The sequence below is a fragment of the Eublepharis macularius genome, chromosome 4 (genome assembly GCF_028583425.1).
Source record: "Eublepharis macularius isolate TG4126 chromosome 4, MPM_Emac_v1.0, whole genome shotgun sequence".
NCBI classification, from domain to species: domain Eukaryota; kingdom Metazoa; phylum Chordata; class Lepidosauria; order Squamata; family Eublepharidae; genus Eublepharis; species Eublepharis macularius.
The window spans coordinates 59,884,598-60,028,776 of record NC_072793.1 but is presented as its reverse complement, the minus strand read 5'-3'; the positions used below and the strand labels follow the sequence as shown (position 1 = coordinate 60,028,776).

The following is a 144,179-nucleotide window of genomic DNA, read 5'->3' as shown; positions in this document are numbered from 1 at the left end:
AACCATTGAGGCCTCGAAGGCCTAAGATGGGCCGGGAACCTCCACCCTTTTTATCCACAAGGAAGTATCTGGAGTAAAATCCCCATGGGGAAGTAGAGACATTGACCACCCGGACAGCACCTTTGGTAACCAACTCCATAACATTATTGTGTAACACAACATCACAACACGGAGAACAACGGGGAGGGAGAGAGAGAGGGGGTGCATCCGTAAACATTAACTTGTAACCATGGGCCACAATGGACAGGACCCAAGCGTCAGAAGTAACACGTTGCCAACAGGGCAAAAAAGGTCGAAGCCTGTCCAGAAACTGGGCAGCAGAGGAAGCACCCTCGGAGGCCAACGGGGGAGCGTTCAGGCGCAGTCAGAAGACCGAGGGCTTCTGCGCCGAGGTCGAAGGCTTGGGCGAAGAGGGCTGTTGCCTGCCCTTGGACCGGCCGGAGCGCCTGGAAGGGTGACGCTGCTGGGCAGAGTAGGATCGGTGACCGTAGGACTGGCCCGAGAAGAAGCGCCCTTGACGCTGCTGGTAAGGCTGGTAAGGGGTCTGGTAGGATCGGAACCGACCATAGCGATACCTCGGACCCGACGACTGGGCTGAGGGGGCGACCCCGAGGGACTTGGCCGTCTGCTGATTCTTCTTCATCAGGGAGAGGGACTCATCCGTCTTCTCCGAGAAGAGCTGGGGCCCCTCGAACGGGAAGTCCTCCACCTTCGCCTTCTTCTCTGGAGGCAGGGCCGTGGACCGGAGCCAGGCGTGCCGACGCAGGACCACCGAAGTTGCCATCGCTCGCGCTGCAGAGTCGGCGGCGTCCTTGCCAGCTGTCATTTGCTGTTTTGACAGCTTCACGGCCTCGGCTTGGAGGGCCTTAACCAGGTGGCGGCGATCCTCCGGGAGGTCGGAGAGGTAAGAAGACAGCCTCTTCCACAGGAATAGATTATAGGATCCCATTATGGCCTGGAAGTTGGCAATACGGAATCCCAGAGACGCGGATGAGTAGAGTTTCCTGCCCACGCCATCCAGCTTCCTGCCTTCCCGGTCCGCCGGGGCCGACGAGGAACCGGAACGGAACCGAGCCTGACCCTCCTCAGCCACGATCGACGAGGGTTTCGGGTGATGGAAGAGGTACGGGCAATCATCTTGCTTTAAACGGTAGTACCGTTCCACCTTCTTTGCCGTCGCGGACAGGGACGCCGGCGCCTGCCAGAGCGCGAGAGCGTTATCAACAAAATCCTCCACAGGGGGAAACGCCACCGACGCGGGGGACCCGGAATACAGCGCCTCCAGCAGCTTACTCTTGGGCTTGGAGGTCGTGGAGGAGACGTCTATCTCCAGCGCGGCGGCCATCCGCACCATTTGTTCGGAGAATAGCCTGTAATCGTCATTCGGGGACGATGAGCGGGGCCCACCCACGGTGTCATCCGGGGAAGGATCCGAGGCCGCGTCTGAAGAGCACTCCGACGGTGACGCCAGACCTTCATCATCCTCGGAATCCGAAAACTCCGGCGAGGTTTGCGTCGGAACCGAAGACTGGTGAGCGGTCGGGGCCGACGGATAAGTTGCAGGAACCGGCGGTCGCAGAGGTAAGCCCGGAGGTGGAGGAGCGGGTGCTGGGAGCCCGACTGGCTGAGCCGGAACGGAGACCATCGGAACCGACGGATGTTGCAGGAAGGGCAGCGACTGCTGGAACCACGCCACAAAATCCTGCCAGGAGGTCATGTTCCCAACCCCCGCGACCGGCTGGCAAGGGGGCAGAGGAGCAGGCACCGGGGCAGGCCAGCGAAGAGGCATCGGAACCGACGAGGTAGACGGCAGTGGAACGGAGGCCTCTGAAGGCGCCGGGGCGGACGGCAGGGAGCGCTCAAAAGATTGGAACGGATCCGGGAAAGGCGGAAACGGCACAAATTCCTCGGGAACCGACGGAGGAGGCGTGCAAGGAGGCGACGGGGTGTGGAGACTCACCACATCGTCGGGTATCAGGACTGGTTCGGCCGGAGAACCAGGCAGCACAGTCGGAGCTGGGGACAATGCACGGTCCTTGGCCCTCGACTTCGCCTTGGCCTTCTTGGACGGGGGCTCCGAAACAGCCTCCCGAACCGAAGGCTTGGAGGAGGACTTCGGCTTGGGCGCGGAACGCTTCTTGGCCTTCCGGCTCGAAGGACGATCCCCGGAACCGGAATCAGGACGGGCCTCCGGAACGGGTTGCCCCATCGGTTCCGAGGGGAGCGGCTCTGGCGACTTACGAGACGGCGCCGGTGACGGAGCGGCGGAGCGCGGCCTATCTCCCGAAGAGCCTGACGGCTTGGGGGGGAGAAGGTTGGCATCCCACAAGAAGGCACGGAGTGCCTTCGGAGTGAAGGACATACAAATGGAGCAGCGCTCGACAACATGCCCCTCGCCCAGGCAGATGAGGCAGAGCTCATGGCCGTCCGAATGGGTCATCTTAGTGCCGCATTTATGACACTTTTTAAACAAAGATGTCTGCGACATAATGAACGGTATCTCCCGACAGATGACAAGGGGAAAATACCGACCAGCAGAAGAAACGATCCAAAACTCCGAAGAGACGCTTGAAACGAACGCTAGACAATAAGAACCTTTTCGACGGCGGCGAAAAAGGAACTGAGGGAATGCCGGGGACGTTCGGATATATATGCATTCAAAATTGGCGGGAACACCGGCGCGCATGCGCGGTGGATCCGAACGTCCCCCTCACATCTCTTAGAGCTAGAAAAATCTTTTCCGCGGCTGGCCTGCGCCTGCGCAGTCCCAATGTGGGGCTGCACAGAAGGACGAAGACGATCTTAAATACTGTCCTCTGTAGCTCACTCGTCATCTTCATCTTCTTCTTTGTTCATAATCTGGAAAAGAAAAACAAGCTTTCCTGCTTTATCGGGTCCCAAACGATTTCTCAATTTAGAATGAATGAGTCCAAAGGAAGAGAATATTCTTTCAACGCCTGCAGAAGAAGCTACTGCTGTTAAAAGTGAAATCATTACTTGAACAGTCTCTAAATCCAAGTGCTTAAGTGACTTCCACCAGTTCACTGGTGTGACTTTCTTTAAAATACCTTCAGCAAACATATATTTCTTGAATGGTTCCCCCTTAGCTCTGAAGTTTATTGTAGTTGGCATTACAGATGGATGATTGCTGGATACCCATGCCATAGCTAACTCCTCTTCCTCAGCACTTAAGTTTTGACCCTGGTACTGGATATTGACAATATTTGCCAAAAAATGAGCTGGAGACAGTGCTTGTCCCATTCGTTTTTTTAATGCTTGCAATTTAATTCTGTCCATGTGTAGTTCTGTTTTTAAGTGTTCACTCAGTTCCTTCCAAATTTCAACAGCATCAGCAATAAAACAGCTATTTTTCTGTATTTTGTTTAAAGCTTCAGAGATGGGTTTCAGGATGCTCAGCATATGTTCAACATTTCTCTTAAGCCCAATGTTGAGGATTTTGGCCGTGACAGTGCCATCTATTTTATCTCGATTTTGTTCACAAACTGTCATCAGAATAGGCCAGTTCTTGATATACTGCTCAAAACAGTCCACCACAGAGTTCCATCTAACATCTTGTGGGAGCGTTAGCTTGGTTCCATCCATCCTTTTCAGAGCTGCTGCAGCAAAATGATTGTTACGGAAGTATTTAGCAATTTCAACAACATTAGTCTTTATTTCTGGAACACTTAAGTCTTTGGCTAAGAGGTGCAGCAAATGAGCACTGCAACCATATGTTATTAGCTTTGTATTCCCTTCCTGCTCTTCTAAATTTCTTCTCATCTTGGATACATTTGCAGCATTGTCTGTGACCAAACTGCGTACTAGACATTTGAATTTTTGTTTACATATTATAGCTTTTACTGCCACTTCTTGTAAGTATTCTGCTGTGTGTGCATTTCCTGACGTATCAATTGTTTGTGCAAGGAAGACTTTCCCTTCTTCTGTTGTTATACAAGCACATACAACAGGATCATTGTGGACATTACTCCACCCATCAATACTTAGGTTAACAATTCTACCCTCCGGAGCTGTTGCACATTGCTCCATTTCTCTGTCATACACTTTATCCAGCAGTTTCCCTGCAACATCTGCTCTGCAGCGTGGACTGTATCCTGGTCTCAGTGACTGAACCATATTAATGAAATGTGGGTTCTCAGCCAGACGGAAAGAAGAGTCCGTTGCATAAACAAACTGGGCAATTTTTTCATCAATTAACTCTTTTTCTAATCTGCTAGTTTTTATCACAAACTTATCTATGGTGGTTCCAGGAGGGAAGGGTTTTTTCTTTCTTTTAGGTGATATCATCTTCATCACAGCACTTCTCATGTTGTTGCCTCATTCGGGCCACCAGGCCTTGCATTTCTTTGTTGCAGTTTTTGCATTTTGCACGCATGCCTGCCTTACCAATAGGTAAAGGAACTTCATTAAAGTATTCCCAAACTGGGTCTCTTTTACGGCCTGCTGCCATTATAGGTTTTTTCCTCCAAGGAAAGAATGTGATAAACCTCAGGTCATACACACAAAAGATCCAAAGACTTGTGCAGTATTGTGCTCAAAAAGTTTCACTTTCATTTTGTACTGCTTGCCCCTCCCTCCTCACACTTAGTTTCTTCTTGTGCAGATCTATTCCACTCCAAACAATCAGAAAAATATTGTTTCTATTCACTGAACTTCTTGAAACTTAGCACTGAAGGGGTTGATTCTGTCTTCATAGGTTTGTAGAACAATAGGATTAAGGTCTTTTTCTCAACTCTGTTCATGTTATAACATTTTTGCTGTGAAGAAGAGGCATGTGATCTCTGCTGAGCTGACACAAATTCAGTTTTGAGAACTGCAAAACCAAGCATCTGTGATATCTTGTAGGCAGAGAAACTGCCCAATAATCTTACAAAAACCTCTGGAAGAGCATGGCATTGTGAATGGATTAATGGAATTTATTTACCAAAAAAATTAAACATATACAGCCTTATTCTACATAATTAAAAACTAATCTTTATTTCATGATGGAATAACCTTTGGATGGTAATATATTTTCCTCAAAAAGCATTTTATTTAAAAAAATCCAATTTAAATCAAAAACATCCGATTTAAATTTAAAAAAAAAAACTGATTTTTTTTTTAAAAGAAATCATTGATTTTTATCCACCCTGCTAGTCAGGACAACTCCATTTAATCATGAATTTCTACATAAAATTCCATTCTTGCTGTTATAACTCTTATAACATGAGTACATAATTAACAACTCCGAGACAGATGCAAGTTTCATTTTTATAGGGTACCGTCTTCTAACATAGTGATTTTGGAAGATTTCAGGTTAGTTTAACAGCTATATTAGAAAATGAATAATGGGCCATTTACCAAAGCAGGTAATTATGAAGTCACTTAGAGATTAACTCTCTCCAGTTCAATAGGTTAACGGTTAATATATATTTGGAGAATTTGTTAATTCTTCTTCAAACGAAGTATCTTTTAAAAACCTTAAATAAACTGACTGAACCATCTTCACATTCATTTTTTTTTGTTTACAATCTGGAAAAGCAAAGCAAACTTTCCTGCTTTTTCAGGTACCAAAAGATTTCTCAGTTTGAAAGAATGAGTCCAAGAAGAAACATTTTCTCCAAGCCAGCAAAAGCAGCTACTGCTATTTCAAGTGAAATTATCACATCAACAATCCATGAATCCAAGCACTTAAGTGACTTCCACCAGTTCACTAGCATGACTTTCTTTAAAACCTCATCAGCAATATTTCTTGAATGGTTCACCCTTTGCTCTGAAGTATTTTTATAGCTGGCATTAAAAAGGGATGGTAGCTGGAAGCCCATGGTCAAAGCCAACTCCTCTTCTTCAGCAGTTAAGGCTGACCCTGCTACTGGGTACTGAGAATACGTGCAAGAAAACAAACTGGAGATGGAATGTGCACATTTTTTTTAAAAAGTGCTTGTAATTTAATTCTCCTTGCATATTTTTGCTTGGTTCCTTCCGTATTTCAACAGTATCAGTAATAAAAGATCTTTCCCCCCCTGCATTTGTCCAAGGCTGCAGAAATAGGTTAGAGACTACTCAGCATGCCAACATTTCTCTCAAGCCCAGTGTTGAGAACTATGGCTGTGATAGTACCTTTATGATTTTATTCACAAATCATCAGCAAGGCATTTCTTGATGTAGTGCTTGAAATAGTCCACTACTGGGTTCTATCATACATCTCAAGGGAGTGCTACTTTCGTACCCCAGACTTCTTTATTACAGCTGCTGCAAAGTGGTTGTTATGGAAGTATTCAGCAATTTCAGCATTAGTCTATTACTCAAGCAGAGTGGTCTTTGGCCAGGAGGTGTGACAAGTAGGCACTGCAGCTGTAAGGTGTTAGCTTGGGAGTCCTCAGTCTTCTAAACTTCTCATATTGGATGTCTGTGATCAAGCTCTATGGCATGCATTTGAATTTTCTCCAGTTATAAGTTTTACTGTAGCGTCTTCTAAGTATTTTGCTGTGAGTACATTTCCTGATGTTTTAATTATTTCTGTAAGGAAGACATTCTCTTTTGCTATTACACAAGTACACACAACAGGATCACTGTGGACATTGTTCTACCCATCAAGACTCTTTTGCTGCATAAGCAAATTGGGCATTTTTTCATTGATAGTTTGTTTTGTAATTTACTGGGCCATATTACAAATCTATCTATAGTTTCCAAATGGAGTTTTCTTTCTTTTTGCAACAGGTGATATAACATACACAATATGACTGCAACATTATCATTGGCGGCTAACTTTAAAAGTACAGAAAATGATGGTGATCTTGAAGGTGGATAGCTTTCCGAATCCTGCAAGTTCAGGATATATTCCCCTAAACAAAAGTCAATTCAGCTATTATCACCATACTGCTCATTTAGTATTGTTCATTGCATTCACTGACACTCACTGTTACTTTAAGGGGGAAGATGTGTCTATTTCAGCTGTTTTCTTAAATGACACCTGCATCAAAATGATAGCACCATAGATCAACAACTATATATTTTGCTTGATCATGAGAAGTCAAGAATAGACCAGAAGGAAAAGAGGCAGTCCTTTTAGGAGTATGAAATGAAGCGTCTACCAACCTGAAGATCCTGCACATTCAGACATGTTCCTTTTGTCGCCAAGTTCAAAACAGCTTCTTACTGAGAACGAACACTTCTCATGATGTTTCATTGTCAACCAGGCCTTGCATTTCTTTTGCACTGTTTGCATTTTTGTACACATACCTGTCCTACCCACAGGTAGAGGAACTTCATTACAATGTTCCCAAACTATGTCTCTTATGGCCTGCAGCAGGGTCGATTTGACTTAAATCACGACTTAAATCACTAGTCAGTAAGAGTAGATTTAAATTATGGTTTTCTACATAAAAGACTCATTCTTGCTGGTATAATCTTAATATTTATAACCAGATGAAGGTTTCATTTTTAGAGTAACTTTATATCAAAAAATTACTGATTTGGTTATAGTATTAGAAACACATCATAGACAGTTCACCTTGCAATAATTTCATAATTTTCTATCTTCAGTTTAATAGGTTAATCATTCATATTTGGACAACTTTTCTGCTGTACTTTATTAGAGGAAGAAAAATAATTGTTACCTTAATATTAACAATTTAAATAGTTTTAGCTATAAAAATAACATAGCATATGTATTCTTGTATTTGCTTAAACATCCATGTTTGTTAACTGTGATTAAACAAAGTATCTTTTAAAAAAAACCTTAGGACCACACATGAAAAACTTAAAAATACTGTCCTCTGTAGCTCTATCTTTTTGTTCATAATCTGGAAAAGAAAAACAAGCTTTCCTGCTTTATCGAGTCTCAAAACAATCAATTTAGAATGAATGAGTCCAAAGGAAATCTTTCTACGCCAGCAGAAGCAGCTACTGCTGTTAAAGGTGAAATCATTACTTCAACCATCTTTAAAATCCAAGTGCTTAAGTGACTTCCACAGTTCACTGGCGTGTCTTTCATTAAAACATCATCAGCAAACGTATTTCTTGAATGGTTCCCCCTTAGCTCTGACATTTGTTATAGCTGGCATTACAGATGGATGATTGCTGGATACCCATGCCATAGCTAACTTGTCTTCCTCAGCACTTAAGGTTTGACCCTGGTACCAGATATTGATAATATTTGCGAGAAAATGAGCTGCAGATTGTGATTGTCCCATTCAGTTTTTTAATGCTTGTAATTTAATTCTGTCAGTGTGCAATTCTGTCTTTAAGTGCTCACTCAGTTCCTTCCAAATTTCAACACCATCAGCAATAAAACATGTATTTTTTTGTATTCGGTTTAAAGCTTCAGAAATGGGTTTCAGGATGCTCAGCATATGTTCAACATTTCTCTTAAGCCCAACGTTGAGGATTTTGGCAGTGACACTGCCATCTATTTTCTCTCAATTTTGTTCACACACAGTCATCAGAATAGGCCAGTTCTTGATATGCTGCTCGAAACAGCCCACTATAGAGTTCCATCTAACGTGTGGGAGCATTAGCTTAGTTCCACCCATTATTTTCAGAGCTACTGCTGAAAAATGATTGTTACGGAAGTATTTAGCAATTTCAATGACATTTTATTTCTGGAACACTGAAGTCTTTGGCTAGGAGGTGCAGCAAATGAGCACTGCTTAGCTTTGTATTCCCTTCCTGCTCTTCTAAATTACTTCTCATCTTGGATACATTTGCAGCATTGTCCATGACTAAACTGCGTACTAGACATTTGAATTTTTGTTCACGTGTTATTATAGCCGCCACTTCTTGTAAGTATTCTGCTGTGTGTGCATTTCCTGACGTATCAATTGTTTCTGCAAGGAAGACATTCCTTTCTTCTGTTGTTATACAAGCACATACAACAGGATCATTGTGGACATTACTCCACCCATCAAGACTTGGGTTAACAATTTTAGAGCTGTTGCACAGTGGTCCATTTCTCTGTCATACACTTTATCTAGCAGTTTCCCTGCAACATCTGCTCTGCTGGGTAGACTGTAGCCTGGTCTCAGCAACTGAACCATATTAATGAGGTGTGGGTTTTCAATCAGACGGAAAGAAGAGTTTATCGCGTAAACAAACTGGGCAATTCTTTTCATCAATTAACTCTTTTTCTAGTCTGCTGGTTTTTATCACAAACTTATCTATGGTGGTTCCTGAATGGTCAGTTTTTTCTTTCTTTTATATACTGTGGATGTATGATGTACATGATGTGACTGAAACACTATTCTGGACAGATAACTCTGAAACTGTAGAACAGGATGGTGATCTCGAAGGTGGTTAGTTTCCAGAATCCTTTATGTTGATGATAGATTCCCCTAAACAAAAAAGTCAATGTTGTTATTATTTATACCATTTCTGTTTATTTAGTATTATTCAATGTATTCACTGCCACTCAGTACTGCCCCAAAAAGAAATATCTACATGTTTCAACTCTTTATGTCTTCGTAACAACTGTATCAAAATGACAGTAACATGTAGTAATAATAACTAATATAATTTTGCTCAAACATGACCGATCCTCAAGGCAGTCTTTAAATATGATGAAATCAAAACGTTTACCAACCTGAAGATCCTGCCTGTTCAGGTATGTTCCTTTTGTTGTCTTCATCACAGCACTTCTCAGGATGTTGTTTCATTCGGGCCACCAGGCCTTGCATTTCTTTGCTGCAGTGTTTGCATTTTGCATGCATGCCTACCTTACCCATAGGTAGAGGAACTTTATTAAAATAATTCCCAAACTGGGTCTCTTTTACAGCCTGCTGCCATTATAGATTTTCTCCTCCAGGGAAAGAATAATATGATAAACCTCAGGCTATACATACAAAGATCCAAAGACTTGTGGTGTATTCTGCTCAAAGGGTTTCATTTTCAGTTTTACTGCTTGCCCCTTCCTCCTCACACTTAGCTTCTTGTGCAGATCTATTCCACTCCCAACAACCTTCTATCCATTGAATTTTTTTAAACTTGACACTTAAGAGGTAAGGGGTTGGTTCTGTGTACATAGATTTGTGAAGGAACAATGGGATTAAGGTCTTTTTCTCAACTCTAATGTTTTTTTATAACATTTTTTGCTGTGAAGAAAAGGCCTGTGATCTCTGCAGACACAAACTCAGTTTTGAGAACTGCAAAACCAAGCACCTTCTAGATAGAAAAACTGCCCAATGATCTTACAAGAACCTCTGGAAGAGCATGACATTGTGAATGGATTAATGGAATTCATTTACCAATATTCATTTAAACTGCATGAATATACAGCCTCACGCTACATAATTAATATAATTAAAAACTAATCTTTATTTCATGATGAATAACCTTTGGACTATAATGTATCTTAAATAGAAAACTATCTTTATACAGATTTTTCCTCAAAAACATTATTAAAGAAATCCAATTTATTTTTTAAAATCCGTTTTATTATTTTAAAAAAGCATTGATTTTTATCCACCCTACTCCCTTTTCACATTTATCTCTAGACTTCATCTCCTTGTTCAGATCTGTTCCATCCCCAACAATCTTCTATTTATTGATCTTCTTAAAATTTGCCACTTTAGAAAAGTAAGGGATTGACTGTGTGCACAAATTTGTGGAGAGACAATAAGGCTGTCGTCACATATTTCTCAGTTCTATACATGATACTTTTAAAAACATCTTTTTTACTGTTAACAAGCATGTTATCTCTGGAAATAAGAATCTGCTACCTGAGAACTACAAAACTAAGTATCTGTAATATTATCTTTACTGAGCACAGAGTTTCAATGGGTAGACAGAAAAATTAACCTGAATAGAAAAGCCTCTGAAACTCTGTATGTGTTTGGTTCCTATCTAAGAACAACTGGAACTCATTTACAAAATGTCTCTTAAATTATGTAGTAAGGATCAACATATTTTAATGTTTATCATCCCTATTCCATACCTTTGCTGTAATACATATTACAATGCTATTTTAAATAAAATGCTTTTTAAAGAAAAACAAAATCCAATTTAAACAAAAAAATCAATTTTTAAATCATTGATTTTTTTCTATCCTGCTTAATCACCAACTATTGACAGGTTGGCTAATTAAGAGTTTCCCATTCAATTAAAGGGCTGCTTTGCAGACTCTCCAATTCAGAACTTTTCTGCTGGTCATCTAAGACTGCAGACTCCAGAGCATGGCTCCTGGCTGTCATTTTGTTTCACCACCGTCCTTGGCCATGTCCCAGCCTCTGTTTACTCCCCAGTCACCACAGCTATACAATCTATACTCTCCCATTCCCAATATCAATCGACTGGTAGCCAACCTTTCTCCAGCTGTTCGCCAGCCTGAATAACTCTTGATTTCTTTGAGCACCATGGGAAAAAAAAAACAAGGACGTACTTCCCAAGTGGATAAAGGACCAAATAGGCAAAATGGAAGTTCAGCTATGGTATCAAAGGTGATAAACACAATACAGGTCCAATTGTTTCTTTGCTCAGAAAAACAGCCGTAAACACAACACATCAGGTCATGGATTCAAGTTTAAGACATAACTATGGGCATTAACAAGTTCCACTGAATTCAGGTTTCATACTGTAACCAAAACAAAATTACATACTCCATCTGAACATAAATCCCATTAATTCACCGTGCAGGAAAATCCATTCATGGATTTGTAATTGAAGATGGAAAACTGACATTGTCTATGCTAATGAAGAAAAACTTCATCACACAAGTGCTTTAGGCAGAACTCTAAATAAGAGCATACCTAATTTTCCATCTTCACTTTGGATAGCAAAAGCAAAGAAACCCATACCAAAGCCTCCATAGCCTGGACCTAGACATCGACAGATGACTTTCCCTTTGAAGTGTTAGGTCTAGGATTTTTGATCATACTGTTTGTCATGTTCCCAACACCAAGCCAGTCTGTTTTGAAGAGGGGTTAATGCGGGAGCAAAAGATGCAGTGGTTAAAATGACCCAACATCCCCAAAAGAAATGATATGAAAAACAAGGACACTTGGTTTAAAGTTAGTAGTCAAATTTTCCAAGGACGTCCGTTTTCTTTTTAATACTGAACAGCCAAATGTATGTTTTTAATGACCTCCTCGATCTAACACTTAAGTTCACGACAATATCCAAATTAGTGTTTAATATTTTTGGACTGTAACGTCACTTGGTTCTTGGCTACTAACCTTTCATGTTACTCTTGGATTTGTCAGTTTGCTTGCCTGTGGGGGTTTGGGCTTGCTGCCCCTGCCCACTGGAAGAGGCTGCCTGCTGTGCTGCTTTCTGCTTTAACATTGTCCAGTCAAATGTGTAGTCATACTGGTGATTCAAAGTCCTGGGAAAAGGGGAAAAAATGAAATACTCACTGCATCACTGTACTTGCCTGGTTGTTATAAAACAAACAAATTTTACTTGAAAACTACAAGCTAAAAGTTAAAAATGATTTGTAAAATATTTCAGAGATGATGTAGTACTATGGATAACTAATTAAAACCTGCTTGGAACAAGATTGAAAATCATTTGGCAATTATAGAAAGCTGCTAAAGCACTGGCAAGGATTAAAAAAGCCTGGTGTGCCAGTGGAACAAACTTCTGCATAAGCATGGGTGGGATTCACCAAGTCCCTCTTTCCTCTCCTCACCAGCTGCATCCCTGTACAATAAGGCTTTTTAAGGGGCTGCAAAAACTGCCATCTAATGGGGACCTTGGGATGCCAGCCATTTCCCACCACCTTAGTCTCCACTGAACAACATCTACAAGCGCTTCCTCTGTTGTTAATAGCTGACTCCATGTTTAACGTAGTTTATAAATACAAAACTGAACGAACCTAACACATCAATATTAAATGCTTCAGATTCAAAGCATTCTAGAATATTATCAAGATACCACAACACAGATTCATTCCCTATATGCCCATGGGCCGTTCTTCTTCTTATAGTTATGTGCCAGTCTGCCACACCTCAAATTTGAGGCTAATTTTGCTTATGCAACCAAAGTGGTTATACAACATGAATAAACTTAACTCCATTTTACTTTAACCATAAATTTCAAAATGTTGTTTGGCTTTCCCTTCTTGAAGCGAACTATGAGATAATGAATTTGTTTTTCCCCCTTCTAACGTATTTTGTGATCATTAAGTACCAATTTCCTTTTGTTAAAATCAAATCTGATTTCCCCTCATTGTGCTTCAATCCCACAACCTGGAGAAAAAGTAACCCTCACCAGATTAGCAGATTGCAAATGTGTTAGTTAGGTTTCAAGACTCTGGCGTCACCCTTCTAAAAGACTGACCTGAAAAGAATACGAAACAATTGTCGCAGATACATGTAATCAGGAGCTTCTTCAAAGCGCAGTCCACGACAGTAGTTCAGGTACATTGCAAATTCTGCAGGAAATCCCTGTAAGCAAAATTAGTCAAACTATGACTTGCAGGACCAATTCAGGATGTCAGTTCTAGAGTATCACAAGATCTTTCTTTTTTAACCCAAAGAAAAATTATTCAAGGTGACAGCTCCACTAATGTAAAAAATACCACTCCCTAATTAACATTAAATAATGAATTTACATTTATTTATTTAAAATGTTCGCCCTGATCTGGATAGCCCAGGTAAGCTTGATCTCGTCAGATCTTGGAGGCTAAGCAGGGTTAGCCCTGGTTAGTAATTGGATGGGAGGCCTTCAAAGAAGACCAGGGTCGCACAGGCAGGAAATGGCAAACCACCTCTGTTAGTCTCTTGCCATGAAAACACCACCAGAGGTTGCAATGTCAGCTACGATTTGACATCACTCTCAACCACATTTTAAATATTTAAACCACACCTTATCTCCTCAGATTCAAGGCGGCTAACAGCAAAAGATACAAGAGTCCAATAACACATGAAAACTGATACACAATAAATACAGTTAAAACAGTTTAACCTCCACCAAATGCCCTTTGACATAAAACACTTACACGCCTTCCTAAATGTGGCCAGTTTAGGGGCTTGCGACTCCAACTATAGGCTATTCCAGTGGTATAGATCTACCAAAGAAAACCTGTGAACTGCTGTCAAAAGGACATGCAAGGGTACTACCAAGAGAAGCCTGTCTGAGGAGTGTAACTAGCTCACAGGAGTATACAAGGAGATGTGATTTGAGAGATATCAGGGCTCAGGCCACAAAAGGCTGAAGCCTGCCTTCTAAAAACTAGCTTTGATAGGCTTACCTTACACAAAACTTCAACAGGAGTGGACATCTTCTTTTCACTAATCTTTTCATACTTCTGCTTCTTTGTTGCAGCCTGTGGGAACATGTGGATCATAATGTAAGCAGCATAAGAACAGTTGCAAATATCAGAAGGACAGAATGTTAAATACAAAAGTCTTTGAAATTTTCAAGTTTCAAAGCTTAGTCACTACACAAAGAACATAATCCAATCTAGTTTTAAAACTTTGGATATAACTGAACAGTATTTATTGCAAACTAATGCCTTCATCATATTGCCTAACTCATGTGACTATTTCATGCTTTTGTTCATAAAAGCAGAGGACGACAGTGGTACAATGCATCCTCCTAAAAATCTATTACAATAACTATGTTTGCCTGATATTTCACAATTCAATTAACATTATACAGCATAACAAGTGGTGCCATATGACCCTGGATTGCATAATCCTAGAGACAACTAGCTGAAAATATGCATATATCAGCTACATTTTTTTCCTCCTCACATTACACAACTTTCAAGCTTTAGACATACAGCCATATTTTCATTAAACACCAAAACACATTTTAACAGGCAAGTTTTAAGTTTTAAAACTAGAACAAGAAACATTACAGTTAACATGGAAAAGAACCTATGTTTATTTTCCCTTTCAAACAGACTTCACTCCAAGTACAGTCATTTTTGCCTATGCCATCCCAATTACACAATGTATACCTTTCCTCCAAGGAATTCTCAACCATGGAGCTACAGGAGCCCTGTGATGAATTCCTAACATTAGAATGCCATCACTGGATTGAGGCCTGCTGGATAAGCAAGTGGTAGCTGTGGCTAGAAGTGCCATTTAACAGTTTTGTCTGGTTAGCCAGTCTTTTCTGCATTTCCTGGGTAGAAATAATCTGGCCACTGTGGTGTATGTCTTGGTTATATCTAGATTAGATTACCACAATGCACTTTTCCTTGAAAAGCATTTGGAAATTTCAATTGGTGTAGAATACTGCAGCCAAGGTGTTAGCTGGAATGGGTCATAGGGACCATATCACTCCAGTCTTGACCCATCTACACTGGCTTCCAATTTTTTTCCTTGGCACAATTCAAGGTGCCGGTGCTGATCTTTAAAGCCCTATATGGTTTTAGGACCAACAGACCATAAGGTCCATCTACTCCTTTTGGAACCTACCTGAGCACTGCAGTCATCTTTAGAGGCCCTGCTTCAGATGCCCCAGCATTCTGAGATGAGGTGGGTGGCAATCTGGGAGAGGGCCTTCTATATTGTGACACTAAAACTCTGGAACTCACACCCCAGGAAAATTCAGCTGCCCCCTTTCTGTTGCCATCTTCTGCCAGCGGGTGAAGACTTTTCTGTTTCATTTGGCTTAGTGATCCCTCCTTTATGCCTAATGTTTTAATTCTTTCAAATGTTTTAATTGTTTTTATGTCTTTGTATGTTTTTAGCTCTTGTTTAAAATGGTTTTAAAATGTGATTTTATTATGTGTGTTTTAATTTGTTAGCCACCTTTGCCCCCTATGAGGGCAGAAAGGGGGGATATAAATATTGTTTAAAAACAAATCAGCATAATGTTATAACAGTGAAAACCCTGGCATAACCAACAGACAACAATGCAAGGGGGGCAAACAAGTGCCCCACCCCCAAGCACCAATGCAGATTAGGATACCAATTAACCATGTAGGCAACCAAAGAGTGTTGGACAACCTGTGAACTGTTCCACATGGCCATCATTTTGGACAGCAAGATCCCCTGTACTATGTCCCATGTGCAGGTGAAAGCTGCCTCAGTAGAAGGTCATGGGGCTGTCACTGGCACACTGCTCCTTGCTTGCTGGATGTCACCAGGATTGCACTCTCTATGCCATCTGAGCCATAGCAAGGGTTTGTGACATTTATTTCTCTGTGGTTGAACAGCCATAGGAGATCAACTAGGTGCCATGGCGGCATCAGAGTCTTAAGACTAGTTTCCTCTTCTTAATAAAACTTTTTTTTAAAAAAAGACTAGCTTCCTCTTTAGCCAGATCTTCCAGAACTCAAAAAAATCTTACACAACTCTGAAAAAAAGATTCTGGCATACCTTTAATCCTTGCCATGGCAGGCTGGTTCTGTTAAAGTACATCAATACATATCCTAGTGACTCCATATCATCACGACGACTGTGAAGGAAAAGGCAATTTTATACTTAAAACACTACTCATATTTGATTGAAAACTTAACACAGATCTTGACAAACGTTCTTTGGCTCTAGAAGCCAGCCTCAAAATTTAAAAACCTGGCTCAGTTTTCAGCATTCACAGTTTTGTATTTGTAACTATAGCTACTAGAAGATCTAATTCTAACCTCTTCACAGTTTCTCATAATGTTATCACAACAAAAAACAAACCTCTAGCCTAACATCTCCCCAATTTCTCATGATTATATTAATTCAATAATGGACCCAATAAAGAAAGTAACTGGTTAAGACAAATTCATCCAACACTACTGAATGATGTGCAATTAATTTAGATATAAACAATCAATGACAAGAAATTCATGCACATTTGTTTTGCTGTCATACAACAAAACACTTTAACGCAAGATGAAAAGTAAGGTTTGGGTTAGATCCACCTGGCTTTCTCATTCAGTCTTGGAAAACTCCTAAGCTTATTACAGCACTCAATCCACATGACTTTTCTCCATGCAGTTCCCATGATCCCAAACATAGCCTTTCTGGTTCCTCCCTTTTTCACCAGGGAAAATACTGATTGGATCCAACTATTTGTACTCTACTAAGAAATGCTGAGACTCATTACACTGCTGAAAATATTAGGCGCTATCATGAAATTTCTAGGCACCATGATGACCTTGTAGCCTGGGATTTGTTGAGTCCTGACTTAACAAGGTTTAAACGCTGGAACTGCCAGTTAAATTTCAGTATCTCAATACACAGCAAGCCTACAAGCTGTTTCGGACAAACTTGCAGAAGAAAAATGTGAAATTACACTCACTACTATTTAACTTAGCTTTTCAGAACAAAACAGGTTTACCTGGACACCTAAACAGTAAAAGCTTTATCATCTGGCACTTGCCCTAAGGGGTGAGGTTCTCCCACTCAGCCAGCATACTCCTGTATCTTCAAGCATACACCCCACTTCTGTCTCTCCAGCTGGCTAGGACTTCTGACAGCTAGTGCTGTCTGCTGATGTCATCCTAAGGTGCCTCCTTCCTCAGACTGCCTGAAGCTGTCAGCAATTAGTTTTGCTGGAGGGCTTCTGAGTAGCTGGAACACTTGTCTGCCTACTGCACAGGATAGCTCTGCAACTGCATGGGGGAAAGAGTCCCATCAGGCGTGGGGGCTGTCCTGTGAGATGTGGTCGCTGTGGATTCCTCTGAAGAACAGGCAGAGCAATAAGCTGAGCATTCAGCACATATGATTAACCGGCAACCCTCATTTCCCATAAGTGCTGAACAAAGCTTTTGCTGAAGATAACAGAGTGGAATTCTTTGGCACAACATGCACCAATAATCTTTAGCTGGGATGGCTTTAAAGGGGAATTGGACACATTCATAAAAGGCTCAACAACTTGATGAAAACCATGGGATGGAAGTTTTTACCTCTTTTTCTGCTTGTGGGTATTCTGAGCCATCTAACTGGCCGCTATGGGAAACAGGATGCTGGATTAGACAGCCTGCTGGTCGGAGCCCAAGTCTTACTAAATTTACAGTAGTTCAACTAGCAGGTGCTGGATACAAATTTAACTAGCTGTTTGAATCCAAGAATGAGCAACCATTCTACTTTAAGACTAGACTCGTATCTACATGAGAAGATGTAGGCTGTAAGCAAAGCTTAGTATTTTTGATGCTTCATAGAGATTCGCTTCAGAGAATTACTGTTTTCCAAACTCAAGAATGCTACAGCAGCCAATGAATTTAAAGAACCAGAGGGGGAAGTTCTTCCCGTTCAAAACATATGTTGGCACACAGTTACAGCAGACATAAGAAAGTCAGTAGTACAATACTGCACTCAAGATGACTTTGAATTACAGAAATGGAGGCCCGAGGAAAAACTAGAAAATTCACATTTGAATGAGTAATTCTTTAAGATTTCAGCTCGAAATTATTTTTAAGAACTTAGTATAAAGATGGTAGAAGAATTTACATTAGGCAATCATTCCTGTATATACTGTGGGCATATACAAGGATACACTTGTTCAGATGTGAATAGTTTTAATCACAATGTTATATACTATGCATAAGATAAGAGGAAAACGTTTTTAAGAAGATTCCAAATGTTTAAACCTTTCAGTAGCACTAAAAAAATTGCCTTGGACACTCACCTCTGTTCAATGCCAAGATGTGCATTGATGCTGGCATATCTAGCTGTACCAGTGAGATTTTTGTCTTCTCTATATGGTATGTGTTGCCTTGTCCTGTTGTCTCGGTATTTTTTGGCCAAACCAAAGTCAATAAGGAATAACTTAAAGGGAAAAAAATGAAATAGATTAAAGTCTGCAGACAATCAGTTCGGAAATCACACCCATGTCTCTGAAGTTTATATTCATTAGAGTTTCAAATCTAACAAAGCATAATCTGATTTTAAACGAAAGGAAGAATTGTCATAATTCACAGAGACAGTACTCAAATAATCCTGAAACTTCCCCAGTTGGATAAAGGAAAGTTTTAAACACTGCTATTCAAAGACTAAGATTTAGCCTTCAGGCTATTTAATATTTATATCCAACACTTTCATATTATGCTAACTAGTGAGAAAAAAATTGAACAGGATAAAGTTTGCTTTTCTGCCATTTACTTATGTAAGCAGTAATTCTATCCATTCATTTTTTTCAGTACGCTACATTGGTGCAACTGAGCTACAGTTATGAAAAGATCTGCAAAGCACAGTTCAACAATGACTGCTAATCATGTCCAAATTTCCATTATGCTAAAATGAAATTCCCTAAGTTCAACTCATATGATCTTTCATGGAGTTCAGCTGGTACAATTTAGAACATCAGAAAAGACTGATAAATGAGCCAGTTTAACATACAGCTATGTTTAACTTCAGAAATCTGCCAATTATTCTGACTACACTTGTACACTATTATGACTCTACACTAGAGATGGGCACGAACCGAAATACAAACCAAAGTTCGTGACGAACCAGGCTGGTTCATGGTTCGCGAACCAGCGGTTTATCAGAGCCCATTTCTGACAAACTGCCATGAACTTTAGGCTGGTTCATTTGGTTCATCACTTCAGACAGCCTAGCACCGATCAATCAGTTTCCTAGGCAACAGGGGATGGACTTCCTGCAGGCCTTCTGCTGGCCCGGAAGTGACGATTCACGAACCAAACAACCCAGTTCATGAACCGGGGCAGGTAAGTGAAAGTTTGTGTTTCGTGGTTCGTGAAATGTGATGAACCACAAACCGCAAGGTTCGGTTTTTTCCAGCTCGTGCCCATCTCTACTCTACACTACCTAGAAAACAGATCACTGAAGTAAAAACTGCTTCTCTGAAAATATACTAGAGAACATTACTGTTAATTAGAACATAGGAACTAAGTTATAATATGTATGCTTTAAAAAACATTTGAGTAGTTGCCACTTTCAGGCTCTATCATTGAAAAATATATTTTATTGTCAAATTTACTGGCTTCTATGGTTTCCACAGAGAAGCTGAGGAATAGACAAAAATAAGGAGGGCATAATTAAAGATAATTAAGCAATTTACATAAGTCATAGGTAGTTGAAGTTGAGAGTTACTAAATTATTACATTTGGGTGACTGGAAGAATACACAAAAGCACTGAAGAGCTGATCCAAATTAGGAAAAGTTACAGGCTGTAATCTCCATTTAATGCAATGCCATGTTTTAGCATAAACTTCAAATATTCACTCTACCTATGAGCATAAATGCAAATATGATATTAGCTTGTCTTATTAACGCCTGTATGTTTCATAATATATTTATAGTACAATGTCTTTGAGAAACTAGTCTATAATTTCCATAAGGAAAAATAAATAGTCGTCTTGGGGCACCTTCAAGACTAACAAAATTATATCCCAGCATAAACTTTCACTGACTGCAGCCTGTATCTTTAGATGCAATGAGTAGATCATCACTATGCCACCATTTTAAGTAGGTGGCATAAAAAACACAAACATGGTTGAGAGATCAAGAAATACAGAAAGAACAGGATAAAAAGTAATCATGAAAATTCAGATCTAATCAAGAAAAATACACAGACCATTCACTAATATTAAGCTAGTTCACACTGGTAATGGATGGGGATTCCTTTGGTACCCTTCTGAAATTATCATCATGGGAGGTTCTACAATCAAACGTTTTACTACCAAGGTCTTCTACTAGGCAAGTATATTAGTAATAAATGTAATAGGAAACAAGAGCTCTTGAGATGAACCAAGATTATCTTCTACCTAAGGCAGTTAAGGGCTGTTCCCCTATACTACCTTCTAGGTGCATGTAAAGTAAGATTTCTTTTCTACACAAGTTTCTTGAGATGTTGAACCACTAAATTCTGCTCCCAAGAAAATCCTGTACCTTAATTAAACTTGTGCAATAATATATGGTATACCAAAGCATTTGAAATTGTGTGATAATTGTGCAGATGACCAAGTATGTTAACAGTCTTCTGTTAATTTTCATTAATACGGCATTTTAATGTATAAAAACAGTAATTTGGAAGTTGGTGGAACTCTGAACAAACTACCTATTCCTACTATTCAATAAGAATTTATGGCCCAGTGATAGGGAAATGGTTACATAAAGGGTTTTTGTTTTACCACACCTCATCCCTCTGTTGTACTGCAAGTCTGGAATCAGAGAGACGTTACATCTCTTTCTTTACTGATGAAGCACGTTATCAGGCAGGAGAGTAAGGTTTCTCTTAGCGGAAGGTTACCCTTATGCTGCAAGGGTACTTGTATGAACTGCAGCTCTACTCATCTTCCATGCATATCTGTCAAATTATATATCTAAAATGTGTGCTGACCACCACAGGATCCTTACCTCTCTGTACTATTAGAAATTCTGGCACAACTGCAAAAATTATATTGGTATTTATGAACACCAGTGTATTTTTGAGGCCTAATTCCTCCTTCCTTTTTAAGCAGACAGGTTTATGAAAAGGTCAGAAGTTATGGCTTCCTTTTCAGATGGCACAGCACTTTACAATGATGATTCACACAATGGATACAGGTATTTCTTAGCCTGCTAATGTTAGTCCAAAAAAAAAGTTTTTCAAAGTTGAGGGTCTCTAGAGAAACAGAAAAAGGTTCATGGTTTGATAAATGAAAATGCTGCTTAACATATATAATGGACGTTTGGTGTACAGTAAAACTTCAGAGGAGAAAATTCTCTACAACTACCTTGTAGTTTAGTTTTCTCTGATCTGTGCTCAAAAGTTCATTTTGATTGCACCCATGGAAACAGATACAAAAGGCATTCTTAATTTGTGTCTACTGAACATTCAGATTAAACATCAAATCCACTAACACACAAGAAAGTACAGTGGATCACGACTGCCGAGTCCCTACCTGAAATGCATTTTCCCCCCAACCATTGTACTGTGAAGGAACAGGGTGAATGATCATACCAAGATCTCCTACATCCAAATGCAGAGCATGCACACTTAGCAGGCACATCCTGCACAGCATATTCTGCTTCTACCTTTTTATTACATTTCAGAATATGGGATATTCCTCTAGAACACCACATAAAACATTTGGACAGTTAATCTAACGTAGTTCACATGTATATGGACAGAAAAAGAACCTTACAGTTTAAACAAGCGCCGCAAGAAAAACAGTCTTAGTAATGTCACATGTTTGCCAAGTATGTCTGAATAATGCCAACATAAGGTGCTTTTTGCAAGTCTACATGTTTCTCAAAACAAAACAAAAAAGCATATGAGTTTGGGATTGAGGTTGGAATAGGAGACAGTTTCAGACCTGGTTTAATCCTGAGAAAGATGGGTCCTGAGAAGTACTAACAGTCATGCTTCTTTTCCTCTTCCCCACTGGAGATTCTAAACACTGAACAAACAATAGAGGGTGGCAGTGCATCAAACAGTATTGCTTACATTGCAACAATGGCTGGCGCAGACAGGCAACACCGAGGCGTTAGAGAAAGAATAGGGTAGCCAAATGCCATCCTTCTTCCACCAAGCACTACAGTTTCCAGAAGTGATAATATAATAGGAAAAAAATTTGGAAGATGTGGCAAAGTAATTGTGAGCATGAGCCACTTCAAAATGACACTGCCTTTAACAGGGATAGCAATGGCAACATTTGGCTTTAACAAAAAATAAATTTGGACTTCATGTATGAAAATATCCTCTGGCTCCACAAACTGCCCTTCCCCCAAAAGATATGTAGGAAGTTAATCTTCAGTAAGGAAGAGGTAGAAGGCATTTAGTCACCTTAAGTTCACTTTCATAAGCATGCAGGGCTTAATCTAGCAGAGCTCAAAGATCATCTTATACTAAGGAGTAAAGTCACTCTTAAACAAGAAATTAAGAGTCTATTTGAAAAATTCAGCATTCCAATTTAATATCACTACATGATAAATTAGTTGATAATAAAGAGTTACTGGAACAAGATTACCATACATCCTAACTTTGTATAACTGCAATGACTTAAAACAATGTATGGGAAATATAAAATATAAAATGGGAAGTAATAAGAAGAAAATTGCCAACTATATCTAAAAGCAAACTTTTCTGAAGAAGAGCTGCTTTTTACATAGACCTGAAGCAAAATTTGTTTAAATTCTGCTTAGATTAAACCAAGGGATTTATACTCCTATGTCCAGTATTATTTCAAAAGTTAAGTTGAAAGCAGGTGCCCTCTATATTTGGCACTGGACCTAAATAGTTCCCTGGGAGTGAAACAGAGTCCACAGTTTATATTTTCCACCTAATAAGGCACAATAGCATTTTCCAGGCCACTTAAAAAAAACAAGGTGCCGTAATACCCACTCACTGCGACTTTCAAAAGTGTGGAGAAAGCCCCCTCCCCAAGAGAAGAGAAACAGGAAAACAAAACTGGTTTAAGTTTCCTAGTTACACTTCTAGTTCTTGCCAGAAAATTTAAGAATTTATTTGTATTATGGAAACAGAATATTAGAGAATGAAATTTAGAGATAAATGAAGATTAACAGAAATAAGATCGTAGAAAAATGCTTCACCTTTTAATTTCATAGTTGCAAGTTTTCCTCCTCCCTGTGCAAAGTTTCTTCTAAACTAATGTGCTGAACTCCTTTAATCAGAATTCAATAGTTTTTTGTTCTAAAGTAATAGCCCCAAGTTGGCATTCATACAGGCAAACGTAGGTAAACATTTTATAGCTAGCAGTATCTAAAGAGTAAACATTCAGATGGCCTAGGAAGAACCCATGTGGGAATCTTGCTCCCAATAAAAGTATAATCACATACATTTGTCCTGCACTTATGAATTTCTGTTTTACAGCATGCTTACTGCATTGCCAATGCTGCCTGTCTGCCCGAGCTCCATGTAGAGTTTAGCAAATTTTACTCCCACAAGCTAAGAAAAAAATATTTCCAATGGTTTCAAAAGGAAACATGCATCTCCACCTAAATTAATGAATCAGCCCATTCTGCCCACAGTTAAAATCCAGTAAAAATGTTAATTGTTTAGGTCTGTAACTGTTAATCTACATCTTCAACTGCACCCTGAACTTCCATAAGGCTGTGGAAGTGTAGGAAGCAGTTATATCAACAGGCATGTAAGTTACTATTAGGAGCCAGTGGTCTCATGACAGATGGGTGAAAGCCAATTTCAAGACTTTGAAAGCTAGTAATTGGGGTTCAACCATGCTGGCATAAATGCAATTCATAAGAGGAAATCACAGCTATGGTAAGTGGTGGTACTGCTATTCACTGACTTGGAACAGTCAACAATATCACTGAACAGAGTAAACTTGGGTACTCAATTAGAAGTTGGTTATATAACAATGATTTGTATCCTTAAATTCCGTAATTAAAATGGACAAAAGCTGGGAGTTTGGCTCACTTCTGCATTTAGCAGGATGATGGATATTCCCAACACTTGGCAAATAATCTTGTTTAGCATTAACAAGCAATTAACTCAAGCTGCACAGCATTTCCATGAACTGCCATTCTCAGAGGCATTATATTTTTATTCTTTCATGCAAAAAAGTATTAGACTAACCTTATTACAGTGACGCCCGATACCCATTAGGAAGTTATCTGGTTTAATGTCTCTGTGTATAAAATTCTTTGTATGCACATATTCAATTCTACTTATCATCTGCAAACAGAAGAAAATGGTCAAAACTTAGAAGATTTGAGTACCAATAATTTAGACATATTTAAGCACCGCTGGCAATAACCTATGACAAAAAACTGAGTAACAGTTTTGTATCTAGTTATTTGAAAATAATCCCAAAGCAGCCAATAATGCTAATGAATGAGCTTCCTTTGAATGCTGGCTATTGTCAAGAAACCTGTCCAGCTCACTCCCCAGAGATCAATAGTATTGAGTTTCTTCATAAGTAGGCTGAATTTGCTTAAAGGGCTTTATTATGTACAGTGACTGCCATTCATGTTATTGACTCAGTAGGAAAGTAGAAAAACAATTTGGACATCATTTAAATTTACACGAAAGGGTCTTCAACAGGCAAATGTTTTATATAGGAATTGTTAATATTCTAAATTCACACAGTTGCTTTAGGACTATTTCTCTGCAAGATACACAGAATTGCTTCTGATCTTCAAGAAGCTAACCAACAACAAATGCTACAGCTAAAGTGCCCATTCTACCAGTGAAAGTTTGCACATTAAATGGCTTGGGTGACTGGTATTCCAGATTAAACAGTGTAAAAATTATGCAGAAACAGTTAATGGTAATTCATCTGTACATCAGAACATGTCTCTAATGTGCAGATCAAAAATCTACATAAGGTCACAGAAAGAAAATATGCTTCTCCAAACCAGGGGGCCCCAGGTTTGCAGAAAAATGCAAAAACACAGCCTGACTGGAGGTGGCTTGAAAAGATAAGCGTGTTGAGCATGCTTTTTGCTCCAAGCCCAGACCACTCCTATCAGCTGGCTAGCAGTGAAAGGGGAAAGAGGTAATAGATGCTTTTACCTTCAAGACTAGCCTCCCATCATCTGGGGTGTGTGTGTGGGTGGGTGGGTGGGTGGAAACAAAGGCGGGCAGAAGAAGAGTCACCTTCATGTTTATATGATCTTGCAAAAAAAACCCTTACCTTTAATCTGCCTAATTTAACCTGGTCTTAATTCCTGATCAACTAGTTGGAAATATGGCTACAATAGCAAGCTGGCATTTTAGACTAGGGAATACGTATGTAGCTGCATTATTGCACCTGCCTAGTCTCTTCTCATTAACATATTGAATGCAAGACTACAAAGGTTAAATATGAAGAAAAAAATCTAATACAGTTGCTTGAATGGCTGTGTTGAATAATTTCCGTAAATTATTTTCTGTATTTGATACTTTTGTCCTATACACTGACAGTATCACTTCCTTTTGTTTCTGTGTGTGTCAAATATTCACTAGAGTACATGAAATATAAAGTTATACAGTCTAACATACTTGGAAAATTGATGCAAACAGCACTTCCAGGTACTATAATTTCCCTGGTGTCACAAATATACACACCTGGTCTGCTAACATAAGTACTGTTTTCATTGTGAATCTGCGAGAACAGAAGTTGAAGAGATCTTCAAGACTGGGTCCAAGAAGATCCATGACTAGAACGTTGTAATCTTTCTCTTGACCATACCACCTGCAAAGAAGTAGATGTTAATCACATATTTTCAACCTAATTTTCTCATTTTGTTAGTTCATTCATCACAAAACATTTAGCAGATGTATATCTCAACTTTTTTTAATTGACCCAATGATTTTTCTTTTGTGGTATTTTAAGGACTCACAGTGCAATCCTAAAAAGAGTTACTCCAGTCTAAGCCCACTGATTTCACTGGGCTTAGACTGGGACAACTCTGTTTAGGATTGCATTGTCAATGCTGAAACAGTTAACTGCTATTTAAAATAAACTGTGAAACATCTAAAGACTGCATACATTACCTTGGTTTTAACCGAATCCCTAAAGGTAACAGCAAAATAAGCAACAGCACTAAGTAATATAGTCAACTTGCTAGGTACTTTTGCTACCTGTAAGAGTCCTGGAAATCAACAAAACAGGAACAATAAATCATTTTCTGGGGTTGATATCACAAGCAAGACACAGTCTTAACTTTATATGCAACAATCCAACTATTGTTTTTCCCCCAACACTAACAAAAACTTTAAAAACTAGCACAAACCTATTAGCTAAGCTTTTTTTGGTTTGTAAAAGCAACTTTCACAGGAACAAAGATTTCATTAACACCCCATCACTATCCACTTATTTTGTCCTTTTGGTTAGCAGCAATTATGCCTGCCACTATTTATGAGTGGCACTTTTTACTTCTAGTCTTTGAATAACTACACCAGAACGAGAGAAGGAAGCTTTATGACATGACCACATACGAAATGAGATTTGGATATTTATTTTCAGTTTATACTCTGCCCTTCCTGCAAGCGGGCTCAGGGTGGCTTCAAATATACAGTTAAAAGGTACACTTTATAACAACTTGACCCAAATAGCAAGAGAAAGTCCAGGTGCCACTAGGCAAATCAGGCTACTGCAAAGTCACCATAAACCACGAGCGCTGCAATGATGTAAATCCAGGGCTGCTGCAAAAGGAGGGCATGGCAGCCAGAAGGGGGACAAAATGCTGGCCCCTAGTCAAAGGCCCAGTGGCTACATGATGACATCTAAAGTGGGAAAAGCCAAAGCAGGGAAATTATAATGCTTCTCATACTCACTCTAGTATTCTGTTTAAATAGACAAAAAAGTACCAGAAACCATATGATTTTTGCCACCAGTAAACATGACAAGCATTTCAATACTTTAGGCCACCTTTTTAAAAAAATCACTAGAAAAGAGAAGCAAACCCTTGCTCACCAGCAGCAAAATCTGGGGTGGGGGTGCATTTTAGCTCAGCCTTACAAACAGCCACACATGACTTACACAGTATGCAACTAGCACCCAACAATTGATCACTTTAAAACATGTGACCAATGTCTCTAGGGTTTAAAAAAGCAAAGAAGAAGCAAGTAACACTCTCAGCAACCCATCACAACAAAAGCTCTATGACTATATTCTCTTAAAAGACAATAGTGAGTTCTGTGAACAGTAGGTGATTTTTAGAGGACAAGGTTTCAGAGGAAAGTGTTAAGTGCAGTTAGGGTTAGTACTTTTAAAAAATCAAATACCAAAAGCATTACCTTTACAGATAACCAAAGGAAGAAATATATATAACTTGAAGACTTACCTTATTGTAATTATGTTTTGCTCAAATGGTGTGTGTGTGTGTGTGTGTGTGTGTGTGTGTGTGTGTAAATAGAAAAAATTAAAAGGTAAGTACACTAAAGTGAGTCTTCAAGTATACCTCACTCCAACTGTACTGCTGAAAAATCAGAAAAAGAACACACAGTATGATCCTAAAAAATGCTGACAGAGTGAGTTCATGGAAGCCATTTTGCCACCTTCCCTGTCCCGCTGCAGCCCCCTATGCCCATGAAAAGCTGCTTCATAAGGCCAGGTCCTGAAGGAAAGCGCAGGATTTTTATAACAGGAGTTGCTTGACTCTTCACCTTCCACCCATGATTCATCCAAGCTGTTCCAAGGATTCTATAACTCTGAAGCTATAGTAGAAAAGGAAAGGTGGCCAAAAAAACTCTTCTGCAAATATGTTCATTCTATAGTTCTTTAAAATCTAAATCACAACATTTGCCCCCCTTCATAAAGAAATGTCAGGCGGTAAAAATATGATTATTCCCCATAAACTACATAGCTGAGTGGGGATTAGATTCAAGGGTTTACTAACTCAAGTCCACAATTTGAACACATTTCATTAATTATATTAAATACAAAGACAGTACTTTTATTTTTTTCTTTGGTAACCAACGAAGCCCCTCCACATGCACCATGAGATAAACTGACTGACTGAACTCAAGACATTGATGAACCAATGAAGCACTTATTAGAGTGTTACATTCATCTAAAGTGAGCTTTGACTAATGAAAGCTCAAGCTACGATAAATGTTAGTCTTTAAGATGCTGCTAGACTTCTGTTTTATTTTGCTACACTAGACTAATAGGCTAGGCTACCTCTCTGTTAAATCCATGACACAAATCTTTGGTACAATCAATTTTTCATCTTCCTTTGAAGTAGAAGGGACCAACTTCATCACATATCCCACAAGATCAATATAAGAAGACAAATTTTACTGCATTTGGGCCATAGTCCCATAATCAGAAGCCACTACTAGGTACACAGAGGTGATCAGGAGCCTGGCACCATGCAACGCTTGAATTTCAGTTGCGGTGCAATCCTAAGCAGAGTTACTTTAATGGGTTTACACTGGAGTAACTCTGCTTAGGATTGCTCTGTTAGTCAAGTAACCATGAGAAGAACAGGCATAGAAACTGGAGGCAGGCAGACAGGTTAGAACAACAACTGCCCGTATCTACCACTCTTCTAGACAGATTAGTGCCCCACTCAGAGTAGTGAACAAGTTCAGTGTTGTTATTCCCACAATACAGCTGAGGAACTGGGGTTGAGAGGACTGGCTTACCGAAAGCTGCTGCGCTCATGGCAGTAGTGGGATTCAAACCAGAGTGCAGATGCACAGCTCAACCACTTAACTGGTAGGGAGCTATAGCAAAGGAAGTCTACGCAGAAAAAGCAGGTACCTGTCACTATAGATGGAAACTTTCAAAGTTTTTAGAAAATTGACTAGCACATGTAAACGGTACCAGATTACATGATGCCAATCAATAATTTTTGTTAATTTGGAAATTTTCCCACTCTGTCAGAATTCAAACCTCTTTCTGTGAGTCACTGTGTAATGACAAGCTGCCCCACTTCCACCAAGCAGCTACACTCATGTAGCATTTTGCAATAAGCATGAACAGGCTTTACCGACTACAGGAGTCAGAGCTATGCACACATGATGTGCCCCAAACTTAATTAGTATTCTTCAAGTTTCAAGTAAGAGCAGGACTAGGGTACTATTCAAGTGTAACTTGTCATAAGGAAGCAGAACTAAGAAAGATGCTTCAGCTTAAGAACTACAGAGACTACCATATTTTATTAATCAAAGAATGATCAAGAGTAGACATGGATGCGAACCAAAAAAAAATTAACGAACCAGCGGTTCGCGGTTCGGTGCTGACGACGATCCCAAGATCGCGAACCGCAATGAACATTTTCCGTTACCGAACCGGTTTGCGGTTCGTTGGGTGCGGAACGGCCCCCGTGGCACTTAGAGAGCCCATATTCCCAGGGAGTCTTTTGCAGGCTCTCCTACAGCCATCACCCAAGTTTGGACAAGATTGCAAAAGGGATCTTGGACTTATACCCTCTCCAATCCAAGGCCCCCAGGAAATTCCCACAAAAATCCAAGCTCAATTATACTCTCAGTCTCTCTCCCCAAAGGCTAGCAAGTGGCAAGCAAGAGCTCTGTCCCACTCCACTGCTCGCTGAAAGTGAAACCCAGCCTGGGAGCCCACAGCTATTTATAAGCACAGGTCCCATTGAGCAACGCAGGAGGTCTGTGTTTGGCCGTCAGAGCTGCCTATCAGGGTTTGCAGGGATGAGATTGGAGTGCCCGTGGCTACGGGACACCCCCTTCCCCCTCCCTCCCCTGGGTGTCTTCTCCCAACTTGTAACTGCTTTGCAGCTCCGTGGTTGGAAGGAAGACCTGCCGATCAAGGCAAGCTGGGCTTCCATTTGGGTTTCCAGGGCGACATAAGGAGCGCAGAGAGTTCAAGCATTCTCCCGGCTCCGTTGCCAGGGGAATTGATTGCTGGTGCCTGACTGTCTGGATTCTGGAACCGTGGCCGAACGCACCGAACCAGGCCTCTCCCAAATGCTGGTTTGTTTACCGTGGACAATCGCGAACCACTGGATTGCGATCGCCATTTTTGTGGGTTTTTGAAGTTCGTAATGCGGTTTGTGCCCATCTCTAATCAAGAGCACTGTTCAGTATTAGTAAAGGAAATGTAAGCAGAAGAAGTTTTAACTGCATAGCAGTACTGACAAAGTATTCATTATGTCGGCTGAAATATGCTACATATATCGGTATCTCAAGCCAAAAATTGCCTAAGGATTCAGAAACTGCACTCTGCCATACCATTTAGCTGCGTCTTTATGCCTCTGTTGCAATATACCATATACAACACAGGGAAAAAAACTGGTAATTATTAAAGATTATAGTGTTACACCACGATAGCAATTGCTAACTTATTTAAAGGTAGTGCAGTGGGGAAATGATGGCTGAGAGGGGTGTTGAAGAAAAAATGATGCCATGTGAGTGGAGACTTTGCAGGGCAAGAATATTTGCACCTTTCCATCCTGATGGTATGAGAATTCTCTTAGAACATGTTCCAAAAAAGTTTGAACAAAGCAGGTTTGGGAAGGAACATGTAGAATGATTTTTAGAGCAACACATTGTGTGGATGGCTCCACAGAATGTAACACTCCAGTCTTAATGCCAAAAAGGAGAAAAACATGCCTGTGGAGGCAGCGTGAGATGCTGAGAACACTCTTGTGCATCCCTATGCCACTACAGCCCTGGCACTGCTGTTTTTCTGTTTTTAAACGAGTTTTTATCTCAGGGGAGTTTTCCAAAACATGCAGACTGAAGTTGAGCAGTCCATTTTACTACTTTAGCATTCAACTCTCTAATTCTCATCTTATTTCCCCTCAGATATCTGACTCCATTTCCCCCAGCTTGCCTGATTTCACACGTGCCATTCATTATAGTGCGGAATTACTGTGGTTCTACAGCTCAAGCATCTGAATGAATTGGCAGCGTGCCAGTTCATACTACTCTTCTCTCATGCATCTTAAGACACCTAGTAAAGCCAAACGAAAATTTTAAAGCTCAAAAGAGAAAAGCATACAACTGTAAAAATTATAACTGCTGAGCTATACATTCATGTACCAGCGCCCTTCTGATTTTATAAACTTCAGAAAAACTACATATTATAAAAGACTTAATATAAAACCACAGGGAATTAAGTTTTAAACAGGCAGAATTTATGGTATATAGATTAGTTCTGAAGATTAAATGTCACAAGACATGGCCAATCAGCTGAAACTAAAGCCAGTCCTCACAAGCAGCATTAACCCACAGAAACAAGATGCTTTCTCATCATGCACACTCTCAAACTTTTCATATTTCTAAAAAAAGAAGGGAGGATAAAATATCTCCAGTACTCAAGCAGGTTTTTACATAATTTATTCCACTACCAATGTTTAACATTCCTTAAAAATAAAATGTAGAACTGTCAGCATTTCAGGATTCTTAATATGAATTTACCATATTTAGATTTAAGCCACCAGGTTTAGCTGAATATGCTTCAAATTCCTACACACAGCACTGACAGGGCTAGTGAACTAAAATTTATCCAAGTGATATTCACAAGACACCACTGAATGCGATAATGCAAATATGCTGACTCAAAATGCATCCATGTATCTAACAATGGAAAGAAGAAAATTACAGAAACTTGCTTTAGATCAAACCAAATCTTGAACATATTTGCTGATAAACTTCTACACTGAATAAAGCTCAGAAGCACTCCAAATTCATCTAAAATTTCAAACCCTATTCTTACTCTCCTTCATATGAAAGCTGTATTATTTGTTAACTTAAGTTTGCATTATTGAAGCATATTGGTTGTTTTTATTGTGTAGCTAAAGTTCTTATTGCCAGATTCTTCACTGCAATTTCTAAATGGCTTTAAGACCATGTAACGAGAGAGGGAAGAACTGGATTGTATATGCCATGACCCATCAAGGCTCTTCATCCACTGCAGCTGTCAGGAAAAAAAATATAGCCACAGCACAGAGCGGCACATAGGTCATCACATACAGCCCAATTCATACTAGATTTTTCTTCATACTGTCACATACCTGATAAACTACTACATGGTTAAACTGACTTTCACAACTACTTCTACCCAGAATAAACCATAATTACAGTTTCGTTACATTAACCACCAATCTAGTGATTTTTTTAAAATGGGTAAGGTAAGTGAGAGCATGTCAGCACTAGAATAAAAGCAAGTTAAGCCTGCTAATTCTAATCCTCCAAAGAGACAAGATACAGAAGTAATACAAATAATAACACTTTATAAAGTGTTCTGAGAGTGGCATTAAGTTGGGAAGGGTGCTATATAAGGGCGGTATATAAATTGAATGTTGTTGTTACTAAAAACTACAGTGCCGTTGTGAAAGTTCTGCATCCAAAAAGACTTCTGTCCTCTTTTGAGAGGAACCTTCCCAGACCTCCAAAAAGAGACTTCTCAAATCTGAGCAAACAGAAACATTGAAGTATAACTACTGTGTTCAACATAGCACTGTATGTACCTGAAGGCATTCTGGGATTACTACCTTAATGAATTTCCACACAAAAAAATGCAGCATGAAATCGGCTCTAGCATGTGTTATTTTTATGTTCATTTGCACTGACTTCCACATACATAACTATTAGAACAAATGGTAAGGAAATAAGTAGGAGTCAGCGGCACTCCTACTTTAAATATGCTATCATTGGTGTGCTTACTTTCTCCTTTTGCTTTCATACACCCAGCCAAAAATCAGAGAATATATCCAATTCCCAGCATCAAACAAAAATCAAATTATCATTCTGGGAAACAGAGAGGCAATGTATTTTCAATGCCTTTCCTCCCCCTCCCCACATGGACTTGAGCATCGTCATTTCAGACACTTCCACCCTTTCCTTCAAGAAAAGAACAAAGAAAAGAAGGTAACTCCAGGGATGAATGATTTTTCCAAGTATTTTATTTGGTTAAAGTGAGTGTGTGAAGCATCGTCAAATCACTGTCCAACAAAATCCCAGTAAAGAGTGACAAAATATTCCCTTACCAAAGCCAATTCCCAGGCTGTGTAAGGATACTAGGACTAGTAACCATGACATTTAGTATTTGATTACTGTCTACAAATATGGAATACTTCCTGCTTATAATGTTATAATCACCAATTGCCTTAGAGCTTTATAGCAAACAGTGATGAACTGTGATGACACTACTCCTGGATGCAAATAATGACTACCAATCTATCTGGAAAGTGTTATTATATTAAGTGGTTTGGGGATGATACTATGGAAAAAGCAAAATATGAAAGCAGAAAACAGCTCTCCATTAATTCAAGAATTAATGAAAGCACAGATAACAGCATGCATGTTGTGTTACTGAAAACACAGCTCTGTCCATGAGACAGAAATGTTAAATTAGAATCCATCTCTTTTTAATAGCTCAGGGGACTTCATTCCTTCCCATGGAGACATTCAAACACAGAATGGACTACTATAAATGACAAACGTCTCTGCATCATGGACAATATGGATCTCTACACATTCTGATCTGCACTGGGAAGGGATAATGAAAACTATGCTGCATCACTAGAAAATATGGATAGATTCTTCTTGTAGCTTTTGTCATAACTATGTTTCTGTTTTACAAGTATAAATGATAGACACAATTTTAAAAGTAAACATAACAGGACCCTGTTGAATAGGAAAGTGGCACAGAAATGTTTTTAAAAATAAAATGTGTAAGTACATTACAGCAATTTGGGATTCTAATTCTAGAGATAAGATATATTTCAGGTTTTTCTTTTAGTCAAGACGTCTAATTCTAATTAAAAAATACACACATCACATTCTCTTGTGCACAGTCATTTTTCAGAATAAATGAGATTAGTAAACCAGATAGTCCAAATGAAGGTATTAAAAACAGTGTGTCCACATATTAAACCAGCATGCCCTGACAAATGTTTTTTAACAGCCAGATTTATTTTTCAACCTTTGGGATTCTATAGTTCAGCTTTATTCAGGAGGGCTTTTTTTTTTTTTTTACACAAGTAGGTGGGCTGTATTGTAAGGAAGGATGCTTTGGTAAAGGGATAGGGAAGACTGTAACTATACTACTGTGTGATGTTTGTTGAAGAAAAGTATGCTCCTACTAGGTTATTTCTGCATCATTTAACATGCCAGGTTTAATTGCTTATGGTTTGTGCAGCATTGTTTTAGTGTTGTATCAGATTTCTGCTTATTTTCAAGTTATCTGCTGTCCAAACCCTATTATATTGTTTGTTTGATGTCCCAGCCATGTCATATTGACTTACACTATGTAATCTACCTTGAGTCTCAGTGAGAAAAGGTAGACTATAATGTAATGTAAATAAAATTTAAAAAATATTGCTATCACAAAACCTATTCCTAAACTCTTCACAATTTGTTTTTTTAAAGCTGTAGCAAAATTGCTGTAGTGTGTAATAAAGTGTGTAAATATTGTCACCATAACAAAAAACTGGCCTCTATTCCTCACCTAAATAAGCTTTTTACTTCTACTGAGAATCACCAAGAGGCTATTACAATAAATTACCGCTGAAAACTCTAGGCTCCAAAAGGAAATTTCTTGGTGCCATGGCATCTGGGATTTGTTTAGTCCTGTTTTAGAGATTCTGTAAGCTGAAAAGAACTGCCTACCTAATTGTGTAATTTGTTTTTTTGTTAGGAAGCAACATGCTGTCAAACGTAAGTTCAGAGAAAGGACCAAGATGCAGGGTCTGTTCGAAAGGACACCCTCTGTGTATGGAAGGGCGCTTTCAGATTGACCCTCCTTAAACACACATACAGCACTTTCCCTAGAGCTGCAGCTGTACTAGAAACCATATGAGTTATTCTAAGTTTCAGAAGCAACCTATCAAGCTATATGAGCTGTAACTTTCAGACGGAAAGCAGTCTCAAAGTCCTTTTTGTGCATATATGCCTCACTGGGTGGCGCTTGGGATCTTAGCCCATACTAAAGCAGCAAGTTCAGGTGCACTGCACACTACAAAAGATTGAGTAACTTTTGATTTAAATGTTGCAATAGTAAGCTATGGTATCTAGAATCTAGTTATATTCTGACTTCAGCACATGACTGGTTTCAAAGCCAGTATTCAGAAAAGTAAGTGAGCAATTTTTATTTACAATAGTATCACATGCAACTAACAGCAGTACATTTACTATGTTAATTTTACTGCTGGAAACTTGTCTAAATCTCTATGTAACAGAATTCTGGCCCAAACAAACATATACAAAAATCCAAAATGATAAAAACATTAATACTCTTTGACAATAATTCCAGATGGGTAGTTGTGTGAGCCTGTAGCAACATGCCTTGCTTTCATCTACATTAAATTACTGCAATGCCTTCAAAGTGGGACTGCCTTTGAAGTATTCAGAAACTTCATCTGGTGCATAATTCTGTAGTCAGCATATTGACTAGAGTGGGACCACCTACTCCTTTACAAACCTATCTGACCACTGCACTCCTCTTCTAAGGAGAGGACCTTCTTGGAGCACCAAAACTCTGGAATTCTCTCTTCAGGATGACTTGTCTGTGCCCTTCTGTTGCTATTGTCTGCCAGCAGGTGAAGACTGCTTCATCTGGCATTCCCTCCTTCCAGCACTATGTTTTAATTGCTGTTTTTATGCTTTTGAATGTATATTTTAGCTGTAATGCCAATTGTTTTCATTATGCATTTCTGTTGGTTTTAACGCTTTAAAGATATGGTTTTATTATGTTTTAATTTGTTAGCTGCCTGGGTTGCCCTAATTTTGTAAAATAAATAAAGCCTAACAGTTTCAAGACAACATAAAAATATAAAATTTATTCCAACATGAATGTCCATGAGTCAGAACTTGCTTCATCACATGTATCTGATGAAGTAAACTCTGACTCACAACAGCTAATGAGGAAATAAGTTTTGTTTCTCTTTAAAGTGCTAGTAGATTCCTGATTTATATTAATTCTCTTGATGCTATCTCGCCCTATATATTTTCCAGCCAGCTACATCATTGTTTGAAAAACAATGCATACATTAAAGAAAAACTGTTCAGTTCTAGAACTTAAAGACTGGACAGAACAAGGCAGTTTAATTTCTAAGAAAGAACTGACAATACATAATTAGCTGCAATCAACATCAGAGCAAGTTCTAGTCACACATTTAGTGTATTATCTCCAAGAGACCACATGACCACATAATTTAGCCACAGGTAACCATTCTGACTTTCCAAATTTAATACATTACCAATTTGTGAACTATGATGCAAATATGTACTTCAGTGCTTCAGTAATTGTTAGTATTATGAATTATACCAAAAAGATTTTGATGCCAACTATTTTAAGATCTCAAAGCAACATTGCACAGTCCATACAAAGAACTAAACACTGAGTTTTCCACAGAGTTCGGGCCAGCTTCAGCTGAAATGTCCTCAAAAAGTGATCTGGCCACAGTGGTCCATGCTCCTATTACATTCACGTTAGATTACTGTAATGTACTTTAGGTGGGTCTGTCTTTGAACACAACCTGGAAACTTCAGCTTGTCAAAACTGCAGCAGCCTGGCTATTGCCAGGGGAGGGATACAGGGATCTTATCATCCCAGTGATACAAGATCTGCACAGGCTGCCTATTTGTTTCCAGGCACAATTCAACATACAGGCACTTACATTTAAAGTCCTAAACAGCTTGGGGCCAGGGTACTTGACGGACCGCCTCCTTCCATGCTATCCAGCCCATCAGTTAAGGTATTACTCACAAGCCCTGCTCTCTTCACCCCTGCCTTCAGAAGTGAGGCACATGGCAACTAGAGACAGAACTTCTTCTGTTGTGGCAATTCACTTGAGGAATACGCTTCCCCTTGAAGTTCACCTAGCCCCCATGACTTTGCTTTCTTTTAGATGCCAAGCCAAAACATTTCTGTTTAGCCAGGTTTTTAATTCAGAGACTGAGTTTTTAAACACCATTAACCTGGAAACTATTGCTTTAACCTGTCTGTGATCTATTTTTATGATTGATATTTTTATGGTAGACTGGGACTTTTTTAAAGCTGGACTTTAATGTATTATTTATGTTTTTATTATTTTTATTTTGTAAACTGCCTTAAGCAGGTTCCTGAAGAGGCAGCAAAAATTGTTCTAACTGTGGTTTAGAACTCAAACCATGGTTTGTGGCACTAAACGTTAACTGGTAAACAAACCACTCTCTTGCCATCCTATTAACATGTAGCTTTGTAATTCCACTCCTACTGCCATGGTGCAGCAGTGACTGGTAATAACTTCATCTATGATTTCTCAATTCAGACATCACATTAAATCACAGTTAGCACAAATATGGTTTGCGAACCCACCTCAAACACAAGTTTGGATTCCAGTCTGTCACCCAACTGCAAGCTGTGGTTTGTCAATTAAGACATCATACCAAAGCACAATTAAGCTTACCTAACTGAGGTTAGCACCATTTCTAAACTAAGCCATTATCTACTAAAGTATAGTTAGCAACATAATTTCATAAACATTTATTAGTAGAAATAGTTAAAGCCAAATGTAACATACTTGAGCAAAACCTCCAACATATACTTATTTTACTTCATTTGTACACCTTCTCCCCAATGAAGTCTCAAAGTGAATTACATCATTCTCCTCCCTTCCATTTTATCCTAACACCCTGTGAAGTAGGTTAGACTGAGAACATATATATATAGTGAATTACTTCTGAGGTAAATATCACATATTGAGGCACCCATCAATTAAAAAAGACAACTAATTACCAATGTTTATACATTGGAAAATGTGATGCACACAATATTCAAACAAGAAAATGTCTAGACTCAAAAGAAGTGTTGCACAGTCACATTAGTTCAACATAATCCAACAGTTAAAATGGCACCTATAGACCATCATTTTAACATATGACAAACAGGTTTAAAAGCAAGATTCTTTAACAGAACTTTAGAAACAAAGCTGCTTATCTTATACTCTTTACATCAAAGCACAGGTCTGAACAGCATCTCTGAGAGATGATTTATTTGAAAAAAAAACCTCCAAAAATCCAACAGAACTGAAAATCTGCTGTGTAATTAATGCAGTTTTATCTCTACAGTTACACAATGGAATTAAAACTGGGAGGGCAGAGGAGTAAGATGCTTCATATTAATAATCTTATATTCATTCTTTACATCATGCTATCTTCAAGCATATATGCTTTATGACCTTCAAGAAGCAGATACTAAGGCATCAAGTTTTAAAAGAACGCTGATGTTCTTAACTCTTTAGAACAGAATCTAATCAGGTAACCAAAAGAGGTACCTTAAATAGGTTTGTTCTTCACTCTCACACAGGAGACCCTTTGATCTTGGAATATACTGCCAGATGCTAAACTACTAAAATATATGTTAAATGAATTAGTTCAGTATGACTCCCTGTCTAAATCAACAAAGTCCTGCTATCTATTTCTATAAATACTGATTTAACATTAATAAAATTTAGAAGCCAAACTCATGTGCATTTTCACATATTTCAAGACACTTTATAGTGCTGACTATAAAACTTTAAAGCACTGGTAAAATGTTACTGATGGAGAATGTCTGAATCATGACTATGTACCAAGTTTAATAAAACTACCTACTATATCTATGCTGAAATCAGATTAAATATTGTCAAGTCTCACTTTCCTGGTGGCCTACCAACCCCCTCCCCAAAACCAGATCATGCACTTCTTAATTATACCTCACAGTAAAAATTCAGGAAAATCAGTTTTTGCCAAGGAGCAACCCCCCTACAACTGCTTTACATGGTAATGTATTATTACCAAGTACCCAGTGACGCATGTATTGTCAGCTACAGAATGAGGCTTTCATCCAACTCCTCTCTCCAGCTCTCAGATGCCCTAATCTTCACAATATAATATTGTTTCAAGAACTGAACGGGGGAATAGCAAAGCAATATATCCCACTTCCCACCTGATTGTGATCAAGGTTTAAACACAGTCATCCGCCATTTTCTAAGGAGAGGAGGAAGACATGTTGGAACAAAAACACAAAAGAGAGCAGCCATTTCCACTGGTACATCTCAATCCTCACTGAGAGTAGCCAGCTATTGATTCAGAGACTGCAGTCTCAACAAGAATTAGAGTTGAGCTGGGGTGGGTAGGGGGAACAAGCAGCTGGTAGAGAAGGATCCTTCAAGGTCTTTTTGCAGATGCAGCTTATTATAACTTTGAGACTTTAAAGGTAACACATATCACACTTCCTCTACCCCATACATACAAAAACAAATATATCAATCCTCCAAGAAGAGATAATAAGTATTTTGCCTCTTAGGAGCTTTAATTCTTACCGTATGTGAGGGATGCCAACTCCCCCTTGCAGAATCTTGTACAGTTTGCTTTCATATAGCAGCTGGGGATGCCTGGCCTTCTGTGACTCCAACTTCACAGCCACTTCCTGCAGTGGAGAGGGTACATGGGTGAGAGATCCACTTGATTAAGAGGACCCCATCTCAGCTACAGGAAATATTGGGGGCAAGCCTTCCACAAAAGAAAATCCTCTGAAATGTCAGGCAACCACTATCAACAGGCCACAACTTACACAAAAATATCTGTGGGAGAGGCGAAAGCCAACAGTCTGTTAATGTTAACTGATCATTCTGACCAAAAAATGCTTGGAACCTTTATTTCCCTATTAAACATGCAAAAGATTAGGAGAAAGTCCCATAAGAGAGTCCTCCCCTCCCACAAGCCATGAGAGCTACTTACTTTTCTCCATGGATACTAGGTAACCGGGAGTCTTACTTATCACAAATACATACAACTTTCTTCCGCTATAACACCATTAAACTGCCCAAGACACGAACTTTTTTAAGAAACGGGGGGAGGAGATATTTTTTCCTCAAAGCTTTAACCAAGTACTGCAGTCTCATCACTGCAAAGTCACGAGACAGAGAGAAGAAAAAAGCCTCCTGAGATCTTAGTAGGAGAGAAGCGCACCTTGTGAACGTTCTCGCGGTTTATTACAATCTTCAGTGAATTTCTTACTACAAAAATCATAACCACTTTTAAATCACCGAGAGTCCGTTCCTAAAGCCAACAAATACCTAAACAAGGCACGTCGAAGGTATAAATGATGAAATGAAAACACGGGTATCGCCCCCTCAAAATCAGGCAGAATCGGGGCAACCCGACGACTGAGCCCGGAAAAGCTGCCTGCCACTCTGAAAGCGGGATCATTTCTGCTAAGAGACACGGAGGACACCATCGACTTCTATCCACTGGATCTCTGCCCTGAAACAGCGGCGCCAACGGAGACTGTAGACGAAAAGGGGCCAAGGCCCGGGCGCCCGCCGGCCCTTACCTCCCCGTTGGTGATATTGATGGCCAGGTATATATCCCCGAAAGAGCCCGAGCCGATCTTCCGCACTAGCTTGTATTTGCCCCCGACGATGAACTCGGCCTTGGAGCCACTGCTGCTCGCCATGGTGGGTGAGGGGTGGGAAGGGAGGGGCTATTCACACGCCGCAAGCCTGCCGAGGCTTTCCCTCAGGGAGCCCCTGTTCTGCCACGATCCAGAATAGGAGAGGGGGAGGGGGGGAAGGGAGGAAGGGGAAGGACTCCGGTCGCCGCAGCTCCGCTCACACCAGGCCCTTCTCAAGGCAGACGTCCTAGGCGTTTCCCTGGCTGTCAGCGCACCCGTTGCCCTCTGAGGGGAGACAGCCCTCTGGGTCGGGCCGGAGAGTAACAGTCCGAGTGGGTCCAGCCGCCACCGCGGTCTGGCGCTTCACTCGGCCGCCGCCATCTTGTCTATCTCTCGCTCTCTTTCGCTGCTGATATCCAGGACACAAAATGCCTCCAGCCCGCGACCAACGCTTCTTCACCGCGCAGAGGACTCTGGGAAACAAGGGGGGAAGAAGGGGAGCGCCTTTCTGCGCATGTATTTTCCGGAGGGAGGAAAAGAGGACAAGCAGGAAGTGTGCGTGATCTTTACGCCCTGACAGGGCGAGGCCGCTTCAGAGCACGCGCGTGCGTAAAAAAGAACGGCTTTTTTTTTTTTTGGCTTATGTGTTTGTTCAGTGACCGTTTCGTTCGGTAGCTCCGCCCCTCGCCATGGAGAACTCCTGGAATTACGAAGGTTTTCATCATTCCGCAAACGCAAAAATGGAGCGGGGGGCGGGGCGAAGGCGGGTGCGCGCACGCGTTAAAAAGCCGGGGCGGCCGCATACGCTGACAGAGTGTGAATGAAGTGAAGTTGGGCAACGTGAGGGAAGCGGCTCGTTCATTGATTTAGAAAAATCATTGGAAGCTTTTACGTTACGAGTTTGCCAGTTCTAAAGAAAAGAATACAACCTGGGCCCGTTTATTTGAAAGGAAGCCGCACGTTTCCCCAAGCTGATACTGTGGATCATTTTTGGTATAGGTTCAAATTGCTTGAAATAATCCAAAATTGTAGGGTTTTTTAATCCCTAGTCCCCGTCACTTTCGGCAGCCCTGACTAATGTAGGTGAGATGTGGATTGGAACAATTCGTTTTGGGGAAAAAATATGACGAGGCGCATGTCATTCATGAAGGGAAGAAGTGAGATGTATCCTCTTTAAGAGCCATTACCTTGGTTTAGAGATTATCTACAAATTCTTCGTTCTGGTTGTTAAGACTCAGAAACGCAAGGATGCAAAACAAGAAAGTCATAAGTTTACAGCATGATGTTAGGGTTAGGCACACTTAATTATTATTTGAATAGATGTAGGCTTGCCTAACTGCACAGTACAGTAGCTGCGTTTTTCTTCTTTGTTTCTACACGGATAATCTGCTCTGACCCAATGCTCAAACTGCAGCTGCATTTTTTGGCACATTCATAGATGTGGCCTCCTCCTGGTCCCCTTTGGTTTCCCCACCTTTTCTTCAAGGTTTCCAGAGATACCAGAATCAAAGTGGATTCGCCAGGAAGTGGGTAAGAAGGTGCAGACTACTGAACCTATCTAATCACATCTGGCACCATTTCCCTTCCATATATACTCACTCTCATCAGCCCCCCCCCCCCCCCATTGGCTGACTTTTTGCCAATTTAAAAGAATCAGTAGTAAGTAAATCACTATTGTTTGTAGCTATTATATCTATTACTGATTTTTTAAAGCCTGCAAAAAAAGCTCCCAGTAGTTGGGCAAGTGGAGGTGGCTGGCATGAGAGAATGGGAAGTGAAAACCTGAGAATTCCCAATGTGGACACTGTTGCATCTGCAACTGTCTCTGCATTCACAGTGGCAAAATGTGGGATAACCCCTGTGTGGAAACAGGAACAAACTACGAAATATACTTCTGTCATCCTTTTTTATTGATATAAATGTGTACACAGATATAAAATAGATCGATTTCTCTATACCTATTTCTCTGTATCTATTGAAATTTGAACCAATAATTCACTTGAACTGTCTGGATTTTATTTTATTTATTTATTTATTTATTTATTTATTTATTTATTTATTTATTTATGTCATTTCTGGTCTGCCTGTCTCATTGAGACTCAAGGTGGATTACACAGTGTGAGAGTAGTACAGTCAGTATCAAAGACAATTTCATGCCGTAGGATAAATAAATGCAAGTTTACAAAGACATAAAATTAGCAGGAGTCAAATACAGAGGTGAAAAAATGCTGAAACAGAACAAAAGCAATTCTAGGGCTGACATAGGAGCACATATTTAAAGCAACAAATAGTACGTAAGGCAACATAGTGGTGAAATGTATGGGTGAAGTCTATGGTCCCTACCTAACTCATTAGCGGAGCATCTGAGACCCCTTCCTACAATACAAAAGCCTTTTTGAATAATTCAGTTTTGCATCATTTGCGGAAAGCTAGGCGAGTGGGGGTGTCTCCTGACCTCAGGCAGGCTGTTCCACAGGGTAGGGGCCACCACAGAGAAAGGCTGTGTATGGGCTGCTGTTGATTTCACCCATGTGCAGAGTGGAACCTGCAGGAGACCCTGTTCAGATGAGCAAAGTTGCTGTGGAGGAACATAGGGAGGGATGCGATCCCATAGGTGTGCCAGACCAAGGCTGTGAAGAGCTTTGTATGTGATAACCAATACTTTGAACGATTTGAGCTACAATTCCTTCTAAAACTTACACATGAATGTTACTGAAATAAATGGGTAAAACAGTGGTGTGCCATATTAATGTTTTGCCATTTAAAAAGTTTGTGTTGATTTCTTCTGGTTAATATGGGGTTAAAAATGCAGGCCTCTGAAGAAAGGAGGAAGGGGGCTGGATGCGTGAGTGGAGTGTGTATGATTGATGGATACCTGTACCCTCAGGGATGCAGTGAACTGCAGTTTTTAGTCAGTGTGCTGAGGAAAAGTGTAATCAGTCAGAAGATGAGTTCAATATGTCAGTGAGTCTGTCAGGTTCAGTGAGTCTGTGTGGATGAGTCGAGTTTTTAGTCTGTTAGTCAATAACTGAGGGAAGTAAGTCTTTGTGACTGAGTCTGCTTATTTGTAATCGAAGTGGCAACTGCAGTCTTTGTGACTGGTAGGGTTGCCAGGTTCCTGGGGGGCCAAACTTGGGGATGAGGACACAGGAGGGGTGGTTACATGGAAGGGGACTTACCTTGTGTGCGCAAAACACACATGAACTTTGGAGCGTCCTGCCTTGCTCCACGAATGACATAATTCCTGGCTCGATATGGAAGAAATGGGTCATTTTGGAGGGGGGGCAATTGAGTGAAAATCAGCCCCAAACACTAAATTGGGGGACGATTTTCACTCAGTTGGTCCCTGGAGTGACCCATTACTTCTGTGTCACGCCAGGAATGACATCATGCAGGGCCTCTCTGGAGCACGTGGGAGCATGCTTCATCCCCCACACCATGTTCCCACAACTTTCTTCCCCCTGCCAGCCAGGTGAGAGGTGTGTGTGGGGGGGGGCAAAGTCACTAGGCTTGCCAATCCCCTGGTAGAGGCTGGGGATGGGGGATCCTCTGCCCCCAACAGGGGATTGGCAAGCCTAGTAACTGGGTCTGGGAAAAAACATTCAAGAATATATAACAATTTTGAAACCACCAAGCTTATGAACTTATTCAGAAACTGATACACTTATCAATACTTTTCAACCATTATCCATATATACTTATAAATAAAATCTATTTCTGGTGAAGCAAAACACCTATTTCATCTGAAATATAGGATCCTTTTTTTACTTCACACAGCCATCCCTATAGGCTGACCGTTCTGTCATTCTACTATCTATAATTAAGCCTTCCTATAATACAAGACAACTGAGAAGGGAACTAAGGAGAAAGCCTTTGATGGCAGCAAAAATCATTTTGGAACCCTAAGAAAAACGGAGGCAAACAATGGCAAGGTGGCTGGGTGACCTTATAGTGAGGTCCCATGACAGGAGTTACAATATAAAGGCCACATAAAGGTAGCAAAATGCCACAACTGGTTTGCACATTAAACTGAAAGGTACCATCCTATCAATAGGCACATTGTACAACGAGACATCTGTCATTTAGTGGATGGTAAATATATATTTATTTCATCAGCTCATTAAATATCACCATCAACTTTGTAACTTCCACTTTTGTAACTTCCACTTTTCCTGTCATTTGAATGCATCCCCGGATCAAGCAAAGCTACTGGCCTGTGCAGCTCTGCCTGCCTTGACTTCCTCTTTTCTTTCTCTTGTAATATAAGCATAAAAATGAGGGAAACATCTGCTTAATGAAGCAATATATGACTGGTATAATTCACAGTAAACAAGAAGTTTAAGCAATATTTTTAATGAATAGGCAAGAAGCAAAATCTTAGAAGCAATGGCGCTGATCCAGAGAGACAAAAGGGATAAGAACCTCTAATGCACAGGAAAAAGGAGGCACTAAATACCAGAGGTCAGAAGGAAAATGCTTGTAATGCAAAATTGCACAATGATATATTTACAAATTTATAAAAACATCATACTATGATATGTACAATGAGGAATTATCAAACTACAAAGACATACAACAACAAAATTACTGCAATAGAACATATACACTGCAGAACTGACAAGCTACACAGAACAGACAAGACAGGATGCCGACTACATTCCTGTTTCAATATCAGTTGTAATTCCAGGAAATCTCTAGCTACTACCTGGAGGTTGGCCACCCTATAGGCCAAATAATGTACCTGTTAATAGACCTAATCTGAGAAGTATTCACCCAAGTGTGCTTGTGTTTAATGAAATGCAGTGAGAGGGCTGGGAATGGTAGGAGAGAAGCTGCTTAATTTTTCCCATCCAGCCATTGATTTGCTCACAATGTCTCTTCCCCCACCTTCATACACTTCCTCATGCCAGAAAAAAGACATGGATACAGGATGGGAAATGATCTTGGAGCGATTTTAAAAAGAATGAAAACCCTTTCTTTGCTCTCAGCTGCAAATTTCTACTCTGGAAGATTGTTGAATGTTTTTCCCACGTAAAAACTTGTTTGGCCCACACTGAATTATGTGGAGGTACAGATTTTTTTAAAAAAATTGGTCTGCCAGGGATAAAAGCTGTGAGCCATTGGGGCACCATTTCATGCCAAAAGTGAAAGCAGCTGGTTTGTGGTGACATTTTTCACTGGGAAAATGGCAGGATAGGAAAGAATTTAAAAGCCTTTCTCTTCCCTCTCCATTCTTCAAAAAAGCATTCACAGTAGCTGCCTTAGGAAAAGGAAAATAACGTATTTAAAAATTATCAAAGAATCGCACACAACAATTAGTTGTACCCTGGGGTGACAAATCTGATTGGTTTATACCACTTCATACTGTGCATAGGAGCTCATATCAGTGACTGCTTCTTAATTTAAAATGACCTCCATATATAAATCTAGATATCAGAGACTATTGGCCCTTTAAATCCTTGACCTGTATCTAGCCATGCAATTCTGAATACTTATGAGCACTAATTTTTCTGAAGTTGGGACAGTGAATTCCACAGATTCCTCTCTTCTGGTGCATCCCACTGATCTCCTGAAATTTTGTTTGGGCGGGGGGCAGTGGACCTTCAAGGAGGCAACGTGGGTGTGTGTGTCAGATATCAGGCCCCCCCCCAAAAAAAGATACTAACTGCCCTTAAGTCTTGAGAATGTTTGGCTGGATATAGGGATGTATGTTTTATTGCTGCTTTATCCCACCTGCCATCAAGTAACTACTCAGAGGAGCATTGTAGCCATGCAACCAATGTGTGAGGTAGATCAAGTTGAGAGATAGTGACTTAGCCAAGGCCACCCAGCAAGCTGTGTAACTGAGGATTTCAACATGACATTCCCACATCCTCCAAGCCCCATGATCTAGCCACTGTATCACATGAGCAGAGGTAACAGATGATGTTATTTTATGAAATAAAAACTTTGCCAATTATCTAGTAAATTAGATCTATTGGAATTGTTTGATGTCAGTGCCCACAAACAAAGCTCCCCCCCACACCTTCCCTTGTGCCATAGTCCAGATTTGAATCAGTCCCACCACACCTGGTGAGTGACTTTAAAAAATGCTGGAAACTCCTGATACGGAATTCCAAGTATATTATCTTGTTAAGTACTAAGGTACTATACAGTACATAGCATGATACTGTAGCTCCTGGGGTATATTCCAAATGTTGATAACATTGCAGGAAAATTATGTTTTCCACCATACTCAAAGACCAATCAGTCTCTTTGCTTTTAAATCAGTGAAGAATTATTGCAGAATAGGTACATATAATGCAGCAGGAAGTGAAGCATCTTCAACAGTATTTAACATTAGGAAGGTATAGCTCACAATGTGATTTTTGGTCTGGATGGTAAAATATTAGCAATTTTGGAGAGCAAGATTGTTGTTGGAGAGAATATGTGATTGTTGGATGCATGCAATGGACAATAACGTACATCTCTCCAAAATGAAATATGGAGTTTTCATGAATGTTGTTGCACTACTCGATTTTAGAACAGGGGTCCTCAACCTTTTTGACCCTGGGAGCACCTTTGAAATTCTGACACAGAGGGATAGGTGGTAACTTACAACTACAAAATGGCTGTCACAGGAAGCAGAGCAAACCACAAAATGTCAGGAAGTGAGGTTGTACATTAGCTCAACTCCAATAGTAACTGTGGCCAAGTAGGGACCAGATGATGGCAGGCTCATGGAGGGTTAGGCTTATCTCAGTTGGCACCTGGAAGCAGGGCAGGGCAGGGCCTTTAGGTGGCCAGCAGGTGCAGCTCCTTTCCCCACCCACTCTGTGGGGCTGGTCATTCCAACCTGCCAGGCAGTCATGCCAGGATGGGTGGCAGTAACAGTTGCAAGTGGTGTTAGAAGTATAGCCTGTGAGATCATGTGCTCCTGGAACAGAAGAGGAGGAGCGAGCAAAGGGCATTATTGGGTAGTGGGCAGAGACTTAGGGCTATCATTCCGTGCACCTAGGCAGCAAGTGGAGAACGTGGGAGCTGAGCATGTGGGCATGGTGCTGGGTGGGTCTAATCCCTCTAGGGAGAGTCCTGGCCAACTAGGACCACCTGCTGAACCATATATGAGGTGGCGGGAGCGGGGGGGGGGGGGGGAGAACCACTTCCAAGCCAGCCAGAGCACATAAGCTGGAGCCCTGGTGAGGGAACCAGTGTCCAAAAGGTCATTGTTACATTGCAGTAACTGATTTCCATAGAACCTGGGAACAGCTAGGTTGTTGTCCATAGCAAACAATAAAACTTTGATGCCCAGCATTTGCTCCCATCTCCTCTGTTTATGGAGCTATCAGGGGGATGGAGCCCTGCCCCTTGCCTGTCCTCCTTGGGTACCTGGGTCAGACTTACCATGGGAAGGCACACCCACACGAACAGTAATTCTTCAATGTTTCAAGAAAAAGCTCTGTTTAAAAATGAACATATTCTTTTAAAAAAAATTCTCTTGTACTCACAGCTACCGTCAGTCACACCATGAAGATTCTTGTGCTGTGGTGGCAGCTGCTGCTGAAGCAATATGTTTAAAATCTGCAGATGATCACATCTCCAATGGCCTATCAGAAGCCCAAATGGGTAAAAACCCCTCCTGGCTCTGTCCACTTTCTAAAAACACTTGACAGCAGCAAGGAAAAGTGTCCGCAGATGCCATGGCACCCACAAGTGCCACGTTGGGGACCCCTGCCCTCAAACTTCAAATTTGCTGTAATGGATATTTACTTTACAGTCTCAGTGAATTCACCATGGCTTACTCTCAAACAAGTGTGTGAAGCCAGAAAGGAAATGATATTCTATGGAGTGCTTGGGGCTTTTGTACAAGATTATTATTAAGGTCTTCCAGGGGATATTTTGAACAGGTGGCATTTCCTGAGAATAATGCCATCTTTAAATTGGTATGCTTGGGTTCTCTGAAGGCATATGGCATGTGTGTATGTGTGTATGAGGGGGTCCTTTTTGAGGGATAACAGATGTGACTGCTTAAGCCAGCAGCCATTCCTCTTAGAGTCTCTACACAAGACATCTTATATGAGTAGGATCAAGTGAAAGATCTTACACTTGTGGATATATATGCATTCCTAGGGAGACAGAGTACACTTGAAGACCACACAGAAAGGAAGTCACTTGAGCGTCCCCGTGTAAGATGTCTTGTGTAAAGAGACTCTTAGAAGTAGCTCTGTCGTTATACTTTTAACACATATCTAGTGTTGTAATCTTTTGTACACAGGGGAACAGGGCCGGTGCGCCCATTGAGGCCAGGTAGGCGGTGGCCTCGGGCGCGAGGGCACTGGAGAGGCACCGGAGGGGGTGTCAGGAGGCGGAGCCGCATGCAGCGGAGCTGGTGTGACTGGGCTGCAGCTGCCGCTGCAGCCAGCCAGCCCCGTGCCGCCGCTGCCGCCACACGCCCCAGCCGGGCGCAGAAGCCGCGAGCTGCTGCTGGGGTGGCGCGCGGAGGCTGCTCCGTGCTCCGCACGCTGCCCCAGCAGCAGCCTGATGGCTTCTGCGCCCAGCTGGGGCATGTGGTGGCAGCGGCATGGGACTGGCTGGCTGCAGCAGCAGCTGCAGCCAGCTACGCCAGCTCTGCTGCGCGCTCCTCCGCCCCACACATCCCAACCGGGCGCAGAAGCCGTCAGGCTGCTGCTGGGGCGGCATGCGGAGCACGGAGCAGCTTCTGCGTGCCGCCCCAGCTATCCTGCGTTGCGTGATGACGTCATCGCATGATGATGTCATCACGCAGTTTGTGGCATGCGCGCACGCGCAGAGCGCGCGCACACGAGTGGCCGCAGGTGCCAGAAACTCTGTCGCCAGCCCTGCAGGGGAGTAAACCTCACTGAATATCAAGAGACTTAATTCTGAGAGGAAATGTACAGGACTAAGCTATTCATGTATAATCATGACCTATGTGTGCCCAAAGAGATTTTTAACAATTGTTAAGTGCTTCACTGCTTCCTTGAAGTGTCTTTCTCCTGGAGTTTTCTTGAATTCCCACCTTAACAGCAGTGTTTTCTTTTAAGAAATAATTTCCTGGGGCCTCTATTACTGTCTGTTCCATGCTACTTCAACCACCATCCAGAGCAGCCTGTATGTATGTGTAGAATACTTCCACATACTGGGGAGAGCAGGGTAATACGAATCCAGAAAGTTCCGTCCGTTGGGGGCAGTTTTTTTAAGGGATACAGGCACTGCAGTAAGAAGATCTCAGTCAGGACAAGGGTGGAAAGTTCTCATGATCACAGAGAAAATCTCTTGCGGTCCTTTCAATCCCTGGTCTTTCTTGAAAGGTTACTGGGAGCTCCCATCCCATCTAGGCACTAATCATGTCCTTGGCCGATTCCAGACGACTAACCTGAAGGCGCTGCATGCTGCCATGTTCCAGATCGCGACGGGGAAAACACGAAATATCGCGTTTTCCCCGTCGCGATCCGGAACATGGCGGCATGCAGCACCTTCAGGTTAGTCGTCTGGAATCGGCCCTTGTCTTCTTAGCTTCAACAATTCTACAGTGATCCCAGACTAATTATAAAAGAGAACATTGTAGTAAATACAGGAAAACACTGTGGCAAATACAGGAAAAATAGAATACACCTTGAGAAACACAACTTGTGGTGTAATGCAGTGGTGCCCAACCTTTTAGATATGGTGACCCACAGGGCTTTTTTTCTGGGAAAAGAGGTGGTAGAACTCAGTGGGTTGCCCTCAGAGAAAATGGTCACATGGCTGGTGGCCCCGCCCCCTGATGTCCAGACAGAGGGGAGTTTAGATTGCCCTCTGCGCCATGGCACGGCAGGGAATCTAAACTCCCCTCTGTCTGGAGATCAGGGGGCGGGGCCACCAGCCATGTCACCATTTTCAAGAGGTTCCGGAACTCCGTTCCACCGAGTTCCAGCTGGGTATATTTTAAAACTTACTTTTTTAGTTGGATTTCTTTAAGTCATGCACAGATACAGTAACGATAGCAGCACATGCAAATTATCTATGGAACATTTCTAGAAGACAGTGATGATTTGCTTAAATGTCTATGTTTTGCCAGTACACTGAGCTCATTCGTTTTGAATGAAATGTTCTCTTTTAGAACTCTGTGTTTTGCCAGTAATCCAAACATGCCTGTTCTTGTCCTCTCTCCCACTGTTTCTAGAATAAATATCTTAAACATGCAAATTTTAAGCTTCATGTAAGAATAATCTTTTGCCTTTGCAAACACCTTTGTAGTAATATATTTTATGCATCTAGAAAATCCAAGTGTGTGCATCCATATATTTTTGTCATTATTTGCTTCCCAATTACATTATGGCTTTTTCTTTTGCATCCAGTTGAATCAAAGAGACTTCGATAAATTAATATTGAGTGCTTGCTTTTAGCTTGAAAAGTATCTTCCCACATCTGGTACCTCAAATTGCCTGCTATTTTGAGACCAATGAAGTCCTTACTTATTGACACAATGGGGAGAATTAAGGCAGAGTTTTCCCTGGTATTGTTTGTTAGCGCACCAGATATTCTTTGGCAGATCCAGTGCACTTTGATTTATCCCTCTGGTTTGTGATCCGGCCTTTCTAGATTGCATTTGCAGTATTAACTTCTGCATATGCTTTTCTGCTGGGAGCTCTCTAAGCAGCCGCTCTAGTTGAGCACCCTCTCTCTGCCTCACTCTTCTTTACCTTCTTTACTTCCCCTGCACTGGTCCTTGCCCTGCACTATTCTTTTGCAAGAGCATGACTCAGGTGATTCAATCAAAATCATGCTTTGCCTAGAACTCTTGCTAGGCTACTTTTTAAAGGGATGTCATCCTTCGAATCTTTTCTGCTGGAAATGCCTGTCAGCCTCCCTGAGATCTCAAAGTAATGCTGGCATAACAGTCCAGCAAAATACATCAATATAGTTCCAAGAGTTACTGCAAAATATGTTTTCAGAAACAGCTGAGATAATGTCTTTGCTGATAGCAAACATTTTTTGTCCTAATTTGTTTTCCAGCAGATCGTGATGTGGAAATAGCTTACGGCTGAGAAACACTTAAAGCACTTCTTTTCTTCCATGGGTGCTTTTGTAAGATCTGAGCAGTTTGAAAACTGTATAGGTTGAGTCAAGCTTACTTGAAAGAACAGGAAAAACAGGTCTCCACCTATTGGCCTGTAAGTAGACCATATATGGGTGTGAGAGAGCCTGTCCCTGGTCCACCTTTCCTCTCTACATTTACAATCTTGTATAATACCGCCATCTAATGGAGATGTGCATTACTTACTGTGAATTATTTCTGTGCATTAGTGGAGGAACCTATAACGATGCTGCGGCCAATAGGGCCATCTGTTTGTAAAAACCTTCTTTAGCCCTGCAATGGTTTTTGAGTCAATTTTGCATTACTAGCAGAGCAAATCATAGAAGGAATTAAAATTGATATTGCCTAGCATAATCTAGGAAGAAGATTTAAGCATGTTTTTAATCGAAGCATTTACATTTTGCGTGGGTTAAGTTGATCTCAGAAGAGACAAGTAGGAGGAAGTTAAACCAGTAATAAATTGACATGGTGAAAGCTTTGAGTTCACTGAATTTTTTCCCCTGTCTCTCTTTCACCATGCCAATATCACCTCCATCTGGTTCAACATTATTGTAGTAGTTTTCATACACAACTTTTTAATTGCAGTTCCAGGAAACCAACTCCCAACGCTTCCCCATTCTTGCATTTCCAATACACCTTTGCATGCACAGGCAAACATTTAGAATAACATTCTGGTTATCTTACTGATGATCTTAACTTCTTGTGGAAATGGGGAGATGAGTAATGGTTGCTGAGTCACTAAAGATGAGCATGCGCATCTGCAATGCCCTCAGAGGAAAGACACAAAAGAAAAGTCACAACTCATTTCCTATGTAAAAATAATGGCTGTTTCTTCCTGCTTTCTCACTGTAGCCCTCTCATATTTTTGTGCGGCGAAAGCATGACTGGGTATTGAAACAGATTCAAGTCATGGGATGATCCTCTGTGTTTCCTACTTTGATGGATAAGAGTCGGTGGGATGTCTGCCTTCCTCATGCCTACAGGCAGGAAATCAAGCAAAACACTCATTGATGAGATGAGCCTCAGGTGTATTCACTGGGGGGGGGGCAGTTCTCTCTATAGCTCTCCTCTGTTAGAGATCCTTTTTCCCCCTTCTGTGAGGGCAGATCAGGTGACTTCTGAGGTGGCATCTTGCTCCACAGTGATTCTCATCTTCCAGAAATGAGACCCTTGGGTAAGCTTCCTCCTACCTGAGGCTCCTTCTGCTCTGCACCACATAGAACAGCAATAGAGGGACACATAAGTTATTTGACAGTAGAAGTTCTTCCCCTTTCCCTTTTAACTACCTCCTTTCTAGTTGTCATGGCTGGCTCCATACCTACATGGTTTGGAAGCTAGCAAGACACCAACATTGGACTGAGCTGACGTGTCACTAAGAGGGAGTGATATTGCGGAAATTCTAGACCTCTTTTGAGGAACATTCTATGCTGGGGATTGGTGAGTGGCAAAAAAGGGAGGTGTGGCCTGGGGCAATACACTTTTCCATGATGTATAAATACCCAAAGGCTAACTTTGTAGCCTTCATTGCAGTGCTATACATGACTATGTAGTCCTATGCAGAGTTACTCCAGGCTAAGCTTACAATCAAGTAAGACTGGATTGCACTATTACTATTTTAGCAAAGGAGTAGGATTGCAAGGTCCCCTTATTCTCCTGGTGGGAGGGAGGAACTGGCACTCACCTTTTTGTTTGTCTTCATGCATGTGCAAAGAGCACGCTCCCAAGGCAGCGTAATGATGTCACTTCGAGGAGTGACGTCATTGCACCGTCCCGGGAGCACTCCCATGCTTTGTGCATGCACAGAGACAAACAAAAAGGTGAGTGCTGGGTCCTCCTCCTCCAGCGGGGTGGGTAAGAGAACCTGACAAGCCCAAACCGGCCCACTGCGAAGTGTGGGAGCACTCCCAGGATGGTGTACTGATTTCACTTCCAGAAGTGACGTTGTTGTGCCACCCCAAGGGTATGCCCAGGAGGCCTGTTCCCTTGCCTTTCCTCCCGCTAGCCAGGAGAGTGGTGTCGGGGGTGGAGAGCTGGAGCGGGGAATACCTACAAAGGAGTCTTATATATACTGGAGATCTGCAAACAACACACCAGTCATAGTTAGCATCAGTCACAGCTGAAAGCTGACATCATGTTTTAGTCATCCAAATATACACACAAACACATTGTCTAGAGCTGGTTATCTGCTTCCTCCCCCTCCCCCCTCCTCACCCATGTACTTGGCCGTCCTGTTTTTATAACTCAGAGATTTCTGGAGAAAGAGTAAAGGCCATAACTATGATTTGTCAGTTCAGACATCATACCAAACCCAGGATAGCACAAAACTATGGTATGCATACCTATTCCAACTCTTGTTTTCTAATGCTGGTTTGCTTGTGTGAATAAGATCTTGGTGTGTGGCTGGATGAGAAGCAAAATATGAGCAGTCAGTGTGATGCAGCAGCAAAAAATGGCAAATGCAATCTTGGGGTGTATCAACATAGGCATAACATCTAAATCACAGGATGTCATTGTCCCACTATATACCGTGTTGGTCAGGTCCAACTTGGGAGTATTATATGCAGTTCTGGAGGCCTCATTTCAAAAAGAATGTGGACAAATTGGAACAGGTGCAGAGGAGAACAACCAGGATGATCAGCGGCCTGTAGACCAAGCTGTACGAGAAAAGACTGTGGAACCTGGAAATGTTCTGTTTGGAGAAGTGGAGGTGGCTCTCTTTAAGTATTTAAAAGGCCGTCATTTAGGAGAGGGGAGGGAAGGGAGCTGTTCCTGTTGGGAACAGTAGATAGAACTCGAAACAATGAGTTTAAACTACAGGAGAGAAGGTACCAGCTGGACATTAGGAACAACTTCTTCATGTTAAGAGTAATTTAGTAGTGGAATTGGCTGCCCAGGGATGTGGTGAGTTCCCTCTCATTGGCAGTCTTCAAGGAGTGGCTGGACGAACACTTACCGGGAATGCTTCAGGCAGTTCCTGCATTGGGCAGGAGGTTGGACTAGATGGTCTGTAAGACCCCTTCCAGCACTATGATTCTATGACTTGTGAAGAGGTGGGCTAGTGCTAGTGGCTCAAAGGAAAGGACATCTAACAATGTGGCAGGTGTTGAGCGAAGGTGTTGCACATCCGCCTCCTCAGAAATGAGGCTGCTGAAGGGTATCGCAAGTTCATGTAAGGTGCTCAGGATCACCTGACATATTTAATACCCCTGTAGCCGAAGGTGATGCTGTTGTAGTGATTCTGTCGCTTGTACCTGGGGTGGGAAACTGAGAATGGGAAGTGGTTGTTGATTCCTGCTGTAATCTCTCCTGAGTCTGGGAGCCTGCTTGGCCTTGCGAAGTCTATGATTCCCACAGCCTGGTTCCCTGCTTGCAGAGTTCGAGGACTGCCAGAAGGAAGGGAGGGGGGAATTAGGAGGAGCCAGAGGGAACCTTCGTCTGCTTCAAGCTTGTCTGTAGCCACCAGTCCTAACAAGGATGGCATACGTGCATGAAACTGGCATTTTAATAATAAAGAACCTTTAACTCCTGAAGTGAAGTCTTTTGAGAGCTGTCTGACATCCTTACAGTTCACTCTCCACCCCTGCAGAGGCCTCAGACATGGAGGGGAAGGTGTCCACTTCTGATCCACCTTCTTCTGTTAGATCTCTCCTTCCCCTCTTTCCGAGCTAGAGCCATAGCCCCAACCATGTTCTTCTTTGCTCTGGCCTGGAGGACTTTAAGTAGCTCCCCATGGTTCCTTCAAGTCCTTCCCCCTTCCTCTGGTTTGTGAAGAACCAGCCAATCCTGAGCACTTCTTCCCAGCCCTGAAAAAGGTTTGGGAATGGTCTATGCCCCTGGCGGCCAACTTTCTTCTGGCATCCTCTTGGTCTGACCCCATCAGGTTGCAGAGGCATGGCTTTGGCTTCTGGTCTGCCAGGCCTTGAAGCCAGAGTGTTGACAGCTTACCATTCACTTGGAGCCCCTATCTGGCTTTAGCTTCAGGCACTATTATGCCAAATCATGGCTAAATTTCCTTAACCATGGTTAGGTTAATTGAACCGCAGTTCCTAGTCTCTGGGAAGCATATAGATGCAGTGTTTGAACATGTATTGATGCCCTATGGTTGAGGGCTCCAAGAAACCCATTCTGTATGCAGTTTTGTGGAAACATTGTTTATCATTGAGGGGGGGGACCCTTAAAAAAACAAGAAAAAATGCAACAGGGCATTCATGCTGGTGCAGAGATAGAGCCTACAATGACTGATATGCTAGTAATGCAATGGAAGGTTTCATACGCTGGCTAAAGTTTCATGGAAGACAGCACAGTGCTTCAGTGGGCTAAAAACATTCCTCCCTCCAGCTCTCTAGAACGCTACTGACATTGGGCTTACAGCTTTCTAGGCTCCCCAAATTTTCAGTTTAAGAAGCTTCAGCAGCTTTAGCCTTTGCTGGTTGTGAGATGGCAGGATGAGGAATCTCATCCTTTCTCATTCCATGACTTTCTGAATTTAAGGAATGCACGAGGCTAGGGAGAGTAATATATCTGAATGTGTGAGTGAAATGACTCTCATGTATGTGTTTATGAAAATAGCGATGAACTCGAGAGACTTCCGGTTTGGGATCCATGGAGGTCTAACGCAGCTCCAATAGTGGAGCTGACCGGGCTGCCGTTTCCAGCGGCCGGAGGGGCAATTTCAGCCCGCGGCCACCTGCTCCCAGGCGGGGAACAGGCAAAGAATGCTTAAGTACCTCAGGGTGCGTTGATCTCGGGCGAGGGGGGTTCTGCACTAAGGATTCTCTCTCGTCCCTTGAGGTCCCACCCTAAGACAGGTCGGCATAAATCTCTGCGGCAGATCCGGGGCCAGTGCGACTGGCATAAGATCTTCATGCCCAAGCTTCAGCAGGGGAAACTAATTTCGGAAGAAAATTTGAAATCGAAGCAGTGATTACAACCCAGAAAGACGTGTGAAAAGGTAAAGATCACTATCTCTCAAACCGGGACAGATTGTTTAAAGTAATGAGGTTTTAAAGTGAACTTTTAAACTGCAACAGATGGACTATATTGAGAAAAAGATCCGGCAAGAATTTGACTAGAAAAAGGACTAAGTTAAAGAAAGTTATTGAAGAAAATAGATAATTGTTTACCATACCTGTGGTTATAAAGCGATAGCAGGCTGTGAGAAAACTTCTATCATCGCGAGAGCTGCAGTGGAGAGTCGGCAAACAGGAAGTGCGTAACAGCGATAGAGGTGCTTGTGAGAGAAGGTCCCTATCGAAGGACAGGAAGAAGGGAATCGCCATTTTTGAAAAGGGAAGGGCATTGACTTCAACAGGAGCGGAAGTAGGACATCTTGGATTATAAAAAGACTATAGAAAAACCATAGAGAAAAGACGCCCGACATTTTGGATTTTGTAAACGTCTCTTGTTTATTTTAAGAACCGGGACATTTAAATTACTTCAAAGGGACATCAATTTAGACGCCACAGAGCTAAGGAAACGTGCAGACTTGTGGGAGCGAGGTAAATCAAGCCCCACGATGTCGAAGAAAGAGTGGCAAACAGCCACTGAGAATTTGGACAAAAAATTCCTGGAAATGTTAAAGGAATTGAAGGAGACAAAACAGGAGTTGGTGAGAGAAGTTAAAGATGTTAAAGAGACAGTAAAAAACGAATTGGCAGAGGTGAAGAAGGGAATGGAAACAATACAAACCGATCTACAGGCAGCGCAGCAGAAAGTTAATGTTGTGGAAAAAGCGATGGAGAATCTTACAGAGACGCAACGAACGGATATGAGAGTGATAAGGGGGAGAATGGCGGTTGCGGAGAGTAAATATATGGAGAAACAGCTGAGGTTTCGAGGTCTGCCGGAAATAGAGACAAAGACAGCACAAGAACAGGTGACTGAAGTGTTAGCTGAATACCTGGGAAAGGAGGAGGAGGAAGTTGTGGCTACCCTGGATGTTGTGTACCGAATAAACTCCAGATTCGCGGCCCAGAGGAAATTACCAAGGGACGTGATTGTGCAATTCACGACAAGGAATATGAGAGAAATGATAGTGAGTAAACAGTTTCAAGATCCATTGGTAGTCGATGGCAAGACGATTATCATTATGAAGGAGCTACCCAGATCGGTGTTGCTTGATCGGAAAAAATATAAAGTGCTTGTGCAGAATTTGAAGGATATGAAAATAAGATATAGATGGGAATTACCGGAAGGGATATCTTTTGAATTTGGAGGAATGAAAAAGCGCATCAGATCTGAATTTGAGATGGAAAAGTTTATGAGGGACAATGAAAAGGACTTACCAACAACAAGGCTATGAATATGGAGTGTAAAGTTTTATCTTGGAATGTAAATGGACTTAATTCACCCAAAAAGAGAAAAAGTACTTTCCACTGGCTAGTAAAACAAAAATGTGACATTGTATGTTTGCAAGAGACCCATATCAGAAATCAGGATGTAAAATACCTTAAAGTGAGTACGTTGGGCACTGATTTTGTAGCGGCCTCAAAAAAGAAAAAAAAGGGAGTGGTATTATATATTAAAGAGGAGCTACAGCCAAAATTAATGATTAGAGATGTGGAAGCCAGATTTATAGCAGTGGAATGTACATGGAATTTAAAAAAAGTGTTGGTTATTGGAATTTATGCACCAAATGGTGCCAAAGAGAGCTTCTTTGAGGATTTAAGGAAGCAATTAGATGAACTTTCATATGATCAGATAATCCTTGCAGGAGACTTCAATGGAATTACAAATTTGGAACAGGACAAAAAATCAGTAATTGCACAAAAGAAAAGAGGACTTTTGCCAAAGACGTTCTTTGCATTAGTGCAGCAGGAAACTTTGGAAGATGTATGGAGAACGCGGAATCCCACAAGTAGACAGTATACATTTTTCTCCGCAAGACACTCTACTTTATCACGTATTGACATGATCTGGGCCTCAAAGGATTTAGTGCTTTGGACTAAGGATGCTGAAATAATGCCTATGGTAGGCTCAGATCATAATCCAATTATGTGGAAGTTTGGGAAAAGAAATAAGAGGAAAGGATGGAGAATAAATGAGGATTTGTTACAGGAGGGAGAAAATATGGAGATGCTGAGAAGGGAAACTAAGTTCTTCATACAACATAACATGAACCGAGAAGTACCAACCAATAAGGTTTGGGATGCATATAAAGCAGTAATTAGAGGCATACTAATGGATTTAAATGGAAGAGCACGAAAGAAACGAGAGGAGAAGAGACAGGAGATTATGGAGAAAATAAAAGCCAAAGAAATACAACTAAAGAAAAGACCAGGGAAGAAGAAAATTTATCAGGATATCAAAATTTTACAAGAGCAGTTGATGGCAATGAATAATAGAGAATTGGAATGGAATTTGAAAAGAATGAATCAAAAGTCGTTTGAAGGTGCAAATAAACCTGGGAAATATTTGGCATGGCAACTGAAGAAGAGAAAAGAAAAAAAGATAATAAATAAGATATGTGAGGACAATAAAGTGCATTTGGAACAGACTGCCATTAGTAGAGCCTTTTACAAATTTTACGCCAAATTGTATGGGAAAAAAGAAGTGAAAAAAGATTCAATAGCGACATATTTGGGAAAAGTAAAACTCCCAATAATCTCGGAAGACTGGAGAGTTAAATTAAACAGTGAAATAACAGAGGAAGAAATAAAGAAAGCAATACAGTCAACAAATTTGGGAAAAGCGCCAGGGCCTGATGGACTTACAGCAAAATTTTATAAGGTAATGGCCAATGAGCTGGCGCCATTTTTAAAAGAGGTGATCAATGGTGTCTTGAGAGACCAAAGAACTCCAGATACTTGGAGTGAAGCTAACATATCATTGATCCCTAAAGAGGGACAGGACTTGACAAACGTTAAAAATTACAGACCTATTTCCTTACTTAATAATGACTACAAGATCTTTGCGAAGATCTTGGCAGAGAGGCTAAAGGGATGGTTAGCTGAGGCTATTGGGGAAGAACAAGCAGGTTTTCTTCCAAATAGACAAATTAGAGATAATTTAAGGACAGTCATAAATGCTATTGAATACTATGACAGGCGTTGCGATAAAGAGGTTGGGTTCTTCTTTGTAGACGCCGAAAAAGCATTTGACAATTTGAACTGGGACTTTATGTTTGCAACTATGGAACTGCTACAAATGGGAGAAAGATTCATAAGCGCAGTTAAAGAAATTTACAGAGACCAAAGTGCAGCAATTGTGGTGAATGATGAGGCGACCAAGAAACTGACCATAGGGAAAGGTACAAGACAAGGTTGCCCGTTGTCTCCACTGTTGTTTATTTTGGTATTGGAAATTCTGATGATACAGATCCGAGAAGATGATGCAATCCGTGGAATAAAGATAAAGGACTTTTCCTATAAGGTCAGAGCATTTGCAGATGACATAATGTTAATTGTGGAAGATCCAATTGAAAACATGTCTAAGGTAATAGATAAAATCAAAGAGTTCGGAGACTTGGCAGGTTTTTATGTAAATAAAAAGAAATCAAAGATATTATGCAAAAATATGACTAAACAAAAACAACAGTTATTAACGGAAATAACTGACTGTGAAGTAACAAGCAAGGTAAAATATTTGGGAATAGAACTAACTGCAAAAAATATAGATCTATTTAAGAACAATTATGAGAAATTATGGACTCAAATAGAGCAGGACTTGATTAAGTGGAATAGATTGAATTTGTCATGGTTGGGAAGAATTGCAGCAGTCAAGATGAATGTTTTGCCAAGAGTGATGTTTTTGTTACAGACAATACCAATTATTCGGGACTCTAAACAATTTGAAAAATGGCAGAGGAAAATATCGGAGTTTGTGTGGGCAGGCAGGAAGCCTAGGGTGAAAATGAAAGTGTTGCAGGATGCAAAAGAAAGGGGTGGAATGCAACTGCCCAACCTGAGACTTTATTATGATGCAATCTGTCTGGTATGGCTGAAAGATTGGATGACGCTGGAAAATCGCAAATTGCTGGCCTTAGAGGGATACAAAAAACTGTTTGGATGGCATGCATATTTATGGTATGATAAAGTGAAAGCAGATTCTATGTTTCTACACCACTATATTCGGAGAAGCCTCTTCACAGTTTGGAAGAAATATAAAGATTACCTACAGGAAGGAACTCCCTCCTGGGTGGTTCCGTATGAAGTAATTGATCCAAGAACGGTCGATAACGAGCAACAGTGTTTAACGTATAAGGAGATAACTCAAATAGAATTTTCTAAAACTAGAATAAAGACACAACAAGAGTTGTCCCGAGACTATGATTGGTTTCAATATAGACAAATCAGAGATCTTTATTATTCGGACTGTGCGAAGGGAGGAATAAGAATGGAGAATTAGAGAAAGTAATTCTACAAGGAGATAAAAAGGAAATTTCAAAGGTTTACAAAGTGTTCTTAAAATGGTATACTGAGGATGAGGTAGTTAAAGTGCAAATGGTGAAGTGGGCTATAAACTTTAACAAAGAAATAACAATGGAGGCGTGGGAATACTTGTGGAAAAATACGTTGAAGATTACGACATGCACTAATATTAAAGAGAATGTTTATAAAATGATCTATCGTTGGTATCTGACACCAAAGAAAATAGCGCTAGGGAATTTGAACATGTCTAACAAATGGTGGAAATGTAGAAAACATGACGGTTCTTTGTACCATATGTGGTGGACTTGTGAGGTAGCTAGGCAGTACTGGGGGGAAATAATAAAAATAATGAGTGAGATTTTACAATTTCAAGTGAATAAGAACCCAGAACTCCTGCTACTGAACTTGGGAATGCAAGATATGCCAGCACAATACAGGACATTTTTATTCTATATGACAGCAGCAGCTAGACTTTTATATGCGCAGAAGTGGAAAGTACAAGAGGTGCCAACCATTGAGGATTGGATCTACAAATTGCTGTACATGGCGGAGATGGATAAAATGACAAGAAAATTGAGAGACCTTGACCCAGGGCAGTTTAACAAGGACTGGGAGAAGCTGAAACAATATCTGGTGAAAAAATGGGAGGTGGGTGGAGAACTGTGGCAGTTTGAAAATTACTGAAACATAATGGAAGAAGAGGGAAGTGACTATACCGAGGGGGGGAGAGTTAACTGAATAATTCTAAGCAAATATCATATTGGATTATTATATAGGGTATTAGTAGTGCTATTATTATAAGAAATGTAAGGATAAAAACTAAACTAAATATCTTTCTGACGTAAATAATAGTTGCAAATGGATGAATGGATACATATCAGCAGGTGAAATGTGGATATAACAGATTGACTTATGTTAAATGAATATATGAATGGATTACTCTAGTTAAACAGCTCTATAACGGAGAAATTAGATAATAATATTGGATAAGACATGTAAAAGGAAGTAAGGAGCAACATATATAGAATATAAGTCAAATTGATTGATTTATTATGAATGTATGCAAAGTTTATAGAAGTACTAGAAAATATGTATAAGGTGGGGCAAATTGCTTGTCCCATATTGAAGAGAATAGAAAGAGTAAGATAGAGTATAGGTGATTAGAATGAATATTATTGAAAGGAATCAGAAATAGCACAACTATGATAGATAAGCTTAGAAGAATTTGAAAGTATATTATAATAAATATAGTAAAATTCATATGAGTAAAGGGAAAATAGATGAGGGGTTGGAAAACTGTTGGAAGTCAACAAAAGGGGGGGAATGGGAGGGGGTTAGAATTGGAAATTTAAAGGAATGTGAGTGTAAATGATATGATATATGTTTCTAATCCAATAAAAATTTTTATAAAAAAAAAGAAAATAGCGATGAACTCTGCACACTTTAAATGGAACGCGTGTGCGAAAAGGACAGAGAATATTAGAAAACAAAAGTTAACTTGGTAATGAATTTTCAGAGATTTTTGCCTCTGTATATGTATTCTCTCACCAACACATAAACATGTTAAGGCAATTAATCATATCCTGTTTAAATTAATGAAGGCTCAAATTCAAGTTCTCTTATACAGGCATTGGGAAAATGGTTACAACTTTGCAGATTTGAAATATAACAGGGTACACATGGCCGTTTTCGCATGGCCAGGCGCCTGGAAGATCCCACAAAACTCACGTCATAAAAGTGTCTTCCTAGCACAATTTCTCAACATGATCCCGTTTAATGGCCCTTTTTCTGACGTCATCGGGCCATTAAAGGAGATTGTGCTGGGAGATCATGCTAGGAAGACGCTTCATGCCATGAGTTTGTGCGATCTCCCAGGATGCGTGTGAAAACGGCCCATATCTTTGTGTGTGTGTGCATGTTGTCAAATTGCAGTTATGGCAACCTCATAGGGTTTTCAAGGCAGATGTTCAGAGGTGGTTTGCCAATTGCCTGCCTCTGAGTAGGAACCCTGGCTTTCCTTAGTGGTCTCCCATCCAAATACTGACCAGAGTTGACCCTGCTTAGCTTCTGAAATCTGATGAGATCAGGCTACCTAGACTATCTAGACCAGGACTATCACAAGGTAGCTGAGCTCAAAACACTTCTGCAGGGTTGGGGGACAACCAGAAGTGAAAGTGTGCTCAATCATGTGCATTGAGAAAGAGGTCCAGAGCTGAAATATCTGTGCCTCTTTTTCCCCTCTACTGAGGATAATAGCAGACGGGGAATAAAATTTCTATTTGGAAAACAATGTGAGAAGACAGGGATTATATCGCCTCTGCTCTAGACCCCCAATGCAAATTGCCCTTCCAGTTGGTTTCTGACATTAAGAAATGCATCAGGAGATCCAATCATGTATCCTTTCTGTAAACCATCCCACATACAGCCATAAAGCTGCTTTTCTGCCTATAGCTCAGCAGTTTTTCTTAAAAGGGAACTCTGCTGTAAATGTTCTGGGAACATGGAAAACAAGACAAGGACCTATTCGGAGTAGTGAGAAGAAATTCCTGGGGACCAACTGTGGCCAGAACGGTATTAGTGATTCTGGGGCCACAGGCAAAACATGAGGGTGGGACCCCAAAATCACTGAGGGGGTTGCCCCACACCACCATGAAAGATGGAGGGGGAAACCAGCAGCCCCCAGCTTGTCTGTCCAGCCAGCTGTATGCCCAGACAGGCACATTCTTTGCAGCATGGCTTGGAGCGAAGCCAGGCAGGTGGTGCCTCCTCCCCATGTGGGAAGCAGCTTGTGCAGTGAGGGGTTTGGGTGAGCAGGCACCTCCTCCTTGAGCGAAAATGACATCTGGATCACCTAATAAAGCACAAGGGGTACATCCTGCTTCTTATCTCCCAAGAGCTCCAGTGCACCTCTGGCTGTATGGGAGACTATTCTTTCTTTGCCGTTCACAGTCAACTCTGCCAGTCTTCCAGGACTACTCATACTTTTCTCACTCTGTCAAAACAACCAAACACTTCACCAAGTAGGTGATTAAGGTTCAAGTAGCCCTACAAAAGAAAAGAAATGCAATTGACCCCAAGCCATATGACTTCTGCATCTATGCCTGGCCATCTTATAACCTTTTCTTTTAAATTTGGTTTCATATTTTTTTCTCTTTGAAGGATGTTTCACCTCCAGGGCTAGCGCTGGAGAACACATCTTCTGAATAGTTTTTGTTCAAAGATGCAGCATTCCCCGTGCACAGCAAGAATAGTTCCCTTGAAGCAAAACTCCTTTATCCTCTGATGTTTGATGATATGTATACGACATCTTTTGTTAAAGAACAGCACCCAAAGCCAGGGATTTGAAGCTGGAAATTGATGCATCAAGAACAATTTTAAAAAATACCCTTCTTTGTAAATATCATAAATGATTTTAATACAAACAGGATTGTTTGGGACACTGGGCCTTATTGTCCGGTTTATTTTCCTGAGTGCTGGTAGGATCAGAAAGGGGAGGGAGCAACTCAGCAGATATATACCTGAAAGTGATGTTTTCCGATGAAACTGTAAATATGTCTTTCCAACAATAGTGTCCCAATTGGAGTTTTGGTCCACTCTCTGCCAATTGTTCCTTCCCACGGTCTGTTGGAGGACTTCCAAAGCATGGGTCCTTTGTTAAAGAATGTATTCATTTTTCAAAACCACAAATGATTGAAATCAAATTCCAGGGTTTTGTTTATGCACAGCCCTACCAAAAACCTCTCCACTACTGTGCAACCACACATCATACTCCATTCCTTCTTTTCTGAACTTGTAGTTAGGACCGGAGGACAGGGTAAGAGCAAATTCTCAGTGCTACTGCAGCAGCATAACTGACATGGGACACTGCTTGCTGCCCACGTTTTGTACCTGTCTAGTTATTTGTGTATAAAATTAGCCCTAGATGACTGGTTTCACAGCCTTGGCAGGATATTGCTTTCATGATACCCCTTCTGCACTGGCATGTGCAAACACCCTCCTTGTTCCTTTTTTGCCATTATGTCAGCAGTATGCCCTTCACACAAGATCAGATCCCTTGCTAATAGTCTCCATTCAGAATTTGGTCAATTACACAAGCTACACAACTCCCAGGAACAATGCCAATCAAGTATACAGTGTAACAAATCTCAAAAAATACTCACACAATTGGATTCTATTCTATACAGAAGTATCAATTTATATACAAACTCATATAATAATTTTACTATCTCTCATTAATGTACAATTATAATTATGAACACAGACTGTGTAAATTCAGATAGTCTCTCAGTGCAAAAATACAAAGTCCCAATTTCTTGGTCACGTGGATTCTTAGACAGTCAACACTCTACAAAGCACTGAAGACACTGAGAAATTTTGAGAATTCTCATCCAAATGGAAGATGGAAAAGAACTGCCGGGAAACGCCATCCCTCTCCCTTCTTCACTCGCGTGGAGCAAAGAGCAGGTGAGTCCTGTGCGTGATCCCAAGTGTGAATTCTTGTAATTTGTAATTTTTCTTTCTCTTATCTCTTTCAGGTGGAGTCACAAGAAATACGGGGACCTCGAAGAGTCCCCCCCCCCCGCCCTACAAGCGGCCGGCAATAAGTATTCTGCTTGTTTCATAAGGTGTCCACTTCCTCAGGGGCCGGAAAACAGTCCACGGCCATTTCCACACACGTTGAATAATGCACTTTCAATGCACTTTCGCAATCCTTTTGAATTGGATTTTTTGTTCCACACATGGAAAATCAGTTTCAAATGTTCACTAAAGAGTATTGAAAGTGGATTATCCAACGTGTGTGGAAACAGCCCACCAGAACAATAAACTTTCTGTAAACAAATGTTAACACAGCAGTATTTGTTTCCTTCCATTATTAACCCAATATGTAAGGTAGCTGTTCTCTGTATCCGCAAACTCACCATACAATAAAAAAAGTCCTCTCACGTGCATACTATTCAGTGCACCACCTACGGTCATGTAACATAACCCACCCAACCAAGATCTTAAATATGTAGCAGCACAGATCAAATTTAAAGCAATAGTCACCCATAAACTACAGAGCAAGCCCAATGAAGATAGCTGTAGTTAAAGTGTTGATTCAGCATTTCTAATTCCACGCTCCCGCCAACAGTAACAACAGAATCAAAAAGAGTCCAGTAGCACCAGAAAATCACAGTGATGAATTTAACAGGAAGTAAAAAGCTTTACAAAAAACAAGACAGCTTAAGTTCCAAATTTAGACCTCTAGGTTGTAGAGGACCCAAGTTGTATATCCATTGAGCTTCTCTACTCAAAAGATCTTTCTGTACCGAATGCTGTGTCCCCCACCCCCCCGATGACATGTATAAGACTGTGAACTTGAGCTCAGTCTCTTTAGCATGGAATTTGGCAAAATGTTCCACTAGTGGTGCTTCTATGATTCGATTCTTTATCCTAGATAAATGTTCTAATATTTGTGTGCGTATCGGTCGTATAGTGCTGCCCATGTAAAGCTTTTTACAGGTGCAGCTTATCAAGTAAACTACAGAATCCATTTGACAAGTAGAAAAATGGTGGAGTTTAATGTCTGAGGCCCTACCCTCTAGTTGGATCTCTCTCTCTGACCACACCAGGGGGCATGCCCGCCAATGTCCACAGGCAAAGTGGCCCCTATTAACTTCCTGTGTCCCAAACCTTGTATGTACTAAAATGTCCTTGATATTTTTTGTGCGTTTAAATCCCATCCTAGGAGGTCTTCCACACCCATCAATTTCCGACACGAGATACCAATGATTGTAAACAACTTGTCTGATCTCATGTGCCAAAGGTGTATACTCCAAAGAGCAAAAGATCGAGTCCTGAGTTCGGGACTCTTTTGATCTAAATCATTCCCTCCTTGGTGTCTGCGTAACCTTACTCTCTGCTTCCAGTACCACCCTCCGAGGGTATCCCCTATCCAGGAACGCCTCTCTCATCTGTTTACATCCACCTATGTAGTCTGTTTCCAAAGTTGAGTTACGTTTTAGCTTCAACATCTGGCCAAACGGGATGTTTTGCCTGATATACCAAGATTGGAACGACCGGTAGTCCAAATAGGAGTTTCTATCGGTTGACTTCCTGAATGGTCTGACTCTTATTCTGTTTTGATCACTCCGATAGGTCACCACATCCAAGAAACTTATGTAATTTGCACTAGTTTGCATAGTGAATTTTATGTTGTTATCTACTTGGTTCATCCAGGTTGCAAACGCATCTCCTCCTCAAATAAAATGTACATGTCACCAATGAAATCTTTTGTACAAGATGATTCTGTTATAGAAGGGGTTCTTTGATGGTGCAAGAATAAATCTAGTTTCTAAATCCTCCATATATAAATTAGTGATGCTGGGGGCAGCCGAACACCCCATGGCTACCCCCTTAATTTGAAAATAGAACTGTTTTTTAAATTGAAAGTAGTTCTTTTATAATATAAGATCTACTAACTGTAAAAGAAAAAGGGCTACTGGGAACCTGTTCCTCCTGTTGGTACATCACTGTCTCAATTACTGCTCTTGCCCCTTCATGGGGAATGGAAGTGTAAAGGGAAGCTACGTCTGTAGTAATGAAAACGTAGTCTGACTTCATTTCCCTTCCCTCCACTTCCTGTATAAATGTTCCTGTGTCCTTTAAAAAGGCTGGTGTCTCGACTACAATTGGTTGTAATAGTAGATCCAAGTACACTGCAAGGGAATCAAGAATGGAATCGCATCCTGACATGATGGGTCGCCCGGGGGGGGGGGATATCCTTATAGATCTTAGGGAGAACATAAAACAAGGGTATTCTTGGCGTTTTATTCATCAATGCCTTATAGATTTGTTCTGTAATTTCTCCCATCAGAACCCCCTCATCCAAAACCAGCTTTACTAAGTCAGATATATGTGCAGTTGGATCACAGGAGATCGTTAAGTAGCTATCTCTATCTTGTAGTTGATTTAGCTTCATACATATTTGTGTCCATCAAAACTATACCCCCTCCTTTGTCAGCAGGTTTTACAACTACTGATGGATCCTCATTCAAACTTTTTAAAGCCATCCACTCAACCCTTGATAGCTTATGCCAAATTTTATGAGGTTTATTCTCAATCAATGAAATATCTCTTAAGACTACATATTCAAACGCCTCAATTCTGGGGTCCACAACATTCGGTACAAATGACGATTTATATCTAAGTCTCTTGTCCTCTATCCATTGCGATTGTCCTTCAAAAAGCTTTCTCAACTTAATCTATTTTATTAATTTATAAATATCAATTTGAGTTTGAAAAGGTCTGTATATTGGTGTTGGAATTCAGAATGTGGCTTTCCAGTGACTTTGGCTGTTGCATTACGACAGGAGATGGGAGACTGCTTTTAGAATTGCCTGTTGTGTTTGTGGCTGCAAATGAAGAAAAGCTTTGTGTGGTTGGAAGACAATTCAGTGTGTATAAAAGTTTTGAAGCAGAACCTGAGGTAGCTGCATTGCCAAGGAAGAAGGAAGCCTTCACTCATTATTGTAAGTCATTCTAACCAACCAGTTCCATTGTGTGGTCTAATAATGGCTGTTTCCACACACCCTTAAAGGGACAGCCCACTCACAAAACACTGGCAGCTTTTCCACATGAATCCAGACGTCTCCATTTGCAAAACACTTGTTGGTCATTTGGCTTCTGTTTTTTCAGCTCCTTTTTTGGGGAATGCACTTTCTGTGGTCCCAGAAAAAGTGCTGAAAAAACGGAAGCCAAACTGCCTGCACCTGTTTTGCAAATGGAGACGTTGCCAGCGTTCCATTTGTGTGCTGTCCCTTTAAGGGCATGTGGAAATGGCCAACGTTATTTGAAAATGTACAGCCTCCCACAAACCTTGTTAACCTTGAATAAAAATAGTATGCATCCCCAATATAGATTTTTACATTAAATTATATAGATTGCCATTGAGGGTTGCCAACTTCAAATTGGGAAATTCTTGGAGATTTGGGTGCAGAACCTGAGGAGGGAGCCCATCAGGGACACGATGCCATAGTCTGAGTCCACACTCTGAAGGGGCCATTTCCACCTGGGGAAATGATTTTGGAAATCTGGAGATCATTTAGATTTCTGGGAGAATTCTAGACTCCACCTGGAAAATGGCAACACTAGCACCAGGAGAAGAGAAGAAAACCTTTTCTTGGGGGGCTCTGCTGCTTGCCCTGTAGGGTTCCTTCTCCAATCTGCTGTTTTTGCATACCTACGATTACCCTGGTTGTGTAAGATATCTGGTTAAGGTCCAGTCTGATACATGGCTTTGCCTTTCCCCTTTCTGGATCACGTTGTCCAGATGTCTGAACTGCTGCCTAAGGGCTTGCACCCCCACCTGGGCCTTCAAATTAAGGTTACCAAATTCCTGGAGATTTGGGTGGGTAACATGGGCTATTTCCACACATGCTGAATAATGCACTTTCAATGCACTTTAGCAATCTTTTGGAAGTGGATTTTTTGTTCCACACATGGAAAAGCAGTTCCAAATGTTCACTAGAGTATTGAAAGTGGATTATCCAACGTGTGTGGAAGCATCCATGTATTGAATCTCACTGAAAATGTATTTAAAGAAACGGAATGGTTATTCTCCATGCAATAAATGTCTGGGTTTTGCTAATTTTGATGCTGTCAGAGAGCCAATGAATTGTTTTATACAAAGAACTCCTTTTACCTCATCTTAAGAACAGCCAGTAATTTGCAGGTACAGCAGGAATGCATTCTTTTGGCTCACAAGTAAACATTTTCCAGTTGCATCAGCGTGGTTGGGAATGTTGCCCATAGAGATTGTGCTCTGACAGGCTCAACAGCTTTTTCCCTTCATGATGCTTCCCTTGCAAGTCTTTCGCTTGTGGCTTTTCAGTCAAGCAGGGAAAACAGAGTTTAGATACTATGAGCTGAGAGTGACTCCAGGAGGCAGGCTTCTTCAGCAGATCTGGTGAAAAATACAAATGGTTCTGAACTGAAAGTACCGTCATCAGGGTAACAGAATTACCCTAGAAGACGAGGTATCGAAAAGGGAGAGCAGCTAGGGTAAGAACTTGGACTTACATTTTCAAAGTTTCAGTGGTAAACAAAACACTTTTAAAAGTGTGATGTATACTTTTGACAAAGGATATACGCAAATACTGGTAGTAGCGGAAATATCGTGAGGATATTAATGCAGGATCTGGTTAAAGTAAAGACTTGTGTTAGTTTATTATTGTAACAAAGTTACCCAGATCGCCATTCAAGTCTTGCCACAACTACATGTGCGTGTGTGTGTGTGTGTGTGTGTGTGTGTGTGTGTGTGAGAGAGAGAGAGAGAGAGAGAGAGAGAGAGAGAGAGTCCAGCATCATCTGCTTTAAAAACAACAATATATCTAATACAAACACAGTGGATGGGAGGGAAGGGATGTATAATACCCACTGTTTTGTTTTGTTTTCTGGAAAGCTGGGGAAAATGTGCTTCAGTGTTAGAATGAGGAGTGCCCAGCATATAAAATACTGACCCTGCAAACCCCAAACGAAAGAATGAAAGCAATGTGTAGGGCATTGCTGAAGAGGGAGAGGGTAACATTTATGGCGTTCACAACTTTTTTCCCTTGTGGTTTTTAATGAGTAGCATGAGCTTGGCACTGTGGGGGAGCAATCAGCCTCTGAAAAAATGGAAATATGATTTTTAAAACCCTTAAAGTCAAACATTGAAATGATGAGAAAATGACATGAATATGACAGGGTGGTTGTGTCAGTTGTTTGTGTAGAACTGAAAATGGAATCAAACAGGTGCTCAGTGCACTGGCTCAACCACATTCCAAAATCCTAAAAAGACTTACTCCAGCCTAAGTCTATTGATTGGAGTAACTGGAGCAACTGCAGTAACTCTTCTTAGGATTGCACTGTTAATACAGCAATTGGTGCACTGGCTGAGTGAGACACTCTCTCTCAGCCTACCTATTTCGCAATGTGGTTGTTGTGAGGATAACACAGAGGAGGGAAGAATGATGTCGTAGGCCACTTTGGGTCCCCATTGGAGGAAATGTGGGGTAGAATAATAATAGTATAGTTAAAATTATCTATTTCTTCAATAAATATGTAATTTTAAATAAATAAGTTCGTTTATTTATTTGTTGACAATATTTTTACCCCACCTTTCTTCCCTCGTAGGGCCACAGAGGCATCAAGATTTATAACATAAATGTGTATCCAAATCTCCTGCAACAAATAACTGCTTATTTATTGGACTAAAAACTGATTGTCTAGAAAATAATAGCGGCATATCCGCAAGTTAGTATTTTTAGCTCCTCTATGTTTTCAGTGTTTGAATGAATGCATTTCCTGTACTTATTAGCATTATGAACAGCAGAAAAGCCACTTGTCCCTGCAGCAACTGCTTGCTCTATATCAGGAAGATTGCTTTTTAATCAAGTGGATGGCAATATTTTGTATTGCTTCCATTTGTCTTTGAACGAACTAGTATTCTTTTACAATGCAGAAAAGAAAAGAAAAAATCAAATGAGGGGTGAGATAGGATGAGAGAGTACTCTAGCTGGATTGTGCAAAGTCCAGCACAATCAATCCAAGGAAAAAAATCCACTTTTCTTGTAAGGATACAGATGTGCAAGCTTGGCATTAATCCAGATAATGATTTCAAGGCACTAACCAGACCCAGACCTGTTTAGCTTCAAGAAGGTTGCCTTATCATGCACCTTCACATGGACACATTTTGTTTTATTTGAAACATTTTTTGTGCCGCCTTTCCACTCAAATAGGGTCCCAAGGTGGTAAACATCAAAACATTTCAACATTAAAACATTTTAGATACTTCAATAAAACATAAATAACACCAAAATCTCAGGAGGAGGCCAATAACAGATACTGGGGTATACCAAACAGAACAAAAAAGTCTTCATCCGCTGGCAGAAGATAAGAGTAGAGGGAGACAAATGAATGTTCCTCGTAGAGGGAGTTCCAAAGTTTTGGCACCATGACTGAAAAGGCCTTTTCTTGGATTGCCTCCCACTAGGGTTGCCAGTCCCCCGGGGGGGGGGATCCTCCACTCCCACTCTCCACCCCCCACCCCCGCCCTGCTTACCTGGCCAGTAGAGGAGGCATGGGCCCCAGTGCAAAGATGTCACTTTCTGGAAGTGATGTCGTCACATGGGGCCTGGGAGCGCACACACACAACAGAAGATAAGGTAGGTGCTGGGTCCCCCACCTCCTGCTGGGAGGACACGGGGGGACCTGGCAACCCTACCACCCACCTAGCCTCAGAACAGAGGTGTATGCAAAGCAGCGCCTCTGAAGATGATCGGAGTGAATGGGAGAAGATTCATATGGGAGAACGTAGTCCTTAAGGTACACTGGCCCCAAACCATATAGGGCTTTAAAGGTCAATACCAGCACCTTGAACTGGGCCTGGGAACAAACTGTGAGCCAGTGTAGATGGAACAAGACTGGAATGATATGATTCCCTATGACCATGACTTGTACTGAGTCAACTATGGCAGTTGATTTGCCTTGAGAACTTCAAAATGAAGTTCATATCCTTGGAGCCAGGCTGTTGGAAAAGCATTCCTGACCTGATGGAAGAAAAAAAAACATGGGTATTGTCACTGGGGACATTAGAGAGGGAGCTTGCTTGGCCTCACCCCGTAGTAATGTTATAGCCATAAGTGGCAAGGAAGATAACCTAGGAAGGGCTCCTTCCCACAGAGGTGAGCTGAGACTGAGTCTGGGACAACAAGGAAAGGGGACAATCCTTGTTAAAGAGAGGAAGCATTCTTGCATTAGTCTGCTCCCACTAGGCCCATGAACTCTGAATCTGAAAGGGAACATAATCTGTTAAAGGAGTAGAGTTGCCAACTGCCTGGAGGAAAAAATGTCCTGTCCCTTTGCTAGAGGCTTATTTACCAGTTGGTGTTCTTTATCTCCATGCCATGAAATGCTTCTGCTGCCCATTCCCACACATTAATCCTCTGTTAAAGGGACTAGACCTTTTTTCCCCCTCCAGGCATGCAGGCAATACTATAAAGGAAAGATTTATCTATTCTACCCATCTCATCTACTGTTACTGTAAGAGAAGTAGGAAGAGATGCCCCAGAGAGGCAGAGTCTCCTACATCAAAAGCTTCAGAGTAAGGTACTGACACCTGCAAAAAGTAAAAAGTTAAAAAGGAGGTGCAACACTAATGAAGATTAGAGATGAGGCATGGGCTCTACCAGCAATTCCCCAGGCTTCAGGTACAGTTCATGCAACAAGCGTTGACAATGCTTAATGATCTTAAAAATACAGTGTGCATGTGTAGCGTTATGGAGATCCCGCTAAAGTATGGATCTTGATCAATTTGTAGAAAACTGTGATGCAAACCCTCAAAGAGATAGTGGCATCTGTGCTGCTTTATGTTTATGTTCCCCTCCCTGCAAATAACTTTGCCCACATCTGTCAACTTCTTTTGTGCCTATAGAATGTCAGCATGATTTATGCGCAATCTTATCACTGCTTGTTTACTTTCAAACCTGTGTCCTGTAAATAAGCAAGCAGCTGGGATTTGCTTCTTTATTTACAGTAAACTTGTTTTGCCGATATAGCCAGAATGTGTGGGAGGCACAGCCCATTGTTGTTTTTAGTAGCTCTCTTGAAGATCTTCATACAAATCTTGAAATAGCCCACACCTTGGAGTGCCTTGATTTCATCTGACCAACAGTTACCTGATGAATAATTTCAGCATTTAGATCTTATGAGCTTTCCTGGTTAATGTGAATAATGGTCTCCTGCCTTACTGATGTCATATCTGATGAATAAACTGATGGTATTGCACCATTTACTTAAGAGTCATTCATTTTGGCAGCAGTGGGAAGCATGTGGTGAATAGGTGTGGTTGTTGCGTGGCATATAGATGCCACAAATCTCCCATCGTCTCCACTTTCATTCATTTCTCAGGTTCATTTTGATAATGCTTAGCTCTTTGTGAAATCTTTGTAGAATGCTGCCAGCATGGGAAGTAAATGTATGTGGTACACTCCTGTCTCATGGAAGCACAAAATGGTCATGTGCATAGTTGTGATGCTTTGTGTGAAGCCCAAGGTTGCATAGGAAAAGACTCTAGGAAGGTGACAGGAATGGACAAATATTTTTAGTTAAGCACTGAGTAACACTTAATCTATTCACATATCATAACTTGCTTATAAGACACAGAAGGATATTCCTAAGCAACAAAGCGATGTAACACCAGTTGAATAACACAGCATTGTAACTTGTTCATTGTACTTGCATGTCCATGCGCTTCTGTTTAGCCATCACAGTATGGCACTATGGGAATGTCATGTGATGGAAAATTGGAGTCATCACCTTCAGAATTACCTGCTCCAGTTGCTCAACAGGACTGTTTACATGGCTCTCAATAGCACTAGTGGAATCCAGTGTTGCTGCTGGCATGTGATACCTTTTATTGTGCCCACTTCTACGGTGTCAAAGAATGCAGGTGCTCCAATTTCTCAAAAGCTTTTCTTCAGAAGAAAATGCCTATTCTTTTCAACATTGTGTCTCCTTCAAAGACTTCACTTGCTTCTGCCAAAAATATCTGGACTGTAATGAGATGTCTGAAAACCCACAAAACCCCACTTTATCTCAACTCTTAGTGTTCAATTATTCAAAAAAGGTAGATCACAGACACACTAATACTGTCTATGGCTCTACCTTCAGGACCAGTGTTTGAAGCAGAAGGGAGGACACTTATGCCTGCTCTTGCAGAAGCCCCTGCCCAGAATTTATCAGCACTGTCCAAACAATCAGTGTTGATCGTCTGTGGAGCGCCTTGTTTTGCCAATATAGCCAGAATGTGTGGGAGGCACAGCCCAAAGTTGTTTTTAGTAGCTCTCTTGATGATCTACATACACGTGGGAAAGAAGCACCTGGATTCGATTCAGAGTCTGGTTTCATCTCACATATAAGCTGCTTTGAACCACAACTAAAAGCAGAATATAAATACTCAATAAATAAATAATATTTATTGAATATATTTTTATGCCACTTCTTAGCGAAGCGATGTTTGAGAAGGCTAACAAAAGTATTATAATGGCTTTGGGATTAAAGTTTAATTTGTACTCTTTCAGTGCTTTGAGATTAAAATAAAATATGGGGGAAATCTGTTTCCACATTTGAAGAAAAAACAGAAAGAATGGACAGCAAGATTAAACAAAAGAGTGAAAGAGAGAGAGAGAATGATCCAAATATAGACAGATGTAATTAGATATTCTAAAAGTTAAAAGGGGGGATCTATGTTGTAAATCGGGTTAAAGCTGGTTTGGGGATTTAGAAAGACTGAAGAACAACATTCCTGATTAGGGCAAATGTGGACTAGTCACACTGGCTGTAATGCGCATTTTAAAATTCTGAAGAAGGTTGCATATACAGCATGAGACAGTAGTTAACTTCCAATAAAAAAGGCATTTGGAAATTTGCTGGGTGACACAACCCACCCGTTTCCAAATGTATAAGAACTGGCTGTGTTTACTCATTGGTAACACATCTCAGACACTCTTTATTATTTATTTTTCGGGTCAAATGCTGAGCCTTAGAATGAAAAACAGTTTCCACAACTGAGCCCTGTTTAAGGATCTGGATAGCTCAGGCTAGGCAGATCTCAAGCTAAGCAATGGGGGGCTACCAAGGAACCTCTAGGATTGCTATGCAGAGGAAGGCAAAGGCAAACCACCTCTGAAGTCTCTTGCCTTCAAAACTCTACAAGGTTGCCACAAATTGGCTGAGGCACGACAGCAAAGGAAAAGAAAACCCTGTTTGTCTGACTTTGCCACTTCAGCTACAACTGGGGGAGGTCCTTCAAGTCCTGGGCTCTGGCTTGGGAAGCATTTGTTAATCTTGGAAGTACTATAATGATCTTAATGGTTTAACTGTGGATCACACTAGACATGATCTTGGACCTCCCATTTTTTTCACTGGGCAAATTACAGCCATATGCAGACCCAGATTGAATTAGACTGATGTGGGAGGGAAGAATGTGATTTGGTCCTTGATCCAACTTTCCACTTCATATGGAATAGAGGACATCTCACAAGCAATGGACCCTGTCTGATAAGGTTTGGACAAAAACCAGTGAGCACTGTAAAAGAAACAAAAAGAGAGAAGTGCTTAAGACATTACAGCTTTTGACCATTGCATGAGAATGTCCAGTCTAGGAACAGCTGTGTTTCTCTTTCTGCCTTATCTGTACCTTATAACAAAATGTCAAAATATGAAATCACTACATAGAAGAAACACATTTTATGAAAGGAGCCACCTGCATCCTTTCAAACTGGTGTGTGTGTGTGTGTGTGTGGGGGGGGATTAATGATCCCTGCATTGTTTAGCATCTTTTTAAAAAAGTATTTAAGCAGATGCTGAAAGCTCAGGGGAAGTTCCTAAAGATTAGAATCCTTGCTTTCATCATGCACAATGATAAGGAAGCAAAGAGGAAGGAGTGGGGGGAAAGTTTTGCTTGCCAGTCATTAATCACCAGGTTCTGCCTGTAATCGCCATGTTTTTACTCATCATTAAACACAGTCTGGTTCTAATTTAACTGGACATACTGTCTTACTGCAGAATAATATAAGACTCTACGGACCCTTCCAGATTGTGCAGTAAAGTTTATTGTGCAATAAATGTGCATTTGTTGTAGGATACTCACATGCTTACTCCCCCCTCAAATGATTAGGGGGGAAACAAAATTTTTCCTTCACCAAAATTACAAATTGTCTTGGTTGTAAACTATAGCCTTGACTCCCAGCTAACACATCTATTGGGCTGTGTCAGATGTCACAGACCCCATGAGATGATGTTTATAACATGCTTCACTGTCTGTGCCATCTTTCTTCCTTTTTAAAAATTTAAATCTTTAGAAGACTTTAGAAAAACCAAGCAGGTGTTCGTGAGGTTGCCATCTTCCTATCAGGGGCTCTTGGAGGGATGGTGGGAGAAAAATAAATCAAAATATGGTATTGGGATACCATAGAATTTCCAGCAATTCCTAGAAAGATAGGGCTGTCAAACCTTGTGCTATGGCAGGAGACATCCTGCTGGTAGCCCAAGTTGCCCACTGCTGCTCTGAGCAGTAGCAGGAGAAAAAAATAAAATAGTGATGGCAGCTGTGTTGCTATGTCACTTGTGAAGAAAACCATAGAGGTTCCAGCAATTCCTAGAGCTACCCTACCCTTCCCCCAGAAGTAATGTAGAAATGCAGCTGATATTGTGTTCTCGTCATGTCCCCACCTCTGAACCCTCATGCTGTTTGCCAGGCCTGGCCTGTTGCCAGGTTTTCTTCAGAAGAAGTAACACCACACTGTTGCTGACAACACACCCATGCCTCCATTCCCATGAATTCCTGCTGGTTGCTAGGCTGTGCCGAGCAACCCTAGGTGCTCCTGAAGCCTTTTATTTATGAGCAAGTGTCAGCAAGAGGTTCTCCCAGCAATATCTCATTATTTAATATACAATTTCTCTCCCTCCTTTCCCCCCTCTGTTTTTTACATCAAGGTCTTTGGAGACTATCTTCGACACATTCAGCTGGTCTAGAAAGTCCCTACATTTCACAGTTCAAGTGAAGAAGGAAGCAGAGCTTCTTAACTTGCTGAATAACTGCAGTCTAACTAGCAATAACTAGCTGAATAACTGCAGTCTAACTAGCAATAACTAGCAAGGGGAAATGGTTTCTCTTGCTTTCCTAACAGGCCACAGGGACTAGGCAAGTCAATCAGGTCTTGCGGGGAGGCTTGAGAAGCAGTAAGATATTAGGACATAGGACTAATGCCAATGGCATGTTTCCTGGCAGCAGCCATCCCTCCCCTCTGCGCCATTGGGGCTTTTCAGTTTTTTTTTTAAAAATCCACAATGGAATACCAATATACTGTTATAAGATTATAACGATATATGTAATAGGTTCTCTGAATTTTCAGCTTTCATTTCCCCTTTTGTTTCATAGAAAGAGAAAGACACATCTCTTTTTTAAAAATGGAGTAGAGACTTCCTATACTTTTTAAAAAAGAAAGTTGGGAATGCAGAGGATCAGCAACATCTTTTATTACAACATTAGGTCAATCTATTGATATAAAATTGATTATTAAAAAAAGGAAATCTCTAGCCCCTTCCATTACAGAAATATACCTTTTTCCTGATATGTCTGCAAGGGAAGGAGCAAGAGAATTACTATTTTTAAAATGAAGGCTGAGGATTCAATGAATTTGCTGCATCTATTATTACAATGGTAAGTTGATCTATCAGTATGGAATCAATGATTAAAAGTTTTTAGCCCCTTCCCTTGGGGAGATATGCATTTTTCCTTATATCTCTGCAAGGGAAAGGGTTAGAAACAGTACTTTTTTTAATTCAGAGAACCCGCAGCACCTATTAATTACAATTGTAGGTCAGTCAATCAATATGAAATTGACAATTAAAAAAGATCAAAACTAAACTAGGAAGGGGAAAAAAGAAGGTGGAGGAGGTGTGTTAAAAAATAATGAACACCCAGTCATCAAAAAGTGAGCTGGAGGTGGATGTGAGTGGGTGGGGCAAACAAAATTGACAGAAACATTACACGCAAGGAATAAGTCCATTCAAAATTGGCTTCCAGAAAAAGGTTGGGGTAAAAGTGGTCTTAAAAGAACAGGGGGGGTGAGGCGGAAAACAGGGAGAAACAAAAAAAAAACCTCTAAGTAAAAACTAACTAAAAACGAAGTAAAAACTGACTCGGGATAAATGGAAGCAGTATGGGGCCAGAACCAACAGAAAAAAGCCTGTGTGGGAAACCCTTATGTGACATTCATAGGATTTGTGAGAGGCCTGGATAGTAAGACAATAGAATCAACTGGGTAGTAATTTTTTTTTAAAAGACCCTTGGGATGGAACTTGCTGTGGTAATCCTGGGAAAGTGGCGAGGATACAGGATAAAATTAATGGAAAAGTCTAGATTGAGAAAGGAGGCAGCCAGAAGATAATGGAGAGGTTGCTTTGTGCTAGAAATCCCCCCTCAATTACTGACAACATGAAAATATAGTTTCCTGTCATCCTGATAAGCAGCATTTAAACAGCACAATTGAGACTTGTGGAGTGATCAGGGAAAGAAGGTTAACAGCAACCGTTTCTACTGTGGAGAGAATTATTAGGCTTTTCCCATTATTTCATAAGGTTCAGATAGGTGGTGAGAGACTGACATACAGAGAACACATTTAGACTAGCTCAAATTGCTTATGTGGTGGTGAAATTAGAGGGAAGGTTGCTTATAACCTTGAAAGATAATGTTCTGCTGAGTGTGGGTCTGATCGAGGAGACCTTTATCCAGTATTAAATGGGCAGACATGAGTGCAGCCAAGCTTATTATAGGCACCCAACCCATAAATATACCTCTTAGAAGTACAATGCTGACATTTAATACATTCTACTTTCCTCCCCTAGACTAACATTCATTGACTTTTTCCATTTCTCTCTTCTTCTTAGGTTACATAGGCAGAGCACTTAGAGTGATAAAAACAGACTGACTTTTCCAATCTCTCAGCATGTTTGTGCGAGCAAGAATTCTAACATGTGGAAGTGAGCTCTGAACCAAAAGAGAGTGGTTAGTGATTATGCATTAATTATCAAGATTCAGAGATAGGGATACAAAGAATAATTGTTTTAATTCTATTGGAGAGCTAGTGTAGTGGACTGAGACTGGGGAGAGCTGAATTCAAATCTCCACTCAGTCATGAAGTTCACTAGGTGACTCTGAGCCATCGCTGTCTATCAGCCTAATCTTCCTCACTGGATTGTTGTTGAAGATAAAATGGAAGAGAGGAGAACCATGTAAACTATCCTGTTCTTGGTGGTGGAAGGATAGGTTTAAAATGTCGGATAGATACTTTTTAGGCCAGTCACATGCTCTCAGCCTGCTCTTCCTCACACAGTGGTCACCCTCTTCCCCTGGGCCCCCAGGGCTTTTGCAGTTCTTTTCTAAATTTCTAAATGGTCTAAATTTCATATTGATAGATTGACCAAAGGTGCAGCAGGTTCTCTGAATTTCCCAGCTTTCATTTTTTTAAAAAAATAAGTCTCTAGCCCCTTCCCTTGTAGAGATATGATTTTTTCTTATATCTTTACAAGCAAGGCACCAGAGACTTACTTTTTTAAAAATGAAAGCTGGGAATTCAGAGAACCTGCAGCACCTATTACAATGGTAAGTCAATCTATCAGTATGACAACTAAAAAAGGGTCAAAACAAAACCAGGTATCTGTAACAACAGCAACAACAATATTTGATTTATATAACACCCTTCAGGATGACTTAACACCCACTCAGAGTGGTTTACAAAGTCTGTTATTATCCCCACAACAAAACACCCTGTGAGGTGGGTGGGGCTGAGAGAGCTGGAAGCTGTGACTGACCCAACGTCCCCCAGCTGGCTTCAAATGGAGGAGTGAGGAATCAAACCCGGCTCTCCAGATCAGGGCCGGATCTACGGGCGCAGATGCCCGGTGCAACCCTGCCTGGGTTTGTGTCTGCGTGCGTGTGTGTGTGCGCGCGCGCTCCCAGCGCTGCGTGATGACGTCACTTTCATGACATCATCACGCAGGGTGGGAGGCATGCCGCCCGCGCAGCAAGCTGGCCACTCCAGCACCCGATGCGCTGTAGAGCTGGCGGCGGCGGCACAGGTGTGCACTGGGGCGGCCGGCTGGCTTGCCGCATGCAGAGGGCCTCCTAGCCCTGCGCTCAGCCGCCCGCACGGCAAGCCAGCTGCCTCAGCGTACTCCCTCGCCGCCACCGCCAGTTCCGCAGCGCTCTGTGCACTGGGGTGGTTGGCTTGCCGTGCGGGCGGCTGAACGCAGGGCTAGGAGGCCCTCTGCATGGTTTGCCTGCCCCGCTGCCCTGTGCTGCCAATGCGGCAAGCTGGCCGCCCCAGCGCACGGAGCGCCGTGGAGCTGGTGGTGGCGGCGGCAAGAGCATGTGCTGCCGATGGGGCAGCTGGCTTCCCGCACAGGTGGTTGAGTGCAGGGCTGGGAGGTCCTGCACACGCGGCAAGCCAGCTGCCCCATCGGTGGGGCTGGTGAGGGCCTCACAACCCTGTGCTCAGCCTCCCACGCGGGAAGCCACGGTGCACTCCCGGGGGCTGGCAGCCGCTTCCGGTGCCCCCTCTTTGGTGGCGCTGGGGGCAGGCTACCCCCTGCCCCCCCGATCCAGCCCTGCTCCAGATTAGAGTCCCGCGTTCTTAACCACTAAACAAAACTGGCTCTCACACCAAACTGGCTCTCTGTCAGGTTTTGGGATCACAGTAATATAAGCATCATATAACAATGATAGCAATATTCCAGATTCAAAAAGATAATTTTACAATTATATAATTTTGGAATTAGAAAATTTGGAAGGATTTTATACCATTCAGTAGGTATAATAGTAATCCCATTACCAATGGATCTCTTTGACTCATTTCCTTACTGTGCAGCCCTTCTACCTGTGTAAAAAAGCCCTCCTGAATGATTCAGTTTTGCAAAGTTTGCAGAAACCCAGGAGAATTAGCCTCATCAGGCAGGCCATTCCATAAGGTGGGGGCCACAACAGAGAATGTGTGTGTATAGGCAACTGCAGATTTTGTCAATTTGCATGGTGGCATCTGCAGAAGGCTCTGTTCAGATGAGCTTCCGGGACCGCACAATGATGTCACTTTGGGTCAGCTGGAACAAGGAGGGGTTTAAAATTTAAATCGCCCTCAGTGAAAATGGTCACATGGCGGGTGGCCCCGCCCCCTGATCTCCAGACAGAGGGGAGTTTAGATCGCGGCGCGGAGGGCGATCTAAACTCCCCTCTGTATGGAGATCAGGGGGCGGGGCCACCCGCCATGTGACCATTTTCAAGAGGTGCCGGAACTCCGTTCCACCGTGTTCCAGCTGAAAAAAAGCCCTGCTGACCATGCTGGACCAATGATCTTATTCAGTATAGTCAGCTTCATCTGTTCATGTGTAATCATCTAGATATTCTTTGAGTGGACAAACAGAGCTTGACATTTTATGGTAATGGAAAAGTCTGGTGAAGTCTCCCTGGTGGAACTTTGGCCATTTTATTCCGGATGGTGGACTTTACAGTTGGGAGAGTAAACATCCACATCCCTTTGATTTATGGTCACCTTACGATTAGGCAATTGGGGTTTGGCAGGCTCTGGATTCTTGAACCCCAAACTCAGATTGGATATTGTCTCTTTTGCACACATGTGGGAGATCCTGAAAATGGACTTCCCCTTTGTGTGTGGGTGTGGGTATGGGCATATGGGGATCATGTGTGCAAGATCAGCATGTGAAGCTATGTGCTACCCATTGACTCCTGGTTTGGGGCTCGATATTCAGAACTTGTAAGTCTCCATTTACCTTACCAGCTTTTCTGTGTTTCTATTATTTCCTTAGTGTGTATCCTAGTTTTGTACTGCATTTATCCTAGAGTTTGACTTTGTGTTTATAAAGTTGTTTTAGTTCAGACAGATTGACTTGATTTCTAACAAACCACTTCTAACTGCTAGCCAATGCTACTGAGAGTAAACCTTGGGCAGTTGTCAGGGTAACCAAGGAAGATCCCTAGCACGGGGGGGGGGGGGGGTAAATATCCAGTGGTGGTTGCAAGCAACCGAAGGCAAAGTACATTACTCCTTTCCCTGCCATAAACTGAGAGAAAAGTGTACTGGATCTGTATCAACACATTTGAATATTAAATAAATTGTAAGATGAAATTGGTTTGGAATATCTAATAATATCAAAAAGCTCTTGCTGTTTTTCTTGTGATGTATAAATGAATACGTGCAAGACAGAATATGAGAAAGCATCCTTCCTCTTTCTTAGGGTTATTTTATACCAGGGAGGTGCAGACGCTAGGGAAAGGAAAAGCTTAATTATTATGTTTTTCACTTACTGTGCATCACTTAATGTAGCCCAATTGACAGAGAAAACTGTTCCGTCCTTGTAATTTTATATGTAATGTGTCTGTTTTTCTGGCTTAACTTTGTTCATGCTTCCATGCTGGAATAAAACTTTACCTGGATAACAGGTTGCATTTCCTGTTCAGTGTGAGTGCATTGAAAATTAAGTATGGCAAGTATTCAAATGTCCCAATGGCAAGATACTCTGCCTTGGAAGGAAATTGTGAATGCTAGTCATTTAGGATGATGTCACCGTAAGAATATTAAATAGAAGATCATCAAAGAGATGCTGAAACACTGCCTACCCTGCCTGGACATGACAAATAGTAGCAGGGTTGTAATTAGTTAAAATTCTCACATCACTCGTGTGTACTCATTTGTACATGAAGGAAGTCAGCTTTTTTAAAATGGCAGTTTTCAGAGTAATCTTTTGGCAGCTCAGGTTAAGGCAGGCATCTCAAGATCTTGATGTTCATTCAAATAGATAGATGTTTCAACACTTCATAATGTTCAGATCAGGGGCACCATGCTGTTCGATCCAGCATGATTCACCAGAATATTAGTAACATGGCACGGTGACAAGCAGATGGAATCATTGATCTTCATGGCTGTAATTGTTTTTAAGTACTGCATTTTTATGCTAGTTACTTAACTAAGTAGTGGATGCACTTCTGATTGGGATGCTCGGCTAATTAGAACTTGATCACTCCAGTAGTGACCTTGGTGAGGGCTAGATGCAGGGCTTTTTTTCAGCGGGAACGCGGGGGAACGGAGTTCCGGAACCTCTTGAAAATGGTCACATGGCTGGTGGCCCCTCCCCCTGATCTCCAGACAGAGGGGAGTTGAGATTGCCCTCCGCGCTGCTCAGCAGCATGGAGAGCAATCTCAACTCCCCTCTGTCTGGAGATCAGGGGGTGGGGCCACCAGCCATGTGACCATTTTCTCTGGGGCCACCCACTGAGTTCCACCACCTCTTTTCCCAGAAAAAAAAGCCCTGGCTAGAAGGATGTCTGCTTGCGAGGAGAGCTTGGTACATCCCTTTGATCTGCAACTGGCGGCCATTTGCTGACACAGGCTCCACCTTCCACCCTGCTTTCTCTCCCACAGGCACTGTTTGCTGGGCTGTTTAACTGGGGTGAAAGCAAAAGTGAATATGGCCCCAACACCCTGCAAAATGGGGGTCCAGTTAAACTGATTTGCCCACAAAGGCTCATGGACCCCTCTAGATTCCGAAATGCCTTGGGGGGGGGGGTTAAAATTCCAGACACATGCTCCATGGGAGCTGCTGTAGGAGGGTGGAATGCAACATTCCTTGAAGCTATTGACACCATTATTCCTTGTTGACCTCTCCTGCCCTCGGGACGGAAGCCAGCCACATGGTTTACCACGGAGCTGGTGGACCTAAAGAAGGTTGGAAGATGTCTAGAAAGATGTTGGCAAAAAACTTGTGCGGAATCTGATAAAGCATGCTACAGAGCCCACTGGAGGACCTATGAAGCAGAAATGAAGGAGACAAAGAAACAATATTTCTCGGTAACCATAGCGTCGGCTAGTTCATGACCATGCCAATCGTTTAAGATATCCAGGTACCTTCGAACCCCTAAATCTGAACCTTTACAGTCTCAGGAAGAGATAATTAGCTGTGAGGCCTTTGCTAATTTTTTCGCTGAAAAAATACCATGAATATGCTCTGATCTAGATGCTAGCTGCAATGCAGATGAGAGATAGAAGAAATGCTTAATGCACCATCTTGCTTACATTTGAACTGCCTTGAACCAATTACAATGACAGATCTTAACAGGATCCTGACATCTATGAAAGCCACTACTTGTGTGTTTGACCCTTGCCTATGTTGGCTGTTAAAATAAAGTAAGGACCACATAAGTGAATCACTGATATCTACTGTAAATCAATTGCTAACTCAGGGCATCTTCCTCTGGCCGCTCAAACAATCCATCTGCTAATTAAAAAACCATCTCTAGACAAAAATGATGTAGCCAATTATCACCCAGTCTCTACTCTGCCCTTTCTGGGCAAAGTGAGAGAGCAGAAGCTGACCAATTCCAGACTTTCTTAGATAACTCCAGCACTATGGATCCTTTCCAGTCTGGATTCAGACTGGGGCATGGGACAGAGATGGCACTAGTAGCATTACTAGATGATCTCAAGATCTGTTGTAATTTCTAGAGGTCTCCAGCCCCAGTAGCTTCACAACTTTTATTAAGAGGAAAAATGAGATGGGGAGGAGGGAAGGGTGTATGAACATAACTGCTAACTAGGTTTGAGCCTATCATAAACAACTGAGGTAGATATTTTAGTCAAAACAAAAAGAGATGCATGGCATCTTAAAGATCAACAAATTAATTGTAACAAATTGTGAACCTGGGCACATAAAGCATGCCAGATTGATGAAGTATTGCACTCATTTGGTATATATATACACATAGGCACAACAAGAAGGAGGGTGAAGTCTTTCATAGGAAGGCCATAAGATCCAGCAATCTAAGAGCTAAGCTACAAGAGACGAATTACACGAGGAGGAGCACGTGAAGGGAGCCACAATGTTAGCTGAGAAGCTGAGTTTTAAAATAGACCAGAAGGCTTTATCAATTTCCTCTCTCTACAGAGCCAGAGCAATAGCTGCTCAGGTTTGTTTATTTCCTCTTCATCTCTTAGAAGTGGAGATGAAGAGGCCTGGTGCCAGGTGTTTTGGTGCCTGAGGCCAGGGGCAGCTTCAGCACTGTTGCTGTGTGCGTGCACCTGGACGGCATGATGATGTCACGTGGTAGGAAGCTGGGATGGCGTGCGTACATGTGTCCTCTCAGGGCCAAGCTACACATGATGAATGACACTTGAACAGCAAGTGGATTGAGTGGAGGGCAAGTGAACAGGGAGAAATACACTTGCTGTTCAAGTGTCATTCGTCATATGTAGCTTGGCCCTAAGCTGTCCTGCTCAGTTGCTCTGTGCGCCGCCTCGGCAGCCTGCTGAGCCTGGCCTGCAGCTGCTGTGCCCGGCTGGGAGCGTGTGCTGGCGGCGGCGGCACCACGGGGCAGCTGAACAGGAGGGCTGGGAGGCTGCAACAGCTTCGGGCCAGGCGCGGCAGGCGGCTGGGGTGGTGCACAGGTGGCTTCCCAGCCCTCCAGTGCTGCCGCTACCAACTCCGCTACGCGTGCCCCCGCCAACGGCGCCCCCTCCGGCGCCTCAGCACTCAAGGTGGCTGCCGGACCTGCCTCTATGGATGCACTGGCTCTGGAGATGAAACTGACAGAGCCTTCTGGAGGCAAAGAGGAAATTAACAAACCCTCTGAGCAGAGATTTCCCTGGCTTTGTAGAGAGGGGAAATTAACAAAGTCTTCCAATCTCTTTTAAAACTCAGCTTCCCAGCTAACACTGTTACTCTCTTCATGTGCTCCTCCTCATATAATTCGTCTCTTGTAGCTTGGTCTCACAGATGGGTACCATTCCATGGGAGAGCACAGATGAAAACAAGATCCAGCCAGAAGTGAGTGGGAGTCACTCTCAACTGCTAATGAATTTGGCAAAGTGAACATAAATCTATAAAGAACCTTTTGTAGCATCCTAGCCATGCCCAATCCCTGCTGAGCCTAAACTTGGTAGTGTCACATCTGCATGTGAAACTCCATAGTTTTACACTGGCCTCTCCGTGTGAAACCCATAGTTTGTGTGTTTAATATTATAAGAAACAGTGAACGAGTTTTCCCTATTTGGTATTCCAAGGCTATTGCTATTTTACTGCGGCTCTCCTGGCAACTGGCAGGAGGTGAGGGAATGGTGTGAAGTTACCAAAGGGTCTGCACATGTGCCCCTTATCAACATGTGATGATGTCACTTCACCATGACCCAGAACTGATGGTGTCACATTAGGGCCAATTCTATAATTGTAGGCCCCAACATGACGCTATTGTTTCTGGGTTATGCCAGAAGTAATATCATCATGTGGGAATGATGGGCACGTGCCCACCATTTTCTTCCACCTTCTTCCTCTGTTCAGCTGGTGATTGATAGGCAGAGGCACCAATTGGCAGGAGATTGCTCACCAAAAGCAAGCATCTAGCAAGGCTATTCATGGATCCCAATTTGCTACACAGGAATTCGTAATTTGTCAGAAATTCTGAGGTAACAAGACCCTACTTTGTAATCTGAGGTACACACCAGAAGCAGAAGTGTACCTACCCAAAGCATATGATTAGTCCTTGAATGTGATGATTGACTGACATATATCATGTGACAGACATTGCCATTGTCACTTGTGAGCAGCAAACTCACTCTGTCCTTATAACCTCCTCCTTTCCCAGTTCCTCCACCCCACCACACCTTTGCCTGATACTTGTGTTGACATCCCCTTGTAGGCCTTATCTAGAATTGCTTTGCACAGCAATGCTAATTAATCTAAATCCTCATCTGCAGTATTCCACCCGCACTGTCTCATTATGCAAAACTACATCTATTTGTGAGGCCAACCAATTAATTTTTAAAAAAAATATTTTATTTTAGATAACAATTCAATATAACAACACGTAACAGATCAACATATAAACAAAAAAAACATCAATTTCATAAAAATTAAAACATTAACATGTTTTGTAGTGTTAAGTAAATTTGCATTATTTAGGGTAATCAGTAGAAAAAGGATGATAAATGATTAGGAGGATGTATATCGTTAACAATTAAGAATTCAAAAAAGGGAAACCATTTGGGTACAAAGTCAGTTTCTTTTGGGTAGAGTTGTGTTTGACTAATAAGTTCTGAGATCTTGTCTTGGATGTAGTAATCCCATATTTTAATTAACCAATTGTCAACAGTAGGGATTTTGGGTGATTTCCAGTAGGATGCTAATAGTGATTTGGCTGCCATCAAAAAATTGCAGATTAATTCTTTCCCAATTAATTACTTTTTAGTTACTTGGACTCAGTTAATAAATTAATCAACACAGAGAAGCAATGGAAAAATTAAAAACCAACAGCCTAAAACTACAAACAAAATATGCTCAGAAGGAACTGCCTTCCCAAACACCAGTGTGATGCCACAAATCTGTGCTCAAAAGTTACCTATTCTGTGAAATAAACAATCCCCTGGTCCCTACTGAAAAGAAGCCTAAGCAGGTAGAACTGGAATGAACACATATTATTTCCCTGTTTATCCATGCCTCTGCCGTTTCCCCCAACTTTTGTGGTCTCAGTTATGTGAAACTTGAGATTGTAAACTTCTCTGGTCACTTACTCTGGAAAGCACCATGCAGATTACTATATAAATACTAATATGTAACCTACTCTAGTAAATTCAGTTTAAAAGAACAGGTTAAATCATGATCAAACTGGCAATTGCTGCCAATTCCCCCTCCTCCTGCAGACCCCCCCCCCATATCATTCCTCAGGGTCTCCCATCCCCCAAGAACAGCATTTCATGGAGATTGTTTGTCTGCACCAGGAGAGGGAGGCAAGAATGTTCCATTCTGCTATTGGAAAATTTAGTCTGGATCCAACCCAATGGATTGTGTAAGTATAGCAAGCCCCACCCCTTAAAAAGGCCCAAGTCTATATGACCTAAAAGTCTGTGCATTAGCTATGGACACACAGAATGAGGAAGATGATCAGATTGCACCGTGGGAAATGTGCTGAAACCAAGGTGAATCCAAGTTACCTAAAATGTCATTGAGATATGGCTGCAACACCCTGTTGATGGAACTGTGAAATGTGCCTGTTCTTCTCTCTTTCTCACCTTGAGGATAAAAAATGGCCTTGTGAAGTATGAGAAGACTGGCTAGTTGCTGTTTTTTTAGTGTTATCCCCCTCCCCCCCACCAGTGAACACGATTACAAAGATATGAAAATTTAATAAACATGAATTAAACATTAAACTTAACTCATCCATTGGTACAATTTGTGCTCCTTCTCAATCAAACCTGTTTTGATTTGGGGGTTATTATGGTTAAAAAAACCGTGTAATTACCAAATGTTCAGCAATCATTCCCAGGGGAGAGCTTATGTCTGCACCTGTCAGGCCTGGCAGCTTGAGAACAGGCTTTTTACATGCTTAGGGTTATTTGGAGACCAAAGCCTGTTTGCTCATGGCTGTCATAAAAGACCAGACAATGCCTGTTAGTAAAAGTCAATGAAACTACCCAGGAATGATATGAATGGAACATACACAAGGGGTTGCCATTTAATAAAATGGGGGGGGGGAGGGAGAAAGGGCCCCGGCCCTAAAAGAAGTGGCTTAGAGCCACAGCTTGGTCAGCTGACCCATGGGTCACGGCCCACACTCTCTATATCGCTGCGTATTTTCCCATTTTGAGAGGTTGTTATTTTGCACAGCTTGTCTCCCTGTTATTGGTTCCCTAGGCAGTCTGCATTTCTGCTTTCATCCAGCAATCTCCACAGCTGGCCTGCTGCCAGAGCGTTTGTTGCTTTGGCTGTTTGTGCTGCACAGGGAGTGCTGAGCAGGCTTGCTCATCTGACTCTGTTGGACTCGCACACAGGCTGTGACTGCAGTAAACAGTGCAGAGAAAGAATGGCAGCGACTGAGTCCCGGAGCAGGGCCTGGCTCACAAATACAAGCGCACAGCTGAGTGGGCTGGTCCTTTCAACCCACTTAGGCTGTGTCACTGCAACTGGAGTGCACCAGGTTTATCATTAACTCCTCTAAAGGCAGCGGCAGCAGCAGAGGCAGCTTCAACAAGGCCGGAGCTCCTGGCTAATTAGCAGGTAAGAATTAATAGGCAAAAAAACCCCACTTGACAGCAATTGCTTTGCTGACAGTGGGTTTAGTCTCCTGTAGGGCCAAGCCCTGGGCAATGTGTGTGGTTAGCAAAAATTTACAGGGCAGCCATTAATCAGGGGCTGCTGCCTCTTCCTGCAAGGATGAGTGGAAAGGTTGTATAACCACATTCCAGATTCTGCACATTCCACTGTCGTTTGGAGGAAAAAGCAGGTGCCTGTCACATGAGGAGGTGAAAGAGAAACCTGCTGTTTTCCTTGCTTTCATATAAGGCATCTACTTTTTGCTTTCTGATAGGAATCTTCCTGCATAGTCAGGAGAACATGCAAATGCCCCCCTCTATATTCTGAAGGAAAACAAGAGGTGCCTGAAATTCAGTAGGTACAGTTGAGTTAAATAGCTGAAAAGTACCACATGTTCAATTTCTGCCTGCCACACGTTTATCAGGAACATAAGACCCTTTCCAGGAAAAACAGTAGCAGTTTTACCTGTGAGGAAGGCCTCCACTAGAAAGAGTACCGACCGGACGGGTGGGTGGGTTGGTACCTGAGTATTTAAATTTGGGGAAATGATGATGGCTGCTCCAAGTCCAAGAAGACAGAGCAAGATATAAATCTAATAATAATTATGGCTCCTTCCTGCCTGTTTTTTTGAAGTGTTCTAAATGTTTAGAAAAAAGTATGTGGTGTATAGCCCCCTTGTATTCCTTAAGGAAGTAGGTGGGGAATTACATTTGTATGTTCTCCTATGTTAAAAACTCCCTGAATGTAGAAACCCAGCACTGAGGGGTGGGAAAGCTAAGTTACAGCTACAAGTTGCCTCCTTCGAACTCAAGTGACTCTTCCTCCAATGGATCAGCCACTTAATTTGGAGTTAGGCTCCTTAGCTTAGAGGAAGGATTCAAACTTGAGCCAAAAGGTAAAGTGGGGTATAAATATTTTAATAAACAAGCAAGCAACAAACGTTGCTCAGTGGAGTGGTAGGATAGGGGTAGAATCCACCCATGTCTCTCTGCTAGGTTTCTACCAGCATTTGGTAAGAGCATTTGTTCAGGAGGACATCCCATATGGACATGCTGGAGCAGTATCATCCTGGGAGGAATGTACTACATGCTTTTTCTGAACACAGGACCTAGCCATCTTGAGTATTCATTTATTGGGCTGAGGCTCTGTGCTTAGATCACTCTAGGTATTCAGTGCAGGAAAGTGAACGAGGTCGTCCTCCTTTCCCTCCTTTTTGCTGTATGTTGACTGAAAGTCCTGAAGACCAAGTATAGTCAGCTGACTCTCAGGTGTTCAAGAGCACTAGTGAGTTGCACCAAATCACAGAATAATTCAACAGAAAGATAGCATCAGCGCTCCTCATTCACCAACATTCAACACAACTCTGTGTCAGAAAACCACAGGCACAGTCCTGCCAAAATGATGATCTTTGAAATCCAAGCAGAAGCCTGCAACGCAAGAACTAGCTCGCTAACTCATATCATGATGTAAAATTCAGCCCCCATCTTTTCGGGTTGTGTTTCCCCCTTAGGTTTTCTGGGTCACAACACTGCAGTGAGAGTAGAAACTACAACTGGCAGGATTCTCCTCCTATACTCCTTTGAAGATACTGTAGCTGGTTTGTTGTGGATCTAAACCCCAAGTTCTCTTGGCCTTTTACCCTCTTTCTTCCAAAACAAGTCTCATTGCTTTGTGTTTTTAACTTTTTTATCCAAGTGTTGTTGTGACCCGACCTGAGCCTGTTCGCGGGGAGGGTGGGATATAAATGTAATAAACTAAACGAACTCATGTCCCTTTATCTACTGAGAAGTCCTGTTACAGGGCTCATGCTGCATGGGTATGGGCTGACTGAACAGATTTTGCCATCTCATGCACCTGTGGCAGCAGCACAAGTGTGTGAGAGTGCCTTTGCCTGTGTCTCCCTGCTTGCTTATGACACTGCCGCCCACCTTGAATGACAGCAGTCACATTAGTGTGGGGTGGGGATGCCACCCCCTATGTTGCTTTGTCAGCTTCTTGGTCAACTACAAAGGAGCTCTACAGTCTGCCTTATCGGACAGCAGTGGTCTGGGTCTGGGATGTGACAATATGCACACTTACCCTCTTGGGATGTGTAGTGCCTTAGGAACAGAACCCAAGGTCCACATTTACTGACTTGGCTCCCCACAATGAGAAACAGTTTTTGTTTAGGTGGTGTTTGGAGTCAGAGTGTGGGAATGAGCATAGAGGTAGAAATACTACAGTACTTGGTTTCCAGTTTGCTTTGGGGAAACCATGGTCTCCATCTGATCGGGGGTAAAGATGGTGCTCCTCTCAGCCACAATATAGGGTAGATGGGTTTGACTGTGACTGGTGGTCAAACAGCAAACTTAGTAGTACAAGGGCATTGCCACGGCACTGTTGATGCTCCACCTTTGCTATGGAGTCCTTGGACTCATCTTTCTTTATGCCTCACTACTCACTGTTTCTCAGAGTCATCTGAGAAAGGAGGATATGAAGATAATAAGTGTTCTTGAAATTTCTGTGGGAAGGGTGCTCAGCAGGGCTTCTGCACCGCTTTGCCTTTGATCACAGCAATCACGCATCTATGGTATTCATATTTAAATGAACAACAGACTTTGATATACTGTATGCTTACAGTTGCAAAGCAGCTGCTATAGTCAAACTACAATTATTAGCCGTAGGGTTGCTGAATCCCATTTGTGAAATTCCTGGAGATTTGGGGGGCGGAGCCTGGGAAGGACAGGACTTAGGGAGGGGAGGGACCCCAGTGGGTATAATGCCATAGAGTCCACATTCCAAAGCAGCTATTTTCTCCAGAGAAACTGATCTCTGTACTGTGGAGATCAGTTGTAAATCTGAAGATCTCCAGATATCATCTGGAGGCTGGCAACCCTATAGCAGAGTTCCTACAAATATAAATGAAAGGACTTCAGAGTAACAACTCTTCTCTTTGGTGACCATCAAAATTGTCTCCAACCAAAATGCGAACAATTCAATCATCTCATTTTTTTCTCTATTCTACCATGAAATTGCTAAAATGGGTGAAAACTATCCCACACTATGGCCGTTTCCACACGGCTTACCTCTCTTCGTAATGTCCCGGTAGATCGTGCAAAAAATGCGGAAGATCGCGTTTCCTCGCGTGAGATTTGTGCGACGTCACGTGACATCACACAAATCTTGCGCGAGAAAACGCGATCTTCCGTGTTTTTCGCGCGATCTACCGGGACATTACGAAGAGAGGTAAGCCGTGTGGAAACGGCCCCTGAATGAGAAGCCAACACAAGGAAGAATCTATTTATCCAGTCTTCTTCAAGGAGCTTGCCTTCATTATGTGACTTTGGTTGAAGTGTTTTTGTCTTCTTTCATTTTGAAATGGGCATTTAAAAAAAGAAAGAAGAAATTAGCTCACCGCATTTCTTTCCATTCTCTGGCAGTAGGAAGGAAATAGGACAATGGGAGGCACTTGTCTGTTGCCCACTATTTTTGTATCAACAATGATAAAATTAACATCTGTGCTCTAAAAGTGCTTTCCAGAGGGCATATTGCAAACGCCAAAAATAATGGAAGGCTCCCTTTGAACACTGGGAGATTTGAATGAAATCCTGAAACAGGACACAGATTGTTTTCAGATTTTTGTAGTCATCCTTCTTCGGGCGCTCAGTGGCATCTTTTATTTGCTCATGTAACCATGATGACCAAGGAACAAACAACTAAAGAAGCAGCAGTAACAAAGATGCTCTCAAGTTACTGGACTAGTTCAGACATGTTATATTTGTTGTTTACGCAGTGGAAGAGTGTTTTGTAAATGCATCCCTTCAGCTATCCTGAACCCTCTGAATCAACTAGAAGACAAAGTGGTTGGGATCTTAAGTGTACAAGTATTCAAGTGAAGTAACAAAGTGAAGTATCAATAACAAAGTGAAGTATCAGTAACAAAGTCCAAGCCCAGGATAATAGCAATGCGAAACAAAGTACACTATGCCGTCTTTTATTATAATAGATATGTGTTTGCTGATGTCAACCATTGCTCCTGGCAAAGGATGGTACAATTGGAATAGTCAGGTAACATATGCTGCTACAGTAACCAGAGTCAAGAGTGGCCACCATTTTTATCTGTCTGTGCTCTTGATCCTGTATAACCTTGTGTGATAGGCAGTTCAGCAGGTAAAGTTCACATTATCTCTGTGCTGGAAACAGATTTAAAAGACACAGAAGCCCTGCCAGAAGAAAAAGTGGCACACCTTGTTTATGCCAAATTATGGTGATCAGATTTAAAAGGGCATAGGGCTTCCATCTCTTTAAGAATATGAAATGGCAGCATTCAGCTGTTAGTCTTGTTTTAGCAGGGTTTAAAATGCTATTTAAAATGAGGTAGTGTTGTGTAGTTTTATTAGCATGACTTCTACCACCCCATCCACCTGACAAATAGGTTCTAAGTGTCTTCTGAAAGCATTGATTCCCAGATGAGGCTTAAAGTAAGCAGAGGCGGGGTAACTTTTATTAACTTCCATGCATGGACTATGGTTGTTCAGTAAAGAGGCTTGAAATACACACAGCATTTTCTGGGTTTACAGAGTTATAAGGTGATGATATAGGAGTGCAGAGAACAGCTATCAGCCAAGTTTTGATTTCTGAGGTGAATTTTTGGCCTTTCCCCAACCATAGGAATCTCACAGTATCAGCTCCTTCTAGAAATTCCAATAATTTAGCTTACGACCCCTGAAAAGCAGGCCCTGAGACAGCAGTCTCCCCTTTTTCAGTGTTCACTGACAGTAGCCTGCTTTATCCCAAAAGTCAAGCTCTGAAGCATATGCAGCCTCTTGAGAAAGGATTTTGTTCCGTCTCCTCCTCTGAAGGCTGAGCCCCTGTCTGAAAATACTCACTGTTTAGCTTGCTTACTCTCAAAATCAAGCTCTGAGACATAAAAGCATTTCTACCAGCCTACACTTCTGGAGTCACATCACGAGAAGACAAGATTCTCTGGAAAAGTCAGTAATGCTAGGAAAAGTGGAAGGCAGTAGGAAAAGTGGAAGACCCAAAATGAGATGGCTTGACTCAATAAAAGAAGCCACCTCCTCCAGTCTGCAAGATCTGAGCAAGTCTGCTAACGATAGGATGTTTTGGAGGTTGCTCATTCATAGGATCGCCACAGGTTGGCAGTGACTTGATGGCACATAACACACACACTTCTGGAGACACAAACCCTATTTGTCAAGTGTAACAGATTTTTTTAAACTCCCCTTTCTATTTGGCTTCTTCAGCCCAATTGGCTGACTCTGCAGGCCCACCAAACAGGAGTTCAGGGGATTGGTGGCTGTCAGAAAGGGCAGGAACTTTGCTTATCTGCAAGAGTAGGTCAAGCTGAGAGAGGATGACCAGCCCAAGGTCATCAAGCATGTTCCCATGGCAGAGTAGAGATTTGAACCCAGGTCTCCCAGATCCTAGTTTGGCACTCTAATGCTTCAGCTGCCCATTTCTACTTATTAAGCTTCTGCTAAAGGGATGGGACCTTTTTTTCTTGTCCAGTTTGCAACCTTTGTGTCTTGAGTGGGAGTAGTCAAGGACCATTTCATGCCTAGTAACAGTTCTAACCTTAAAGGTAATGGTGCTGATGCAATGTCAAATTCTGCAGTACTCTGAAGCTTCTGTATCAACTGGATTATTGCTTACTTTAGATAGGAAATGTACCATGTGTATCTTTTTTGCCTTTGGAAAAAAAAACCAGTCTCATGACTTTAAATGGGGTGCAAATAGAGACAGAAATTCCAGGTCCAATAAGAAATCCTGCCTTTCTCAAGTGAGAGTGGCCTCTTTAACTTAACTTTAACTTTAATTGAATTTTTATACCGCCCATCTCCCGAAGGACTCAGGGCGGTGTACAGCATCCCCATGGAGCCAAGGATTCCAGCTTTCTGTTTGTTGCCACTCTGTCGCATTAATAAATACTGTTCAATTATTCAAGAGAAAGGATTGGATACTTCTGTGTAAGAGCCATCTATGTTTTCTCCATTTGGATTCAATGGGTTTAAAAATGTGTTTTGCTGTAGGTCGCCTTCAAAGAGTAAGATTGGTCAACTACAGCAATCTGATGGTAAACATCACCCCACACACTATGGATGAGCAGCATGGGCTGTCACTGAGTTTACACTGTAACATAGGACCATGATCACGTAGTGTAGCGTTAAAGAAAGAAATCTCTAGTATCAGGTTGTTTTCAACCAGCTCTTCTGCACAAATCCCTTTGATACAGGAAATATACACATTACTCTTTTTTGTGGGACATCCAGAGGGTTTTTTTTTTCTCGTGGCAGCATTTCTGTTGCAGAGAGACTGCAATTTTCTCACCATTCATACTGGATATTTTGTCATTAGAAAAGTATGATCTTCCTCAAGATAGCACATCTATTTTAATTGTGAATTCTATGTAGTATGGAAGGTGACAAGGCTATACTTATCCCCATCCCCATGCCAACATTTAATCATTTTGTTAACTGCTTAAAAAAAATTAGGATGTTTTTTTTTCTTTGCAAGTCATTCTTGCTTGTTGTACAATGCTGGATCCCCCGCTTTAAAACAAACGAACAGCAGTAAATAGGATTTCTGTCTTCATAAATGCAGCCCCTGCAGTGAACATGTGTTGGGAGATGTAACGTTAGCTGGGAAGGGTAGTTTTAAAAGACAGAGCTGGCATCAGGGCAAAGGCTTTGCTATACACTGAAGCTGCGTGAAGAGACTGTGAAATGCCAGAAGAGAAACTTCAGCCCACTATAACCTCTCCAGGTCCAAGCCCGGCTCTGGAAGGCAGTTCCAGCCCATTTCCATTTCTCGCTGTCCTCTGGTTGTGATTCCACACAGTTTTGGACTGCAGAGGTGAAATTGACAGAGCCTTCAGGAGGCAAAGATGAAATTAACAAACCTTCTGAGGTGTCATCTCAGCAGGCAGGCTTCCTGGCTAACATTGCACCTCTCTACACTTGATGAACATGTACTGAGGCATCTCATGTAGAGAAACTCATAGCTGTTGTATGGGAAAGTGAAATAGGAGTCCTATTTTTTTTCTTGCTGTAAGGCTAAAATATGTTTTCTTTCTCTATGTGGTAATCTTTATGGTACTCAAGTGAACATTGTTTTCACATAAAATTGTAATGAACCCAGAGATGTTTTTCCCTAAAAGTTACCTACTTGTATGAATATTTCTACAAAGAAGTTTCGTTCAGACAATGGGATCTAGCAACTGAAACCTGTCCTGAAAACAAAGTAGATGGAAGAGACTCCTCAGTCTTTCCACTGTCTCATCATCAGGACTTCCTGCCTGCCAGGTGGGGCTTGCCTGAGGCCTGTTCTTCCTCAAATCTTTGCTGCCTCTTTGCTTCAGGTGGAAGTAGCTGAGGGAAAGTGAATAAGTAGGATATGTTTCTTCACTCCTGCAACCCCAAAATCGCTTTTCTCTTTATAATCATCTTTGCTTTGTAAATAAACCAAATATTACAATAACACCATAAGACTCCAGTGTCTTTCCTTCAAAGGTAGCCAACCCAGGAAGTCCTGCTCCAGGAGCCTGAACATTATCAACACGCAGAAAACGCACCTGTTTCTCCATCTCTCTGCAGCTTCCAACATGGCAAATGACAGCACAGAAGAAGAAGGACTGGCCAAGGAGTCACCTGAGACTGAGCATCACATATATGAAGACGTGAAATGGTTCAACAAAGCAGAACAGAACCAACGGATGGCTGTGGAAGAGCTCATCAGCACCGAAACTGGCTATGTACACAACCTCCAGCTCTGCATTTCAGACATACATGACCACCTCCAGAAAAAGCAGGTGAGAAAAGGGAGAGGGAGCTTCACCCTACAGACATTTATTTGGAAGGGAGGGGTGTGCCAAAATATTTAAATAAAAATATACCAAAGAGAATTCCAAACTGTGAAGCAGCATATTTTAGAGAAATTAAGGGGACTGAGCATTAATTTCTTATTGTGAAATCTGGCGGTTGAGACAGAATAAAGCACTATTGTTGTAGATCAAGATGGGTAGCCGTGTTAGTCTGTCTGTAGCAGTAGAAAAGAGCAAGAGAACACCTATAAGGCTAACAAAATTTGTGGTAGGGTATGAGCTTTCATGAGTCACAGCTCACTTCTTCAGATACCTGTGACTCATGAAAGGTGTGATTCATGAAAGCTCAGGTCCTACCACAAATTTTGTTAGTCTTATAGGTGCTACGGGACTCTTGCTCTTTTCTGCCACTATTGTGGGGTTAGTTAATGGTTTGTGGCCAATCAGATCTCTCTGCATAGGAGGACTTTCCTTCCGTGCAGCCCTCTATGTCCCCTGAACTTTTGTTTCTGGAGGCCAACAGACCCTCATGAACAGCATAAGGCACAAAATGGAGTCTGTAGTGGGAGGGGGGAGCTGGCAGAAATTGCTGATGGATGTACCCTTAAGTCTTCAGAACTGTGTGGTGGGAAGCAAGCCAGTATATAGACTGAAGACTTTCCCATCCCCTTTGAGATGTATTGTGCATTGTGGTAGGAGGAGTGGACATAATTCACAACCCTCCCCCGGATTCCTCCCTCAACAATGCCTGGGCATTCAGAAGCCTGCTCTGGAGGAGGCAGAGATCTCATGATTGGCACTGACTACTGAGAGCAGAGCACAAGCACCTCTTGTGTTAGGGCTACTTTTCACTGAGGATTGGTCAACAGTGTGCCACGTGTTACTGCAGTTCCAGAATCTATAGGTTACTGTGAATACAAGATACAGGTTAGCTAAGTAGATAAACATTTCTCTTCCAAGAGTAATCAGTTTGTCTCCTAGAAAATAGGAGCTTGTGGTTAACATAAGAATTGGAGCACAATCTTTTTTGCTTTTCAGCTGCCTGAAATAGATTTGGAAGGATTGTTCTCTAATATAGAGGATGTCCTACGTGTTTCCAGACATTTTCTGACAGGCCTTGAAACTGTAGCAAACCTGGAACATGAGCAGCTGTTTCATATCAGTGAGTAGGACCGTGACATTCAGTCTTTTCAGACATGTCTTTTTTTGGACAGTAGTTTAACTCAGCTGTATAAGTATTGTAAATGTTGTTCTCTTGTTTGCAACTGAACTAACAGTGGTGAGCAATTTTCTGCAGATGACATATTCATTCCCCCTCTCTTCGAAAGGGAAATCAGTCTAGATGTAAGGATTTTAAGAGCCCAAGTATGAAATGTTAATTTCTGCTGGTATTATTAACTTACGGTTCCTATGATGTGGTGATGAGTGTTCTGATTACATCTAGGTTAGATTACTGTAATGTGTTCTAAATAGAGCAAACTTCATTTGCTCCAGAACGTGGCAGCCAGGCGACTCTTGGGTACAGGGATCATATAACCCTTATGGTAAAAGATGGGCTGCCCATCCGTTTCTGAGCACAAGTATGGATACTTATCTTTAAGGCCCTAAGTGACCTGGGGCCAGGAAAGACTGTCTCCTCCTGTCTCATCTATCCTGCCGTTTAGAATCCTTCCCAAGCCCTGATTTCCACGGCCCTGCCTGCAGAAGTGAAATGGGGAGCAACTAGAGACAGGGCTTTTTCAGTGGTGGGACCTCACTTTTGGAATGTCCTCCTCTTGAGGTTCACCTGATGCCAGGCCAAAGCATTTCTTTTTCTATTCAGGCTTGTAACTGAGTGGCTCTATCTTTTAAAACTCTTTTTAATGATCTACTTCTAGCCCACAGCATGTTTTATGAATAACGGCTAAGGCTGTGGAAAAGAGCAAGAGTCCAGTAGCACCTATAAGACTAACACAATTAGTGGTAGAGTATGAGCTGTGGTTCATGAAAGCGCATATCCTACCACTAATTTAGTTAGTCTTATAGGTGCTACTGGACTCTTGCTCTTTTCCACTGCTACAGACTGACTAACACGGCTACCCATCTTGGGCTAAGGCTGCTCAGTTTTGTTTCCAGCTGCTTTGATCCCAACAGCTTGTTTTTAATGGCTTTTTTTAAATAAATTTTTGGAATAATTATAAGACTGTTACTACCATCTATAGAACTAGAACAGAATTACTTGAAAGGTGTTTGTCTGACCAACCACAAGAACAACGTTGATTTTGTCAGATTAAACAAATATGTCTAATCATCTCCAAGGGTTAAGATTTCATCTGTGACCCCAATGCACAAAGTCATTTAGAAGAATACTGGCAATGCAATCATAGGCAGAATTACTCCGGGATTACTCTATCTAGAACTGTATTGTAAATCCATTGCATGTGCTAAATGAAAAAAGGTGTTTTATGGTTGCAAAGCTCTAGAAGAGGTATATGGAAGAGGACAGAGCCAAGAGAATAAGGAAAGCCTGGACAGCCTGGACAGCAGTACATAAGACAAGCCAAGAGCCATTGACTGGTTTCCAAGTTAGGCTCTTCCGATCCTTTTCCTGAGTTCCTAGGCTATGCCTTTTTGGTAAGCATATTTCCCATTGTACCGGACCTACTTGTCTGCAATCAGTTCCTGCAGGTCTGGGAGAAGATTTAAATGGCCAGCCTGCTTGGAATAGGGCTTGAACACTGAGGCCTTTCTAATAGAATTGGCTCTGTTTTGGGAGTGTGATGTCCATTCTAGAAAGAACACTCAAGCAATTGGGCCCTGGCCTTGCGGTTAGATCGTCTTAACCTCTCCAGGATGCATTGGCGAAACGGATAGATAAGTGACTCCCACGTGGCCATGACCCATCCCTCCTTTCTCTGTCTCTTGACTAAGAAGAGCGGAGTGACGGGGAAAACAGCTGTTATGCTACCTGTCTATATCCAGAGAGAGAGAGAGAGAGAGAGAGACTACACATCATTGCTTTGAACTTGTCTAGTCTTCCTAAGTGGTGGAGGATATTTATCCTAATTTTTAACAGTGTGTAGCCACGTGGACAATACTGTAGCTGCTGCAAGCTTCTAATCTCTTTGTATCATATGAAGTGGCCCTTCACCATTTTCCTTGTATATAAAACTGTGTATGTATAGAAGAGGGCTTAATTGCTACAACTTGAGGACACATTTTTTTCATCATTGTTGTTTGGAAGGCTCAGAGGATGTTCATAGATATTTCTCCTGTAATCTGAGTGAATCCAGGACTGTTATATAAATTTGCTTTGCTAGGCACCTTATTCCAGGAGCTCAAAGAGGAGATGGAAAATGTCTACAAGGTTTATTGTGCCAACTATGATCAAGCTCTTATCCTGCTGGAGATTTACCGAAAGGAGCCAAGATTACAAAAGGAACTTTTGGACACCCTGCAGGTTACAGTGTAAGTAAATGTTTCTAGTTAAGTAGATGTTTCTAACTCTGTAGAAGATAGAGTTGCCATGTGACCCAGCCTTCTAATATATTAATCATCTTGAAAATGAAAACTGGGCCATTTCCACATGGCTTACCTTATTCTGCAAAATAGCGAAATCTCGCGCAAAATCTCGCGCGAAGACGCTGTTATTGCGTCTTTTCGCACAGTAACAGCATCTTCTAGCGTGATAACAGCGTCTCGCGAGATTTCACTCAAGATTTCACTATTTTGCAGAATAAGGTAAGCCATGTGGAAACGGCCCTGCAGTGGTAGCATTAACATTTGTCTAAAGATATTTTAACACAGAAACAGTTAACTCAACTTTGGTTGCAAATTATGAGAGTTTCCTTCTAAACGTGAGCTCATCAGCTCATCAGCCATGTTGAGTTTGCGGACAGTTGTACAATTTTGAGAAAAGATAGTGTCGGTTGCAGGAAGCAGGATCAGCCACAAAATGGATGCCATGAGGGTAATTACAAAATACTGGAAGGCTTCAAGCCAAGCATCTTCCTGTGATGGGGGCAGCTGTTTCTGAACGAGTGCTCTCTGCAGCCCCCAAAGTGATGCCTGCAGTGGTTTTCAGTGAGGTGGAGGAAGCAAACGGGTACCGGGAAACACATTAGTAGATACCATGGTACCCTGGGCACTATGTTGGGGATGACCCATCTCGATGTACCTTTCTTCATCCAGTTTTGTTTACGTAATAGAGGAAGCATATAAAGTGATATTTTAAATAAATGGAATCTGTCCAATACATTGGTCGTTTTCACACGTCTTAACTGCTGCGCAAAATCATACAAAATTCATGGAACGACGGCATCTTCATGGTGCAATTTGCTGTTATGACTGTTTTGTGGCACAATGTCAGAAATCACACCACGAAATGGAGTCATGACGGGAAATCGTGCCATGAAGACACCATTGTTCCCTGTGTTTTGCACGATTTTGCGTGCTGTTAAGAAAAGGCCATTGTATTGTACAAGAACATCTTTTACACTGTGGATTTCATATCTGTAGTTATTGTTGTTGAGGACATGGGGTTTCTGGCTATACGATTTCAAATGGTTGGGACTGTTGTATACCTTAGAGACTTCATGCTATGGTAGTGTTTGGTAGCTGAGTTAAATACATCCATACACACATGCACACGACTGTGATGTTGGAGTAGTGTAGCGAGTAGGCTTTTCACCTGCCCCTGTGTGGTATATTTACTCCTCATACTTTGGTCTTGGTGGCTGGCAAAGCTTTTAGCTGAGGCACTACTAGCAGTTAATCTAATTACCTACGAATGGCAGAGAAGAGTTGGGCCTGTCTGGGTACTAGAGCTGCATTTCAGGGTATCCTGCAGTGTATTTCTGGGTATGAATTTTTTATGGTGCTATATGATGTCCTTGTACTGTCTCTGCTGTGGAGCACTAAGTATCTGGTTCAGTTATTTCCCTCTTTTCTTCTGTGAGAAGAATCAATCCCAGAGTGAATTTGTTAGCTAAACAAACATGACACTGTGTGTAATGAGGCAAGGGTATCAGTCAGTGGCTGGCAGGGCCTGTGTCCTTTGGGTCACTCCATCATTTCGGTCGACTGAGAGTGAGACTGTTATCTGAGTTACCGAGCACGACTCTGAGAGGTGGCAGTTCTCTTCTCCAAATAAGCAAGGACAATACCAGAGAGTGTAAATCAACCAAGGCCTATACAAGTCAAAGGAACACAGGGCGTATGAGTTAATACTAGAAATGTCTAGCTATGGTTTGGAGGAGGTTTACTGAAAGTTGTGGATGACCAGTGTGAATTGGATGTGTGAGATGTAGTCTCATTTCCCATGATTCCCAATGTTCGTTTACAGGGACATTCCTTAACAAAAAACGGAGCTCTCCCAGCCTCTCTCCCTATTCCCCCCCCCCCATAAGTAAAGTAAACTGAGACGCAGTGGCAAAAGGCACCCCTTTCTCAGTATGACTGCTACAACAGCCTTCTGCAGGTGCCACCCTGCAAATGAGTGAAATCAACAGCTGCCTGTACATGCACATTCTCTGTGGTGGTCCCCACCTTATGGAATGGCCTTCCTGAAGAGGTCAGGAAGGTTCCCTCTCTCCTAGCTTTCTGCAAACTGGGCAAAACCAAATTATTCAGGAGAGCTTTTTTACACAGGTGATAGGGCTGGGATGTAAAGAAATGGCTCGGAGAGATGCTTTGGTAAAGGACTGTAGACTATACTACGGCATACTAGGGATCTCTTTCCCCCAGTGGGTGGGGGATCCCCCTCTTCCAGGCTCCACCCCACCATCTCTCACCTGGCCAGCAGGGGGGAAAGTTGCGGGAACAGAGCCTCACTCCCATGTGCTCCAAAATGCTTCCACATCATGCCAGGAATAACACTAAAATGGGGAGGGGGTCACACAATTGTGTGACCCAGAAGTGACGTGCTGTGCTAGCGTGTTGTGGAAGTGCAGGTGTGCAAGTGCAAGTTAGGTCTCCAGATTGAAACCCTGCTCCATCCCTCATGCCCCCCACCCCCCACTTTCATGCCCAGGAGATTTGGCAGCCCTACTGTGTACTGTCTGTACTGTAAGAATGCTCCTTCAGGACAATTCCACACTATTCCATGTTTTGCATCAGCATTGGTTGGTGTTTTTTCTTCAGCTCTGCATTGAGTTTCTACTTGTTTTCAAATATCTGCTATCCTTACTCTTATTGTATTTTTTATTGAATATCCCAGCCAACATTCGTATTGACTTATGCTATGTAATCTGTCTTGTATCTTAGTGAGAAAGGTGAACTATTAATAAATTAAAAAGGTGACATCTCTGCATCTCACCATCACAATGCACCAGACCTAATATTAAGGGGTCAAGGGAACTAATATTATGATTGTCAGCCACCAGGTGAGGCACAGAGTTTTCTTGGAATTATAATATTGGGTTTTAGTTAAGGCACGTTAACTAAACAAACTGCACGCAGAAAGCTCTCATCCAAGTTAGAGAACCAATAACTGTTTACTTATCTAAAGAAATATATTTACATAAGTTTAGTGGAGAGAAAGAACTTGTAACTGATCTAATTAGCTAGGATGGGTTTAGATTGAAAGTAAGCCATCTCTCTCAGGAGGAGACACCATGCTGCCTCTCCTGGTGCATGCAGGGAAGAAGAAGAGAGAGAGGAGGAGAGAAGGGAAGGAGGGAAGTTCCCCTGGCAGGAAGGAGCCTGATAGCAGCCTATCTATCTAACTGACTCTATGGTTGTTGCCCTCCTTCTTCTCTGCTGGCAGTCCTAAAGGCCTGAGCAAGAGACATCGCCAGTCCCTTCTTCTAACATATAACGTGTCTCCAGACTACTGAGATCAGTTCTCCTGGAGAAAATGGCTGCTTTAGAGGATGGATTCTATGGAATCACATCCCTGCTGAGCTCCTCCTGCCCCCCAAACTTCACCTTCCCCAGGCCTCATTCATGCTCAATTGGCTAACCCTGAAAATGGAGTTTGGTCATTCCCCCTGCCCCCTAGATTGATAGGTATTTTCATTACATTTTTTATTAAAAAAATATTTTTTGTAAGAAAAAACAAAGAACACTGGAATTTGAAAACAAATAGTATTTAGAGTAACACATTTACACAAATATATCTTGATATATAATTTAAATAATTCAACAATGTTTTGGTTTAATATAACCATTATTTTAGGTAGGTAGCCATGTTGGTCTGTAGTGGAGGAGCAGGACTGAGTCTAGTGGCACCTTAGAGACCAAAACATTTTCAGAGTTCAAGCTTTTGAGAGTCAGAGCTCTCTTCTTCATATGTGTTTTGAAGAAGGGAGCTCTGACCCTCAAAAGCTTACACTATGAAAGTCTTGTTGGTCTTGAAGGCGCGACTGGAGTGGATTCAAACCCTACTATATAACAATTATATTCAGCTATTTTACATCTATGCGTATACGGTAACGCTTATAACACATAGCAAATTAAATTACAAATGTTAATTAACAAATTAAAAGCAAAATAATTAATTATGGTAGTAAGACTTCCTTGTATACTACAGTCATTTCCCTACCCTTAGGAGCTAACATAAATAGTTTTCTTTTGTCTATTGGGCATGCCTCATAAAGTTGCCTGTGTGCACAGCAGGGGTTTTGGAAATCAATTTTAAAAAGTATTAAGTAAAGCATTGTTTTTGTAAAGTGTGTTTTCTTTTACAGTTTTAATGTTGTTGTATTGTGACCTAGGGTTGCCAGTTCAGCACTGGTGACCCCTGGGAGACTGGGAGAGGTGGACAGCTAACAAAATGGTGTTGCACAGTGCTATGATATCCCCCCTTTTTTTGAAAAAAAAGTTTTTTATTTTATTAATTTCCAAAAAGGCAGTATATACAAAACAGTATATAACTATACATAACTAACTTACTTCTAATAACAATTTACAAGTTGACAACAATTATTATATATCTATCCAATTAATGAATACAAGGCATAGTCAAGATTAGAGATGGGCATGATCTGCATTACGATCGGAAAAAACCCACGATAATGGCAATCGCGCGATCGTGACTCAGCAGATCGTGATCAGGTATGCCCAACGATCCATCAATCGGGAGGGGCCTGGATCGGGGCGTCCATGCTTGGATCGGGGATGCAGACCCTCTGGCGCCAGTAATCTATTGCCCTGGCAACAGAGCCAGGGGAATGCCTGAGCTGTGTTTCCCCTCCTTCTTTCAACCCGAATGGAAGCCCAGCTTTCCTTGATCAGCAAGGATTCCTTCCACAGAGCAGCAGTGCACTCACCAGTTGGGAGAAGACAGCCAGGGGAGGGAGGGGGAAGGGGGTGTTCTGTGGCCATGGGCACTCCAAACCTTTTTTGCTTTTTAAAAAAACAGGGCTTTGTAGGAGGAATGGCTGTTTTTCTGTCTGTCACTCTCTGTTTTTAACCTGCTTTTAAAACACTGTATTTTGTGGGAAAACCTCATTCATGGCTCTGTGTGTGTGTTTAAAAGGGAGTGGGTAAAAGCTGGATCCAGATGATTTTAAACGGATCCTCATGAATTCATATGATTTTTATATTGAAACAAAACAAAAAGACTGTCATATTATAGATCATGTCCTAGTCTACAGACAGCAACAAAACAATCATGCATCCACTAATCTGTGGCGCTGCCACGGCACAAAAACATGCTAAAAAAGCATGGATCTGCATGGATCCTCTTGATTTTTAAGTGGGGCCACCCAAAATCCACCACACAATCACAGACCATGTCTGTTGCCACAAATGGGACCAAAAAATTCAGCTATCCACTACTTCATGGAACCACCACGGCGCAAAAATACGGTTCAAAAGCACGGATCCGCATGGATCCTCTAGGTTTTTACATGGGACCACCCAAAATCCACCATACTAAACCAGATCATGTCCATATCCACAAATGGGACCAAAAAAATCATTCATCCACCGCTTTGTGGCAGCGCCACGGCGCACAAACATGGTTCAAAAGCACGGATCCTCATGGATCCTCTTGATTTTTACATGGGGCCACCCAAAATCCAGTATACTGTCCCAGATCATGTCCAATGCCACAAACAGGACCAAAAGATCTAAAATATGACAGCCTTTTTGTTTTGTTTCAATGTAAAAATCATATGAATTCATGAGGATCTGTGTCTCAGATTCATGTTTTTTCACTGTGGCAGCACCAAATATTTTTGGATCTGTGTTTTTTATATTTCAGTCTGTGGACCTGGCTGTGATATGTGATTTGATGTTTCATTTGTGTTTTTCCTATTTAAAAAACCATAGGATCCGCGAGGATCCGTGTAGATCCTGGTTTTACTTTCTTCCTGTATAAAATATGCTTTTTGAAGACTGGCTGCTTGCTTTTAAAACCGGGTGGGGAGGAATGGAGGATTCTGTCCCTGCTTTTTTTAAAAAGCTGGCTGAAACATATTGACGGGGTGTCTCTCTCTCTCTCTATTTGGAGAGGCAGGGACGGGTCCAAAACTCCCCCCCCCCTCTGCTCTAAGTGCATGTGTGTGTGCATGTGTGTGTGTGAAAACGTACCCTCCCTGAGGGGAGGCGGCTCATTGCCGGGTTAAAAACTCCCCCCCCCCTCTGCTCTAAGTGCGTGTGTGTGTGTGAAAACGTCTCCTCCCTGAGGGGAGGCGGCTCGTCGCCGGGTTAAAAACTCACCCCCTGCTCTAAGTGTGTGTGTGGGGGGGCGCCCCTGTGCTTTGGCCTCCCCAATCCCCGATCCCGGATCGGAAATGGGACTTGTTCGGGGTGGATCAGTGATCTGGGGTCGTCGCTCGTGCGGATCCATGATCAGCTTGATCGGGGGTTTTTTTGGATTGTGCCCACCTCTAGCCAAGATCATAGTGAGTTAGCGATTAGAGCAGTTACAATTCAGGAAAAATGTATTGTACTCCCTTTGCCATAGTATAATTCAACTATTCAAATTTCAGGGTTTATAATTGTGTAGTAAGGAAGTTTTGACACTAACAGATCATTCTTAGATAGAAAATCCAGGAAGGGGTACCACTTTGCATAGAAATCTGTAGATTTAGATGGGTTCATTAATAGCTGCGTTCTCTCTGTTATTTTTTCCATAGTAAGTTGTTCCCACACTTTCAAGTGCCGTGTGTTAAGATTAGGTGGGAAGTGTGATTTCCATTTAGATGCTATTGCATTCTTGGCAGCAGCCTTATGATATCCCTTTTGACTGTGTAACCGAAAAAGCTATCACTGCATTGCATAGGTGAAAAGCATAGGGATCAGGGAAATGCCTACAGTGTTATGTAGGGATCCCATTCCCCTGGTGGGGGCGTGGATCCCCCACTTTCACCCTCCACCCCCTGCCACCACTTATCTGGCCAGTGGGGGAGAAAGGTGTGAGAATGGGCCTCCCAGACGCACTCCTGGGGGTGGTGTGACGACATCACTCCTGGGAGTGACATCACTGTGCCATCCCAAGACCGTGCACACACTTTGCTGTGGGCCAATTTGGGCTCCAAACAGGCCAAATTGGGCCTGTTTTTAGGCCCAAATCGGCCTGTTGCAAAGTGCGTGCGTGCTCCTGCACTCACGTGGTGATGTCACCCGGAAGCATGCTGGGGCACGAGGCAGGTAAAAGCGAGGTCCCCAGCCTCCTGCTGGGACAGTAAGAGCACCTGGCAACCCTAGTGTTGTGCTATGCAATGACCTCACTTCCAAGTATGCCGCCAGAAGTGTCAGAGTGTCACCAGTTTCATGGTGTTATGCAATGCCATTCCTCACCATTCCATCCCACCCACCCTGTTGAGTGATGGACGGGGATAGAGCTTCAGGAGGGAGGTATTGTGACCTATTCTGTTAGTATAAACCACATTCTTACTTTATGTGGGTAGTTTTTTCTTTGCTTTGTTTTTGGTCATCTCTTTCGAATGTTTTTAAGTTGTTCCTTTTATTTTGTTAGGGATATCTGAGTTATAGTATTATGTACAGTTCTGAGGGTTTGTTGGCTTGAGACAATTGTTAAGTGCTTGCTTATTAACAGTAGCAAGGATTTTTGAATACCTTCTTTTTTGCCAGAGAGGACTGGCGTCTCTCAAAATGTAACGCACACACTGGCCCTTTTCACACTACACACCTGCTTCCAGAACATCGTGAAACGCAGCACAAAAAATGCAGAAGATAGCATCTTCTCACGCGAGTTTTACGTGACATTGCACAAAACTCTCGTGAGAAGACGCTATCTTCCGCGTTTTTTGCGCTGTGTTTCGCAATGTTCTGGAAGCAGGTATGTAGCGTGAAAAGGGCCAGTGTCTTTCCGCTGTGCATTCTCTGAAAGTGGGCCTGGTTGACTGCTCTCCTCTCAGGCTTCTGAACTTCAGTGGAGATGCAGGTTGCTGATCTCGTTACTTACTGGAGTGGCTGTTAGAGTTATTGTTAATTTAGGCAGGTATCGGTTATTTTGAAAGGAGCCTCCATGGCTATTGTTCCTCTCTGCGACCTTGTTTGTCAATAGGAGGCACAGTACTCTTATGGTACTAGTGGTGTCTGTCAGTTATTTAAAGCTGAGGCAGATTTGTGGCTGTTGGTGCTGTTTGTCCTGTTAGGCACAGTTGGTTTCATTTGAGGTTGGGTACTGTGACAATAACAGTGCTCAGCACCCTTTTGGCTTTTAAATTGCACCTGTAGGAAAATGTGTATTCTTCAGGTAATTCTGTTTATTTTCCTTTACAAACCTTTCAAACAACCCTCCGTCTCTATCTGTGAAGGTAGACATAATAGACACCTCAAAGGGTTTCAGTAGGTACCAAGATAATGGTTGATGAAGGAAGTACACAGTGACAGAGAAAGGACTGTTTTTTGAAATGTAGCTCCGAGAAGTTGTTAATCCCCTCCCACCCGTTTTGCAAAGAAGGGATATTCTCCACCCTCCCTGTCTGTGGTGCCTATTTCAGTGACAGAGAAAGGACTGTTTTTTGAAATGTAGCTCAGAGAAGTTGTTAATCCCCTCCCACCCGTTTTGCAAAGAAGGGATATTCTCCACCCTCCCTGTCTGTGGTGCTTATTTCTTTCTGGCTTCTAGTGCGTAAACCCATCATTTCCATTACAAATAACATAGGGATGTTCTAGAAATAATTTGGTCCAAGATGTTCCAGTGTCCTTAGGTTTTGGCACTGCAACTCCCCATATCACCCTGAAGCCAGTTTTGCAACTCCCAGCTTTATTTTCTGATGAATTATGTCTCCCACAGAGACGCACACATCCTTTTATTATTATAGATTATATTATTAAAATATTACGAAATAAAATAATTAATCTGGGTCCATGTGAGGTCCATTTGCAGATTACTGATGATCCTGGGTCCCAAATGGACCTGCAAGTGACAGTCTCCCCAAATCTGTTCAAAATTCAGGTCTGATGCAGTTTTCTGTTCTTGATTACCATAATACCTTGAGGCACATAGAAACAGGGATACCAGCCAACCTCTCTCTTCATTGCCTTCCAGCCTCCCTCTTCATTGCTCACCACCACTCAGCAAGGTGGGAGGGATTATCAAAAAAGCAGTGTTGTGCCAACAAGGTGACATCACTTCCAGCAAATCCCTGGAAAAGGTTTTGCCAACGTAGTGCTTTAGGACTCAGGCAATATTCTATGGTAAAACCATAGAGTTTTGTCTAAATATGACAGCATCACATTGTAGTCATCAGTAACATGATATCACTTCTGGGGATTTGCCTCCTGCCCCCTCCTTTATTGCCTACCAATCTTACACAGAAATGAAATTATTTGGGCTGTGACAGTTCTGTGTTGGGCATCAGTTTTCTTGCAGCCTTCAAAGGAAGAAAACAAAATAAAATACAGTATTGTTTCAGAAATCTAGCCAATCTGTTCTTCCCTTAGGGAAAGTCCACTCCCTCTGGTTGCCCTGAAAGGGGCACAGTATTTTATGTTTTTATCTGTATTTTATCTGTTTTTATAATTGATTTTAAGCTGTATTTTAATTAATGTTGTACCTCGCCCTGAGCCCGCTTGTGGGGAGGGTGGGTTACAAACAAACAAACAAACAAACAAACAAACAAACAAACAAACAAACAAACAAACAAACAAACAAACAAACAAACAAACAAACAAACAAACAAACAAACAAACAAACAAACAAACAAACAAACAAACAAACAAACAAACAAACAAACAAAAGCCAGAAAACTCTTGGGCCCTTTAAAGTTTTGATATCTTTATGTATTTCTTGTGTAGGCCTCACACTGGTGCTTCAGACCTGAGCTTCTTCTTGGTGATGCCAGTGCAGCGGGTCACAAAATACCCACTATTGCTGCAGAAGATTTTGGAAAACACTCTGGAAAGCGACAGTGCTTATGAAGCTCTTTCAGCTGCAACCAAAGCTATGATAGAGGTTAATGCCAACATCAATGAGTACAAAAGACGCAAAGAAGTAGGTGAGGAAAACATATGAATTTAGGGTGCCTTCTTGACTGGAACTCCATATCCCTGTAGTATTTGGATGGTTTGAGGCACTTGGAACTATTTGCTTTGTTAGCACCAGTACATGCCATGTTATGATCCTGATGTCTCTGTGAAAACAGTCTAGGTTTGCTTCATTGTCCACACATTTTTCTAGTGGCTTATGCTGTAAATTATCTTTATCACACACAGCACCACTGCAATGCTATCCCTAGCAGGACTACTCAGAATTCTACCCAGGTGTATTAAATGGGGTTTACTCCTAGGAAAGATGTTTTAGGATTGCAGCATTAATCTCTCTGAAGTGCTACATTTTATTGGCTAATCCTGGGAATCCCCATCAAAGTCATATTTTAAATCATGAAAACTGAGAGACAGATGCACACACATGTGTGCGCCCATATACACACACAGAGATGCACAGGTTAAATAAAGCATGAATGAAGTTTGGTAATAGTAGAATAAAAGGAGAGGGAAGAAATTATCGGAAAACAAGGAGTGGACTAAGTAGTTTGGCCATTGTCAGGAACTTGTTTTTCTGAGGATGTTTGACTATTCTCTTTTATATAGGGTTGTGTGTACTCTCACAAAAATCTCTTTCCTTGGGATTCAACACAGAGGTTATTTGTTACTAACACACTCTTCATGCCTATTTCTTATCTGAAGTAGGAGAGAGAGTTTGGGAAGGTGTGTTCTGTGTGCAGGTCAAATAATACTATACTAGAAATGTGGAGTCTTCCCATTGTCACCCAATCTTCACATCTCCTCTAATGGATAATATTACTTGAGCATTTAGATGTGGGGATATATTGAACATGCAGAACTACATCAGAGTAGAACGCTTATGTTTGCAGTTAGACCCTCTCTTCATGTTGAGAGGGCAGTTTATCGACGGAATATCATAAAGCCCTTCCTCTTATGTCATAACTCCAAGGCATTGCCTGGCTCAAGGTAAAGTGGATGCCAACTGGGCAGCAGCCTGGAAAACTAGCAGAACATGAGTCAAGGGTGTTGACTGACAGTCCCTCCATGCCCCGGAGAGATGCAGAAAGTCATAGAGATAACAAGGTTTCCTGAGAAAACCCGTGTCTAATCCCATCAACACCCTGCTATACTTCCCTCTTACCCATCTATCTTAATCAAAGGTATTCAACAAACCTGAGAGCTTTTCCCATCTGGTACTTACCAGGTCATCAAGTAATATTTTCACCATCCAAGGTAGTCACTCTAAGTCTGTCCCAACTTATTGTTCTATCTCCAGAAAAACAGTAAGTTACTGTTTTGGGGAGGAAAATGTCAGCTTGCCCCAGGGAACATTTTGCCCTATAATTGGGCTTCCCAGCCATGTGCTGTGCATGTGTGTTCTGGATCCATGCACCCTCAAGTTCACTTGAGACTCTTCTTTGTGAAACACTGGTCATTTTGCTGCCTCCGTGGCCCTCTACTCTTCAAAAATGTTAATTAACGCCCTCCCTGGAAGTGCTTTCTCCCAGTTTCCTCCCTTACTTTCCCAGTTAGCCTTGTATATGTGCTGTGTGTGATTTTCTGTACATTTGCATTTTATTTCTCTTTAACAAAAAACTTTTCCTATTGAACATCAGCCTGATTTATTTGAGAGTTCTCTAAGGGAATAATTCCCATAAAGATTGTTGGAGATTCCTAGTTACCCCCTCTCGCTTGACTCCTTTAATGCTAATTCCCCCAACTAGTTAAGGAGACCTCCTATTTGGGTAACATTTATGCTTTAAAAAGGTATTTTAACTTATGTCATTGGGATTTTTTGTTATGGTTTTTATGATGTTTTATTTATTAATGGAAATCTCTAAACCATCTCACATGTAATTGACAGTGTGCATATGTTTTTAAACAAATAAATAAAATTGTATTGGTCAAGAAAAAGAGATAAAGACAAAAATTCAAGCAATTTAGAAAAGAAATCTAACAACAAAAGTCAGTTTGCAATTTGGACTCTTTGTTGAGGGTGTTTTGCTCTTAAACTTTTTGAAAGTTAATAGGTTAAGAATCAGTGGCCATAAATTCACAACTGGATCTGAGCCATATAAAAAGCATTTTCCCAGAAAGGTGATTTTTGTCCTCTTCCCACTGGGAAAGTCTCTTTCTTTACAAAAATATTTTTTGAAGCAGAGTTGTGCTTTGCAACTTTTGGGGAAACTGTGTTATTTGTATAGTTTGAACCAGCAAATAGTAAAGTGAGCTTTGAAGCTTTTCCTGCCAGATATTTATTACTAAAGGCAATGGGATGGGAAAGGATTAACTACTAAGACAGAGGGTGTAAATGCAGGTTATGAAGTACCTAGAGATGCTCAAGTTCCTGTGAAAGCAGCCTGCATGTGTGCCAAGCAAGATACAGCCTGCATATGAATTGAAGACCACACATAAAATCCTGCACTTGAGCATCTCCACGTAATTTGCAACATGTATTTCCACTCAGAGATTCCCTGTTAACTGGGTATTTATCAGGTTGTGGTCTAATCATCAGGTGGACAGGAAGTGTACCATGTTAGGGTATGAGACATCACTGGAGGCACACTTGTTGCTCCTTGGAAAGTGACTAATATCATGGAAACGATGGGGCTAGTTTTTGTTTGTGAATAGCTAGTATATCAAAATTCATCAAAAAGAGGAGGGTTTTCCATCAGAGACATATCTCAAAAATAAGTTCTTCCCTTGCATTGGGACAATGTTCTGTATGACCCAACTCAGGAAGTGATAGATTTCTATCCTAACTTATAAAATGTTTCCATTTCTTGTGTTTTGTGCCTTCAATGTAACTGAGAATAGCAGATAAATACAACAAAGCTGGGTATCTGACTTTGCGAGAGCGCCTGGCCCGGCTTAACACACATTCCATTACCAAGAAGACCACACGTCTGAGCCGCCTCTTTATGCATGAGGCTGGAATTGTATCTAAGGTGAGTATCGTAACCGGCTTGTTTCCCACTTTCAGGGAAATAGTTGTGTCTCAGTGGAAGAGCACACAATTCACATGCAGAAGGTCCTAAGTTTAGTCTTCGGCATCTCCACTCAGAAAAAGCAGGAGGCCAATGTTGGAACAGACCTTTCTCTACATTATAGCTTGGAAAGCTATCACATATCAGAGTAGATAATGCTGAGCTTTAAAGACCAGTAGTTTTACTTGGAAGCTTCCTATGTTCATCTTACCATGTAGAATATCTGGAAGTGCCCCAGATTTGTGAGACTGGGGGGAGACAGGATATTCACTAACAGCAAGTGATTGCTCTTGGGGAAGAGTGCTTTCCTTAGGTGCCCATAGTTTCTCTCCATCAGGTGGAACTCATGGGTGGCTTAATGCTGCATTTGGAATACTGAAATGCTATTCCATACTAACCTCTCTGAGTTCATGTGATCACTTTTGAATCGTGACATGCACACCGTGGGGACTGTGATAATGAAGACTCAGAGGGCTCACCACCTATTTGTGACCTGGGCGGTGATGTTTCTTTCACATGTAATACCAACACTGGCAAATTGTGCAGTGCTGTTTGCATGAATTCCAGTGTCCTTATTGTACCCTCGGTGAGGAAAGAATCTCAATGCCATTCCTGTTTTATAGAAATTTTAACCAAGGGTTAGATACAGTTGTTGGCCATAATGAGAAGTAGGTCTAGTGATCTGAACTGAAGCGGCGACCCCCGGATAGCAGAAAAATAAGTGCCACCTGTGCAACTTATTAGGTCTATGTGACTCTTTAAGTCAATTGAAGTAACTCTGATAAAACCCAGGAAACAAAGACATACCATATTTTTTATCCCATCCTTCATCCAAGGAACCCAGGGCAGCATACTTACTACTTAGGATAGCATACTTGCTTGTAGTTTGGAGCTAAGCATGTATATTAATGGCAATATGTAATTTTCTAAAAGCCCTTTCTTACAAAAGCTATAAGAAAAATTTCCTTTGTTTGGGCTGCAGACAGAGGACAAGGAGTTTGATGATCTGGAAGAGAAGTTTCAGTGGTTGGCATCAGGTGTAGCTGATCTAAAGGAGAATGTGGCTTCTTTCCTCAGCAACACAGAGGTAATAATCCTTTTTCTTAGAATGAAGCTATTTCAACAGATGGATATTGAAGTGACAGCAAGGATTTGACAGTATAGTTTTAACAACATATCATGATTTCTTTCTCTTGCTTGCAAAAAAAAAACACCCTGGATTTCCTGGCTCCTGTTATACCCCTCCTCCCTGCTCCCAGAGCTCCTGGAGGAAAACCTGAGCTGAGGCTTTTTGCAAGAGAGAATGATTTCCTGGTGGAGAATTGCACCGAGTGGCTGTAATTTGTAAGACTACACTACCCAGGGAAGCTTGCGGGGCCCAACACATGCCTGGGCATCTTGTGTAGTTTCCCTCTTAGACAGCATGTTTTAAGAAACACTTTTTTTCTGCCTGAGACTCTAGAAAGCTACTGTCAGTCATAGCAGACAATACTGAGCAAGATGGGTTGTCTGACTCATAAAGAGGCTTTGTGTGAGCTTTGTATGTCTTTCACAGGGAGGGGGAAGATATCTTCCAGAATACCTTCCAACTGTCTATCCCTTTGCTTCCTCTCTGGAGGCCTTATTCAATCCCTTTTCTGACACATTCCATTGGGGTGACCATAGATATGTTTCTGTGTTTCTGGTGATCATATTTGGCAATACTATGCATCAGTCCACTCTGAGTTCCTTACCTTTCAACTGGGGAGATTTTGACAAATTGCAGTGAGTTTAGAGACGAGAAAGAGAAATTACCAGAGGGCTGATGAGACTTGACTAAAAAAGGAAAAAATACAGCTTCTAAAAATGTATTTTTTATGTAGATTAGCACTGAATAACCAGGACAGGCTTTTACCCTCGTAGCAGAAGATCTGGTTCAGGGACAGCCAAATTGAACATATTTTACAGCCTCACAACATACATAGAAAGAGTCAAACCATACATTACCTGAAACACTGTGTCCAGTGAGGCTTACCATCAAATAACAGCATATAACAGCATGAGCAGCCTTAAGCACTGCCCTGTTCCAGTGCTTGTTAGATTTGGGGGAGCCATTAGCTGCTGAGATTTGGTAAACCTGGGAAGTGGTTTTAAGTTTCATTGTTAGTTTTTCCTCTAAATTGGTGAGGAGAGGCATGGGACAGGGTACCTGGGGCAGCAAAATGTGTAGGGCCAGCTCTGTAGACTTGATGACATGGCAGCATGTCTGATTCAACTAAATCAAAGGTCTTCACCTGATGGGTTGGGATTCTCAGGTCAGTTGTGGAGACTTTCCTGCTGGGTCACGAGCTCATAAAGAACTGCCTTTTGTAAGGACCTGATACATATTTTTGAAAACTGAATGATCAGGAGGGCATTTCTATACAAGTAATGGGGCTATATTATAATGGAATAGATCCAAATCTTAGAAACTGTATCACATCAATATACCTTGCCCTGCTCCTAAGCAATGAGCAATGTGCTGCCAGATTCTTCCAGTGATTATGGCCTGATCTATTTGTGCCAAGGTAACCAGCCAAACTGATTTTTTTGTGTGGTGGGGGTGGGGAGTCTACTCTGTGGTATGGCTGGCAAGAACTGAATTGGAAAGATTATCTCTGAAACGTAACGGTTCTTGTGATATCCAGAAATTCCTTACCTTTGAGATTCAGCATGTTCAACATGCTCCCGCTTTATACCTAGGGAAATCCTGCTGGAGATGAGAATAAAATCCTGGAATGATATGAGCCAAGGGTGGAAAGGACTTGACCTCCTTGGGCATTGCTTAGCAAGTTGGCAATAGTATTGTGACGACAGCAAAAAGGAGAGAAAAAACAACAGTCCTGCAAGTGAAAGGAACAAAATAAAATAAAACTATAATTATAAGAGAAAAGATTTAAAAACATCCACTATATGGTTCAACATGTAAGTACTAAAACCATCTATATATGCATAATGAAACAACTCATATACAGGTAAATTAGTACATTTCATAAGTACAGAACCAAAAACCAGACACATTTTGGCCCAAAGACATTCCTCAGTAGTATATCTAATTCATAAACTGCATTCCATCAATATAACAAATCACAAATGCATGGATATTTTGTGGGATTTTTTTTTCAAAAAGAGATGTCAAACTGTGAAAATGATATCTAAAATGTTTACGTCTTATAACCCAGTCAATAGTATAAGGTTCAGGATGGAGTGCTTTGAAATTTTGTTTTAAAAATTGGAATTAATTTTGCAATATTTCTTTGTGTATTATAGATTTATGGGTAAAGTAATAACATATCTGGATGCATTTTACACTCTGTGGGAGAATTTCAATTAATTCACTCCACTCCATTCTGTATTACATCTCAGAGCGGAACTACAAGTGACAAAAGGCACAGATTGGACACTTGTCAGCTTCCCTCAAGTTTTGATGGGAAATGTAGGCATCCTAGTCTTGCAGCTTGGCTCTCTGACTGCTGTCCAGTGGACTTTTCAACTGTCACTTGTCCAACATTCCGCCAAGCTGCCTACATTTCCCACCAAAACTTGAGGGAAGCTGACAAGTGTCCAATCTGTGCCTTTTGTCACTTGTAGTTCCGCTCTCAGTGTGAGTAATTTTATTTAAATATAATAATTTTCATTGATTTCCCACAAAATATCCCGATACTAATCATTCATCACACATCTCCCCCCTTACCCATTATAGATGTGTGTGTGTGTGTCTGGTTTTTGGTTCTGTACATGTGGAGATGAAATATACTAATTTACTCATATATGAGTGATTTTATTATGCATATATACAAGCTTTTAGTACTTATATGTTGAACCATATCATGGATGTTTTAAAATCTTATGTATTTTTATCAGATTAAATTATATACTGCTGTTTTTAATTTTTTCTCTTATAATTATAGTTTTATTTTATTTTGTTCTTTTATTCCAACTTGTGGATGTTTTTAAATCTTATGTATGTTTATCTGATGGATTAAATTATATACCAGTGCTTTTAATCTTTTCTGTTATAATAACAGTATTGTGATCCCTCTGTTCGAGTTCTTCCTTTGCAAAGTTGTTCTTTTGCCATGAACAAAGAGCCCAAACTCTCTTTATTCACAAGCTACAGAAGCAGGACTGTTCCAGCTTGGGCTTCTCTGCAGGGCTGGATCGATGGGGGGACAGGGGGGTAGTCTGTCCCCGGCACCGCCAAAGAGGGGATGCTGGGTGCAGCTGCCAGCCCCAGGAGCGTGCAGGTGCCAGGACAAGGGGTGCGCTTGCCACGTGCCCTCTGTCCTGCGGGGCAGGTGAAAGGCAGCGCGGGTGGCTGGGAGGCCACCTGTGCCATTCACCTGACCTGCAGGTCAGGGGGCATGCGGCAAGCCAGCCGCCCCCTGTCCTGTGGGTCAGGCTCTGGCAGCCTCCCAGCCACTCGCGCTGCCGCCACCAGCTCCACAGAGCGTTGGGACAGCTGGCTTGCTGCTGGGTGGCATGCGCCACCCTGCGTAATGATGTCACGGAAGAGACGTCATCACGCAGCGCCAGGAGCACGCGCACGTGCGAGTCGCCGGTCTTCAGTTGCCCTGGGCACTGGCAACTGTAGATCCAGCCCTGCTTCTCTGGAGTTTGAAATACAGTTCTGCAGAAAATCCATCACATTCTCAGTTTCTGATCCTCATCTTTGCATTCCAATAAGCCCCTGTCCTTATCGGTCATGGGCACATTCACATGTGTTCATGAACACACATTCACACACCAGATCTGTCGTGAAATGAGACTTCTTAAATCTATCTAAAAATACCATTAGCGCTGAAAACTGATAAAGTTGTCCTATGGAATCCCACATGGCTATGTGTTTCTCACTGATTCTCTAAGCCTCTAAGTTTGAGAGAGAGATATTATGGCTCTTTAACTAAGTGGGTAGAGTGTTGATTTATGTTAGATAAGGATTTAAGTTTCCCCTCAACTCAATGCTTCTCAAATTTTCTGAATCTGGACCTACCCATAGGTTACAAATAGCTTTTATTGATAGATGGTCAGGCTGGCAGCAATGATTGATTAGGCAAGTTTGACAGAAGGTCAGAAAGGTAAATAAATATTGGATTGGTATCGATCCAATAGATTGCAAACAAAGATCAATCATTCTTCCCCATGCTTCATAAGAAGTATGCCATGACTCACAGTGTCCATGTTGCAATATGATATTTGTTGTATTCTAACTACCTTGGGCTTTGGATGGGTAGGACACAAACTGATTGATAAGTAACAAATAACCTTCCATGGTTGTTTCCTCTTCCTTTTTCCTACTGCCTTTTTCTATTTTAAGTGCTCTGTTTTCACGTTTTAATAGGTCTTGAGAAATGTTGCATATACACATAAAAATAATGATGATATATTTCTGAGCCTTGCTTTTTTGTCACAATTGATTTTGTTTCTCCATAGCTCTTCTGAATGCTCAGGTGAGCCTTATGCCCTGGATGTGTTCCTGACAAAAACATACCCAAATTATTTTTATGTCATTAGGCCCATTTTTTTAATCTTGCAGGTATTCCTTGGCTCTCAACTCCAGGAGAACGAGCTGGACATAGAAGCAGGGACTAGACAACAATGTTGCCGCCTTGCAGGAAAACTCAACAGCATCATCTTGCCTGAGTTTGTAAGTCCTGTTTGTTTCTAGTTGCATTCCATTGCTGCAGGAAGGCTGGAGAGGACGAAGGGGTTTGGAAAACAGTGCTGCTGATTTGCTTTCTTCCGTACAGGCAGCGCTCCACTGAGCGCTCCAGAACCTTTCTGTTTTCATTACAGCATCTGGTGGTTGCCCTGTCTCTAGTCAGAACTCAGAACAAGTGATACTTGCAAAATCATCCTCATCCAAAGCTCTTCCCAATTGGAGTTCCAACTCACCTAATCGTGTTTTCAAAGCAGAGATGCAACACATTAGTCGTTCTCCATTACTTCATTTTGCTCTTTCTGAATTTTGCAGAGAGCAGCGTGCTGCATCAATTCCTGCAGTTCATTTGTGTGGTTTTTCCTATTTACATGACTGAGGTGCATGTTGTTACAGATCTTGTCCCCTCGTGCATGCAGTTTAGCACCTGTTTCTGTAAGTTAGGTGCCTGAGCTAAACCCCCTTGGGGCTGGGATTCATGAGGAAAGCTTCTTCCAGTTTGGGATTCCTTTGGTGCAAACTGGGTCAGGATCAGAATACTGTCTCTACTGCTAGAGAAGTTCCAGCTACAGAATTTTCCAAGAATAATAGTGGAAGAGATTGTCTATAGTTGGATGGATGGAGACTCCAGTTGGTGTAGACTCCCCCCTCCCTCCACATGCTATTTTTGTGCTGGAAAATGGCTTGAGGGGAGGCAAGAGTACTCCGCCCCCTTGATGTACCATTATTTGAGCTTTCTCTCTCTTTTTTTAAAGAAGCAGTTCCCTTCAGCTGACATCTGACTGCAGGGAGCACATTTAAACCAGTGCACACCTGTGCAGAAACTTCTAGAGAGACCCTCAGTGGAAGCTTCACTGCCTGTTCTGGGTTTTCCCAAGTCTTCCCTCACACTAAAAGTGACACCCCCCTGTGCAGCTGGGGATCTGTTTGCCCATTCCAGCATCATATTTTAGCATCAGAGTGACCAACATTCATAAAATGTGTGCTGTATTAAAACTGAAAAAAATAATCTTAATGTAATTGTATATATGGTTGAATCAAGATTCTTTTCATATGATATTTTAATATGTACAGGCATGTAGGTGCACACTCCTACAATTCCACCCAAAAAATCTTGAATCTATCATATGCATAATTCTATCAAGGCTGCATTTTTTGCAGTACTTTATTCATACAGAAGAGAAAAAAAGATGCAACTGAAGGCTGGGGAAAACTGCACATGAATCAGTCTCCAGAATCAATATTCTCCTAGTTAAAGCAGAATCAAGTAACACAGAAAGAAATTCCAAAAACAATAACTGAAAGGAATGGGGGAATCCTCTCATCTCAAGAGAGCTTACACTTCTTTGATCTAAGAACAGTGAGATTTTGCTTTGATATGTTCACTATGCTTATTGCTGTAAAGCAAAATAGCATGACGGGGGTTCCTCCCTTGTTTTTACTGCTCCACATGCACAGAATACTCCACATGGAGCAAAAAACCCAATGGACGAACCTCCCTCCCATGCTGTTTTGACACGGTGAAATGACTTAGGGTGGAGGGAGGAGCCCCTCCTCTCCCCGTGGAGGCATTCTGAGGTGTTTGGGCTCTCCTTTATTTTTTAACTGCTATTCCCCAAAGCTGCTATGTGGCACTGGGAACTTGAGTTAGACCCAACTCTTTAAAAGCCAGCACATCTAGCTTGACCCTGAGCTGTTTAGTTGCATAAGAAAAGGATGCCTGGTAACTGATAGAGTCAAATTAAATTTCTCTTGAACTCTTCAAGGAGAAATTCCTCGTCTTCCCCTGATTGGGGAGGCATATGATGTGCAAGGTTTTAAAGAGTTGGGTCTGGGATTCCCTGCAGCCACACAGCAGCTGTGGGGAATGGGGGTTAAAAAATAAAGGAGAGTCCAGAACATTACATGAACTATTTCGATATTTGCTGACGGCGGCAAGAGTGGTAATGGCAAGCAAATGGAAAGAAGGAGAAAGTCCAACCAAGGAAATTTGGAAGGACAAAATGTCAGAATATGCGGAGATGGCAAAATTGACAAATTACATAAATAGAAGGCCAATTAAAGAATTTGAAGAGAAATGGGGAAAATATTTTGCCTGTAAGGGATAAAATTTATAAGATGCTTTAGATTTGCAGGTTTGAAAACGATTGCATTGTGATATATTTGATAACTCGATTGTAAGATAATTAGTTGTATAAAGATAATAGATTTTATAATATTGAAACATTGACAAAAAGTTAACATTGTTACGGTTATGTAAAGTGATAATGGAAATATGGAGCAGAAATGGGTTAGAATTCTTAATAGTACTTTATTTTAATGCTCTCAAAGGTTGTGATAATCAGTTATATTAAATAATAAGCAGTGTTAGTGTTAACAATTGTGTTTTTTCTCTCTTTATTATTCCTTGAATAACAAGTAGAAATAGGTTTGAACTTTGCATGTGTTGCTTACTCTGGAAAAATATTCAGTAGTTATTTTAATATCCATAAAGGTCATGACTCTAGTATTTCATATGTTAATAATCCTTGTAGCACACAGTTTCATGTCTGTTTGTCCCCTTCTCCCCTTTTTTTCTGTACCCCCTTTTTTGCTTTAATAATAATTTAAAAAGTGGGAAAAATTAAGGAGAGTCCAAATGGCTTCAGAACGCCACTACAGGAGAAGGAAGGGTTCCTTGCTCCCCCCTCAAGCCATTTCCTCAAGCCAAAATAGCATGGGGAAGATTCCCCCACCCACCCCCGTTTTTACTGCTCCGCATGCCCAGAATACTCTCCATGGAGCAGCAAAACCAGAGGCACCCCCAATCACTATTTTGGAAAATGGCTTGAGGGGGAAGGGAGGAGTCCTTCCTCCTCTCCTTCAGTTTTTAGCAGCCATTCCCCACAGCTGCTATGTGGCTGGCAGGGAACCCAACTTGGGTCTGGGGAACTCAGACCCAACTCTTTAAAAACCTGGACGTCTAGAGAGACCCTGAGCATGGAGAGAAAACACCTGTGAGTCCCCTAAACCCTTCTAGTCTCCAGTACTCCAAGCAAAACACAGAATAGCAATATTTCAGAAATGTTTGATTTTTCTTTTTTACAGAAGAAACGCCTGGAACGTCTGGTGTATCTGCCGCTGTGCAATTTGTCAGAGACTCTGAAGGGGCCTCAAAAACTGATCAGGAAGCGCTTAGACAAACTGTTAGACTATGAGGAAGTTGAGGAGAAGAGGAACGAGACAGGCAGTGTGACATATGAGGAGGAGGCCTCCATGAATACCTATCTTGCCATTAATTCCTTGCTAGTGTCTGAACTTCCTGCGTTCAACCTTGTGGCCCTGAAGTGGCTGGGGCAGATTCTGCGTAGTTTTGTGGCTCTTCAGAAGGATCTGGCCAAGCAAGTTCTTCAGGAGGCAGAAGGGGAGATGGCCCAGGTAAAAGACATATAATGCAGTTCTATGCAGAATTACTACAGTCTAAGACTATCAAAACCTAAGTTTCTGAAGTAACTTCACATAGGATCACAGTGTTAGTGGATTCAACTCTTCATGTGGGTTTATCATTGTTAATGCTTAAAGTTAAGTACATTACTATTTAGGCTTAGAACCTCACAGATATTGGAAAAGGCAAGGTGTCTTATGAGATGATTGTGTCTATTAGAGCCAATTCCTTGGTTTTGTTTCATGGTCATACTCTAGAGTGACTAAGGGCCAAGCTACAAGTGACGAATGACACTTGAACAGCAAGTGTATTTCTCCCTGTTCACTTGCCCTCCACTCAATCCACTTGCTGTTCAAGTGTCATTCGTCACTTGTAGCTTGGCCCTAAGAAATGGAACCCAGGTTGGGATTACAACACTTGTGTTGTCAATACGACTTTTTGAGGAGAAACAAAACCTGTCCCATTTCTGCCCAGGAAAGAGGTAGCAGGAAAATGATCAGATTAAATTAGATGTAAGTGATCCATGAACAACCTCACTCATCTGCTTTGAAGACCAGGGCCGATTCCAGACGACTAACCTGAAGGCGCTGCATGCCGCCATGTTCCGGATCGCGACGGGGAAAATGCAAAATATCGTGTTTTCTCGCGTGAGTTTGGCGCGACATCGTGCCAAAGTCGCGCGAGAAAATGCGATATTTCGCGTTTTCCCCGTCGCGATCCGGAACATGGCGGCATGCAGTGCCTTCAGGTTAGTCGTCTGGAATCGGCCCAGGGAAGGATTGTTGGGGGTGGGAGGGGTGTTTAATCTTTTCTTCTCATGCTTTTTTACACAATGTAAATAATTCTTCTAAAGCAGCATTTATTTCAGGGGGGGGGTGGAATTGTGGGATTTGTACTGGTCTTTTTTACTCCTGCGGAATTAATTGTGGCATTGAGGGCTGTATAAATCGTGGAAGAGGCAAGGGAGGAAAGAGTTAAACATCAGTGACCATGCCCTGATCTTCAAAGCTGCTAAGTGGGGCTGCTAATTAGCTTTAAAAAAAAAACAAAACCAAATTTCTATTTGCAGATCTCTCACATCTCAACTAGACTGGACCTTAGAAGACAATTTGTCTTCTTCCTCCTGTAATCAGCAACCTGCCTCATGGGGGAGGGTGGGGTCCAGTGCATCCCTGAGAGTACAAAGATGGATTCCTTCAGATTTGGTGTCCTTGAAATATATCGGCCCCTTCGCCTGTTTTGTAATGATGCTCATGTTGCTTGAATCACATAAAAAATGACTATTATTTTTCTACTTCTATCTGTGGAGTCATGCATCTTTTCTTTGGGCATATGATCACATCCAGCACACAGTGAGATCTAGATTATAAACCTACAGCAAACGTTGTAGCCAATAGTTTCTTTATGGCTAAAATCTGTTTGCTACATGTTTCCAGTCTCTTATTTTCCATGAGCTTTCCCCTTATTTTCCAAAATGCTTCATTTAATTCTAGGGCTCTTTTTTTACAGCTGCCCCACAGGCACCTCCCTGAAACTGATTTCTGGAAGATGGTGGAAGATACTTTAAGCCGGGCTGAAGACCAGCTTCACTCCTTCTGCAAGAAATTTGAGAGTGTTAGGCCGAGCCCGGTTGTGCAGGTAGTATGCTCTTAGGAAATGCCGAAGGCCACTTCAAATCTCCCGCTCCCCTCTACCCAGAATGATGGGTGAATGGAGAGGGAAAGATATGCCACTCGTCCCCAGTGACATTATCCAATAGATTCCCATGACACTTGCATAGCTATATGCCTCACTGCACTCAGAATATAGGCATGACTTTAGAGCAATAGTTGCATTTTTCCATTAACAGAATATTCATGTTTCAGTGTTGGAGAAGCATCCCAAAGCAGAAGGCACACATCCCCTGTCAGGAGTGTGTGCCATTTAGTTGTTAAGATTGCTTCCTAGAAAAAAGTTGTTTGTATCCCTTGCAATGTTTGTTGTTTGCTGAATGCACATTTATTGTGCTTAAAAATGATTGCTTAAAAAGGTCTTAGCACTGGGATTCAGTAGCCACCAACAGCCCAGAGGACCTTTGAAGATTTTGTCTTCAGAAGTGGCCAGAAGACGTTATAAATAATTTCTCACAAAGATACCTAATTCTTTGATACTTTTCTGTATTGTATGACTGTCATATCAAGTCTTACAAACTCAAATATAACCAATACAGAACATAACGTTCTCTGCCAGGTTAATTACACAAATTAATTATCTAATAGGTGTATTATAAATGCTCTTTTTGATTTGCAAGGATGTGTTTCCATTATTGTGGAGTAATTTAGTTGAGATCTAGCAGCATTCTGCTAATGACCCATCTTCCAGTGGTCCAAAACCACAAAGTGCATCATGATGGTGGGACCATAATTTGCAAGAGATCTTCCCATTCCGACTCACTGTTCTCTGTGCCTCTCCAGCCACTTAGCCCTGCAGAGGAGAGGAGGGTCCTCTTGCTTGTGAACAAGCATGGACCAGACAAGCTCTTCCAGGTGACAAGCAACATCAGTGGCAGCAAAGATATGGACCTGACACTGCAGAGGGGGCAGATTGTGGCTCTCCTTCATGACATGGACACCAAAGGCAACAGTAATCGATGGCTGGTGGATGCTGGAGGTACTCTGAAGAATATAACTACCAGTAACTCTTTTCCTTAATACCATGGGAGCTTAGCACAAGGCTGATGCCACTCAAAATATATTAATCCAATGGCATAACTACATGATACGCCCAACATGTGCTGGATCAGAAGTACACAACTGTACTCACAGTCAGATGTACATCAGGGGAACTCACCTTAGAAAGCGCTTGGTGCTGTGCGGGAACAGAAGGAACTTCTGGTTTCCCTCCCACCATGTTTTTGCTAATAGAAAGGGAAAGGCTTTTCATCCCTTTTCTCTCTGTGTCCTAGGAACAATACATGGAGCCACAGAAAAGAGGCAAATATCCCTCTGCTCTTTCTACTGGTGAAAATGGGGTGGGAGGGAAACCAGAATTTCCTTCTACCTCCTTGCAGCACTCCCTCGCAACATTCCCTTGCATCATTGAGAGATCAAGTGCTTTGTAAGGAGAGTTCCCTCATGAACATCTAACAGCAAGTCTGTTTGAGCACTCATGACCCAGCAGTAGAGATGGGCACAAACTGGAATACGAACCACAGTTCGTGAAAAACCGGGCTGGTTCGTGGTTCATGAACTGGTGGCTTGTCAGAGCCCATTTCTGACGAACTGCCACAAACTTTAGGCTGGTTCATTTGGTTCATCACTGCAGACAGCCTAGCGCCAATCAATCAGTTTCCTTGGCAACAGGGGATGGACTTCCTGCAGACCTTCTGCTGACCCAGAAGTGACCTTCTGCTGGCCTGGAAGTGACGATTTGCTGACCTGGATGTGATGTTTTCACGAACCAAATGAACCAGTTCATGAACCGGGGCAGGTTCGTGAAAGTTCGTGGTTCATGGTTCATGAAATGTGACAAACCATGAACCACATGGTTTGTTTTTTCCAGCAGGTGTCAGGTGTATCATGTCTCTTGGCCCTCATGTGCCCCTGAAAGGGGAACCTACAGCTTCTCTTTTTGTGTGTGTTATTTTTTTGTATATGTAGTACCTGTGGCAGAAAACTGAAGGTTCCCAGCATCTATGAGAATGCAGAGTGCTTTCAAGATTCCATATCCACTCTCCCTATGTAGTTCCCTCCTTTCCCCTCAAATCTTTAACTAAAAAAGAAGCTATCACCAGCTGATTCTTTTGAGGTGAACTGTACACCTATTCTAATCCTCCTATATAAGGAGCAAAAGAAACCTCAATATGGATAAATAATAAATTTTGATAGCAGGATTTGAGCAGCCTTCCTGTAGGTAGGTATAGCGGTAAGTAGAGAGAGATTTATTTTAGAAGGAAAATTGGAAATGTGCGTGGCATTTTAAAAAGTTAAAACCAGAAAACTCATAGAGGAGACCCATATGATACCGTTTCTTTGGTCACTGATGTGAATGCAAGGGCATTTGCAGTGGCAGTGGATCATCCACATGCAGGGCTTTACTAAAGACCTTCCTTGGTGGGGGGGGGGTTTGGGGGGGGAGGGGGCCTTTCCCTTCCTCATGGGCTCCATAGCAATTTTGCATTGGCTTTGGGGGGGAATGCTTGTCTGATGTAGCATGCCCCTTTCCCACTCTTAATTTAGGGGGGGCATGTGCACATTCATGTACAGCACAACAACACGTTCTGCCTCATGCACTCTGCCTTCCACATGCTTCCTCTGACTCTCCAGAGAGACAATGTAAGAATTCAAGTGAATTAAAGTCCTACATCTTGGAACAGCTGGTAAACATGTTCTTCTAAGCAATTAGAGGAAGAGTTAATGTAGCCAATCATGACAAGTAATGTTTAGGAAGGTAATTCTTCTAAGACAAACACCTGTGAATGTCTGGGCCATCCATTTAATGGAAGCAGTTGTTTTCAGCCACGCAGGTCCATATGATGGGCCTAGGTTATGGGCCATTCATCCTGATCAAGGGCAGAAAGGAGGAATACTTGAACAGTTAGCAGAATACTTAAATTGCTGAGGGAATTCTAGGTTGCAGCAGGGAGTATCAGACCCAGGAAATTATACATTTCAGTATCAGATTTTGTAATGTTTCTGGGCCCACAGATAAAGACTAACACAATGAAGCTGATGGCAGGGGGTTGAAAAGACTTTTGGTCTTCAGACAAAATGGATTTGGATCAGCTTGACCAGCTTAGGAAAGAAAGTAATGGTTCCTTCTGTTAAAATGCCAGTGCTGCACATATTTTAAAAAATATCTTCCTTAAGTAATAGAACTGACATGTGAGCACAATGGGAAAATTGATGCATAATTTCTAGTAATTCATATCTTATAGAGGAGATTAACTTCTTCCTACTGTCTGCTCCGAATCCTCTGACTGGGCTCTGCTTTTTAATTCTAGAGTTTTTTATAGCCTGATGTTAGAAACAGGCCATTTTGTCATGCCTTCCTAATAGTAACCATGTGGTTATGTACCGCTCTTCTAGACAGATTAGTGCCCACTTACTCATGGGTGTAGAGGGATTCAAACCAGCAGGGTGCTGATTCACAAGTCCAACCACTTAACCACTATGCTACGGTAGCTCTCCTATATGTTTTCAGCTTTCAGTACTGAACTCCAAGGGAACTGAATGAAATGGGGACTTGTCTAAATTTTTCACTGCTGGTCACAGGCAGCACCAATGGCTGGGTTTCCCAAGCACATTGATAGTGCCCGCATAAGAGTAAGGGTCAATGTAGGCATGATGTGTTTAGGGGATGCCTATGCATTTATACATCATGTCTAAGGCAGGAGATGAGGGAAGATCTAATTTTTAAAAACAAAACTCTATGTTAGTGAGGTCCTTCCTGTGCCCTACCTCACTGCACCCTGTTGTTTTCAGCAATTTTCCCCCCAGGCTGGCTCTGATAAGGAACATGAGCAGGACCGAACAAAAAGAGCTGAATGCAACAGGGTTCAGTGGGTAAGGTGGGTGGTAGGCAAGACTTAGCATCCCTCACCCACGAGCTCCATCTTTTGTTTTGCTTTTTAAATTAGACCCCCACCCCAGGTTTAGAATTAAATTGGTAAATACGCACATAAATACAAATGGATCCCCCCATTGGTCATAGTTGTTCATTTTCAGTCTTCTGTGCAGTCCCACATGGAACTACACATGCGCAGGCCTGCCAATCGATAGGTTCTCCAGCATTCCTCTAGGGGGCGTCTGCTTCTTCCCAGAGCGTATGCACAGCTTGTTTCCTGCTAAAACAGCCCACTCTCTGGGACAAGTGATACTCCCAACCCTCAGTTCCTCTTTTGCCACTGATTGGAGAGGTTCTGCTCAGACAATCTTCTGTCGACTTCATTCTTCATTTAGATTAACGGAGAAAAACGGTCAGCATGGCTGAAAAAGCCTTATTCAAAAAATGCTCTGAGTGCAGTACAAAAATGACTAAGATTGATGGGCACATTCTTTAGCTCATCTGTTTGGGAGAGGGGCATAATATGAGTTTGTGAAAACATTGCCAGAGCTTCAGCTCTAAGGCCAGAGCAGAAAGAGCTACCAGGCTCAAGGCCACCTTGGGGGAATGGGCATTGTCTGCTGTGGCCAGCCCATCCAATAAACAGGCTAAATCCTCTGCCTTGACAGAGCTCATTGACTAACCGGATCCAACAGCAGCTGTCGCACACTTGGAGGCTACAAACCACTTGGATCCAATCACAGCTTCTCAGATTCGGACACATCGCTTGACCTCAAGCGCACCAAGCTCTTCAGACCTGTCTCCATCTCAGATCCGCCTATCAGCTTTGGGCACCCTGAGCCCTTTGGACTCGGCTACGTCATGGATCTGACAACCCCAGTGAGTTGAGCTCTCCAAGCCCATCGGCTTCTACAGCCAACACTGCTCTGAACCTAGAGAGCTTTCGGATTGGACAGTACCAACCCCATCCATAACACCCGCCTTTACAGACCTGCTCTTGGCTCTGAGCCCTATAGGGGATAGGTCTGAGACAACTGAAGGGCCAGCTCCAGAATCCCTGGAGCCACACAAAAAGAAAACTAAATCTAAATAAAAACACTCCAAGCATAAGAGGATGCGGGTCATAGACAGGTCACAGGATGCGGGTCATAGACCTGGACAGCAGGGATTTGGATGTAATGGAGACCCCACACACCTCTTCTCCTCACGCAGGCTCCCGCTTAACTTACTCCTCAGAAGAGGAAGGGGAATTGCCCTGAGAACCTTTTACACAGCCCTCAGAGAGTGCAAACAAATCTCACACCAAAGCTGCTGTGCGCATGAATGCCCAGCATGGTATCAGGAGGCACCTCCACCTTTGGGAGTCAACTGGGATGAGCCCTACAAAACAGAATCGGTAGGATCCTGATCCTATTTTACATAGCCTAGAGTGCACCATCAACAGTACTCCATTCTGATGTTGTCCATGGTGTTTCATCTGCCTGATTCAGATCTGGAGCCCATCTTAAGAGGGCAGAGCTCAAATTTACCACTGGAACCATCAGCAGATGAGACTGTGGGAGATGAGGAACATGTTTCTCCCATGGACTACTTATGCCTCTATGTCAAGCAAATGCTCCAAATGGCCAAATCCCTAGACATAGATGTGGCTTCTTCTGAGCCAAGACCCAAGGACAAAATACTGCAACATCTTTATTTTGGGAACCCAGCTAATATCACGTTCCCAAAGATTGAGGGGTTTCTGGATTTGATGTCTACACTATGTCAGAAACCAGCCTCTGTTTCCCCTACATCTGCTGAAGGGCTTTATAAGACCAAAGAGGACAAATGTCCTTTTCTGTTCACCCATCCTCCTCCATCAGAACTAGTCACAGAGGAGATGCAATCAAGACACAGTCAAGGTCACCATTCTACGCTTGCAGACAGAGAGGGTAAAAAGCTAGATAGCCTGGGACAGAAGGTTTATACATCTGCAGCCCTCAACTAATTATGCATAATAGCAGCTAATTATGCTGCTATTATGGGGTTTATGAGATCTTTCTCTGGAATAAGATGGCTGTGTACAGCAAGCATCTGCCAGAAGACCGGAAGGTCCTAGTCAGAGTGATTCAAGAAGAGGCAATCAGGTTTTCCAAGCAACAGATAAATGCCTAGCAGCACATAGCCATTTCCTCCATCAAGGCCCTAGCTTCGGCAGTAGTCCTTCAGAGGCATGCTTGACTCCAATCCACAGCTCTACCTATTGAGACGAGAGGCAGAGTGGAAGATCTGCCATTCAAAGGGGAGACATTATTCTCTTCAAAAACTGATGGGTATTCATCCTCAAAGTAAAATGATTGGCAAACCGTGAGATCTTATGGAGTGTTACCACCTTCTGAACAAACGAGTTCTCAGCTTTTCTGCAAGCAGCAGCAACAGCAGTAGTACAGGGGTCAATATCCCAGATATCATCTCTATCAGCATCAGTATCCTCACAGTCACCCAACATCTTACAGTCAAGGGCAATGTCAGAGGTGAAAGCCCGCTCACAAATCGAGACAAGGTGTTTCATTAATGGGGAGCAAAGATTCGAGCCTAAGCCAGTGCGAAAAAACCTGTTGTTTTCGGTGATAGACGAACCCATTTTTATGCACAGATGTTTGGGTATTAGAAGTTATCAAGAGTAGTTATAAAATTGAGTTTAACAGTTCCCCCCGTCAGAATCTTCCTCATAAACCTACTCAAGACATGCTACCTTGGCTAACAAAAGAATTGTCAATGTTGCTAGAGAAAGGGGCAGTACAACGAGTTTAGCCCTCCTCACATCCAGAGTGTGGAGTGTCCTCTCTGCTTCAGACATTAAAGAAGGGGAAAATACAGGTAGTATTAACTCTTTTACTTAAACTGTATGGCATCGTTTAGATCCAGTCTCCAACCTTTTGTTTGTCATACAGGCCCAAATAAGGGTAAAAAGGCCATTTCTCAAACCATTGCAAGAAGGGTAGTTCAGGCTATTAGGATGAGTTATGAACAAACTGATTTACTTTGTTCACTGCAAGTGCATGCCCATTCCACCAGGTCACCAGTCTCTTCAGCAGCACTGCTCAAATGTGTCCCTCTACAAGACATCTATATAGCCTCAACATGGACTTCAGCTGATACCTTCAGCAGGTACTATGCCCTTGATGTGCATAACAGGAGGGAAGTAGCCATGGGTCAAGCGGTCCTGCAGTGTTGTTCTTATGAAGAGCACACTCCTCCTCCACAGGTAAGTGGCTTGTTAATCTCCCATGTGGCTCTGCACTGAAGACCAAAAATGAAAACAGGGTTGCACTTATAACTGTTGTTCATTGAGGTCTTCTGGGCAGGCACACATACCCTCCCTCCTTTCCCCGCTGTGTGCTCTTTACTACTTACCCGGAGAGTCCAGCGGCTAAGGAGGAACTGAGGGTTAGGGGTGTTCTCCTCCTAGAGAGGGTTGTTTCTGCAGGAAACAAGTTGTGCATGCCCTCTGGCAGGAGGCAGACACCCCCTAGAAGAATTTTAGCTGTAGAACCCACTGATCGACAGGCCTGCGCACATGCAGTCCCATGTGTGCCTGCACAGAAGACCTCAATGAACAACTGGGAGAGAGCCTACTGGGAAGAACCATTGTGCACTCTGTTAAAGCCTGGGGAAAGAGGCCTTTAGGCAAGTGTCAGGTGGCATTCCTGCTGCTGTCCACAGATGTGCTCTGCAGGCTCTGTGCACATTGTAGACTAAGCTAGCAGGAGGCAGTGCAGTTTCTGCTCAAATTGTTGATAAAGACAAGCAGAAGGAAAAAAGCACAGAGCTGCCCTGTGCTTGATTTTCCATACTTCTGCCACTTTGTTCTTTCCTTCCACCAGAACAACCTGCTTTCCTTTCTCTGTCCTCTGCTTTTCCTCTTCTCCTTCCTTTTTTTACTACAACCTTTTCAGAGAGTGCCAAATGCCTTCATTCCCTGTACTGTCACTGTATTGTAACCAGAGTGGCAGCCCATTCATCCACACAAGTTAATGAACAAAAAGGATAAGGCTGTACATGGTGTTCAGTATGACCATGACTGTCTCTGTGCCATGCAGGGCCAAGGGGATACATCCCATCTGGGAAAGTCCAGCCATATCATCTAGTCCAAAACCAAAAGTCCAAAACGGAGATGCTGATCCCAAATGATGGAGCTGAGAGGAGACGTCATTCTTATAACTTGCCCGAAACCGCCAGCCCACCCGTCAGTTTCATTACACCGGCTTTCCAGGTGGGTAGAGGAAAAAACTGTCAGGAACGAATGGTGCAATCCTATGCAGAGGTTCTCCAGTCTAAGCCCACTGATTCCCATGGGTGTAGATTGGAGTAACTCTGCATAGGACTGCATGATAATTTTCTTGTCTTTTTTCCCCTAGGAACAGTATGGAATATGTGTGCATAGAGAGTAATGATGACATTTCCTGTGCTGTTGTGCAAATTTGGAGCATGAACTTTACTTCAATCATGCCTTTCCCACATGCAAACTTGTCTATTTCTCCCAAATGGCATTTTTTTAAAGGATATTCTTGGCAAGTGAGATGTCAACTCTGCCAGCATAATCTTGGAACAGCCCATTTAGACTGGCAAATCCTGAGGCCTCAGGGAGTGTGAAGCAAGAAACTGAAGGTGGGAGTGGGTGGGATTTGGGAGCAGGCTTTTAAAAGATGACCAAAAGGCAATGTGCCATGAGGAATGAGAGGCAGCATAGAAACCATGAGGTAACCAGCATTGTAGTAATGCCCTTAGCCGTGCAAAGTCCATGTGACTAAAGCCCCTGTGTCATGCACTCCCACATACTATCACCACAAACATACAGCATGATTCTATATGAAATGATATTATTATTTATTAAATTTATAGCCCTCCATCCCCGCACCCAGGCTCAGGGCGGATTACAACATACAGATAAAAACACATTAATAAAACAGTACATCAAATAATAATAAAAGCCAGATTTAGCAGCATAAAAACAAACTCTGCACCATGTTCCTAATATCCCAGGACGGGATTCACTCCACCCTTCCCTGCCAACCATAAGGGGAAGAGAGGGGTGAAGATGTGAGTTGGGGCAGATAATTCATATAGCCCCCCACTAATAGGAGACAGGCAGGGAGGCCAATTGGTGGATCTGAATACTGGCGTCAACCAAATGCCTAGTGGAACACCTCTGTCTTAGAGGCCCACCGGAAGGACACAAGGTCCTGGCAGGCCCAAGTATCCTCCAACAGAGAGTTCCCCCAGGTTGGGGCCAGGACTGAAAACGCACTGGTCCTGGTTGAGGCCAGTCGAGCCTCCCTAGGGCCAGGGACCACCAGTAGATGTTTTCCTGCTGATCTAAGCACTCTCCAGGGTACATATGGGGAGAGGCGGTCCCTCAGGTATGCTGGTCCCAGTCCATTTGGGGCCTTATAGGTTAAGACCAAGACCTTGAACCTGATCCGGAACTCCACGGAGAGCCAGTGCAGCTGCTGCAAGGTTGGAGTCACATGTGCCCCATACTGTGAACCCACCAGGACACATGCAGCAGCATTCTGGACCCGCTACAACTTCTGGGTCCAACCCAAGGGAAGCCCTGCATAGAGCGAGTTACAGTAGTCTAATCTGGAGGTGACCGTTACATGGATCACCGTAGTTAGGTCTTGGGTTGAAAGATAGGGGGCAAGTTGCCTGGCCTGCTGAAGGTGAAAAAAGGCAGACTAGGCAACTGCTGTGACCTGGGCCTCAATTGATAAGGAGGAGTCCAGTGTCATACCAAGACTCCTAACTGCCGGTACAGGCACAAGTGGCGCCCCATTGAACGCTGGGAGCTGGATCCCCCTTTCCATTGCACCATGGCCCAAGTACAGGACTTCTGTCTTTGTAGGGTTTAACTTCAGTCTGCTCTGCCGCACCTACCCAGACACAGCCTCCAGGGCTCTATTTAGGACACTAGGGGCGGAGCCAGGGTTATATTTGCTGTATGCTTAAAAGAAAAATGAAAATGCCTTGCCAAGAAAAGTAGGATTTTGCAAATTTGCATATAGTCACATATTTTGAATATATTATTCTGCTTCTGCCAATCTACCCCTGTACTGAAGCCTCACTATACACGCACAAAATCTTGCTTACCTCTCTGGTATATTTAATGCCTCTAACTCTGGAATTTTGACACCCTCCATTTCTACAATGGGTCTGAGTTGCTTATTCTTTGATGTTGCATCTTTATAATTGCATCTCCTTGCTTTCCTTAGGTGGTGGCTGGCTATGCATTCACAGCTAGGAGCAGCCATGAAGTCAGCTTGAGAGCAGGCCAGCCAGTGACTGTCCTGGAGCCCCATGATAAGAAGGGGAGCAAAGAGTGGAGTCTGGTAGAGGTGAATGGACAGAGGGGCTACGTCCCTTCCAGCTACCTGGTGATGGCGCCCACTCCAGAACCACCTGGATGGAGCTCACCTGTTTGGCCACTTCCAAATCAGCAAACATAACAGCAAGAAAAGTTTGATGTCAGAAAGTCAATTGTGTTCCCCCTTACCTGTCCTCCCCATTTCCCCCCAAGGGGCTGGTCATGCAGTGAGGGAAGAAGCAGATGGTGGGGCCAGGAAATCAGTAGATTGGTACAAGTCTGTACTTTATGAAAAAGTGTGAAGGGATTTTGATGTGAGGCTGCTTGCAGTGGCCTGATCTTCCATTGTTTTTGGATGGCCTAACATCACTAATATGATTCTTCCACAAATTCTCAGGGGGGAGGATCTACTAAAAATCTAGGGCCATTCTCAACATCTCAGCACCATCAGTTATATTTGATAAATGGATGTCCATTTATGGGCAGTTCCCATAGACTGTGAAAGATGTATTCAAGGATTAACAATGTCTTCATTCTGGCATAATGAAAGCAAAAAAAAAATCCTTATTTTTGATAGCTTTATCTTTGGGTAAAAATAATTGCCTTCCTTTGGAATGATATTCAAATCTCCAAAATATTACTGGGGTTAGGCTGGAAGTGAAATGCCAGATCTCTGGTTCACTCAAGATTTTAGATCATGAATACAAGATATAAAATCTTTACAAAGTAGGCAGCTGTGTTGGGCCATAGAAAAATTTCAAAAATACTAGTTTTGTAACGTATTTCTTTATTAGAACTAACCAAAATATCACAAAACAGTGAGTAAGATTTCACGTTCCCCAGAAGTCTTCATCAGGTTGGATGTTCTGGATGAAAAGATGCGGCCAGGAGAGAAAGTGATATTTCAGGGTATGATGGATGAACCTCTAGTCTGCAGCTGGAGTGTAGAGTTTAAAAATGGAGTGCAGGATCCGTCCATTTGCACAGGGAAGGAGCCCTCCAAGCACTGCTTGTTACGGCTTGTGAACATGACTCCAGGAAGAATAAAGCCACAGTCAGTGCTCTGCTGCACTGTTTGTACCACTAACAAGGAAAAGAGCACTGCTAAAGATATTGATAATAGCCAGATCTGTGCCTTTCTGCCCACACAAACCTATCTCCAGAGGTATACCTAAATCTAGAGGTATGCTCTGCTGTCGGTCAAGAGAATATGCTTATCTAGCCCACATCCACATACCCATGATAATCTCAGCAGGTTGTGGCACCAGCATAGAAAACCATTGCCTCTGTTTTCTTGAAGGCCAAGAGCGTTTGGATGTGCTCTTGTGTGGAGTTGACCCTGAGGTTTATCTTGAATAAACTTTTGGCAGGGGGCCCTGCAGATGTAGCTCTTTGAAAAAAATACATGGGTTTATTCTTTGATGCATAAAATTGTATTGTGAGCTGAAGGACAAAATGAAAAACATTATATTGGAACAGATCTGTAATACAAAGGCTTCTCTCGATCGCCATATCGACAGCATCTCTTCACTTTGTTGGAGATTGGCAGAAGGGGGGCAAAAAACAATTGTGTTCCCATCAAGATGTTATTGTGAGAGTATGACTGTAGAGTTTTCACTCTGCAATCTCTGTGTTTCTGTGAATTTTACCAGGAGGGGTAGCTGTAACAGTCACAACTCTAAAATCTCAGAGTATCCTGTTTTCATGAATGGAGAATGCCATGTGTGAACCTTACATGTGTCTGAGATAGGAAATTGCAAACATTCTATAGGTTTGTAAAATTGATCTGATATTAGAAGCTACTGACCACTCAAATGAGATTCCTTCTTGACCATTCTAGGATATTCCCTCCTGCAATGTTGTTTCACGCTCTTCATAGTTATCGTTTGCAGTGTTGTAGTGGTGTGAAGTAAGCAGTATTGCTCCTTTGTTTAAAAATATCAGTTTGAAATTGAATCTGTTCAAGAGAATCCATGAGTTTTGCAAACATACCTACAATGACATTTCTAGTTGCATCCTCTCTGTCTTTAAGTCTTTTATCAACATAATCATGGTTTTGCCACTAGATGGCTCAGCTGCTACATTTGACTAGTGAATCCCAAAGACTATTACGATTAGCACAAACCTTACACTTTGAGAGCAGCTTTATAGTCAAGGTGGGGGGCAGACTTTGCTTCTTGCTCTAATATTCCCCAAGGGTGGTCTTCTGGAAGATTTCTTGCTTCTCGTTTCCAATGAATCAGCTCTCACACAGTAAGAGGTATCTTGGCAGCTACACGGCACTAAAATGGGAGCAGAATCTTGTGACATTGTTTCTGCTGTAGGTAACAAGAGGACCTATTAAGAGAAGGTCTCCTGTTTAATGTGCCACCTGAATTTACCTTGCAGGAAACCATAAAAGAGAAGAGAGGTAGGGATATACGAGAAGGGAGACGAAGTGGCTACCTATGCCGTGTGTGTATATGTATATTTGTAAGCAGAACACCGCATAATGTGCAGCAAAAGAATAGTGTGTGTCCTATTAGAAACATGGCATGAACATAGGCTCTTTACTGTACTATTTTCTTCTTCCACATATCCCTGCAACAGGCTGAGCATACCAGAAAAAAGTGCCATACAGAGGAGTCTCTGGAGCAGGAAAGAGAATCTGATGTTCATGGTGCACGAAAAAAGCAAGGATCATTGTACGAAAAAGGAATATTCCCGCCTTCCATTTTTGAGATCCAGGATGTCAGGTTGGGATGCTTATGCTGCTGTAAGAAGCAGAACAAGAATTGGTTGCTAGTGCAAGTGGTCACCTAATGTGCTTTTGGGGGCAGGCTAGTATGTCAGATATTATGTGCCAGTTTCCAGAATGAATTTACAGCCCCCACAGTCAAACAGATCCCTGGACTCTAACACAGGCAGGCACAGCTCACAGGCCCACAATAAGAAAGACAAGGGCTGCCAAATATAACTGACACCCAAATCTCATATGTTTGACCCAAGCAGATCCATATGCCAAGTGTCTTGCAAGAAGGGAGTTGCCTAGCAAGTGAAGATTTTGTCATTGTGTTGACTTATCATTGTGGGCGCTTGTTATCAAGTCACATAGACATATAAGCCCACAGCTGTCTCTTCCATTTTGTCCCTTTCATACATATATATATATATCATAATCGGAGAGTTCCAGGTAGAGTAGGCTCGCCATTACCTTATGTTAAATGCTATGTTGCCTACTTGATAAAGATTTCAGAGGACATAAGAATCAAAGGGTACAATGCTATTGAAAACAACAGCAAGTCATCTAGGGGTTTTCAAAGTGCAGCATTATAGCCAAAGATTGTGGAGATCAGCTGTATTATCGAGAGGACTGACATTTTTATAGTAGGTGCATATTTACTTTCAGACACAAAGTTGGTAAGCCAATACCTTTTACTGCATTGACTTCTGGTAGTCAAATACAACAGCTTTTAGTCTTCCCACCAACCTCTTCTTCAAGCGTGAAAGAAGAAATGTAATGAAGTTAATGAAATTATGATACCTATCCATGGGTTGCCTCATTCCCCTCCCATTCGCTACCCACTGCAATACCAAAAGGTTTCCAAAATGTTCAACACAAAGGAGCCACCCACCCCTGTGTTGTTCATCCATGACAACAGTGGAGCCTGAATGATGTTTTAGGCCTACAGCAAGCTGTGTTGGGCTAGGCAGCTAGATTCTACCTTCATAGCCTGACCTAATCAGTTTGTCTTTGGCTTCAGAGATACCTCCTGCCATCTTCCAACAGGGGTCTCAAAACCATCAAAGAAAAGCTCTTAAATAGTTATGGGAAACCCCAGAACTGCTTACCTGGAATTCTGGTTCCAGGGTCCTTCAGGGAACAGATTTAGGATGGCTGGGAGAACCTGTGAAGCTTGCTGGATGAGCTTGGGTTAGTCATTTTCTTTCTCAGCCTAACATTCCTCACAGGATTATTGTGAAGAGAAAATGGAGGATGGGGCAACAATGTATGTTGGCCTGAGCTCCTTGGAGAAAGAATGGGATAAAAGTATACAAAGTAAGTTTTAATTGTGAGGCTGTTGGCATATCTTTAATGGTGGTGCTATGAGTCACTTCCATAAGTGCTCCAGGTATATGATCAAAAGTAATTTTCGGTTTTCCCTCTTTAAACACGGCCTCTGATCCATCTTCTTACTTGCCAGAGCTGGTGTCCTCAGTGAAAAACTGTTTCCAGGTTGTAATCTGGATGACCATTCCTATCTGCGTTACTGAAGGAGCAGGATTTGAAGCAGTTTCACATTTGTTCCCCTTCTTTCTCAATCCTTTCCCAATTCACCCCTCCCCTGCCTGCTATGGACCTCAAGTCCTGCTTACTACAGCAAACATAGGATGGGGAAATGATAGTGGTGAACAGTTGTCAGTAATCCAAGTGCAAACTATACACAGATTTATGCCAGGGCTCCAAAACTATCATGCAGGGTGCACTTGTGTTTATTTATTACTTATTGTGAGACCTCATTTGTGTCACTTCCCAATAAAGGATTTGAAACAACGAAGGTTCCAGCTGTGAAAAGTTCATGGATTATTAATAAGCATGTCAGTTATCAATAATGTCCAGTTGTATAGTTTCAGTTACACAGATAGGCTTTCTTATACAAGCTGTTCATTGATTTCTTGCTCTGATTTTTGATGTAGATTCCCTCTTTAATTCTAAAATATTGAAAACTTGTGCTCTAAAAAGTCATGGCAGTATTCTGCTTTATAGACCACAATTTGAGAAACCATCAGTGAGCTACAGAGCATTGCTGGGATATTAATATTATGAGGTGTACAACAAAGTTGTGTGTCACTGTGTGGTGTATGCATACAGTCATGAAAGGCAATGTCACGAGTAGTTCTCTTTAGTTAGGTGTGAGATGATCAACCAGAGTTTATATTTCTCTGTAGTTCCCTTAGTAGTGAGATAGTACTATTGTGCTGACAGAGTGATGAAAAGCAACAGGACAAGGCTGGAACGAGCCTTTTAGTGTCCCTCTTTTTCTCCTGCCTTCTTTGAGCTGCCTCTGATCTCTTCCAGCCAAAACATGTGGAAGAAGAAAGGGCAGCATGCATGCCTTTAAATAGCCCAGCAAGGACGTACCCTTCAATCAGGAATGCTCTGGCAGGTTACTGGAATGTGTTGTATTTTGAAGGGCAGTGGATGTAGCAAGTGGCACAGGAAGGCTGGGACAGGGTCTGACCCACCTGGTTAGTTCAACTATGGCGATTAGAATGGCGTAAGAACCTCTTGTAGTTTTCCTTAGTGGTGGACTGGTTCACGGAACTGTCAGGCGCAAGGTCGACACAAGGCTGAAGAAACACTTTTGCCTCATTTCAAGTTCTGAAACTCCCCAGATGCTGCTAACTCACTACAAGCTCTCTTGTCTGTTCTCCATCTTGTGTTCTCCACCTTTCAGGACAACGAGGACGTTCAGACTAGTTCCATGACTGTCAGGCAAAGGTACAAAGGGCTGCACAAACTTGGGAGCTGTTTATGGATAAAAGGATGCAGTTCCTAGTGTCCTGTTACAAAGAAGACAGCACAAGTGAGGAGAGCGTGGCATATGACTGTGTAGCTGGCACTTGGCCAGGGAAATAGAATAGTATGGCTGGAGTGTCACAGCTAAATCAGGAAGGAGGGTATAGGGCTCATCCATTTTGCCACAGTCCAAAAGGTTGCATTTATTTTCCCAGTCATGTGAATTCAACATGTAGATGGCCCAGAGGAAGATCATTTTCATGGGGCATGATTGCTTTGGCCAGCTTTGCTCACACATTTTGAGCCAGAGTATGACATTATGAGGCATTTCTTAATGGGTGGCCCCAGATGGGTGCATTCAGGGCTGGTGGCAGCAGGAACATTGCTAGACACCTTGGCAGGGAGAAAAGTCTCCTTGTTGCTATTTTGTGAGCAAGCAGGAGACAAGGGAGTAGGCATTGCAGCCATTGTCTGCTCAGTCAACTGACCTCTCCCTCCAAGTTTTGCAATCCTGAAGATAGTGCATGGCTAAAATGGAGTTCAGACTCTTTTTTTATTATTATTATTATAATACAGGAAAGTCCTGTTAGGTTTTCCCCCCTGTATTAAATTTATTTATTTACTTTATTTATAGTCTGCTTTTCTAACTGAGACTAAAGGCGGACCATGGAAGTTGATGCAATCAGCGGGATAAGACATCTAATAAGCAACATAATAGGAGTAGGGTTACAGAAATCTGAAACAAAGCATTGAATATTAGTCATAATATGTTAAATAATGTAAAAATGGTAAAAAACAATGCAGTGGGAGCAGGATAATACACACAACAATCAGATAATACATACTATACACAGTGGTATAGTCCACAGTCCTGTTCCCTTTATAAAAGCACCTTTTTATAATATAGCCCTATTACCTTTATCAAAAGACCCTCTGGAACAATTCTGTTTTATAGAGTTGGTGGAACGACAGAAACCTGGGAGCCTTCCTGACCTCTTTAGGCAGGCCATTGCACAAGGCAGGGGCCCCAACAGAGTGCAGAAGTGTGAACAGTTGTTGATCTTGCCCGTTTGCAGAGTATCGTTCTTGTTCTCCCCTCTCCCATAGAGTCTCCTCATTTCTGAATAATTTTATTTGACTTCTATAACCTTATTTGACCTCATTTGATTTTAGAGTCAGACTTCTCCAAATAAGCAATAAAGGCAACCGATCATTATGTCACAACCAAGAACAAGACCCCCTCTGCCTTTCCTTTCAGTTCAGAAGTGTTACTAACGCCTTGATGCTGAAGTCCCTTGGAATGCAGTTACGGACAACAGGTTTCTGTCCAGCTCATAGTACACAGATATCGATTAAATATCATGACTTGTTCCTTTGCATTTCTAGACTGCTGTAGTTCACTCAACAGGCACAAGAGGGAGTGAAGCCAAGCAGTTAGCTGAAAAAGAAATATTGTTAGCCTGTAGCAAATAAGAGGACTCAAAGTACTTTGGCACCTTAGAGACTAATTCGTTTACTGTAGCAATGAACTCTGGCTGATAGCTTGCACATTCCAGGATTAAAATAACACTATATTCTATGAAGTCTTACAGTTTGTGAGTATATTGCAGTCCTTGAATCTAATTCTTGCATTTCCACTTGTATGCTACCTGCCCATTTTATTTTTCATAATACTTCAGAGTATTTATGGTATCAGCAGAGACTACTGTTCTTTTTCCCTTTAAGTCCTTGATATATAATTTATTCCAAGCCTCCTCTCTTAAAATCAAATTACAGCTGCATGCAGTTCCAATTTGAATTGGGGCCAAGCAGGAAGGAAAGAAAGGGTTTAACCCTTTCACCTTCCTCCATGCAGTTGAGCTTTCAAAGATCTTACTTCTCCAGCATCTCATTATGAACCTCAATGTCAGCCATGGGCTCCTGCAGGCAGAGCAAGGAAAACATGAAGGAGTACCCAAGTGTGTGGAATTAGCTAGGCAAGGCTGACGGACACCCAGAAGCTTCCCTAGGAGATCTGTTCTCTAGGTGGGATGTGCACTACAGATCCTGGATTTTATATGCAAGGAAGCAGAAAACGGTTGATTTTTCACCATCACTTTGTACCACAGCTAGAAGATTTCCACCCTGAGATTACTGCCTGTGCAGCCTTCTTGGACCTCAGTTGGGCAATGGTCCTACTGATGCTATGTCTAAGCTCATGGTGGGGTGAGAACAGCCAGACTCACATTTGGGTCAGGAGAAGATGTTCTCTGGCTCACATAAGGTTACTGGGGCTGGAGGCCTCAGCTGGCAGAGAGAGCTTGATATCCAGCAAAAGGAAGGAGTTGTTCTGTTGAGAAGGCAGCAGAAAGCTGAGCTCAGCTGAAATGGAAAATATTTTCCAGGAATGCCTTTGTCCCTAGAAAAATCACCACACTGCGTCCAATGGGGGGGGGGGGAGAGACCAAGGGTGCACACATTTGCTAGAAATTTGTACAGTTCTTCATTTTTCTTCTTTTAAAAAAATCTTGATTCAGTTTCATTATAATACCATTCATTGGACTTCATTTTTACTTCTCATGGTTTCAATGAGAAATACATTTCAGGCTATAATTCACTCCCCCCCCCTCCACACACACACGGTAATTGGGATGAATATTGCAGGGATTGTATCCCCCACCCAAAAGATCCTTTCAGATGGATAGAAGAGGCTCAGAAGTGCTGCAGGGAACAGATTGGGATCAGGATCATGGTATGGGGGAGGAGGAATTCCTCCCCCCACTGTAACCCCAACCCAGAATGGTTCCTGCCCAAAGTAATTTCAGGGCGGAGAAACCATGAAGTTGTGGGAGGGAAACAGGAGCCTCTCCTCTGCCTATTCCACTGTCCTTATCTGAATCAGGCCCCTGCAGCTCTTACAAATTGAGTTCCCAGAGGGAACTTGCAGCCGGCATTCTGCTGCAAGTCCTCAGCAATCACATGAAAGATGTAATATGTAGTCTGGCACATCATGAACACTTTCAAGTGAAATGGTGCAATCTAGAATACCAGAGGGACAAGCCATACAGTTTCCTCCCTCCTGCCCCCTATGCACCCTAGCATGATCAAGACAACCTTTTCAACAAATTAAATTTTTTTCTTTTGGTACAGTTGGGAAGATTGGGGACAAAAACAGCTTTGGGATAACAGGGTAAGAATACACATGTACAAAAACATTTGCAATGCAACTTAGAACAAGTTCAAGCGCTTGATGAAAAGCCAACCTTTTTTAAGTGTTCAAGGTTGCTGCTTGCAATTTGCAATCAAACTACAATTTGAAGGGAGTCATGATTGCACATTAATAGTGTTGAGTGTGATCCCCTCAATTTTTTTTCCTGCCTGTAGTTGGGCAGCCATCAGAATTTTCAACAGACTCAGCTGAGCAGTTTTCACACAGTGAGGATCAAGTGTACTCTGGTTCTTGCCGTCTACTGTCTTAAAGAATTTTTAAGTGGTTAGAATGTTGGATAGTGTTTAGAAGGCCGGATAAGGATATGAGACCACCCTGGTTCAAATCCTCTTTCTGCCATGAAGGCTGCTGAGAGTCCATGGGCCGGTCACCCCCTTTTAGCTTAATCTACCTCAAAGAGTTGTTGTGAGGAGCACAGAACAAAGTAAATTTTCCTGTAATGGAATAAAAATTTACTTGGTATCTATCTATCTATCTATCTATCTATCTATCTATCTATCTATCTATCTATCTATCTATCTATCTATCTATCTATCTATCTATCTATCTATCTATCTATCTATCTATCTATC

At 42.0% G+C, this 144,179-nt stretch overlaps 2 protein-coding genes across 8 annotated transcripts in view; one reads left to right on the top strand and one right to left on the bottom strand.

The window, feature by feature from the left end:
• Positions 1-41,074, bottom strand: part of CSNK1A1 (casein kinase 1 alpha 1) — a 56,727-nt gene extending 15,653 nt beyond the window's left edge. The window contains exons 1-11 of one of the 6 annotated variants that reach the window (XM_054976983.1): positions 40,514-41,074; positions 39,501-39,607; positions 25,852-25,978; positions 24,379-24,477; positions 22,139-22,222; positions 18,505-18,644; positions 16,266-16,344; positions 14,183-14,257; positions 13,270-13,376; positions 12,165-12,313; positions 7,476-9,329 (exon numbers count right to left, since the gene is read on the bottom strand). In XM_054976983.1, the coding sequence (XP_054832958.1) occupies positions 9,292-9,329; positions 12,165-12,313; positions 13,270-13,376; positions 14,183-14,257; positions 16,266-16,344; positions 18,505-18,644; positions 22,139-22,222; positions 24,379-24,477; positions 25,852-25,978; positions 39,501-39,607; positions 40,514-40,636 (1,128 nt within the window). In that variant the 5' untranslated portion in view covers positions 40,637-41,074 and the 3' untranslated portion in view covers positions 7,476-9,291. Of the gene's footprint in view, positions 1-7,475; positions 9,330-12,159; positions 12,314-13,269; positions 13,377-14,182; positions 14,258-16,265; positions 16,345-18,504; positions 18,645-22,138; positions 22,223-24,378; positions 24,478-25,851; positions 25,979-39,500; positions 39,608-40,513 lie in introns of those variants that run through there. The other 5 variants (XM_054976986.1, XM_054976984.1, XM_054976988.1 and 2 more) reach the window with 5 other exon arrangements.
• Positions 41,075-69,897: 28,823 nt separating this feature from the next.
• Positions 69,898-139,433, top strand: ARHGEF37 (Rho guanine nucleotide exchange factor 37). Of its 2 annotated transcripts, none has more exons than XM_054977742.1 (13): positions 69,898-70,060; positions 97,288-97,502; positions 98,553-98,676; positions 100,814-100,961; positions 110,712-110,911; positions 113,739-113,869; positions 114,891-114,995; positions 119,463-119,573; positions 122,673-123,002; positions 124,519-124,647; positions 125,463-125,658; positions 132,636-132,808; positions 134,808-139,433. In XM_054977742.1, exons 2-13 carry the CDS (start codon positions 97,296-97,298, stop codon positions 135,039-135,041), a joined length of 2,088 nt encoding a protein of 695 aa, XP_054833717.1. In that variant the 5' UTR covers positions 69,898-70,060; positions 97,288-97,295; the 3' UTR covers positions 135,042-139,433. The 2 variants fall into 2 exon arrangements, with proteins under 2 accessions (XP_054833717.1, XP_054833716.1); XM_054977741.1 differs by lacking the exon at positions 69,898-70,060 and adding an exon at positions 89,438-89,656.
• The last annotated feature ends 4,746 nt before the right edge of the window (positions 139,434-144,179 follow it).

Excerpts from the sequence above, each read along its gene's own strand:
- ARHGEF37 (XM_054977742.1), top strand. The coding sequence starts at position 97,296 with ATGGCAAATGACAGCACAGAAGAAGAAGGACTGGCCAAGGAGTCACCT. Across the intron at positions 97,503-98,552 it reads ACCACCTCCAGAAAAAGCAG|CTGCCTGAAATAGATTTGGA; the intron begins GTGAGAAAAGGG and ends TTTGCTTTTCAG. Across the intron at positions 132,809-134,807 it reads TCATTACACCGGCTTTCCAG|GTGGTGGCTGGCTATGCATT; the intron begins GTGGGTAGAGGA and ends TGCTTTCCTTAG.